The 130,256-nt window shown below is 43.2% G+C and overlaps 4 protein-coding genes across 7 annotated transcripts; 2 read left to right on the top strand and 2 right to left on the bottom strand.

The window, feature by feature from the left end:
• Window positions 1–5,744: 5,744 nt before the first annotated feature.
• Window positions 5,745–41,542, top strand: gtpbp3 (GTP binding protein 3, mitochondrial). 2 transcript variants are annotated; one of them, XM_029651042.2, is made up of 9 exons: window positions 5,745–6,151; window positions 15,586–15,848; window positions 16,004–16,090; window positions 21,453–21,655; window positions 23,382–23,454; window positions 31,195–31,338; window positions 36,112–36,277; window positions 40,097–40,411; window positions 40,892–41,542. In XM_029651042.2, exons 1-9 carry the CDS (start codon window positions 6,093–6,095, stop codon window positions 41,121–41,123), a joined length of 1,542 nt encoding a protein of 513 aa, XP_029506902.1. In that variant the 5' UTR covers window positions 5,745–6,092; the 3' UTR covers window positions 41,124–41,542. The 2 variants fall into 2 exon arrangements, with proteins under 2 accessions (XP_029506902.1, XP_029506903.1); XM_029651043.2 differs by having other exon boundaries at window positions 15,589–15,848.
• Window positions 41,543–54,040: 12,498 nt separating this feature from the next.
• Window positions 54,041–59,123, bottom strand: plvapb (plasmalemma vesicle associated protein b). The gene is made up of 6 exons (XM_029651044.2): window positions 58,519–59,123; window positions 58,025–58,118; window positions 57,439–57,860; window positions 56,770–57,066; window positions 56,143–56,229; window positions 54,041–55,932 (listed from the first exon to the last, which is right to left on the bottom strand). Exons 1-6 carry the CDS (start codon window positions 58,906–58,908, stop codon window positions 55,924–55,926), a joined length of 1,299 nt encoding a protein of 432 aa, XP_029506904.1. The 5' UTR covers window positions 58,909–59,123; the 3' UTR covers window positions 54,041–55,923.
• Window positions 59,124–62,054: 2,931 nt separating this feature from the next.
• babam1 (BRISC and BRCA1 A complex member 1) lies at window positions 62,055–95,913 on the bottom strand. The gene is made up of 9 exons (XM_065009263.1): window positions 95,775–95,913; window positions 94,580–95,011; window positions 94,266–94,324; window positions 93,840–93,960; window positions 93,594–93,672; window positions 93,449–93,473; window positions 92,873–93,002; window positions 73,242–73,328; window positions 62,055–62,952 (listed from the first exon to the last, which is right to left on the bottom strand). Exons 2-9 carry the CDS (start codon window positions 94,997–94,999, stop codon window positions 62,752–62,754), a joined length of 1,122 nt encoding a protein of 373 aa, XP_064865335.1. The 5' UTR covers window positions 95,000–95,011; window positions 95,775–95,913; the 3' UTR covers window positions 62,055–62,751.
• An 834-nt stretch (window positions 95,914–96,747) lies between these two features.
• Window positions 96,748–116,580, top strand: ushbp1 (Usher syndrome 1C binding protein 1). Of its 3 annotated transcripts, none has more exons than XM_029651034.2 (14): window positions 96,748–96,998; window positions 98,021–98,232; window positions 98,342–98,478; window positions 100,253–100,416; window positions 100,702–100,911; window positions 101,150–101,487; window positions 101,650–101,790; window positions 106,667–106,755; window positions 107,015–107,168; window positions 107,338–107,581; window positions 108,588–108,746; window positions 112,453–112,550; window positions 113,534–113,656; window positions 114,035–116,580. In XM_029651034.2, the coding sequence occupies exons 1-14, from the start codon at window positions 96,984–96,986 to the stop codon at window positions 114,198–114,200; spliced, it is 2,250 nt and encodes a 749-aa protein (XP_029506894.1). In that variant the 5' UTR covers window positions 96,748–96,983; the 3' UTR covers window positions 114,201–116,580. The 3 variants fall into 3 exon arrangements, with proteins under 3 accessions (XP_029506894.1, XP_029506895.1, XP_029506896.1); XM_029651035.2 differs by having other exon boundaries at window positions 107,015–107,144; XM_029651036.2 differs by lacking the exons at window positions 113,534–113,656; window positions 114,035–116,580 and adding an exon at window positions 113,436–113,527.
• The last annotated feature ends 13,676 nt before the right edge of the window (window positions 116,581–130,256 follow it).

A 130,256-nucleotide genomic window follows, 5' to 3' on the forward strand; every position in this document is an offset into this window, starting at 1 on the left:
GGCCCGGGGGGTGAGACGGGGAGGCAGTTTAAGCCCCACCCTCTTCAACACATATATCAACGAATTAGTGAAGACACTAGAATAGTCTGCAGCACTCAGTCTCACCCTACTAGAATCTGAAGTCAAATGTCTACTGTTTGCTGACGATCTAGTGCTTCTATCCCTAACCAAAGAGGGCCTACAGCAGCACCTAGATCCTCTGCACAGATTCTGACAGACCTGGGCCCTGACAGTAAATCTCAGTAAGACAAAAATAATGGTGTTCCAGAAAAGGTCCAGTTCCCAGGACCACGAATACAAAATTCCATCTAGACACCATTGCCCTAGAGCACACAAAAACATATACAGCATATACCTCAGCCTAAACATCAGCGCCACAGGTAAGTTCCACAAAGCGTTGAACTATCTGAGAGACATGGCAAGAAGGGCCTTCTATGCCATCAAAAGGTTTATAAAAACAATCGACATACCAATTAGGATCTGGAAAAAATAGTTGAATCAGTTATTGAACCCATTGCCCTTTATGGTTGTGAGGTCTGGGGTCCGCTCACCCAGTTATTGAACCCTTTTGCCCTTTATGGTTGTGAGGTCTGGGGTCCGCTCACCCAGTTATTGAACCCTTTTGCCCTTTATGGTTGTGAGGTCTGGGGTCCGCTCACCCAGTTATTGAACCCTTTTGCCCTTTATGGTTGTGAGGTCTGGGGTCCGCTCACCCAGTTATTGAACCCTTTTGCCCTTTATGGTTGTGAGGTCTGGGGTCCGCTCACCCAGTTATTGAACCCTTTTGTCCTTTATGGTTGTGAGGTCTGGGGTCCGCTCACCCAGTTATTGAACCCTTTTGCCCTTTATGGTTGTGAGGTCTGGGGTCCGCTCACCCAGTTATTGAACCCTTTTGCCCTTTATGGTTGTGAGGTCTGGGGTCCGCTCACCCAGTTATTGAACCCTTTTGCCCTTTATGGTTGTGAGGTCTGGGGTCCGCTCACCCAGTTATTGAACCCTTTTGCCCTTTATGGTTGTGAGGTCTGGGGTCTGCTCACCCAGTTATAGAACCCTTTTGCCCTTTATGGTTGTGAGGTCTGGGGTCTGCTCACCCAGTTATAGAACCCTTTTGCCCTTTATGGTTGTGAGGTCTGGGGTCCGCTCACCCAGTTATAGAACCCTTTTGCCCTTTATGGTTGTGAGGTCTGGGGTCCGCTCACCCAGTTATTGAACCCTTTTGTCCTTTATGGTTGTGAGGTCTGGGGTCCGCTCACCCAGTTATAGAACCCTTTTGCCCTTTATGGTTGTGAGGTCTGGGGTCCGCTCACCCAGTTATTGAACCCTTTTGCCCTTTATGGTTGTGAGGTCTGGGGTCCGCTCACCCAGTTATTGAACCCTTTTGCCCTTTATGGTTGTGAGGTCTGGGGTCCGCTCACCCAGTTATAGAACCCTTTTGCCCTTTATGGTTGTGAGGTCTGGGGTCCGCTCACCCAGTTATTGAACCCTTTTGCCCTTTATGGTTGTGAGGTCTGGGGTCCGCTCACCCAGTTATTGAACCCTTTTGCCCTTTATGGTTGTGAGGTCTGGGGTCCGCTCACCCAGTTATAGAACCCTTTTGCCCTTTATGGTTGTGAGGTCTGAGGGTCCACTCACCCAGTTATAGAACCCTTTTGCCCTTTATGGTTGTGAGGTCTGGGGTCTGCTCACCCAGTTATTGAACCCTTTTGCCCTTTATGGTTGTGAGGTCTGGGGTCCCTCACCCAGTTATTGAACCCTTTTGCCCTTTATGGTTGTGAGGTCTGGGGTCCGCTCACCCAGTTATTGAACCCTTTTGCCCTTTATGGTTGTGAGGTCTGGGGTCCGCTCACCCAGTTATAGAACCCTTTTGCCCTTTATGGTTGTGAGGTCTGGGGTCTGCTCACCCAGTTATAGAACCCTTTTGCCCTTTATGGTTGTGAGGTCTGGGGTCCGCTCACCCAGTTATTGAACCCTTTTGCCCTTTATGGTTGTGAGGTCTGGGGTCTGCTCACCCAGTTATAGAACCCTTTTGCCCTTTATGGTTGTGAGGTCTGGGGTCCGCTCACCCAGTTATAGAACCCTTTTGCCCTTTATGGTTGTGAGGTCTGGGGTCCGCTCACCCAGTTATTGAACCCTTTTGCCCTTTATGGTTGTGAGGTCTGGGGTCTGCTCACCCAGTTATAGAACCCTTTTGCCCTTTATGGTTGTGAGGTCTGGGGTCCGCTCACCCAGTTATAGAACCCTTTTGCCCTTTATGGTTGTGAGGTCTGGGGTCCGCTCACCCAGTTATTGAACCCTTTTGCCCTTTATGGTTGTGAGGTCTGGGGTCCGCTCACCCAGTTATTGAACCCTTTTGCCCTTTATGGTTGTGAGGTCTGGGGTCCCTCCCCAACCAAGAATTCACAAAATGGGAAAAACACAATGTAAAACGCCAAATAATGATTGCAGAGCAGAAATAGGCCGAGACCCACTAATTATCACAATTCAGAAAAGAGACGTTAAATTCTACAACCTCCCAAAAGGAAGCAATTCCTAAACTTTCCATTAGAAAGCCATCACCTACAGACAGATGAACCTGGAAAAGAGTCCCCTAAGCAAGCTGGTCCTGGGGCTCTGTTCACAAACACAAACAGACCCCATAGAGCCCCAGGACAGCAACACATTTAGACTCAACCAAATCATGAGAAAACAAAAAGATAATTACTTGTCACATTGGAAAGAATTTACCAAAAAACAGGGCAAACTAGAATGCTATTTGGCCCTAAACAGAGAGTACACCGTGTCAGAATACCTGACCACTGTGACTGACCCAACATTAAGGAAATATTTGACTATGTACAGACTCAGTGAGCATAGCCTTGTTATTGAGATAGGCCGCCGTAGGCAGACATGGCTCTCAAGAGAAGACAGGCTATGTGCACACTGCCCACATAATGAGGTGGAAACTGAGCTGCACATCCTAACCTCCTGTCAAATCTATGACCATATTAGAGACACATATTTCCCTCAGATTACACAGACCCACCAAGAATTCGAAAAAACAAATCCAGTTTTGATAAACTCCCGTATCTATTGGGTGAAATACCACAGTGTGCCATCACAGCAGCAAGATTTGTGACCTGTTGCCACGAGAAAAGGGCAACCGGTGAAGAACGAACACCATTGTAAATACAACCTATATTTATGTTTATTTAATTTCCCTTTTGTACTTTAACTATTTGCACATCATTACAACACTGTATATATACATCATGTGACATTTGAAATGTCTTTATTCTTTTGGAACTTTTGGAAGTGTAATATTTACAGTTAATTTGTTATTGTTTTTATCTATTTCACTTGCTTTGGCAATGTAAACATATGTTTCCCATGCCAATAAAGCCTTTAAATTGAAATTGAAATTATTGAGACTATTGAGACACACACACACAGAGCTCAGCTCAGCCCTCCAACCCCTCACAGCCCAGCTCAGCACAGCTCAGCCCAGCCCTCCAACCCCTCCCAGCCCAGCCCTCCAACCCCTCCCAGCCCAGCCCTCCAACCCCTCACAGCCCAGCTCTCCAACCCCTCACAGCCCAGCCCTCCAACCCCTCACAGCCCAGCCCTCCAACCCCTAGCCCAGCCCTCCAACCCCTCCCAGCCCAGCCCTCCAACCCCTCACAGCCCAGCCCTCCAACCCCTCCCAGCACTCTCCTCGGTGAAGCTCAGAGGTAGCTAGAATCACCAGCATACATTTTGCTTACTCACCATCCTCTCTCTCATCTGACAGCGACAAACATCTGCAGTGGGGCTCCCCAGTGAACATATACACTGAGTGTACAAAACATTAGGAACACCTTCTGAATATTGTGTATGTGTGCCATTCAGAGGGTGAATGGGTAAAACAAAATACTGAAGTGTCTTTGAACGGAGTCTGGTTGTAGCTGCCAGGCGCACCGGTTTGTGTCAAGAACTGGTCCACCACCCAAAGGACATCCAGCCAAGGTGACACAACTGTGGGAAGCATTGCATTCAACATGGGCCAGTATCCCTGTGGAACGCTTTCGACACATTGTATGGGAACATGCCCAAACAAATTGAGGCTGGACAAAGAAGAGCAAAGGGGGTACAACTCAATATTAGGAAGGTGTTCCTAATGTTTTGTACACTCAGTGTATATGTTCACTGGGGAGCCCCACTGCAGATCTTTGCAGCTGTCAGATGACAGAGAGGATGGCGAGTATTCAAACTAGGCGTCAAAACAAATTTCATTTATGGGGCTTTGTCTATTTATTGACCCCCACGGGGGCTAGGGCAGGAGAGCCGTGAGCTCCGTTGTGAAGCTTTGACAGGTAATCCTCGAATCATCCAAAAGAGACTGGATTATTACTTTTTAACTAAATCAAAAAAGGCTTGTATAATAATAACAATATAATATTGTATCTTCTCAATCAAATAATTGGATCCCTTACAACCCTTTAAGAATGAGAAGTAAAAACGGAATTTCAATCACAATGTAAATGACAGCTTGTATGGGATTTATTTCAGTGATCAAAGTACAAGGACTAGACTGAAACTGAGCTGACAGAAACAGCTTCACTTCAAGGCAAGTGGTCAGATGGTGACGTCACCACAGTGACAGCTTATTGTGTGTTTCACAGAGAGAAAATGACTCTACTGTAGATGGGCCTGTTACATAATGTATTTGCTGCAAGTGCTCAAAGAAAATATGGCAGGTTTCTATCATGATGATTATTCTCTCAAAAATATAAATGTTTAGTAAAAATTAAATTAAAAACACTTTCTAAAACATCCTTAAAATATAATAGAAAACTACATTGAACAATCTCTAGGCATGCACGTTATCAAAGAGTATGATTTTAAAGCTGCAATATGTAAGTTAACTTTTGGGGTGACCCCACCAAATGACCATAGAAATGTAAGTTATAGATCTGTCATTCTAATTTAAAGCAAGTCTAAGAAGCTGTAGATCTGTTCTATGTGTAATATTTATATGCTTCTCGTTCTTAAGTTTCGTTATTGAGTCTACTTATTATTGAGTCTTACTTTCAGTTTTGCACACCAGCTTCAAACAGATGAAAACACAATATTTTTGGTTATGGGAAATATATTTCACAGCGGTTGAGATGATACAATGATTCTATACACTGTACTTGCTTGCTTTGTCCCATAAACTGTAATTAGGCGAACTACTCGAATTTTAGCAACCAGGAAATGGCGGAGTGATTTCTGCATACTGCACCTTTAATGTTCCCCTGTTCATAATGTGCCTAGTACCGAGAACCGTAGGTCAGCTACTACAGTCTCAACAACATAGATTCAACCAGAGAGGAAGAGGCGAAGCGAGAGGTTTCACTCTCGCCAAAGTATGTCCAAAATAAGCCCAATGCGTTTCTAAAGGCTTATTTTGGACCTACAGTAAGCTTGTCGCCTCTGCCTTCCCGTGTTTAGGATAACGACTCCCATTGTAAGGGCGTAGACATGAGCATCTCGTCATTATATTAAGATCTCTGCTACAACGTTGAACAAACCGATATTAAGTAACAAGGTCAGCGAATGATGTCATATTTATGCAAAATCAACAGAATGCAAAATTGCGCACATGATGTCGTTGCAGTAGCAGCACGGACCCATTTTGATAGCACAACAAGGAGGGCATATTCTTGATTGACGGTGGTTGGACCAGTTACATCCATGCATCTCTTACGAGATCGAGGACTCCAGACCAATACAAACCATCCGTAGTATTAACGCGCTTTCGTATTTTTGGAAACGGAAAGAAAGAAGCATGGAGACAGGCGATGGGTGCGCTTGAATGTCACCGATAGATAGTAAATACAACTCTGCGTTATCTAACTTCCAAATTCAAGTATTTCAGTCACCACCAGAACGTTTGACAGAATGCCTCGAGCGAATCTCATGTGAGATTCGCCTTTTGATGGTAACATTGGTAACAAACGATGGTAACATTTCACATGGACAGCTGTAGTTGTTATAGCTTCTACCGAGAATAGGGTCTACACATAACCTAGCTATCTACAATGGGCAGAGCCTATCAGCTATGTAACATTTGTTGTGATTTGTTTTGAATCATAATGTTGCCATGCTCTTGGGGATTGTGGAGAAGCGCTATTCACACCCTCAAGACATTCAGGTTAGTCAAAACTCTCTGAGCTAGTTGCTTTTATTTCAATTAAATGTATCCTGATCATAACCATACTTCTACCGTTTTATAACGAATATATCCCTTAACAAATCGATAACCCACATTTTGTTACCCAGCCATATAACAGTCCCATGATCTGACTTATCTTCCCGGTCTTAAAATGAGCAATAATAATAAATATAGTTGCAAGCAGTTGTCCCGTTTTCGCTTGCTCAAATATTATGCCTTATTTTACAAGTCATAAAATGTGTTTCTGGTACAACACCCCTCACTGTCCAGGTATGTCTGTCAAAGCTGCAGGGGTGAGGGTTAACCTTGGGCTGGTATGTATTACAAGATTAAGGCACTACCCCTCTGAGCCATGCTCACCTCATGGTTGAACACTATGGAAGAGCATACAGTGCCTTCTGAAAGTATTCAGACCCCTTGACTTTTTCTACATTTTGTTACATTACAGCCTATAACCCATAATGACAAAGTACATTTTAAATGTTTTTTTAGCAAATGTTTTTTTATTTCACCTTTATTTAACCAGGTAGGCTAGTTGAGAACAAGTTCTCATTTGCAACTGCGACCTGGCCAAGATAAAGCATAGCAGTGTGAACAGACAACACAGAGTTACACATGGAGTCAACAATAAACAAGTCAATAACACAGTAGAAAAATAAAAAAAAGGGGAGTCTATATACATTGTGTGCAAAAGGCATGAGGAGGTAGGCGAATAATTACAATTTTGCAGATTAACACTGGAGTGATACATGATCAGATGGTCATGTACAGGTAGAGATATTGGTGTGCAAAAGAGCAGAAAAGTAAATAAATAAAAACAGTATGGGGATGAGGTAGGTGAAAATGGGTGGGCTATTTACCAATAGACTATGTACAGCTGCAGTGATCGGTTAGCTGCTCAGATAGCAGATGTTTGAAGTTGGTGAGGGAGATAAAAGTCTTAAACTTCAGCGATTTTTGCAATTCGTTCCAGTCACAGGCAGCAGAGAACTGGAACGAAAGGCGGCCGAATGAGGTGTTGGCTTTAGGGATGATCAATGAGATACACCTGCTGGAGCGCGTGCTACGGATGGGTGTTGCCATCGTGACCAGTGAACTGAGATAAGGCGGAGCTTTACCTAGCATGGACTTGTAGATGACCTGGAGCCAGTGGGTCTGGCGACGAATATGTAGCGAGGGCCAGCCGACTAGAGCATACAAGTCGCAGTGGTGGGTGGTATAAGGTGCTTTAGTGACAAAACGTATTAAAAACAGAAATATCTTGTTTGCATAAGTATTCAGACCCTTTGCTATGAGACTTGAAATTGAGCTCAGGTGCATCCTGTTTCCATTGGTCATCTTTGAGCTATTTCTACAACTTGATTGGAGTCCACCTGTGGTAAATTAAATTGATTGGACATGATTTGGAAAGGGGCACACACCTGTCTATATAAGGTCCCACAGTTGACAGTGCATGTCAGAGCAAAAACCAAGCCGTGATGTTGAAGGAATTGTCCGTAGAGCGCCGAGACAGGATTGTGACAAGGCACAGAATTGGGGAAGGGTACAAAACAATGTCTGCAGCGTTGAAGGTCCCTAAGAACTCAGTGACCTCCATCATTCTTAAATGGAAGAAGTTTGGAACCACCAAGACTCTTCCTAGAGCTGGCCGCCCAGCCAAACTGAGCAATTGGGGGACAAGGGCCTTGGTCAGGGAGGTGACCAAGAACCCGATGGTCTCTTTCACAAAACTCTAGATTTCCTCTGTGGAGATGGGTGAACCATCAGGACCTCAGACTGGGGTGAAGGTTCACCTTCCAACAGGACAGTGACCCTAAGCACACAGCCAAGACATCTCAGGAGTGGCCTCGGGACACGTCTCTGAGTGGCCCAGCCAGAGCCCGGACTTGAACCCGATTGACCATCTCTGGAAAGACCTGAAAATAGCTGTGCAGCAATGCTCCCCATCCAACCTGACAGAGCTTGAGAGAAGAATGGTAGAAACTCCCCAAATACAGGTGTGCCAAGCGCGTAGTGTCATACCCAAGAAGACTCAAGGCTGTAATCCCTGCCAAAGGTGCTTCGACAAAGTATTGAGGAAAGTGTCTGAATACTTATGTGATATTTTTTTTAGGGGGGTGGGGGACAATTTAATCCATTTCAAAATAAGGCTGTAACGTAACAAAATGTGGAAAAAGTCAAGGGGTTTGAATACTTTCAGAATACACTGTATGTGGATGAATTGCTGGTCCCAGTGTTTCACAAATCATATAACATTCCATTCAGCAGGTCGCTTTCATCCAAAGCAACTTAGTCATGCATGCATACAAATTCTTTACACTATTTTGCCAGCGCCATGCTCTACCAACTGAGCTACAGAGAACCACCATGTGGGTAGTGGACAACTGCACACTTCAGGGAAAAAGTGCAGAGTAGTGACATGCATAGCCTGCAAGGGCTCCAAACCCTCCAATAGCACAAATACGCTGAGTGGACAAAACATGAAGAACACCTTCCTAGTATTGAGTTGCACCCCCTTTTCCCCACAGAACAGACTCAATTCGTCAGGTTATGGACTCTACAAGGTGTTGAAAGGGTTCCACAGGGATGCTGGCCCATTTTGACTCCAATGCTTCCCACAGTTGTGTCAAGTTAGCTGGATGTCCTTGGGGTGGTGGACCATTCTTGATACACACGGTAAACCGTTGAGTGTGAAAAACCCAACAGCATTGCAGTTCTTGACACAAACCGGTGCGCTTGGCACCTACTACCATATCCCATTCAAATGCATTTCATTGTTTTGTCTTGCCCATACACCCTCTGAATGGCGCACATACACAATCCATTTCTCAATTGTCTCAAGGCTTAAACATCCTTATTTAACATGTCTCCTCTCCTTCATCTACACTGATTGTAGTGGATTTAACAAGTGACATCAATAAGGGATCATTGCTTTCACCTGGATTCACCTAGTCAGTCTATGTCATGGAAAGAACTGGTGTTCTTAATGTTTTCTGCACTCAATATTTGGCCCAACATTAGACTTCTATACTGAACTGTAATGTACTGAACTGTACTGCAATGTGCTGTACTGAACTGTGCTGTATTTCACTGAACTGTACTGTACTGAACTGTAATGCACTGAACTGTACTGCAATGTGCTGTACTGAACTGTGCTGTAATGTACTGTAATGTGCTGTATTTCACTGTGCTGTAATGTACTGTAATGTGCTGTATTTCACTGTCCTGTAATGTACTGTACTGTAATGTACTGAACTGTACTGCAATGTGCTGTAATGTACTGAACTGTACTGCAATGTGCTGTACTGAACTGTGCTGTAATGTGCTGTACTGAACTGAGCTGTAACGTACTGAACTGTACTGTACTGCAATGTGCTGTACTGAACTGTGCTCTAATGTACTGTACTGCAATGTGCTGTACTGAACTGAGCTGTAATGTACTGTACTGTACTGCAATGTGCTGTAATGTACTGTACTGTACTGCAATGTGCTGTAATGTACTGTACTGTACTGCAATGTGCTGTACTGAACTGAGCTGTAACGTACTGAACTGTACTGTACTGCAATGTGCTGTACTGAACTGAGCTGTACTGTACTGAATTGCACTGTAATGTAATGTACTGAACCGGTCACAACCTGTAGACTTATTCACGTGCTGCTGTGTGGTTTGTCGCCAATCCTTACTTTGCTACCTGCCAACTTTACGGTTTTTACTTTATAATTACCGTTTTTCTTTAGTTTTTTTTTCTCAACTTTTCATTCAACTTTTTCACTCCGGACACTTTATCTGGACGTGGTTCGTCAGGACCTCCACCAGCCGAAGCTAAGTAGTAACATTAACATGATGCCTTCTAATTGCAGTCGCTGCACTCGTAATATACAGGAGAACGATGGCCTTACAGCGAGAATAGCTGTGCTTCAAGCCCAGCTTCAGACGCAATCGTTAGGCAAGGGTAATATCAGTGTAGGAAAGGATGAAGCATCGTCTGTGCCACCAGTAAGTACAGATGGTAGTATAAATCCCCTCGCACGGTCCCCGCAGCCGGACAACTTTCTCACGGCTTCTGGAAGGAAATGCTCAACCGGTGTCGCTCATTCAGCCGACAGAAACTTTCAACCGGTTTTCCATCAAGCAACGAGTCGGAGTGAGAGGCCAAGCCTTCTCTGGTCTCTCTTCCTTCCGTTACGGGGTCTGAGACACCGAAGCCTCCCACCATTAGCTCTGACAAATTGAACACCCTACTCATTGGCAACTCCATTACCCGTAGTATTAGATTTAAAACGAATCATCCAGCGATCATACGCTGTTTACCAGGGGGCAGGACTACCGACGTTAAGGCTAATCTGAAGATGATGTTGGCTAAGGCTTAAACTGGCGAGTGTAGAGAGTATAGAGATATTGTTATCCACGTCGGCACCAACGATGTTAGGATGAAACAGTCAGAGGTCACCAAGCGCAACATAGCTTCAGCGTGTAAATCAGCTAGAAAGATGTGTCGGTATCGAGTAATTGTCTCTGGTCCCCTCCCAGTTAGGGAGAGTGATGAGCTCTACAGCAGTCTCACTTCTCAATCGCTGGTTGAAAACTGTTTTCTGCTCCTGCCAAAATATAGCATTTGTAGATAATTGGCCCTCTTTCTGGGACTCACCCACAAACAGGACCAAGCCTGGCCTGCTGAGGAGTGACGGACTCCATCCTAGCTAGAGGGGTGCTCTCATCTTATCTACGAACATAGACAGGGCTCTAACTCACCTAGATCCACAATGAGAGGGTGCAGGCCAGCTTAGTGGAGTCTGCCACTAGCACAGTCAGTGTAGTCAGCTCAGCTATCCCCATTGAGACTGTGTCTGTGCCTCGATCTAGGTTGGGCAAAACTAAACATGGCGGTGTTTGCCTTAGCAATCTCACTGAAGTAAAGACCTCCTCCATTCCTGTCATTATTGAAAGAGATTGTGATATCTCACATCTGAAAATAGGGCTACTTAGTGTTAGATCCCTCACTTCCAAGGCAGTTATAGTCAATGAACTGATCATATCCTTGATATGATTGGCCTGACTGAAACATTTAATCTTTTGAGCTTTTAGTCATGAAAACTATGCAGTCTACTCAATCACTTTTTATAGCTACTGTTTACAGGCCTCCTGGGCCGTATACAGCATTCCTCACTGATTTCCCTGAATTCCTATCGGATCTTGTATTCATGGCAGATAGTATTCACATTTTTGGTAACTTTAATATTCACATGGAAAAGTCCACAGACCCACTCCAAAAGGCTTGCGGAGCCATCATCGACTCAGTGGATTTTGTCCAACATGTCTCCTGACCTACTCACTGCCACAGTCATACTCTGGACCTTGTTTTGTCCCATGGAATAAATGTTGTGGATCTTAATGTTTTTCCTCATAATCCTGGACTATCGGACCACCATTTTATTACGTTTGCAGTCTCAACAAATAATCTGCTCAGACCCCAACCAAGGATCATCAAACGCCGTGCTACAACCCAAAGATTCTTAGATGCCCTTCCAGACTCCCTCCACCTACCGAAGGACGTCAAGAGTACAAAAATCAGTTAACCACCTAACTGAGGAACTCAATTTAACCTTGCGTAAATCCCTAGATGCAGTCGCACCCCTAAAAACTAAAAACATTTGTCATAAGAAACTAGCTCCCTTGTATACAGAAAATACCCGAGCCCTAAAGCAAGCTTCCAGAAAATTGGAACGGAAATGGTGCTACACCAAACTGGAAGTATTCCGACTAGCTTGGAAAGACAGTACCGTGCAGAATCGAAGAGCTCTCACTGCTGCTCCACCAAACTGGAAGTCTTCCGACTAGCTTGGAAAGACAGTACCGTGCAGTATCGAAGAGCCCTCACTGCTGCTCGATCATCCTATTTTTCACCTTAATTGAGGAAAATAAGAACAATCCTCAATGTATTTTTGATACTGTCGCAAAGTTAACTAAAAAGCAGCATTCCCCAAGAGAGGATGGCTTTCACTTCAGCAGTGATAAATTCATGAACTTCTTTGAGGAAAATATCATGATAATTAGAAAGCAAATTACGGACTCCTCTTTAAATCTGCGTATTTCTCCAACGCTCAGTTGTACTGAGTCTGCAAAACACTAAGATCAAGGGAGACACTCAGGTTTTTTGGTACTATATCTCTTGACACATTGATGAAAATAGTCAAGGCCTCTAAACCTTCATACTCCATACCGGACCTTATTCCAACTAAACTACTGAAAGAGCTGCTTCCTGTGCTTGGCCCTCCTATGTTGAACATAATAAACCTATCCACCGAATGTGTACCAAACACAATAAAAAATGGAAAAGCTGTTGCATAGCAACTCACTGCTTCCTGTAAACATACAATGTATCCGAAACGCTTCGGTCTGGTTTTAGACCCCATCATAGCACTGAGACTGCACTTGTGAAGGTGGTAAATAACCTTTTAATGGCGTCAGACCGAGGCTCTGCATCTGTCCTCGTGCTCCTAGACCTTAGTGCTGCTTTTTATACCATCAATCACTACATTCTTTTGGAGAGATTGGAAACCCAAATTGGTCTACACGGACAAGTTCTGGCCTGGTTTAGATCTTATCTGTCGGAAAGATATCAGTTTGTCTCTGTGAATGGTTTGTCCTCTGACAAATCAACTGTAAATTTCGGTGTTCCTCAAGGCTCCGTTTTAGGACCAATATTGTTTTCACTGTATTTTACCTCTTGGTGATGTCATTCGGAAACATAATGTTAACTTTCACTGCTATGTGGATGACACACAGCTGTACATTTCGATGAAACATGGTGAAGCTCCAAAATTGCCCTTCCTGGAAGCCTGTGTTTCAGACATAAGGAAGTGGATTGCGGCAAATGTTCTACTTTTAAACTCGGACAAAACAGAGATGCTAGTTCTATGTCCCAAGAAACAAAGAGATCTTCTGTTGAATCTGACAATTAATCTGGATGGTTCTACAGTCGTCTCAAATAAAACTGAAGGACCTCAGCGTTACTCTGGACCCTGATCTCTCTTTTGACGAACATATCAAGACTTTTTCAAGGACAGCTTTTTTCCACATACGTAACATTGCAAAAATCTGAAACTTTCTGTCCAAACATGATGTAGAAAAATGTATCCATCCTTTTGCCACTTCTAGGTTAGACTACTGCAATGCTCTACTTTCCGGCTACCCAGATAAAGCACAAAATAAACTTCAGTTAGTGCTAAACACGGCTGATAGAGTCTTGACTAGAACCAAAATCATATTACTCCAGTGCTAGCCTCCCTCTGATTTCAAGGTTTTACTGCTAACCTACAAAGCATTACATGGGCTTGCTCCTACCTATCTCTCTGATTTGGTCCTGCCGTACATACCTACACGTACGCAAATTTCTAAGCAAACAGCTGGAGGCAGGGCTTTCTCCTATAGAGCTCAATTTTTATGGAATGGTCTGCCTACCCATGTGAAAGACGTAGACTCTGTCTCGACCTTTAAGTCTTTACTGAAGACTCATCTCTTCGGTCAATCCTATGATTGAGTGTAGTCTGGCCCAGGAGTGTGAAGGTGAACGGAAAGGCACTGGAGCAACAAACCACCCTTGCTGTCTCTGCCTGGCCGATTCTCCTCTCTCCACTGGTATTTTCTGCCTCAAACCCTATTACGGGGGCTGAGTCACTGGCTTACTGGTGTTCTTCCATGCCGTCCCTAGGAGGGGTGCGTCACTTGAGTGGGTTGATCTTCGTGGGCAAACCCTTCGGGTTCGTGCAGTGGGGTAGATCTTCGTGGGCTATACTCGGCCTTGTCTCAGGATAGTAGGTTGGTGGTTGGGGGCTGTGCTTTGGCAAAGTGGGTAGGGTTATATCCTGCCTGTTTGGCCCTGTCTGTGGGTATTGTCGGACGTGGCCACAATGCCTCCCGACCCCTCCTGACTCAGCCTCCAGTATTTATGCTGCAATAGTTTATGTGTCGGGGGGCTAGGGTCAGTTTGTTATATCTGGAGTACTTCTCCTGTCTCATAGCCACCGTGCATCTACACCTGCATTGCTTGCCGTTTGGGATTTTAGGTTGGGTTTCTGTACAGCACTTTATGACATCAGCTGATGTAAGAAGGGCTTTATAAATACATTTGATTGATTGATTGAACTGTAATGTACTGAACTGTACTGTAATGTGGTGAACTTTAATGTGTTATGTACTGAACATAATTCTAGTGTACTATACTGTACTTTACTGTACTGAATCTACTGTATTGTACTTTACTGTAATGTACTATACTGTGCTACACTAGACTACTGAACTGAACTGTACTACACTAGACTGTACTGGACAGTGCTGTACTATACTATTTTTACCCATTTAAACTAGTCTTGGTCAGGTCATGGTCTCGATCCACTGGTCCTTAGTCTGGCTCTTAAAAACTCTTGACCTGGATTTAAAGGATTCTGGTCCTGACTTCATCTCTGGTACTCTCACCAATCGAATACTTTTGAATCCATGTGGGTAGTGGACCACTGCAGACTTCAGGAAACATTGTAGATAATTGAGATGCATGGCAGCCCTCATGGCCTTCCCTCAGGGCCTTCCCTCATGGCCTTCCCTCAGGGCCTTCCCTGATTGCCTTCCCTCAGGGCCTTCCTTCATGGCCTTCCCTCATGGCCTTCCCCCAGGGCCTTCCCTCAGGGCCTTCCCTCATGGCCTTCCCTCATGGCCTTCCCCCAGGGCCTTCCCTCATGGCCTTCCCTCATGGCCTTCCCTCATGGCCTTCCCTCAGGGCCTTCCCCCAGGGCCTTCCCCCAGGGCCTTCCCTCAGGGCCTTCCCTCATGGCCTTCCCTCATGGCCTTCCCTCAGGGCCTTCCCTCGGGGCCTTCCCTCATGGCCTTCCCTCAGGGCCTTCCCTCATGGCCTTCCCTCAGGGCCTTCCCTCATGGCCTTCCCTCCAAGCCTGAATTGAATTGTCAGGCCCGACCTCACTCAACTTTATTGGCTCACAGCGGCCATGATGTTTACGATATCAACTGCTTTTGAGGATCTTGGTCTTGAGATGCTGTACAGCAAGTTTCTGAGAAATCTGTGTCTGAGTCCACGATCGACAGCCTGATCAACTCTATGCGAAGGAGATGTGTTGCGCTGCATGAGGCAAATGGTGGTCACACCAGATACTGACTAGTTTTCTGATCCACGCCCCTACCTTTTTGGAAGGTATCTGTGACCAACAGATGCACATCTGTATTCCCAGTCATGTGAAATCCATAGATTAGGGCCTAATGACTGATTTCCTTACATGAACTGTAACTTATGAAGATCTTAGAAATTGTTCCATGTAGTGTTTTATATTTTTTGTTCAGTGTATATATATATATCGCACTTTTCAAGCACCCAGTCGCTTGACAATTGTATAAATGTCTCCAGCAGAGCATCTCCATCAGCGAGGGGCCTGTGTATCCCGACCAGAGCGGTATGCGATGCTGAGACCATCTTTGCCCTGTCGTCAGGCCACGGCAGGTGTGGTGTGGCGGTGGTCCGTGTCAGTGGTCCTGCCTCCTCCATGGTTCTGAGAAACATGGCAGGTCTGACCCAGGCTCTACCCCCTCCTCGTACCGCCCTGCTACGGAGGATCACTGACCCCCAGTCCAAAGAGCTGCTGGACCGAGGACTGGTCCTCTGGTTCAAAGGTCAGATCGGTCCTAGAGGACATCACACAGTTATTATTGGATAAACCCACAAAGCATTTTTATTTAAAAAAATAATGTTTATAAGCATCTCATAGTAGCTGTTCTTGTTTGTCTTATCCAATGTTGTTGTGACTGTTGTTGTGCTTTCTTGTCAGGTCCCCACAGCTTCACAGGGGAAGACAGTGCAGAGTTTCATATTCACGGAGGTCCTGCAGTCATCACAGCTGTCTTACAAGCCCTAGGTAAACACCCAGTCATATGATGAGAGATAAGAGATATGGAACTAGGTTAAAGCACAGTCATTTGTAGAGAGATATGAGTGGTCTGATTGATTGTGTTGTCCAGAGAGTACAGAGTATCTGCTGATGCTCCAGATACTCAACTAGTCTAAAGAAGGACAGTGTTATTGCTTCTTTAAACAACAGTTTTCAGCTGTGCTAAGATGACTGCAAAAGGGTTTTCTAATGATCAATTCGCCTTTTTAAAATGATAAACTTGGATTAGCTAACACAACGTGCCATTGGAACACAGGAGTGATGGTTGCTGATAATGGGTTTCTGTACACCTATGTAGATATTCCATAAAAAAATCTGCCATTTCCAGCTAAAATAGTAATTTACAACATTAACAATGTCTACACTGTATTTCTGATCAATTTGATGTTATTTTAATGGACAAAAAATGTGCTTTTCTTTCAAAAACAAGGACATTTCTAAGTGACCCCAAACTTTTGAACGATAGTGTGTATATATAGTGTGTTTATATGTATATATATATATATATATATATATATATAGTGCACACTATATATATATATATACCCACTATATATACACACTATATATATATACACACACTATATATACCCACTATATATATATATACACACACTATATATACCCACTATATATACCCACTATATATACACACTATATATATATACACACACTATATATACCCACTATATATACCCACTATATATACACACTATATATATATATATACCCACTATATATACACACTATATATATATACCCACACACACATATATATATACACACTATATATACACACTATATATATATATATACCCACTATATTTCCACACTATATATATATACACACACACTATATATACCCACTATATATACACACTATATATATATATATATATATACCCACTATATTTCCACACTATATATATATACACACACACTATATATACACACTATATATACACACTATATATATATATATACCCACTATATATACACACTATATATATATATACACACTATATATACACACTATATATATATACACACACACTATATATACCCACTATATATACCCACTATATATACACACTATATATATATATATATACCCACTATATTTCCACACTATATATATATATACACACACACTATATATACACACTATATATACCCACTATATATACACACTATATATATATATACACACCCACTATATATACACACTATATATATATATATATACCCACTATATATACACACTATATATATATATATATACCCACTATATATACACACTACATATATAGTGTGTATATATATATATATATATATATATAGTGTGGAAATATAGTGAGTGTATATATATGTGTATATATAGTGTGTATATATATATATAGTTTGTATATATGTGTGTGTAGTACTAGGCTAGAGTCTAGAGGAGATAAGTGTTCTTGTAGCTGTTCCATCTGAGTGTCTGCGTTGTTTCCTTCCTGCAAACACTTTCCTTGAACTTGAGAGCAGTGCAGAACTGTTGTCAGCGTCCTTGCAATGTTCATGTTTGGCTGCTAGGGGGCAGTGTTATATAAATTAATGGTAGTGTGTGTATTTCTCAGGAAGACAAGAGACAAGCAGCCAGCGAACACATAACATTAAATACGCCTACAAATATACACTGAGTACGGTCACATGCAAACAATCATCTGTTAAATGTGGATAATCAGATGAATATAATAGTTTGATTAAAACTTTTACATACTTTGCAAGAAGAATGATTTCCCTAATAATCCTGATGGCACTCTGATAAATGCAGAAATCAGGCTACCCGATGGTACTCTGATAAATACAGAAATCAGGCTACCCGATGGTACTCTGATAAATGCAGAAATCAGGCTACCCGATGGTACTCTGATAAATGCAGAAATCAGGCTACCCGATGGTACTCTGATAAATGCAGAAATCAGGCTACCCGATGGTACTCTGATAAATGCAGAAATCAGGCTACCTGATGGCACTCTGATAAATGCAGAAATCAGGCTACCCGATGGTACTCTGATAAATGCAGAAATCAGGCTACCCGATGGTACTCTGATAATTGCAGAAATCAGGCTACCTGATGGTACTCTGATAAATGCAGAAATCAGGCTACCCGATGGTACTCTGATAAATGCAGAAATCAGGCTACCCAATGGTACTCTGATAAATGCAGAAATCAGGCTACCCGATGGTACTCTGATAAATGCAGAAATCAGGCTACCCGATGGTACTCTGATAATTGCAGAAATCAGGCTACCTGATGGTACTCTGATAAATGCAGAAATCAGGCTACCCGATGGTACTCTGATAAATGCAGAAATCAGGCTACCCGATGGTACTCTGATAAATGCAGAAATCAGGCTACCCGATGGTACTCTGATAAATGCAGAAAACAGGCTACCTGATGGTACTCTGATAAATACAGAAATCAGGCTACCCGATGGTACTCTGATAAATGCAGAAATCAGGCTACCCGATGGTACTCTGATAAATGCAGAAATCAGGCTACCCGATGGTACTCTGATAAATACAGAAATCAGGCTACCCGATGGTACTCTGATAAATACAGAAATCAGGCTCTGGTACTCTGATAAATGCAGAAATCAGGCTACCCGATGGTACTCTGATAATTGCAGAAATCAGGCTACCTGATGGTACTCTGATAAATGCAGAAATCAGGCTACCCGATGGTACTCTGATAATTGCAGAAATCAGGCTACCTGATGGTACTCTGATAAATGCAGAAATCAGGCTACCCGATGGTACTCTGATAAATGCAGAAATCAGGCTACCCAATGGTACTCTGATAAATGCAGAAAACAGGCTACCTGATGGTACTCTGATAAATACAGAAATCAGGCTACCCGATGGTACTCTGATAAATACAGAAATCAGGCTACCCGATGGTACTCTGATAAATGCAGAAATCAGGCTACCCGATGGTACTCTGATAAATGCAGAAATCAGGCTACCCTGATCGGCAATCAAAATAAACAATCTAACACAGTGACCGTGTTATTTTTGGGAAGCAGATCTGAGTTAAATGAACACTACTTCTAAGACGCATAAATTCAGGTGTTCCAAACTCACTTCACTCGCGCTAAAGAGGGCGGTTCACGCGGCTGGTGCTAAGACATGTGCAGATCAAATACGCCGCTGGAACGCTGATTAAACCATGTACGTTTCATTTGAAAGATTGCTCAGAAAACCAGGTGTTTTAATCGTTTGCTTACTTTGACTTTGACCTTATGCCAATTAACATAAGCAGAGTAAGGTGTTTACATGACTAATGCCAAACTCGACCTACTGCCATAATGAGGTTACATAATGAGGTTAATATTGATTTATTACTGTGTATGTAAAATTACCCACTGAGTGAACAAAACATTAAGAACACCTACTCCTTCTGTGAATCCAGGTGAAAGCTATGATCCCTCATTGATGTCGCTTGTTAAATCCACTTCAATCAGTGTAGATGAAGGGGAGGAGAGGATTTTTGAGCCTTGAGACAGTTGAGACGTGTTGTGTATGTGTGCCATTCAGAGGGTGAATGGACAAGACAAAGTATTTAAGTGTCTTTGAACAGGGTGTGGTAGAAGGTGCCAGGCGCATCAGTTTGTGTCAAGAACTGCAACGCTCCAAGGTTTCAGCATCCCTGTGGAACCCTTTCAACACCTTGTAGAGTCCATGACCTGATGAATTGAGGCTGTTCTGTGGGAAACATTAGGGGGGTGCAACTAAATATTAGGATGGTGTTCTTAATGATTTGTCCACTGTGTATTTAGGCAGTGTATATTTAGCTGTGAATGATTTAAACCGTTTGTTGTTCTATGCCATTGCAAATGACTACATATACACAACCGTATCAATCATACCAACTCATTCAAGGGTTTCTTTATTTTTACTATTTTCTACATTGTAGAATAATAGTTCAAATCAAACTTAATTTGTCACATGCGCCGAATACAAGTGTAGACCTTACAGTGAAATACTTACTTACAGGCCCTTAACCAACAGTGCAGTTCAAGAAGAGTTAAGAAAATATTTACCAAATAAACTGATGTTAAAAAAGTAACACAATAAAATATCAATAACGAGGCTATATACAGGGGGTACCGGTACCGAGTCAGTGTGTGGGGGTTCAGGTTAGTCGAGGTAAACTGTACATGTAGGTAGGGGTGAAGTGACTATAGATAGATAATAAACAGTGAGTAGCAGCAGTGTACAAAACAAATGGGGGGGGTCGTCAATGAAAATAGTCCGGTGGCCATTTGATTAATTGTTCAGCCGTCTTTTGGCTTGGGGGTTAGAAGCTGTTAAGAAGCCTTGGTCTTAGTCTTGGCGCTCCAGTACCTCTTGCTGTGCGGTAGCAGATAAAACAGTCTATGACTTGAGTGACTGAAGTCAAATGCATTAGAGTGTTTAGTTTGAGAAACTAGACACTCTAATGCACTTGTCCTCTTGCTCAGTTGTGCATCGGGGCCTCCCACTCCTCTTTCTATTCTGGTTAGAGCCAGTTTGCGCTGTTCTGTGAAGGGAGTAGTACACAGTGTTGTACGAGATCTTCAGTTTCTTGGCAATTTATCGCACGGAATAGCCTTCATTTCTCAGAACCAGAATAGACTGACGAGTTTCAGAAGAAAGTTCTTTGTTTCTGGCTGTTTTGAGCCTGTAATCGAACCCATAAATGCTGATGCTCCAGATACTCAACTAGTCTAAAGAAGGCCAGTTTTATTGCCTCTTTAATCAGAATAACAGTTTTCAGCTGTGCTAATGTAATTGCAAAAGGGTTTTCTAATGATCAATTAGCCTTTTAAAATGATAAACTTGGATTAGCTAACACAACGTGCCATTGGAACACAGGAGTGATGGTTGCTGATAATGGGCCTCTGTACGCCTATGTAGATATTCCATAAAAAATCTGCTGTTTCCAGCTACAATAGTCACTTACAACATTAACAATGTCTACACTGTATTTCTGTTCAATTTGATGTTATTTTAATGGACAAAAAATGTGCTTTTCTTTCAAAAACAAGGACATTTCTAAGTGACCCCAAACTTTTGAACGGTAGTGTACATTGCCTTAGTGAACCTTAGTAACCTTGGCTTGTGAACGATAGGGAACCTTATTAGTGACCTAAGTGTTGTCTTTGTCTTGCTGTGTGTGTGTAACTAATTAACCCTGACTTTGACCCTGTTTGAGTAATTCTCTGTCTTGCTGTGTGTGTGTTACTAATTAACCCTGACTTTGACCCTGTTTTCTCTGTCTTGCTGTGCGATGTGTGTTATGCAGGAAGCCTGGAGGGTGTGAGGCCTGCGGAGGCAGGGGAGTTCACGCGGAGGGCCTTCCACGCGGGGAAACTGGGCTTGACGGAGGTGGAGGGCCTGGGGGACCTGATCCACGCTGAGACTGAGGCCCAGAGGAGGCAGGCCCTCAGGCAGATGGATGGGGAGCTGGGTCGCCTCTACCAGGACTGGAGTTACAGGCTCAAACGGGTAGGTAGTAGGTTCCCCAGAGAAAGAGAAAATACGTGGATGGTTACCTAGCTTGGATCGGCTTCACCCAGCGTCTTGTTCTCTAAGCTAGCCAGGCAGTTGTTTAGCGGTGTTGCATAAAAAACACACAGATCTCAAAGTTAGGATTCTGGCCTTTGTGGATACTGTAGAAGTCTAGGGTGAGCTGTTTGAGATGGCGTGGTCGCCCCCAGGCAATTGTTATAGTGGTCTGATTAAGTGTGATGTCCAGAGAGTGTCTTGTCTATACAAAGAGTGTCTTGTCTATATATGTAGTTGTCTGACAGCAGGGATGAGAGATCAGGGATCAGGAACCAGCTGATCCTAGATCTGTGCCAATGGGCAGCTTCTACCCGGAGTGTATCGTGTGATCTCTTCCTTGGCACCAGACCTGGGTATCAACGCTTCGCCACCTCTCCTGAGAGGAGTGCTACAGAAAAGAGCCTAATTTTGGCCTTCCTGAGGAAAACCGTCAGCAGCCTAACAAAATCCAATCTCTATTTGTGAAAGTCAAAATAGTATGTTTGGAATCTACCTACTGTAGTTTCACCCTTTCCCTAGTTCGGCATGCAGACAATGCTGCTATTGTTTTGCTATTGTTTCTCTGGTACAATGTGTGGATGGAGGGAACCTGCAGTCGGCTGATGTTTCCTCTCCTAGTGGGCCTATTGAACTGTCAATCATTCCATGTGTCAATCAACATTCAGATCTTTAGGGTGCATTTCAGTAGCGATGATGCCTTCACCTGTTCACTTCTGTCGTGGCACAGGAAGGGAGACAAGGAGAGGATGCTTTGTTTAGTCTACTGAGATGTTTTAGTCCACTGAGATGTTTTAGTCTACTGAGATGTTTTTGTCCACTGAGATGTTTTAGTCCACTGAGATGTTTTAGTCCACTGAGATGTTTTAGTCCACTGAGATGTTTTAGTCCACTGAGATGTTTTAGTCCACTGATATGTTTTAGTCCACTGATATGTTTTAGTCTACTGAGATGTTTTAGTCCACTGAGATGTTTTAGTCCACTGAGATGTTTTAGTCCACTGAGATGTTTTAGTCCACTGATATGTTTTAGTCCACTGAGATGTTTTAGTCCACTGAGATGTTTTAGTCCACTGAGATGTTTTAGTCCACTGAGATGTTTTAGTCCACTGATATGTTTTAGTCCACTGATATGTTTTAGTTTACTGAGATGTTTTAGTCTACTGAGATGTTTTAGTCCACTGATATGTTTTAGTCCACTGAGATGTTTTAGTCCACTGATATGTTTTAGTCCACTGAGATGTTTTAGTCCACTGAGATGTTTTAGTCCACTGAGATGTTTTAGTCCACTGAGATGTTTTAGTTTACTGAGATGTTTTAGTCCACTGAGATGTTTTAGTCCACTGAGATGTTTTAGTCTACTGAGATGTTTTAGTCCACTGATATGTTTTAGTCCACTGAGATGTTTTAGTCCACTGATATGTTTTAGTCCACTGAGATGTTTTAGTTTACTGAGATGTTTTAGTCCACTGAGATGTTTTAGTCCACTGAGATGATGTTTTAGTCCACTGAGATGATGTTTTAGTCTACTGAGATGTTTTAGTCTATTCCTCTGACCTAGAAGACAATCACTACAGAAAAACTTAAATCATTTCCAAAGGAATTAATATAGAGAGGACCGCATATATTGTTGTCTCTCTCGCTCAACATCTGTCTGTTTGTTGTTTCAGTGTTTGGCTCACGTGGAAGCCTTCATAGACTTCAGTGAAGATGAGCTCATCGAGGACGGGGTGTTAAATCAAGGTGGGTACTCCCCCTTCTCTGGAACAAAATAACAATTACGGAAGTGAGTTTTCCAGGGGGAGTTGGCATGGCTTTCCTGTTTGTATCTGCAGAGAGGGAGAGCTAGCGTCATTGAGAGGAGATATGCATCAAAGTGCTGAAAAGACTGTCTCCTTGGAGGAAGTGGGGAGAAGGGGCCTCAGGGACACTGCAGGCATTCATCTTGTCTTCAAAGCCTGGCCTCTCAGGCTGTCCAACACAGGAATACACTGTCAGCAGCTACAAACCTGCTCTCTCTACCAACCCTCTCTGTCTCTCTCTCTCTCTCTACCACCTTTCTGTCTGTCTCTCTACCACCTCTCTCTCTCTCTGTCTCTGTCTCTCTCTCTGTCAAATTCAAATTCATGCTGCTTTATTGGTATGAAAAACATTGTCAATATTGCCAAAGCAACAATGTATACAATATACATGGTTATGATTAAGAATAACAAATAATAACATAAAATGGTAGTAAATAATAATACAAAATTACATTTAAAAAAGAACAATAAAATGGTAACAGTCAATAGTAGAAATGTAAATAAATATAAAAACCTAAACATGGAAACTGAAACTATAACTAACTTATAACTGTCATCTTCACCATTACATCAGTACTACAACTACCATCATCATCATTACTACAACTACCATCATCATCATTACTACAACTACCATCATTACTACTACAACTACCATCATCATCACTACTACAACTACCATCATCATCATCATTACTACAACTACCATCATCATCATTACTACAACTACCATCATCATTACTACTACAACTACCATCATCATCATTACTACTACTACCATCATCATTATTACAACTACCATCATTATTACTACAACTACCATCATCATTACTACTACAACTACCATCATCATCATTACTACAACTACCATCATCATTACTACAACTACCATCATTATTACTACAACTACCATCATCATCATTACTACTACAACTACCATCATCATTACTACTACAACTACCATCATCATCATTACTACTACAACTACCATCATCATTACTACTACTACCATCATCATTACTACTACAACTACCATCATCATCATTACTACTACTACTACCATCATCATTATTACAACTACCATCATTATTACTACAACTACCATCATCATTACTACTACAACTACCATCATCATTACTACAACTACCATCATCATTACTACAACTACCATCATCATCATTACTACAACTACCATCATCATTACTACTACAACTACCATCATCATTACTACAACTACCATCATCATTACTACTACTACCATCATCATTACTACTACTACCATCATCATTACTACAACTACCATCATCATTACTACTACTACCATCATCATTACTACAACTACCATCATTATTACTACAACTACCATCATCATTACTACAACTACCATCATCATTACTACAACTACCATCATCATTACTACTACTACCATCATCATTACTACAACTACCATCATCATTACTACTACTACCATCATCATTCCTACAACTACCATCATCATCATTACTACTACTACCATCATCATTACTACTACAACTACCATCATCATTACTACTACAACTACCATCATCATCATTACTACAACTACCATCATCATTACTACTACTACCATCATCATTACTACAACTACCATCATCATCATTAATACAACTACCATCATCATTACTACAACTACCATCATCATCATTAATACAACTACCATCATCATTACTACAACTACCATCATCATCATTAATACAACTACCATCATCATCATTACTACTACAACTACCATCATCATCATTACTACAACTACCATCATCATTACTACAACTACCATCATCATTACTACAACTACCATCATCATTACTACAACTACCATCATCATTACTACTACAACTACCATCATCATCATTAAACTGCTATCATTACCATCATCATCATTACTACAACTACCATCATCATCATTACTACAACTATCATCATCATCATTACTACAACTACCATCATCATCATTACTACTACAACTACCATCATTATTACTACAACTACCATCATCATTACTACAACTACCATCATCATTACTACAACTACCATCATCATTACTACAACTACCATCATCATTACTACTACTACCATCATCATTACTACTACAACTACCATCATCATTACTACAACTACCATCATCATTACTACTACTACCATCATCATTACTACTACAACTACCATCATCATTACTACAACTACCATCATTATTACTACAACTACCATCATCATTACTACTACTACCATCATCATTACTACTACAACTACCATCATCATTACTACAACTACCATCATTACTACTACAACTACCATCATCATTACTACAACTACCATCATTATTACTACAACTACCATCATCATCATTACTACAACTACCATCATCATTACTACAACTACCATCATTATTACTACAACTACATCATCATCATCATTACTACTACAACTACCATCATCATCATTACTACAACTACCATCATTATTACTACAACTACCATCATCATTACTACAACTACCATCATCATTACTACTACAACTACCATCATCATCATTAAACTGCTATCATTACCATCATCATCATTACTACAACTACCATCATCATCATTACTACAACTACCATCATCATCATTACTACAACTACCATCATTCTATACCATCATACCATCATCTACTATCAACTACCATCATTATTACTACAACTACCATCATCATTACTACAACTACCATCATCATTACTACTACAACTACCATCATCATTACTACAACTACCATCATCATTACTACTACTACCATCATCATTACTACATCATCAACTACCATCATCATTACTACAACTACCATCATCATTACTACTACTACCATCATCATTACTACTACAACTACCATCATCATTACTACAACTACCATCATTATTACTACAACTACCATCATCATTACTACTACTACCATCATCATTACTACTCATCATTACAACTACCATCATCATTACTACAACTACCATCATTTATTACCATCATCATTACAACATCATACTACATCATCATCATTACTACTACAACTACCATCATCATCATTACTACAACTACCATCATCATTACTACAACTACCATCATCATTACTACAACTACCATCATTATTACTACAACTACCATCATCATCATTACTACTACAACTACCATCATCATCATTACTACTACAACTACCATCATCATTACTACAACTACCATCATCATTACTACAACTACCATCATTATTACTACAACTACCATCATCATTACTACTACAACTACCATCATCATCATTATTACTACAACTACCATCATCATTACTACTACAACTACCATCATCATTACTACAACTACCATCATTATTACTACAACTACCATCATCATCATTACTACTACAACTACCATCATCATCATTACTACTACAACTACCATCATCATTACTACAACTACCATCATTATTACTACAACTACCATCATCATTACTACAACTACCATCATCATTACTACTACAACTACCATCATCATCATTAAACTGCTATCATTACCATCACCCTACTACCCATACCACTACTATTTGGAATGATAATCACAACAACAATAATAATAATAAATAAGTTACTGCTTACTATGCAGATGTTATTATTCAGTGTTCCTCAGGCTGTGGCAGGAAAATACATATTTGTCTGCAAGAGGAGCCATTGGTCCTTCACCCATGAGTATTCTTAGATTTTCCTCTGGGTTTAATACGTTAAAATTTGGAATAAATGTAGTCATTTCTGTGAATAATGAATCTCTTGGTGAGGAATATTTCTCACAGTAAAGGAGAACGTCCATCTCTGTTTCTACCTCCCCTGTCATGCACTGACCACATACATGCTCCTCTTTGGGTAGTCATGTCTTTTTATGTCTGCCGGTTTCTATTGCCAGTTGGTGGTCACTCAGCCTGTACTTGGTAAGGATCTGTCTCTGCTTCGTATCTCTGACAGAGTAGAGATAATCAGCCAAATCATATTCTCTTTTTAGGGCCAGAAAGCAATTTAGTCGGCTTTGGGATTTTGTTTTGTTTTTCCAATGCTGTATATATGAGTCCTTTGATTGGTTCATGATTTTGTTTATTGGAATTATTTCTTTTGAAGCAGTGCTGGTGTCAGCTTGGTTGGTGAGGTCCAACACCAGCTGACTGAGAGGGCTTTATGGGCTCAGCTCTTGAGTTTGAAGTGCTTTAAGTTGCAGACTTGAATTTAGATGTGGCCAAAATGTTGATGATCTCACTGGAAAGAGGCCCAATTCTGCCCTTCCTGCATTAGTTGCTGTATTTCTCTGGATTTGTAGAATTTTCCGACAGAATTCTGCATGTAGGGCTTCAATTGGATGTTTGTTCCACATTTTAAAGTCCAGTTTATTGAGTCGCCCCCAAACCTCACTTCCGTAAAGAGCTGGATTTCACTGTCAAATATTTTAGTCCAAATTATAACTGGGATTTTGAATAATTTCATTATTATTGCATACAATGCTCTGTGGGCTTTTTTTGAGTGCATTCACTGCCATATTAAAGTTTCCCGATGCAGATAGGGTGAGACCAAGGTATGAGTCATTTTTTGTGTGTTCAATTATGGTGTTGTTCAGGGTGAATTTATATTTGTGTTTCTGAAATCAGTTCTTTTTTTAAGGGAAAATCATGATTTTCATTTTTGGGAAATTTACTGCCAGGACCCAATTATGGCAATATTGATCTAGAATGTTAAGGTTCTGTTGAAGACCTTCTTTGTTTGGTGATAGAAGTACCAAATCATCAGCATATAGCAGGTATTTCACCTCTGTGTCAAATAGTGTGAGTCCTGGCGCTGGAGAATAGTCCAACATGTCTGCTATTCATTGATATGAATGTTGAACAGATTTGGACTCAAACTGCAGCCTTGTCTCACACCTCGACGTTGTGAAAAGAATACTGTTCTTTGGTTTGGGATTTTTATTGCACACATGTTTTCTGTGTACATACAGATGAAGTCGGAAGTTTACATACACCTTACACCTTAATTCTAAGTGCTACAGAAAACCTTTCCCAAGTTGCTGTTTACGCAAATTCCCTTGTAATTATTGGGGTCCGAATTGTCTCCACTTCTGTGGATCAGGGAAGATGAGCCCCTGGTTCCAGACATCAGGAAAGCAGTCAGAAGTTAATAGCATGTTGAACCGTTTAACGCAGCATTTTGCAACTCAGGTGGGCTGTTTTTCAGCATTTCATTTCTGATGTTGCCTAGACCACAAGCCTTCTTAGATTTTATAGATTTGAGCTTTCCATTTAGTTCTTGTTGGGTTACTAGGTAATGTAATGGATTTTGGTTGTTTTATAATTGATTCAAGGATGTTCCATTTTTCTTGAATTTCTAATTGGTTCTGTTGTAAGTCTTTTTGTGGGATGTTTTTGTATAGATTATCAAAGTAAGTTTTTCAAATTCCTTCATCTTCTATGGTTAATTATTGTGGCTTTGTCGTGCTTAAACTGTTCCACATGTCCCAGAACTGATTTTGGTCAGTTGCGTTTTCAATTTCATCAAGTGTCTTGTTGGTATAATTAAATGTCTTGCGTTTCAGTGTTTGTTTCTACTGTTTCAGAGTTTCTTCATATCGGAGCTCTGGGTTGTTTAGCTGATAATGTTTTTAATTTGACATTTGTCTTAGTTGTTTTACATTATTTATCAAACCACTTTTCAGAAACATAGTTCTTTTGTTTCTGATGTTGCATTTCTTTGGTTTTCTCAAATTTGCTTTTGATGCTTCTTTTTGGAATAGGCAGTCGATGTTTTCAGTAGCTGAATTGACACCTTCTTTATTGTTTTGGTATTGTGAGTTATTGAAGACCTGTATAGAGTTCATCATTTCATTTGAGTTCAAAGTTTCAATGAATTTCTCTGCACTGTTTGGAGCCCATCTGTACGATTGGTTCATGTTGTAGAGTTTAATGGGCTGTTTTTCTGAATGAATATTGCCGGTTAATTTCTTCAGAAACACGTTGATCTGGCAGTGGTGTCTCTGTCTCTCTCTCTCTGTCTGTCTGTCTCTCTGTCTCTCAATCTAACGATCTCTCTCTCTGTCTCTCTCTCTGTCTCTATCTCTCTACCACCTCTTCGTCTCTCTGTCTCTCTCTCTCTACCACCTTGCTGTCTCTCTCTCTCTGTCTGTCTCTCTGTCTCTCAATTTATCTATCTATCTCTGTCTCTCTCTCTCTCTCTGTGTCTCTATCTCTCTACCACCTCTTTCTCTCTCTCTCTCTCTCTCTCTGGTTCTCTCCTTCTCTCCTCTCTCTCTCTACCACCTCTTTGTCTCTCTCTCTCTCTCTCTGGTTCTCTCCTTCTCTCTCTCTCTCTACCACCTCTGTCTCTCTCTCTGGTTCTCTCCTTCTCTCCTCTCTCTCTCTCTACCACCTCTTTGTCTCTCTCTCTCTCTCTCTCTCTGGTTCTCTCCTTCTCTCCTCTCTCTCTCTACCACCTCTTTGTCTCTCTCTATCTCTCGCTCTCTCTGGTTCTCTCCTTCTCTCCTCTCTCTCTCTACCACCTGTCTCTCTCTCTCTCTCTCTCTCTCTCTCTCTGGTTCTCTCCTTCTCTCCTCTCTCTCTGTACCACCTCTGTCTCTCTCTCTCTACCACCTCTCTGTCTCTCTCTCTCTACCACCTCTCTGTCTCTCTCTCTCTCTCTCTCTGGTTCTCTCCTTCTCTCCTCTCTCTCTCTACCACCTCTGTCTCTGTCTTCCATTGTCTCTCTCCTCTCCCCTCCCTCTCCTTCTCTCTGTCTCTCTCCTTCCCTCTCTCTCTCTCTGGTTCTCTCCTTCTCTCATCTCTCTCTCTACCACCTCTGTCTCTCTCTCTCTACCACCTCTCTGTCTCTCTCCTCTCCTCTCCCCCTCCCTCTCATTCTCTCTGTCTCTCTCCTTCCCTCTCTCTCTTCTCTCTCTCTCCCCTCCCTCTCCTTCTCTCTGTCTCTCTCCTTCCCTCTCTCTCTTCTCTCTCCCTCTCCTTCTCTCTGTCTCTCTCTCTCTCTCTCTCTCTCTCTCTCTCTGGTTCTCTCCTTCTCTCCTCTCTACCACCTCTGTCTCTGTCTTCCATTGTCTCTCTCCTCTCCCCTCCCTCTCCTTCTCTCTGTCTCTCTCCTTCTCTCTCTCTCTCCTCTCTCTCTGTCTCTCTGTGTTTCTGTGTTTCCCATGGTGTGGGGGGAGAGTGAGAGGAAGCGGAGGGAAGGGAAATTCCCCTCAGCGTCGCCTGCTGCAGTCTGGTGGGGCAGCTGAGAGAACAGAAGCCTCTGATCTTTTGATTTAGGGACAGATGCTTTGCTGCGTGGCATTTGTTTTGGTGGCACGCCATTGGGCCCTTTCCTTTCAGAGGAGAAGTCAGAGCCACCTCTGGTTCATAGTTAAGTGGACAGGGGTCTACACGATGGGTGACATTCATTCATCTCATGTAATCAGCATTTAAAAAAGGTTGTTTCACATCAGACACATTATAAATATGTCACAATATTGTTGACATTAATTGTTTAGTTTCACATGTCACAGAGCAGAGAGACATTCTCCTGTTTCCATGGCATTGGTTATTTGGAAAGCAAACATGAAATTGAACTTGACTCCCTGTTGTCCTGTCCCTGCCCGTCTCCCCTTCCCAGTGGACAGTTCAGTGCGCCAGCTGGAGACAGAGATAGAGAGACACCTAAAGGACGAGAGGAGAGGAGAGCGGCTGCGCACCGGAGTACAGGTGGTGATAGCAGGAGCTACCAATGCTGGGAAGAGCAGTCTGCTCAACACGCTCTGTAAGAACAACACACACACACGAAGTATGACACATTGCAGAGCGAGTCCTCATTTCTATGGACAGCCATGACCAGTGCACTCAGTCATACACCTAAATATGCTTTTTTTATGACTGCATAAACAAGTGAAACGCACACCCAATACACACCTAATACACACCTAATACACACCCAACACACACCCAATACACACCCAATACACACCCAATGCTCACCCGGCACACAATACACCCCTAGTACACACCCAATACACACCTAATACATGTCAAATACACACCCAATACATGCCCAATACACACCCAATACACACCTAATACACACCCAATACACACCCAATATACACCCAATATACACCCAATACACACCCAATATACACCCAATACACACCCAATACACACCTAATACACACCCAACACACACCCAATACACACCCAATACACACCCAATACACACCCAATATACACCCAATACACACCTAATACACACCCAATGCTCACCCGGCACACAATACACCCTAGTACACACCCAATACACACCTAATACATGTCAAATACACACCCAATACATGCCCAATACACACCCAATACACACCTAATACACGCCCAATGCTCACCCGGCACACAGTACACACCAAATACACACCTAACACACACACACCCAATACACACCCGATGCTCACCCGGCACCTAATACACGCCGAATACACTCCAATACACACCCAATACACACCCAATACACACCCAATATACACCCAATACACACCTAATACACACCCAATGCTCACCCGGCACACAATACACCCCTAGTACACACCCAATACACACCTAATACATGTCAAATACACACCCAATACATGCCCAATACACACCCAATACACACCTAATACACACCCAATATACACCCAATATACACCCAATACACACCCAATACACACCTAATACACACCCAACACACACCCAATACACACCCAATACACACCCAATATACACCCAATACACACCTAATACACACCCAATGCTCACCCGGCACACAATACACCCCTAGTACACACCCAATACACACCTAATACATGTCAAATACACACCCAATACATGCCCAATACACACCCAATACACACCTAATACACACCCAATACACACCCAATATACACCCAATACACACCCAATACACACCTAATACACACCCAACACACACCCAATACACACCCAACACACACCCAATACACACCTAATACACACCCAATACACACCCAATATACACCCAATACACACCTAATACACACCCAATGCTCACCCGGCACACAATACACCCCTAGTACACACCCAATACACACCTAATACATGTCAAATACACACCCAATACATGCCCAATACACACCCAATACACACCTAATACACACCCAATACACACCCAATATACACCCAATATACACCCAATACACACCCAATACACACCCAATACACACCTAATACACACCCAACACACACCCAATACACACCCAATACACACCCAATATACACCCAATACACACCTAATACACACCCAATGCTCACCCGGCACACAATACACCCCTAGTACACACCCAATACACACCTAATACACACCCAATACACACCCAATATACACCCAATACACACCTAATACACACCCAACACACACCCAATACACACCCAACACACACCCAATACACACCTAATACACACCCAATATACACCCAATACACACCCAATACACACCTAATACACACCCAACACACACCCAATACACACCCAACACACGCCCAATGCTCACCCGGCACACAGTACACACCAAATACACACCTAACACACACACACCCAATACACACCCGATGCTCACCCGGCACCTAATACACGCCGAATACACTCCAATACACACCCGATACACACCTGACGCACCCCTGGTAGACTCCAGATACACATCCGATACACACCCAACACACTTAATACATGCCCGATACACACCTAATACACACCCAATACATACCTACTACACACCTAATGCACACCTAACACACACACCCGATACACACCCAATACACACCCACCTGTTTCTAATGAATCTGTTTCTAATTTACCTGTTTTTAATGAACCTGTTTCTAATGAACCTGTTTTTAATGAACCTGTTTCTAATGAACCTGTTTCTAATGAACCTGTTTCTAATGAATCTGTGTGTAATGTTCTGAGAGTAGCTGGTGCAGAGGAGTCAGGCGCAGGACAGCACAGATGAGTAACACAAGTAACTTTACTCAAATATTCCAAATAACATGTCGTAATACTGAGCCCACAATAACGGACCGAACAAATAAAACAATCACGCACAAAAACCACGGGGAAAACAGAGGGTTAAATAAAGACAAAACAAAATGAAAATGAAAAGTGGATCGGCGATGGCTAGAAGGCCGGTGACGTCGACCGAACAAGGAGAGGGACTTCGGCGGAAGTCGTGACAATCTGTTTCTAATGAATCTGTTTCTAATGAACCTGTTTTTTGTTTATCAGTCATGTGCTCGCGAGTTTGAGATATGACATCCTGTGCCATAAAGCAAGGCTCCGTATAAACCATGTGGAACGGCTGTTTGGCTGCTGCGCCACAGGGCTTCCTATCAGAATAATACACGTGTTTATCAGACTCCAGATAAAATCCTGTTATTGTTTCCTATTGAGCTTGGTCTTTCCCAGGGCCCGACTCCCGGCCACAGCTCTTAACACAGAGTAATGGGCTGTCAGTCGTTTGGCTGGGCAGTGGGGAGGGAGGGAGGGATCCTACCGTACAGCACTTTGCTCTATGTACGTAGTTCCACTGAACAGAGGCGTGGTTCTGGATGAAAATATCCCATGGCAGGAGAAGATTGATGAGTTTGTCGAGGATCTTATTTTGATTCCAAATAACCAAGAATAGGACACTTCGATAGTTAGTATTTCCCATGAATATACACTGCTCAAAAAAAATAAAGGGAACACTTAAACAACACAATGTAACTCCAAGTCAATCACACTTCTGTGAAATCAAACTGTCCACTTAGGAAGCAACACTGATTGACAAGACATTTCACATGCTGTTGTGCAAATGGAATAGACAGCAGGTGGAAATTATAGGCAATTAGCAAGACACCCCCAATAAAGGAGTGGTTCTGCAGGTGATAACCACAGACCACTTCTCAGTTCCTATGCTTCCTGGCTGATGTTTTGGTCACTTTTGAATGCTGCCGGTGCTTTCACTCTAGTGGTAGCATGAGACAGAGTCTACAACCCACACAAGTAGCTCAGGTAGTGCAGCTCATCCAGCATGGCACATCAATTCGAGCTGTGGCAAGAAGGTTTGCTGTGTCTGTCAGCGTAGTGTCCAGAGCATGGAGGCGCTACCAGGAGACAGGCCAGTACATCAGGAGACGTGGAGGAGGCCGTAGGAGGGCAACAACCCAGCAGGAGGAGCACTGCCAGAGCCCTGCAAAATGACATCCAGCAGGCCACAAATGTGCATGTGTCTGTTCAAACGGTCAGAAACAGACTCCATGAGGGTGGTATGAGGGCCCGACGTCCACAGGTGGGGGTTGTGCTTACAGCCCAACACCATGCAGGACGTTTGGCATTTGCCAGAGAACACCAAGATTGGCAAATTCGCCACTGGTGCCCTGTGCTCTTCACAGATGAAAGCAGGTTCACACTGAGCACGTGACAGACGTGACAGAGTCTGGAGATGCCGTGGAGAACGTTCTGCTGCCTGCAACATCCTCCAGCATGACCGGTTTGGCGATGTGTCAGTCATGGTGTGGGGTGGCATTTCTTTGGGGGGCCGCACAGCCCTCCATGTGCTCGCCAGAGGTAGCCTGACTGCCATTAGGTACCGAGATGAGATCCTCAGACCCCTTGTGAGACCATATGCTGGTGTGGTTGGCCCTGGGTTCCTCCTAATGCAAGACAATGCTAGACCTCATGTGGCTGGAGTGTGTCAGCAGTTCCTGCAAGAGGAAGGCATTGATGCTATGGACTGGCACGCCCGTTCCCCAGACCTGAATCCAATTGAGCACATCTGGGACATCATGTCTCGCTCCATCCACCAACACCAGTTGCACCACAGACTGTCCAGGAGTTGGCCTCATCAGGAGCATGCCCAGGCGTTGTAGGGAGGTCATACAGGCACGTGGAGGCCACACACACTACTGAGCCTCATTTTGACTTGTTTTAAGGACATTACATCAAAGTTGGATCAGCCTGTAGTGTGGTTTTCCACTTTAATTTTGAGTGACTCCAAATCCAGACCTCCATGGGTTGATAAATTTGATTTCCATTGATAATTTTTGTGTGATTTTGTTGTCAGCACATTCAACTATGTAAAGAAAAAAGTATTTAATAAAAACATTTCATTCATTCAGATCTAGGATGTGTTATTTTAGTGTTCCATTTATTTTTTTGAGCAGTGTATATAGTTGTAGAGGTTTAAATAGAAGAGAAGATATATGGGGAAAAAATAATGTCTGTCTGCCTCTCTCTCTCTCTCTCTCTCTCTCTCTCTCTCTCCCCCCCGTCTCTCTCTCTCTCGCTCTCTCTCTCTCTCTCTCTCTCTCTCGCGCTCTCTCGCGCTCTCTCTCTTTCTCTCATCTCTATCCCAATTCCTCTCTCTCGTTCTCCCTCCCTCCCTCCCTCCCTGTCTGTCTGTCTGTCTGCCTGTCTGTCTGTCTGTCTGTCTCCATCTCTCTATCCCAATTTCTGTCCATCTCTCTATCTCCATCTTTCTCTCCATTCCTCTGTCCAGGCCAGCGTCCAGCAGCCATCGTGTCCCCCATCGCGGGCACCACCAGGGACATTGTGGAAACCTCTCTGGACATTGGGGGCTTCCCTGTCCTCCTGAGTGACACCGCAGGGCTCAGAGACTCCTCGGACAGCGTGGAGAGAGAGGGGGTCCGTAGAGCCCGCCAGAGGTAGGTGCTTATCAATCAATATCAACATGTATACACCACACCACATACTGTATATGGTACAAAGCATTATGGTCCAAATGCATGTTCCATTTCAACTAGTTGAATATCTTTGTTTTGCAGTTCACCTAAAATGAATACACTAATTCTTATCATCAGGACTAGGATATGGAAAGACCTTAAACCCAAAGGAGAATTATTGGGAGTCTCTTCCTGTGAATTGTGACTTCTGTACAGAACAAAGTCTAGTGTTGTCTACGAACAATATGAACAATATGAACAAGATACATGAAAATCCTCGAAAACAAAAAAAAAGGAAGAAATAATTCAAGGCTTTTTCCTTATGTTGTATTTTGGCTTCAGCTCCAGTTCCTCAGTGTAAAGAGAATGTATGGATATAAATACCAGACGTAAACACACTCAGGAGGTGGGAGGATGTGCCACTATACACATTAATATTTACCATACAGAGGGTGACACACACACACACACACACACACACACACACACACACACACACACACACACACACACAGACGCACACACACACACGCACATACACACACACACACATACACACACACACACACACACACACATACACACACACAGACGCACAGTGACAGAGTCAAATACATACATACCGGAGCACTGGCGGCTGCCTCCATTGTTTACACCAGTGTAGAATAGCAGCAGCATAAATGTATATACTCCTCCCTGAATATACACACACACACACACACACACACACATACACACACACACACACACACACACACACACACACACACACACACACACACAACACACACATACACATATACACACACACACACACACCCTCCACAGACTTGGCCAGACTGATGAGAGGGAGAGGGGAGAGAGAGGGGAGGGATCGAGGGGAGAGTTGGCCCGGTAGGAAGTGCAGGCAGTTCTTGTGCTTAAAGGTACTTTCTGTATGTCTGTCAGGGGATCCAGGGCTCATGACCTGGGGGGGGGGGGGGCAGGAAGGAAGTAGTCAGAATAAGCATCCTGCTGCTTCTGCTGCTGCTAGTCCCTGGGGGCAGGGGAGAGTCCCTGGGGAGGGGGTCCCCACAGAGATACAATTAATTATGTGACTGTCTCTAGATTCCCTACCTATGCTTTTTTGTTTCAACAAAAATGGACAATAAAAATGGACAATGCTACGCAATTCTATTCTACTCTGGGGGATTATGAAGTGGGACTGCAGTGGATAGCAACACATTTACAGACTCCAGACCAGTTCTGCCATTTAGTGTTTTTTTTACACTGATCTTAAAAAATGATTTTTTTTTTACACAATGTCTCCGCAATCATTTCCTATGACCTTCTGGAGATCAGAACAGTGATCACTAACCTCCATTTGAATGGCAGTTTGTACTTCAACGGGTCGGCAGCTCTGGACGTTCTGCTAACTCTGGACGTTCTGCTAACTCTGGACGTTCTGCTAACTCTGGACGTTCTGTTTACTCTGGACGTTCTGTTTACTCTGGACGTTCTGTTTACTCTGGACGTTCTGTTTACTCTGGACGTTCTGCTAACTCTGGACGTTCTGTTTACTCTGGACGTTCTGTCTACTCTGGATGTTCTGCTAACTCTGGACGTTCTGTCAACTCTGGACGTTCTGCTAACTCTGGACGTTCTGTCTACTCTGGACGTTCTGCTAACTCTGGACGTTCTGTTAACTCTGGACGTTCTGTCTACTCTGGACGTTCTGCTAACTCTGGACGTTCTGCTACCTCTGGACGTTCTGCTAACTCTGGACGTTCTGCTACTCTGGACGTTCTGCTAACTCTGGACGTTCTGTTAATTCTGGACGTTCTGTTTACTCTGGACGTTCTGCTAACTCTGGACGTTCTGCTACCTCTGGACGTTCTGCTAACTCTGGACGTTCTGTTAACTCTGGACGTTCTGTTTACTCTGGACGTTCTGTTAACTCTGGACGTTCTGTCTACTCTGGACGTTCTGCTAACTCTGGACGTTCTGCTGACTCTGGATGTTCTGCTACCTCTGGACGTTCTGCTACCTCTGGACGTTCTGCTAACTCTGGACGTTCTGTTAACTCTGGACGTTCTGTCTATTCTGGACGTTCTGCTAACTCTGGATGTTCTGTTAACTCTGGACGTTCTGTTAACTCTGGACGTTCTGTTAACTCTGGACGTTCTGCTTAACTCTGGACGTTCTGCTGACTCTGGACGTTCTGTTGACTCTGGACGTTCTGTTGACTCTGGGCGTTCTGTTGACTCTGGACCAGACCCTAATCCCGGGGACTCAAAAGAGGAAGTGATGGCTCAAAAGAGGCAGAGGAGCCGGCATCATGACGAGACTACGTCGGCGTGCAAATAAACCGCCTGTTGCCGAACGTACGGTCACTAGAGAATAAACTGGACAAGCTCTGTTTGATATTATCCTATCAACGGGACCTACAGATCTGTAATATGTTTCATGGAGTCGTGGCTGAACAAGGACATGGATAATATACATCTTGTTGGCTTTTCCATTGTCAAGACCGGTCAGCAGCCTCTGGTAAGCTGAGAAGGGGAGGGGTGTCTCTTAAAACAACAGCTGGTGCGTGATCTCTAATGTTAAGGAAGTCTCATGTTTTTGCTCGCCTGAGTTAGTATGGCCTGCAGCTTATCATAAGGTATTCTATTTACAATTTTTCTTAGTTGTCTATTTACCACCACAATCCGATGCTCTACAAGCTGTATAGGGCCAAAAGCAAACACACTTCTTGTGGCCGGTGATTTTAATGCAGGGAAACTGAAATTCCTTTCACTTCATTTTTACCAGCATGTTACCTGTGCAACTAGAGGCCAAAAAACTCTATATCACCTTTACTCCATACACAGAAATGCATACAAGGCTTTCCCTCACCCTCCAATCTGACCATAACTCTATCCTGATTCCTGCTTACAAGCAAAAACTCAAACAGGAAGTACCAGTGACACGTTCAATTCAGATGTGGTCCGCTGAAGCGGATGCTAAGATACAGGACTGTTTCCCTACCCCAGACTGGAAGCTTCAACATCTAAATGGAAGCAAGTCCCTACATCTAGTGGAAAGCCTTCCCAGAAGAGTGGAGGCTGTTATAATATCTAGTGGAAAGCCTTCCCAGAAGAGTGGAGGCTGTTATAGCAGTAATGTTCTAATATCTAGTGGAAAGCCTTCCCAGAAGAGTGGAGGCTGTTACTGATTTTGGAATGAGATGTTTGATGAGCAGGTGTCCACATACTTTTGTTCATGTAGTGTATATATCTACCTCAATTACCTTGTGTAATTGACTCAGTACTGGTATATAGTCAAATTATTGTTACTCATACCATTATTTATTATTTGTGTTATATTTTTATATATTAGATTTGTACCTTGTCAGCTCGGGGATGTGAACTTGCAACCTTTCGGTTACTAGTCCAACGCTCTAACCACTAGGCTATGCTGCCGCCCCAAATGAAGGAGGATTAATTGTCAGAGTAGAGGACCTTGTGCATTTCAGGTAAAATAACAACCCAATGTTTATATCCCAGGTCAAATTAGCTAGCAACAGTAAGCTAGCCAGCTAAATTGCCATGAATGTTTAATGATTTTTGTTCTGTCCCCAAGTTAATATAGTTGGTTCAGAGTTCGTTTTGATATGTCAACCTGTGTGTCCTGATCGCGTCTGGTGTGTGTGGACAAAATCAACATGTGCACGTGGATGCACGCCTTCGAGCGCCCGGTCTAGTCAGCATGTTAGTCTTGTTGTTGTTTACGAAGCATGTGACAAATAACATTTTATTTGATTGCGTATTTTCCCTTCAGGGTGGAGCAGGCTGATCTGACCCTAGTAGTGGTGGACTCCACCCAGCTACCCCCAGACCCTCAGGTAGTAGCAGCCTTCCTCCAGGAGCACCTCAGCACTGTGCTGCCCAGCCCTGAGGCCGGCATGAAGGCTGCCTCAGACAGGGTCCTGCTGGTGCTCAACAAGAGTGATCTGGTACCTGAGGGGCAGAGGGAAAGAACAGAGGGAGAGCTGAGAGAGAGACCGGGTCTCCCTCCTGCATGTTTTCTGTCCTGCTCTACCAGTACAGGACTGGAGGATTTCCTCACTGTGCTGCAGAGCAGGGTCAAGACTCTGTAAGTATAGAGTACAGTTCTGTGTTCATGTTACTGTATGCTTCTACGTAGGTTTAAAAAAAAATGTTTTTCCTGTATATCAGGTATTCACCATGGGCGGAATCCTAACTCTGATTGATAGATTCATTGTGCAATTAATTCGAAATCAAACTTAGGTAACACTTTGATATCGCAAGTAAGTTAGGATTGGTCCCTAAGCTTTTGATAATATCATGCATGACTTGTCATAACATGAGTCATAACACCCTGTGCTTACCCTACGGTAGGAGTTTCATTGTGTCGTTTACAGCCCGCCGTATCCTGTGGAAATGAGGAATAAACTCTGATTAGATTTGATACATCCTGAGTCTTTGAAGAAAGTAACGCTGATAGCATCTCCCAGACTGAAGATCAAACACCCCATTATTTTGAAACATTTGGCAGCGCCGGCCGGCTCACCTACATACAGTACATCAGTTATAACACATCTGCTTCATCCAGGTGTGGTGACCCTCTGAGCGGAGCTCCCAGTCTGACCCAGGCCCGTCACAGAGCCCACCTCCAGCAGAGTGTCCAGGCCCTGAACCAGTACCACCAGTACAGAGACCAAGACCTGGCCCTGGCCGCAGAGGGGGTCCGCCTCGCCCTCACCCACCTGGGACGCATTACAGGACGGGTCGGAGCCGAGGAGATCCTGGACATCATATTCAGAGACTTCTGTATAGGGAAATAAATGGTTGAACGTGGATACATCTCATGCAGAAAGGACACTAGATCACATGACTCGCACACTAGATCACATGACTCTCACACTAGATCACATGACTCTCACACTAGATCACGTGACTCTCACACTAGATCACATGACTCTCACACTAGATCACGTGACAGGGTGGAACACTAACACAGACTTTAAGTGTAGTTATTCTAGCAATATACCAAAATGTAACTAGTGTATTTCATTGTTTGTCCTGATCATTTGAACTGGTGGATCTCAACTCTAGCCAGACTGAAGAAGTGTAAACATCTTAGCATATCATCTGTGACTGTCTACTGAGTCACTGTTTGAGTCATCATCGTTCTGTGGGAAATAAACGGTTTGGTAGGCGATCATCTCTGTGTTAAGTGGGAAATAAATGGTTTGGTAGGCGATCATCTCTGTGTTCTGTGGGAAAAAGAAGGTTTGGTAGGCGATCATCTCTGTGTTCTGTGGGAAAAAGAAGGTTTGGTAGGCGATCATCTCTGTGTTCTGTGGGAAAAAGAAGGTTTGGCAGGCGATCATTTCTGTTCTGTGGGAAAAAGAAGGTTTGGTAGGCGATCATCTATGTGTTCTGTGGGAAAAAGAAGGTTTGGTAGGCGATCATTTCTGTTCTGTGGAAAAAGAAGGTTTGGTAGGCGATCATCTCTGTTCTGTGGGAAAAAGACGGTTTGGTAGGCGATCATCTCTGTTCTGTGGGAAAGAGACGGTTTGGTAGGCGTTCATCTCTGTTCTGTGGGAAAGAGACAGTTTGGTAGGCGATCATCTCTATTCTGTGGGAAAGAGACAGTTTGGTAGGCGATCATCTCTGTTATGTGGGAAAGAGACAGTTTGGTAGGCGATCATCTCTGTTCTGTGGGAAAGAGACAGTTTGGTAGGCGATCATCTCTGTTCTATGGGAAAGAGACAGTTTGGTAGGCGATCATCTCTGTTCTATGGGAAAGAGACAGTTTGGTAGGCAATCATCTCTGTTCTGTGGGAAAGAGACAGTTTGGTAGGCGATCATCTCTGTTCTATGGGAAAGAGACAGTTTGGTAGGCGATCATCTCTGTTCTATGGGAAAGAGACAGTTTGGTAGGCGATCATCTCTGTTCTGTGGGAAAGAGACAGTTTGGTAGGCGATCATCTCTGTTCTGTGGGAAAAAGAGAGTTTGGTAGGCGATCATCTCTGTTTTGTGGGAAAGAGACAGTTTGGTAGGCGATCATCTCTGTTATGTGGGAAAGAGACAGTTTGGTAGGCGATCATCTCTGTTCTGTGGGAAAGAGACAGTTTGATAGGCGATCATCTCTGTTCTGTGGGAAAGAGACAGTTTGGTAGCCGATCATCTCTGTTCTGTGGGAAAGAGACAGTTTGGTAGGCGAACATCTCTGTTCTATGGGAAAGAGACTGTTTGGTAGGCGATCATCTCTGTTCTATGGGAAAGAGACAGTTTGGTAGGCGATCATCTCTGTTCTGTGGGAAAGAGACAGTTTGGTAGGCGATCATCTCTGTTCTGTGGGAAAGAGACAGTTTGGTAGGCGATCATCTCTGTTCTATGGGAAAGAGACAGTTTGGTAGGCGATCATCTCTGTTCTGTGGGAAAGAGACAGTTTGGTAGGCGATCATCTCTGTTCTGTGGGAAAGAGACAGTTTGGTAGGCGATCATCTCTGTTCTGTGGGAAAGAGACAGTTTGATAGGCAATCATCTCTGTTCTGTGGGAAAGAGACAGTTTGGTAGCCGATCATCTCTGTTCTGTGGGAAAGAGACAGTTTGGTAGGCGATCATCTCTGTTCTATGGGAAAGAGACAGTTTGGGCGATCGTCTCTCTGAGACAGTTTATTCCTTCTCACCCAGGTCTGGTCAAAGGCAGTTTGCCGTACACGCACATCTCTGTTCTCTGTCAAACAGACAGTTCTGTCACACCATCTCTGTTCTCACACAGACAGTCTCTGTCACACTGTTCTGTCAGACAGTTTCTGTCACACAGTCTCTCTGTCAGACAGTTTCTCTCTGTCACCTGTTCTCTGTCACACAGACTCTCTGTCACACAGTCTCTCTGTCACACCGACAGTTTCTCACACCGTCTGTTCTCTGGGAAACACCGTCTCTCTGTCACATCTCTGTTTTGTCACACAGTTTGGTCACACATCTCTCTTCACACAGTCTCTCTGTCAGACAGTTTCTGTCACACAGTCTCTCTGTCACACCGTCAGTTTCTGTCACACAGTCTCTCTGTCAGACAGTTCTGTCACACAGTCATCTCTGTCACACAGTTCTCTCTCAACAGTCTCTCTGTCACACAGTTTCTGTCACACAGTCATCTCTGTTCTCTCTGTCACACAGTTCTCTGTCACACAGTTCTGTCACACCGATCTCTCTCTCACACAGTCTCTCTGTCAGACAGTTTCTGTCACACCGTCATCTCTGTTCACACAGTCAGTCTCTGTCACACAGTCTCTCTGTCAAACAGACAGTTTGTCATCATCTCTGTTCTGTCACACAGTCTCTCTGTCACACAGTTTCTGTCACATCTCTGTTCACACAGTCTCTCTGTCACACAGTTTCTGTCACACCGAACATCTCTCTGTCACACAGTCTCTCTGTCACACAGACAGTTTGTCACATCTCTGTTCTGAAAGACACAGTTCTGTCACACAGATCATCTCTGTTCTGTGGGAAAGAGACAGTTTCTGTCACACCGATCATCTCTCACACAGTTCTGTGGGAAAGAGACACAGTCGATCATCTCTGTTTTGTGGGAAAGAGACAGTCTCTTCACACGATCATCTCTGTCAGACAGTTTCTGTCACACATCTCTGTTTTGTCACAGTTTCTGTCACACCGTCTGTTCTGTCAGACAGTTCTCTGTCACACAGTTCTCTGTCAGAGACAGTTCTGTCACACAGTCATCTCTGTTCTCTGTCACACAGAGACAGTTTCACACGATCATCTCTGTTCTGTGGGAAACAGTCAGTTCTGTCACACAGTCTCTGTTCTGTCAGACAGTTTCTCACACATCATCTCTCTGTGGGAAAGAGACAGTTTGATGTCACACTCTGTTCTGTCACAAGAGACTTTGTAGGCACATCTCTGTTCTCTGTCAACAGAGGCTCTGTCACACAGTCTCTCTCACACAGTCTCTCTCTGTCACATCAGTCTGTCACACAGTCTGTCACACCGTCTCTCTGTCACACAGTCTCTCTGTCACACAGTCTCTCTGTCACACCGTCTCTCTGTCACACAGTCTCTCTGTCACACAGTCTCTCTGTCACACAGTCTCTCTGTCACACAGTCTCTGTCACACAGTCTCTCTGTCACACAGTCTCTCTGTCACACCGTCTCTCTGTCACACAGTCTCTCTGTCACACAGTCTCTCTGTCACACCGTCTCTCTCTCACACAGTCTCTCTGTCACACAGTCTCTCTGTCACACAGTCTCTCTGTCACACAGTCTCTCTGTCACACAGTCTCTCTGTCACACCGTCTCTCTGTCACACAGTCTCTCTGTCACACAGTCTCTCTGTCACACCGTCTCTCTCTCACACCGTCTCTCTGTCACACCGTCTCTCTCTCACACAGTCTCTCTCTCACACAGTCTCTCTGTCACACAGTCTCTCTCACACCGTCTCTCTGTCACACAGTCTCTCTGTCACACAGTCTCTCTGTCACACAGTCTCTCTGTCACACAGTCTCTCTGTCACACAGTCTCTCTGTCACACAGTCTCTCTGTCACACAGTCTCTCTGTCACACAGTCTCTCTCTCACACAGTCTCTCTGTCACACCGTCTCTCTCTCACACAGTCTCTCTGTCACACAGTCTCTCTGTCACACAGTCTCTCTGTCACACCGTCTCTCTCTCACACAGTCTCTCTCTCACACAGTCTCTCTGTCACACAGTCTCTCTCACACCGTCTCTCTGTCACACCGTCTCTCTGTCACACAGTCTCTCTGTCACACAGTCTCTCTGTCACACCGTCTCTCTGTCACACAGTCTCTCTGTCACACAGTCTCTCTGTCACACAGTCTCTCTGTCACACAGTCTCTCTGTCACACAGTCTCTCTGTCACACAGTCTCTCTCTCACACAGTCTCTCTGTCACACAGTCTCTCTCTCACACAGTCTCTCTGTCACACAGTCTCTCTGTCACACAGTCTCTCTGTCACACAGTCTCTCTGTCACACAGTCTCTCTGTCACACCGTCTCTCTCTCACACAGTCTCTCTGTCACACAGTCTCTCTGTCACACCGTCTCTCTGTCACACAGTCTCTCTGTCACACAGTCTCTCTGTCACACAGTCTCTCTGTCACACAGTCTCTCTGTCACACAGTCTCTCTGTCACACCGTCTCTCTGTCACATTGTTTACTGTGGGTGTTGAAGTAGAGGGCTGCGGGTCCCGACAGAGATCATTGTGGCGCAGTCTGTATTGTCCATGCTGCGGTTAGGAGCGGACGGTCAAACCAGACAACGTTGGGATGCAACTCAATATTAGGAAGGTGTCCTTAATGTTTTGTACACAGTGTATGTGTGGTCCCAATGCAATAGAGTAGACTGCCATTGCTGGGGTAGGAGAAGAATGTGGCAGATATCTTTCCAAGGAAATGTACTTCCTAAATATGATTAGGCTATAGTTTACTACATTGCCTAAAAACAATTATCGATCACCCATATTTGTCTCTGTCTGAAAATCGTCCCACTCCTGGAAGGTAGGCTATAAAACGTTGCTCAAGAGAAAGTGCAAGCGTCTCCAACTCAGTAAACTACATCTACTCTCTTGGCTGATTTGTGAGAATTTCTGGTAATTTAAACTATTTCTTAGGTTATTTTGGTGGATTTTTGATATTGCCTATAGGGCTCAAAATTGCTGGACCATGGCTGACAAGTGCGTTGCGTCCTCACAGACGCCTAAATGAACGTTGCGGGACTACGGGTTGAGGTCAGGTCCAGTTATTCCTGGTGCGATATGAAAAGCTGCGGGAGTGTGATGAATAAATCGGTGGCGCGCAGACCTCTGTATTGAAATGCCTTTCTGTTTGGCATCTACTCAGGTCTTGATGTCTTCTCCAGCAGTTAGGGGATGTGTTTGACCCAGCTGTATAACACTGCTGAATCAATAGAGCACAATGGAGAACACAGTAAGTAACAAAACAAAATACAAGTTATTGGAATTAAGGAAGTCTACATCTATGGGTGGCAATGAGCCGACATCTTGATAATGGGCCTGTTGATATGTTATTATCATTAACCTTGGAAATCCTGGAAAACGTTTCCTTTGTTTTTCCTTGGAAACTGGACTGTTGGTACCTGGAATTCTCTGAACCTCTGAGAAACAATGTTCCCGATAAGTGTTTGATACGAAAGAAATGACCATTTAGTATTGTAATCTATTTTTAATAAGTCGGTTAGAACTGGAAGAACACACCCAAGGTAAAATGAGTTTTACATTGGATACTCGGTGGATATTCTCATCAGTAGCATTGAACCAAGCATGCCATGACTATGAAGATGGTATCTTCTAAATCGGGTGGAAAAAGAAAAATCCCTCCCCCAAAATGTAATAGTACGTTTTCATATTTAAATCTTCAATAGGTCTTACACAATTCCTTCTATGACTATGAAGATGGTATATTCTGAATCTCTCCCCAAAATATACGTTTTCTGATTCCTTCTATGACTATGAAGATGGTATATTCTGAATCCGGGGAGGATGGACAACAATCCACACCTTTTTTGTTTACATTTTAATGTTATTCTGGGGACAGGGGCTTTTGTGTAACAACTATTGAAGATTGAAAGCTAAAACAAAATGTATAGCTAAAAAATAAACACATGGATTTTTGTCCATCCACCCCTGATTCAGAATATACCATCTTCATTGCCATGGCATGCTTGGTTCAATAGCTATTGATGAGAGAACCGAATATCCAACATAAAAATGATTTTACCTAGGTGAAGAACGCCTGGAATTGGGCTTAGTGTTTACCAGGATAAACGTGTGCTTTGACAACAAAGTGATCAAAAGAAAATAAGAACAGAATTTCATATTCTTCTTTCTCTATTATGTGGCCGTTTTCAACATAACCTTTATCACAAGACCAGACACCAATGGACGTGTCATGGTTGAGTGATGAGTGTAGTTTAACCTGTGTGGTAATTGTGTTTCCTCTGACGGAGGTGTTTGTGCGTCTGTGTGCATGTTCGTGTGTTGTGAGGAACAGGGTGACTATGGAGTGTAATTGGGGGCATTCGGGTTCACAGATGTGCTCTGTGTGCGCACTCCCCCTGTTTGACCCAGGGTAAGACAGACTGTCTGTGTGTGTTTGACGGACCGCACGGGGGAAAAAAACAGTCCTTAAACAAAGGATTTCCTGAGAACAGTAGAGGCTCCTTCACCTGTAGTTCTGTCATGCATGATGAACAGATGCAGTCTCAGCAAGATGTATCTTATAAACAATCACTTTTTAATTGAACTATTATTCTTCTCCAAGAGTGGCTGTAGGGTATAGAGTGGCTGTATGTTATTAGGGTATAGAGTGGCTGTATGTTATTAGGGAATAGAGTGGCTGTATGTTATTAGGGAATAGAGTGGCTGTAGGGTATAGAGTGGCTGTATGTTATTAGGGTATAGAGTGGCTGTATGTTATTAGGGTATAGAGTGGCTGTATGTTATTAGGGAATAGAGTGGCTGTATGTTATTAGGGAATAGAGTGGCTGTATGTTATTAGGGAATAGAGTGGCTGTATGTTATTAGGGAATAGAGTGGCTGTAGGGTATAGAGTGGCTGTATGTTATTAGGGAATAGAGTGGCTGTATGTTATTAGGGTATAGAGTGGCTGTAGGGTATAGAGTGGCTGTATGTTATTAGGGTATAGAGTGGCTGTATGTTATTAGGGAATAGAGTGGCTGTAGGGTATAGAGTGGCTGTATGTTATTAGGGAATAGAGTGGCTGTATGTTATTAGGGAATAGAGTGGCTGTAGGGTATAGAGTGGCTGTATGTTATTAGGGTATAGAGTGGCTGTATGTTATTAGGGAATAGAGTGGCTGTAGGGTATAGAGTGGCTGTATGTTATTAGGGAATAGAGTGGCTGTATGTTATTAGGGAATAGAGTGGCTGTAGGGTATAGAGTGGCTGTATGTTATTAGGGTATAGAGTGGCTGTAGGGTATAGAGTGGCTGTATGTTATTAGGGAATAGAGTGGCTGTATGTTATTAGGGAATAGAGTGGCTGTATGTTATTAGGGAATAGAGTGGCTGTATGTTATTAGGGAATAGAGTGGCTGTATGTTATTAGGGTATAGAGTGGCTGTATGTATATTAGGGAATATGTTATTAGGGAATAGAGTGGCTGTATGTTATTAGGGAATAGAGTGGCTGAATAGAGTGGCTGTATGTTATTAGGGAATAGAGTGGCTGTATGTTATTAGGGAATAGAGTGGCTGTATGTTATTAGGGTATAGAGTGGCTGTAGGGTATAGAGTGGCTGTAGGGTATAGAGTGGCTGTATGTTATTAGGGAATAGAGTGGCTGTATGTTATTAGGGAATAGAGTGGCTGTAGGGTATAGAGTGGCTGTATGTTATTAGGGAATAGAGTGGCTGTATGTTATTAGGGTATAGAGTGGCTGTAGGGAATAGAGTGGCTGTATGTTATTAGGGAATAGAGTGGCTGTATGTTATTAGGGAATGTATGTTATTAGGGAATAGAGTGGCTGTATGTTATTAGGGAATAGAGTGGCTGTAGGGTATAGAGTGGCTGTATGTTATTAGGGAATAGAGTGGCTGTATGTTATTAGGGAATAGAGTGGCTGTAGGGTATAGAGTGGCTGTATGTTATTAGGGAATAGAGTGGCTGTATGTTATTAGGGAATAGAGTGGCTGTATGTTATTAGGGTATAGAGTGGCTGTATGTTATTAGGGAATAGAGTGGCTGTATGTTATTAGGGAATAGAGTGGCTGTATGTTATTAGGGAATAGAGTGGCTAGGGTATAGAGTGGCTTATGTTATTAGGGAATAGAGTGGCTGTAGGGTATAGAGTGGCTGTATGTTATTAGGGGAATAGAGTGGCTGTATGTTATTATTAGTGGCTGTATGAGGGAATAGAGTGGCTGTAGGGTATAGAGTGGCTGTATGTTATTAGGGAATAGAGTGGCTGTATGTTATTAGGGAATAGAGTGGCTGTAGGGTATAGAGTGGCTGTATGTTATTAGGGAATAGAGTGGCTGTATGTTATTAGGGAATAGAGTGGCTGTATGTTATTAGGGAATATTAGGGAATAGAGTGGCTGTATGTTATTAGGGAATAGAGTGGCTGTATGTTATTAGGGAATAGAGTGGCTGTATGTTATTAGGGAATAGAGTGGCTGTATGTTATTAGGGAATAGAGTGGCTGTAGGGTATAGAGTGGCTGTATGTTATTAGGGAATAGTTATTAGGGTGGCTGTATGTTATTAGGGAATAGAGTGGCTGTAGGGTATAGAGTGGCTGTATGTTATTAGGGAATAGAGTGGCTGTATGTTAGTGGCTGTATTAGGGTATAGAGTGGCTGTATGTTAGGGAATAGAGTGGCTGAGGGTATAGAGTGGCTGTATGTTATTAGGGAGTGGCTGTATGTTATTAGGGAATAGAGTGGCTAGGGTATGTTATGTTAGGGAATAGAGTGGCTGTATGTTATTAGGGAATAGAGTGGCTGTAGGGTATAGAGTGGCTGTATGTTATTAGGGAATAGAGTGGCTGTATGTTATTAGGGAATAGAGTGGCTGTAGGGTATAGAGTGGCTGTATGTTATTAGGGAATAGAGTGGCTGTATGTTATTAGGGAATAGAGTGGCTGTAGGGTATAGAGTGGCTGTATGTTATTAGGGAATAGAGTGGCTGTATGTTATTAGGGAATAGAGTGGCTGTAGGGTATAGAGTGGCTGTATGTTATTAGGGTATAGAGTGGCTGTAGGTTATAGAGTGGCTGTATGTTATTAGGGAATAGAGTGGCTGTATGTTATTAGGGAATAGAGTGGCTGTATGTTATTAGGGAATAGAGTGGCTGTAGGGTATAGAGTGGCTGTATGTTATTAGGGAATAGAGTGGCTGTATGTTATTAGGGAATAGAGTGGCTGTATGTTATTAGGGAATAGAGTGGCTGTATGTTATTAGGGTATAGAGTGGCATACTATGTACTGGTGTATATGCACATACTATGTACTGGTGTATATGTACATAATATGTACTGGTGTATATGTACATACTATGTACTGGTGTATATGTACATACTATGTACTGGTGTATATGTACATACTATGTACTGGTGTATATGTACATACTATGTACTGGTGCATGAAAATACATACAAAAGTTGCCAATATCGTATTTTAATTTTGTATTTTTTGTTATTGTCCCGCCATACCAACCCTAGCTAACTAAAGTAGGACAGCACAGTGTAGCTAAAGTAGGACAGCACAGTGTAGCTAAAGTAGGACAGCACAGTGTAGCTGAAGTAGGACAGCACAGTGTAGCTGAAGTAGGACAGCACAGTGTAGCTGAAGTAGGACAGCACAGTGTAGCTAAAGTAGGACAGCACAGTGTAGCTGAAGTAGGACAGCACAGTGTAGCTAAAGTAGGACAGCACAATGTAGCTAAAGTAGGACAGCACAGTGTAGCTAAAGTAGGACAGCACAGTGTAGCTAAAGTAGGACAGCACAGTGTAGCTAACGTAGGACAGCACAGTGTAGCTAAAGTAGGACAGCACAGTGTATCTGAAGTAGGACAGCTCAGTGTAGCTAAAGTAGGACAACATGGATTAGCTAAAGTAGGACAGCACAGTGTAGCTAAAGTAGAACAACATGGAGTAGCTAAAGTAGAACAACATGGAGTAGCTAAAGTAGAACAACATGGAGTAGCTAAAGTAGAACATCACAGTGTAGCTAAAGTAGAACAACATGGAGTAGCTAAAGTAGAACAACATGGAGTAGCTAAAGTAGAACAACATGGAGTAGCTAAAGTAGAACATCACAGTGTAGCTAAAGTAGAACAACATGGAGTAGCTAAAGTAGAACAACATGGAGTAGCTAAAGTAGAACAACATGGAGTAGCTAAAGTAGAACAACATGGAGTAGCTAAAGTAGAACAACATGGAGTAGCTAAAGTAGAACAGCACAGTGTAGCTGAAGTAGGACAGTACAGTGTAGCTAAAGTAGAACAGCACAGTGTAGCTGAAGTAGGACAGTACAGTGTAGCTAAAGTAGGGCAGCATAGTGTAGCTGAAGTAGGACAGCACAGTGTAGCTAAAGTAGGACAACATGGATTAGCTAAAGTAGGACAACATGGAGTAGCTAAAGTAGAACATCACAGTGTAGCTAAAGTAGAACAACATGGAGTAGCTAAAGTAGAACAACATGGAGTAGCTAAAGTAGAACAACATGGAGTAGCTAAAGTAGGACAGCATGGAGTAGCTAAAGTAGGACAGCACAGTGTAGCTAAAGTAGGGCAGCATAGTGTAGCTGAAGTAGGACAGCACAGTGTAGCTAAAGTAGGACAACATGGAGTAGCTAAAGTAGAACAACATGGAGTAGCTAAAGTAGAACAACATGGAGTAGCTAAAGTAGAACAACATGGAGTAGCTAAAGTAGGACAGCACAGTGTAGCTAAAGTAGGGCAGCATAGTGTAGCTGAAGTAGGACAGCACAGTGTAGCTAAAGTAGGACAACATGGAGTAGCTAAAGTAGAACAACATGGAGTAGCTAAAGTAGACCAACATGGAGTAGCTAAAGTAGAACAGCACAGTGTAGCTGAAGTAGGACAGCACAGTGTAGCTAAAGTAGAACAGCACAGTGTAGCTAAAGTAGAACAACATGGAGTAGCTAAAGTAGGACAGCACAGTGTAGCTAAAGTAGAACAACATGGAGTAGCTAAAGTAGAACAACATGGAGTAGCTAAAGTAGGGCAGCACAGTGTAGCTGAAGTAGGACAGCACAGTGTAGCTAAAGTAGGGCAGCATAGTGTAGCTGAAGTAGGACAGCACAGTGTAGCTAAAGTAGGGCAGCATAGTGTAGCTGAAGTAGGACAGCACATTGTAGCTAAAGTAGGGCAGCATAGTGTAGCTGAAGTAGGACAGCACAGAGTAGCTAAAGTAGAACAACATGGAGTAGCTAAAGTAGGGCAGCATAGTGTAGCTGAAGTAGGACAGCACAGTGTAGCTAAAGTAGGGCAGCATAGTGTAGCTGAAGTAGGACAGCACAGAGTAGCTAAAGTAGAACAACATGGAGTAGCTAAAGTAGGGCAGCATAGTGTAGCTAAAGTAGGACAGTACAGTGTAGCTAAAGTAGAACAACATGGAGTAGCTAAAGTAGGACAGCACAGTGTAGCTGAAGTAGGACAGCACAGTGTAGCTAAAGTAGGGCAGCACAGTGTAGCTAAAGTAGGGCAGCACAGTGTAGCTAAAGTAGAACAGCACAGTGTAGCTGAAGTAGGACAGCACAGTGTAGCTAAAGTAGGGCAGCACAGTGTAGCTAAAGTAGGACAGCACAGTGTAGCTAAAGTAGGGCAGCACAGTGTAGCTAAAGTAGGGCAGCATAGTGTAGCTAAAGTAGGACAGCCTTATTGGCTTTTCCATTGGAGGAAAGAGATCCAGTTTACATTAGGAACCCCCTGTACTTAGGTTAGGCAGGGACCGGGATCTTGTAGTACTATATACAATTTTGTTGTACTGTTATTAATACTATTATTAATACTGTTGAGTGCATTCAGAATAAGTGGGGCACTTTTTTAATTTCCATCTTCTGCAACCTCTTCAGACATCTATCCAACATATTAGCCCGATACATTTCTGAAATCCTCAGATGTTTCCTAATCAATCACAAATTGAATCTAATTGTCATTGGGGTACAGACCCATTTGCGTACGCTGAGTCAAAACCATATTTTACGCTGAGTCAAAACCATATTTTACGCTGAGTCAAAACCATATTTTACGCTGAGTCAAAACCATATTTTACGCTGAGTCAAAACCATATTTTACGCTGAGTCAAAACCATATTTTCTGTTTTGCATTTGGTAGATTGGGACAACAGGTTAGATACACTGTGACGACAGGTACATTATGTATGGATATATAGACACCCCAGACCAGGATGCAGATACATTATGTATGGATATATAGACACCCCAGACCAGGATGTAGATACATTATGTATGGATATATAGACACCCCAGACCAGGATGCAGATACATTATGTATGGATATATAGACACCCCAGACCAGGATGCAGATACATTATGTATGGATATATAGACACCCCAGACCAGGATGTAGATACATTATGTATGGATATATAGACACCCCAGACCAGGATGCAGATACATTATGTATGGATATATAGACACCCCAGACCAGGATGTAGATACATTATGTATGGATATATAGACACCCCAGACCAGGATGCAGATACATTATGTATGGATATATAGACACCCCAGACCAGGATGTAGATACATTATGTATGGATATATAGACACCCCAGACCAGGATGCAGATACATTATGTATGGATATATAGACACCCCAGACCAGGATGTAGATACATTATGTATGGATATATAGACACCCCAGACCAGGATGTAGATACATTATGTATGGATTTATGGATGTGTGTATAGACATAGCCATCTTGGGATTTCACCTCTGTTATTTATACTAGCTGTGTGAACAGTTTTCCCATGTGGAGCTATTTACAGACTTCATATTGCATAAGGAAGCTATAGACATTATTTTCTCTCCAATTCTTCCACTATTCTTTGAAATTTGCAACCACAAAATAAATAATAATATGTCTTTCACAAAGGACCCAACGTTAGTGGAAACTGCTGCAGTTCCTAAACTGCTGGTGAGGTTTATGCTTGTATAACAAAGATCACTCACATTCAAAGAGGAAGAATTCAAGCTTTTATTTCCTCAAATCCAACAGACTTTAGTAGATGTATTTTCTATCATAAATTAGAAAAAAAGATTAGCAAAGGAAGATGTTAATATCTAAAAACCAACACACTATCAGAAACATTTAAGAAACATTGAATTGCGTCTTAGGAAGAATTATTTACAGATAATCACATGAACTTTATTTGTACACATTTTTCTTTAACCTGAGTATAAAGTTAAAGGAGGACACACACGCTTTTCCCAGTACACAGTGAATTCCAGTACACAGTGAATCCCAGTACACAGTGAATTCCAGTACACAGTGAATCCCAGTACACAGTGAATTCCAGTACACAGTGAATCCCAGTACACAGTGAATTCCAGTACACAGTGAATTCCAGTACACAGTGAATTCCAGTAGACAGTGAATTCCAGTACACAGTGAGTTCCAGTAGACAGTAAATTCCAGTAGACAGTGAATTCCAGTAGACAGTGAATTCCAGTAGACAGTGAATTCCAGTACACAGTGAATTCCAGTACACAGTGAATTCCAGTAGACAGTGAATTCCAGTACACAGTGAATTCCAGTACACAGTGAATTCCAGTAGACAGTGAATTCCCAGCCTAAACTCAGCAATCAAATACAAGTGGAATTACAAGGATAAAAACAACCCTATTAAATTAATTATTAAATGAATTACATTTAAAAGCGATATGTACTGTATACACTGAGTGTACAAAACATTAAGGAGACCGTCCTGATATTGAGTTGAAGGTAACATGTCTCCTCCCCTTCATCTACAGTGATTGAAGTGGATTTAACAAGTGACATCAATAAGGAATCATAGCTTTCTATGTCATGGAAAGAGCAGGTGTTCATAATGTTTTGTCCACTCAGTGTACATTTGTAGATACAGTTTTTAGACTGAACAAAAATATAACCGCAACATGCAACAATCTCTACGATATTACTGAGTTACACTTCATAGAAGGAATATTCATTAGGCCCTAATCTATGGATTTCACGACTGGGCAAGGGCACAGCCATAGGTGGACCTGGGAGGGCATAGGCCCACCCATTTGGGAGACAGGTCCACTCACTGGGGAGCCAGGCCTAGCCAATCAGAATGAGTTTTTCCCCACAAAAGGGATTTTTACAGACAGAAATACTCCTCAGCACCCCCCCTCAGACGGTCGGATGTGAATGTCCTGGGCTGGCGTGGTTACACGTGGTCTGCGGTTGTGAGGCCGGTTGGATGTACTGCCAAATTCAATCAAATGACGTTGGAGGTGGCTTATGGTAGACAAATTACCATTCAATTATCTGGCAACAGCTCCAGTCGACATTCCTGCAGTCAGCATGCAAATTGCACGCTCCTTCAAAACTTGGGATTGTGCTGTGTGACAAAACTGCACATTTTAGAGTGGCCTTTTATTGTCCACAGCACAAGGTGCACCTGTGTAATACTCGTGTTGTTTAATCAGCTTCTTGATATGCCACACCTGTCAGGTGGATGGATTATCTTGGCAAATGGGAAATGCTCACTAACAGGGATGTAAACAAATTTGTGCTCAATTTGAGAGAAATACGTTTTTTTGTGCGTATGGAACATTTCTGAGATCTTTTATTTCAGCTCGTGAAACATGGCAACAACACCTTCACATGTTGCAATTCTATTTTTGTTCAGTTTACATGATGTAGGACAGTAGATACAACCTATAGTGTCTGTAGTATTTACGCATGGACATTTTAAGGTCTAAGAGCACACATTGATCACTGAAAGGCATCACACCCAATTCTCCAGGGACCATAACAGTAAGTGCCTTCATTTTCTCACTCGGTCATGGCCTAGGTAGAGCTGTGTGAGTGGGGCATCTTCCTCACACCCGTCTCTCCTCACCTCGCCTGAAGGAACAAACAGTAACATGATTACGATGTGGTGTCTGATTGATTCCATTTGAATATCTAAACTGGGTTTATCATTACTAACGTCTAGCATTAGGAGATCAGCTCAAACTGATCTATTTGATAATGAGTTATTTATTGAACCTTTATTTCTGCAGTCAACAGTGAGTGTAACACTAGTGACTATGAGAGTCAGGGGTGTGTATGTACCATGTGGGGTTTACTGATCACTGGTGCTGCAATGGATGGCCCCCCCTTCAAGGCTGACATCAGTCCGAGAGGCTTTTGGCCGGTGAGCTGCATTACAGACAAAACATTACAAACGGATAGAGTTTTACAGCAGATCCTCCTGATCCCCAGAGCTTTATGGACTCCTCATAATACTTGTGACGTAGCCAAAAATATATAGAAAATGCACACAGACACACACACACTTGAAACAGTGAATTTCTAAATCGGCATGAGACCTCCGTAGCCCGTAGCTACCGACAAACCATCGGTCAAACTGTGCTTCCTCCTCCTGACGTGTGGTTATCGTCTGTCCATCCCTTCATTTATCTAGGCTGTCTGTCTCTTCCTGTGTCCCCCCGACACCATTATTATGCTGACTGAGTCTTTCTCCTCAGCTATGCACTGGGACAACCATTATTGAAGGCAGTGTTTCCTTGGGTTACATTGCTCAACTGCTAACGTAGGGTTGTAGTGGGCTGGTAATGTAGTTCACTCAATACCATAGGGTCCCCACTGATAACAAGCTTCTTTGGTTGGATCTGCTTGCTATCTAATGTAAATGTAAATTTACAGTTCTGATAGTGTGCGCAATTATTATTCTCTTACCTTAGGGTTACAGTTGGTTAGAGCGGTGGTGAGTGACTCGACATTCCCGTTGAGTGTTTTGACCTCAGCCTCCCTCAGAATCAGTCTCTCTCCCTGCAGGCTCTTCTCCTCCCTCAGCCGGTTCTGTTCCTTCAGCAGAGTCTCTACCTGCCTGTCGTGGTTCTCCCGGATCTCTAACAGCAGCCTGCTGCTCTCCGCCGCCGTCACGCTGCGGTTTTGGACACACTGCTGGAGGTCAAGGGTCAGATGGCTGTTCTGGACCTCCAGGCGACTGGACTGGGTCTGGATGTTTGCCACCTGGATGAAGAGGATAACATATTGTAGTAAATTCTTGGGGTATCCCCAACCGGGACTTGAACCAGGGGCCCAGAGACTGTCAAGCCAACACCTTAACTGTTATACTAAGAGGTCCGAACCTCTTGAAAAGGTCGCTAGGTGTTGGATTAATTAAGATGCTCTACAGAGCCAGGTTGCTGGATGTTTGTTTGTAGAAAGTGATGTGCAAATATACTTTTATTGATTAATTGATTGATACTGTAGGCAGTTGGGTAAAGCAGAAACAGACTGAGGACACTGGCTAACCTGTAAACTCCATGCTAAATTGAACATACCAATACTTTCAAAGTATGTTACATAAATATTTGACCCAGGTCTGGTTCTTCTACATACCTTGTTTCCCACGTTGTCCAGGTATCTCTGGAATTTGTCCTCAACCTCCTTAGACAGGTTGGAACATCTGGCCCTGATGTTCTCCATCTGCTCTGTCTGCTTCTCACAGGTCAGGTGAAAGGTCATGGAGTGGGGGAACAGGTTGTCGATGCGCACCAGGAAGTTACTGGTCACCATTTGGATCCCCTCCAGAGACTTGGCAAAGTCCTCTTTACACTTCTGGGTGTAGAGTTTCAGGTGTTCCTTCAGGTTGTTGTTCTCCCTCCGCAAAGAGATGGTCTCAAGGTTGTGGGCGTCACGGTCCTTGATGGCATTGTCCCTCTCGATGCGGATGTACTGGTTGGTCTGGGTGAAGTTGGCTTCGATCAGTTTGATCATTGCTGCCTGCTGGGAGTTCAGAGACTGGAGGGTTTTTACCTCAGCTGAGGAGAAAAGATATCGCAGCAGAAATTGTTGTGACTTGTTGTTATTAGATTGAAATGTTTGGGTCAATGTGTCACTGTGTCACTGTGTCAGGTCTCTATCCCAGTATTAGAATAGAACGCTCTGCCTAAGCCTGAGGGACAAAGGGGAAGTAATAACGTACTGTTAGGAGTGGCAAAGATTAAAGGGGTGGTGGGTCCCCGGACTTGGGTAGCACGGCTCATCTCTATTTTCTTCTTGTCTGTTTCACACTGGCTCTGTGGAGGACAGAAAGTGTCAGGTTTATTCTTCATAAATGAAAGCTATGCTCTAATTGAAATAAACTGTCACTTTTTGGGAGAAAAGTTAGTGTGCAGATATTCTTGCATTATAGTCATGTAAGTGCAAAAACATTTGTTTTTATCTAACCTCTGAGATAAAACATAAATCAATTTCACAAGAGAGAACTGATATAATTTGCAGCAGAAAGTTTAAAAAATTGTTCATAAATGTATAATTGTCTCTGTATAGTAATTATTTCTCAGATCTAATGCCCAAATAATTCCTGCACACTAAATGCTTCTAGTGCTGTACATCAGCTCACAAAATCTAAATGAACAAAACATGAGCTAGTATCTATTTATATTACATCATAATGTTACAGTCCCATCTCCTCACCGCTTTCAGTATGAGGGCTCTGATCTGCTCCCCGGAGGCATTCGCTGCTTTCTTTATCATGGCCACCTCTCCCTCCAGGGCTGTCTTCTCAGCCTTCCTGGCCCCCAGCGCAGCTCCCAGGTCAGCTTTATCCTTCCTCAGGTTAATGTTGTTCTCGCTGATCCTGTTCAAACTCTGCTCCAGCTCCTCTACCCTCCTCTCTTCAGCAGACTTCTCTGGCTGGCCGTAGACCAGGAACAGCACCAGGCTCACGATGATGAGGGACTGGATCAGAGAGGAGAAGAAGAAGACCACCCTCATGTAATAGCCGCAGCTCTTTCCCTTTGCCTTGTGGATGTCCTTGGCCTCCAGACCAAACTTGGCCTGTGAGTAGCTGTTGCCACTGTACATCTCTGCTGGATGTCGGTGTGGTCAAGAAGAGGGTATTGAAAAGTTAATGGAGGTCTCTTTGGTTTCTCAGGGGAATTTCCCTCCTTCAAAAAGCTCTCTTGGTGCTCTCTCAAAAATTGCTGAAGCCTCAAAATGAGTAAACTCTTAGGTTACTAATGTTTAAAACGAACCAGAGTCAAATTCTCTTTGTCAGTAGTCCTGTATCTATGTAAAGGGTGACCCTGAAGACCCTGTTTATAAACGTGGAGGCACACTTCCTACACTGTGACTCCTTCCTGGCCCTCCCCTGGCCCCTGGGTAGCCCGGCCCAGCCAGCGCACCTCTCCAGAGGTTATCATAACTTCACCCGTCTGGGCTGACATCACTTTCACATTGCTAGCACTGCACAGCCCTCCTACAACCGTCAGAGACTATCATCACAGAATAACATATCAAATACATTGAAATAAAAAACGACAATGTACAAATCCATACAGTAATGTCATGAGTTATTTGCAGATGGTGCATGGCTGAAGGACTGATCCATCTATCTTGGTATGTTAGTGTGAACATCTATCTTATTGTTTTATGTCAACCCAATAGGAGCTGAGATACCAGTCGTTTCATTTGAAAATAAAAAGCATTACAACAAAAAAATATTAGAAATGAGGTTGAGATATCATGTTGGGAGATACCCTCCCGACACCAGCCCAGGCTTCTCCTCAGACACCAGAGCAGGCTCTGTCAGACCTCTCTCACCCCTCCCAGACACCAGCCCAGGCTTCTCACAGTTCTCAGTCAGACCTCCTCACCCTCCCAGACACCAGCCCAGGCTCTCACAGTCAGACCCTCCCAGACACCAGCCCAGGCTTCTCACAGTCAGACCTCTCTCACCCCTCCCAGACACCAGCCCAGGCTTCTCACAGTCAGACCTCTCTCACCCCTCCCAGACACCAGCCCAGGCTTCTCACAGTCAGACCTCTCTCACCCTTCCCAGACACCAAATGTGGACGTGGCCCGTGCAGCACTGTGGGGAATAGTTGTTATTTTGTGATCCCTGAGAGGAGGACAGTTCCTTATTGTTGTTCTGGTAACTCCTCTATCATAGCTGCCCCTGTGTCTGTGTGCTGCCTGGGGAACAGGAAATAGCATCTGCATGTGTGGATCACATTGTTCATTCATTTGTGGATGGAATGTGATCAGGAATTTGGCATTTGGGTTGTTTAGCATGATAGCACGGCGTTTTACTCCGAAATGTGATTTTCTTTTAATTAATCAGAAGTTACTTGAATTTCTGTTTTGTTATATATTTTTGTACGATTGTTAAAATATTTTACAATATAAAACATACACATACAAACTACAACATACAGATGCACACCTACATGCACATAACCCTGCCCAGACCCACCTGCTCACAACCCCCATCTCCTCTCTGCCAAATGGTCTCAAACTGCACAATTGTGTTTCTCTCTGTTGCCCATGCACTTTAAACATTTAGATAATAAAGCATTTGACTTTTGGTTGATTTCCAGTGTTTAAGTATGTGTTATTTCAAGATGATTGAAGAGAATTTCTGTGTCTGGGGGGCTGCTGTGAACACTGTGAGTGAAGTGCTGAAAGATGAGTTTTTTAGAAGCATTGCGTACAGTCATTAAACTTGGTCTAATATACTCGAAAGTCTACTAAAGTGAGACTTTGTTCTTGTGTTTCTTGGTTATTTACATAGATTTGTTCTCAAGCTAGGTTGCTTTTCAATGTTTGAGTTTGCTTCCACTGCTAGCAGAAAGAGACCTCTACTAGTGAGACTCACTGGACGACCCAAGTGGCCCTGTTACCAAGGTAACATTTTTTATTTAACCAGGTAAAGTTGACTGAGAACACATTCTCATTTACAGCAACAACCTGGGCAATAGTTACAGGGGAGAGGAGATGAATGAGCCAATTGTATGTAACCTGGGGATGATTAGGTGACTGTATGAAGGCCAGATTTGGGAATTTAGCCAGGACACTGGGGTTAACACCCCTACTCTTACAATAAGTGCAACGCGATCTTTAGTGACCACAGAGTCAGGACACCTGTTTAACGTCTAATCCGAAAGACAGCACCCTACACAGGGCAATGCCCCAAATCACTGCACTGGGGCATTTGGGATATTTTTTTTAGACCAGAGGAAAGAAATAGTGCCTCCTGTTGGCCATCCAACACCACTTCCAGCAGCATCTGGTCTCCCATCCAGGGAACAACCCTGCTTACCTTCAGAGGCCAGCCAGCAGTGGGATGCAGGGTGGTATGCTGCTGGAATAATACTGAACACGTTTATATTGTAGTCATTTAGCAGTGATGCCGCTGGCTCAATGCAGCAGCCGAAACATTTTATCTGGGACATTTTGGTTAGAAGACTCAGATCACAGAATATTAAATTAAATTGAGCAATATAGCACATTACTTCTTACTAGTAATACATTTCATGTTTTAGAAATATTGCTAAGCGTGCTCATTTATTTTTTGGATTAATTATGGTGGAAACATATTTTGACTGGTAGATTAGTGTCTGGTAGATTATAGTGGCTGGTAGATTATAGTGACTGGTAGATCTACCTGCCAGTACCTGGTATACAAAAAAAGTTTGTTTTAGGCCCTGATTCCACTTCACAATACATCGACAAATTACAACAATTGAACCAGGGTGTGCCGAGCGGGTGGCTACTGACATATTTGATTTCTGTTCTTAAATCAGTTTTAGAGAGGCTGTGGCTTGTGATGTTTTTGCCACAACCTCTCAAGATAGATGCTTATAAAAACATGATATATTTTTTGAAGTGTTATGAGATACAGGTCAGAGGGACTGACATCTCTGAAACAAAAACAGTCTAAACTGCCTTTGTCTCCATAACTCTAAAATAAAGACTGTGGTCCTCGAGGGATGTTTATCCTCGCTTTTTAAATCAAATATTTAATTATACCTGGGTCTCTAAACTCAATAGATGCCCCTACAAAGCAGTATATTACCAGTGAAACATTAAAAAGAGGCCGTAGCCCCACGAGTACGGGGGCTGTCAACCATTGCTTGACTAAGCTTTCTAAAGGACACATATATATATATATACTACCACCTAGTGGTGAAAAGACATACTAGATCTGGGACACAAAAACAACATGTAGATTAAACGTAACATTTATCTTTTAATCATCAGATACAGATCAACGAAAGTACAATTGACAAAACAAGCAACATAAGTGGGAATATAAACAGCCGATCTGACAAGGCAAACGTACCCATCAGAGGGTGTACGGATGGAAAAACAAGAGAATTAATCAGATTACAACCTTTCCCAAACAGCCCATGACAACAACTTTGCTCCTGACAGTGTATATAGCTATATTTAGTTATTTCAATGTACGTTTTCCACAAGCCAGCAATGGAAATGGGTGACATCTATTGTGTAGGCCTAGAAGTGCCACCATGGATTTCACTCTTTAAGACTTGTAGGGAAAACACTGTCCCCAGATCAGGTTTAAAACCAAATGGAATACATACACACATGCTTCTTAATTTCCCCATTGTTATCTCCTAGCAACCCATCTCCTAGCAACCCATCTCCTTGTCCAGTTAGAGCAGTGTTCTCCAAGCCTGGTTCTGGAGAGCTACAGCGTGTGCAAACGTTTAGTCCAGCGCCGGGCACTAACACACTTGACTCAGCAGGCTTTTGCTCCAACCCTGCACTAACACACCTCTTGATTCAGTGTCAAATTAGCAAAAGCCTGCAGACCCTGTAACTCTCCAGGACCAGGGTACTCTGAAGACCCCCAAGTTAAACACGCCTCCCCTGGGGGTCCGTCGCTCTACCAGGCACCTCCAGTTAGACGGTGGCCTCTACGTCCTGGGGGTCATCTCCCTCTAGCAGGCTGTAGGAGGCATGGCTCTGGAAGGGTCTCTGGAGGGGGTGGGACAGCAGCTTGGCCATGCAGTTGTGGAGCTCGATGGCCGGCCCACACAGAGATACCTCGAAGTGGTAACAGGTGCCTTTAGAGTCCAGGTTACAGAACGATGTGTAGATGTCCTACAGAGAGATAAGAAATTACAGTTTAAGTGAAACGATATCTCCTCTAAGTCGAACAGTTTTTCAGGTTTCAGTGATAGAACAGGAAGTGAATTCGGAAAGTATTCAGACCCCTTGACATTTTCCATTTTGTTACGTTACAGCCTTATTCTAAAATGGATGGAAAAAAAAAAATGTTTGCGAAGTTATATATATATATATATATAAGTATACAGACCCTTTGCTATGAGACTCGAAATTGAGCTCAGGTGATTGTGTTGAGGCACAATTTGGGGGAAGGGTACCAACACATTTCTGCAGCATTGAAGGCCCCCCAAAACCCAGTGTCCCCCGTCATTCTTAAATGGATGAAGTTTGGAACCACCAAGACTCTTTGAGCTGGCCACCCGGCCAAATTGAGCAATCGGGGGAGAAGGCCCTTGGTCAGGGAGGTGACTAAGAACCCAATGGTCACTCTGACAGAGCTCCAGAGTTCCTCTGTGGAGATGGGAGAACCTTCCAGAACGACAACCATTTCTGCAGCACTCCACCAATCAGGCCTTTATGGTAGAGTGGCCAGACGGAAGCCACTCCTCAGTAAAAGGCACATGACAGCCCACTTGGAGTTTGCCAAAAGGCACCTAAAGGACTCTCAGACCATGAGAAACAAGATTCTCTGGTCTGATGAAACCAAGATTGAAATTTTTGGTCTGAATGCCAAGTGTCACATCTGGAGGAAACCTGGCACCATCCCTGCGGTGAAGCATGGTGGTGGCAGCATCATGCTCTGGGGAGGTTTTCCAGAGGCAGGGACTGGGAGACTAGTCGGGATCGAGGGAAAAGTAAAAGGATGAAAGTACAGAGAGATCCTTGATGAAAACCTGCTCCAGAGCGCTCATGACCCTAAGCAGCACACAGCCAAGACAAAGCAAGAATGGCTTCAGGACAATTCTCTGAATTTCCATGAGTGGCCCAGCCAGTGCCCGGACTAGAACTGGATCGAACATGTCTGAAGAGACCTGGAAATAGCTGTGCAGCAATGTTATTTATTTATACATTTGCAAAAATGTTTTTAAAAAACAGTTTTTGCTTTGTCATTATGGGGTATTGTGTGTAGACTGATGAGGAAAAACTGCTGTAACGTAAAAGTCAAGGGGTCTGAATACTTTCCGAATGCACTGTATATACAGAAGTATGTGGACACCCCATCAAATTTGTGGATTTGGCTATTTCAGCCACACCCATTGTTGACAGGTGTATAAAATCGAGCACACAGCCATGCAATCTCCATAGACAAACATTGGCAGTAGAATGGCCTTACTGAGAAGCTCAGTGACTTCCAACATGGCACCGTCATAGGATGCCACCTTTCCAACTAGTCAGTTCGTCAAATTTCTGCCCTGCTTGGACTGCCCCGGTCAACTCTTAAGTGCTGTTATTGTGAAGTGGAAACGGCTAGGAGTAACAAAGTCTCAGCCGCAAAGTGGTAGGCCACACAAGCTCAGAGAACGGAACCGCCGAGTGCTGAAAAATTATCTGTCCTCGGTTGCAACACTCACTGCCAAGTTCCAAACTGCCTCTGGAAGCAATGTCAGCACAAGAACTGTTCGTCGGGAGCTTCGTGAAATGGGTTTCCATGGCTGAGCAGCCGCACACAACCCTAAGATCACCATGCGCAATGCCACGCGTCGACTAGTGTGAAGCTTGCCGCCATTGGACTCTGGAACAGTGGGAACATGTTCTCTGGAATGATGAATCCCTCAATGTGATCAAGACAAAGGAGATGATTGTGGACTACAGGAAAAAGAGGACAGAGCACGCCCCCATTCTCATCAACGCGGGCTGTAGTGGAGCAGGTTGACAGCTTCAAGTTCCTTGGTGTCCACATCGCCAACAAACTAACATGGTCCAAGCACATCAAGACAGTCGTGAAGAGGGCACGACAAAACCTATAGACGGTTCACTCTGCTACCGCACAGCAAGCAGTACTGGAGCACCAAGTCTAGGTACAAGAGGCTTCTAAACCCTCAAGTCATAAGACTCCTGAACACCTAATCAAATGGCTACCCAGATTATTTGCATTGACCCCCCCCCCTTTTACACCGCTGCTACTCTCTGTTGTTATCATCTATGCATAGTCACTTTAATAACTTTACCTACATGTACATATTACCTCAATTACCTTTTTATTTATTTGAAACTGCATTGTTGGTTAGGAGCACGTAAGTAAGCATTTTACTGTAAGGTCTACTACACCTGTTGTATTCAGCATTTCACTGTAAGGTCTACTACACCTGTTGTATTCAGCATTTCACTGTAAGGTCTACTACACCTGTTGTATTCAGCATTTCACTGTAAGGTCTACTACACCTGTTGTATTCAGCATTTCACTGTAAGGTCTACTACACCTGTTGTATTCAGCATTTCACTGTGAGGTCTACTACACCTGTTGTATTCAGCATTTCACTGTAAGGTCTACTACACCTGTTGTATTCAGCATTTCACTGTAAGGTCTACTACACCTGTTGTATTCAGCATTTTACTGTAAGGTCTACTACACCTGTTGTATTCAGCATTTCACTGTATTCAGCATTTTACTGGTCTACTACACCTGTTGTATTCAGCATTTCACTGTAAGGTCTACTACACCTGTTGTATTCAGCATTTTACTGTAAGGTCTACTACACCTGTTGTATTCAGCATTTTACTGTAAGGTCTACTACACCTGTTGTATTCAGCATTTCACTGTAAGGTCTACTACACCTGTTGTTTTCAGCATTTCACTGTAAGGTCTACTACACCTGTTGTATTCAGCATTTTACTGTAAGGTCTACTACACCTGTTGTATTCAGCATTTCACTGTAAGGTCTACTACACCTGTTGTATTCAGCATTTCACTGTAAGGTCTACTACACCTGTTGTATTCAGCATTTCACTGTAAGGTCTACTACACCTGTTGTATTCAGCATTTCACTGTAAGGTCTACTACACCTGTTGTATTCAGCATTTCTACACCTGTTGTATTCAGCATTTCACTGTTATGTCTACACCTGTTGTATTCAGCATTTTACTGTAAGGTCTACTACACCTGTTGTATTCAGCATTTCACTGTAAGGTCTACTACACCTGTTGTATTCAGCATTTCACTGTAAGGTCTACTACACCTGTTGTATTCAGCATTTCACTGAAGGTCTACTACACCTGTTGTATTCGGCATTTCACTGTAAGGTCTACTACACCTGTTGTATTCAGCATTTCACTGTTATGTCTACACCTGTTGTATTCAGCATTTTACTGTAAGGTCTACTACACCTGTTGTATTCAGCATTTTACTGTAAGGTCTACTACACCTGTTGTATTCAGCATTTCACTGTAAGGTCTACCTACACCTGTTGTATTCAGCATTTCACTGTAAGGTCTACTACACCTGTTTTATTCAGCATTTTACTGTAAGGTCTACTACACCTGTTGTATTCAGCATTTTACTGTGAGGTCTACTACACCTGTTGTGTTCAGCATTTCACTGTAAGGTCTACCTACACCTGTTGTGTTCAGCATTTCACTGTAAGGTCTACCTACACCTGTTGTGTTCAGCATTTCACTGTAAGGTCTACCTACACCTGTTGTGTTCAGCATTTCACTGTAAGGTCTACTACACCTGTTGTATTCAGCATTTCACTGTAAGGTCTACTACACCTGTTGTATTCAGCATTTCACTGTAAGGTCTACTACACCTGTTGTATTCAGCATTTCACTGTAAGGTCTACTACACCTGTTGTATTCAGCATTTCACTGTAAGGTCTACTACACCTGTTGTATTCAGCATTTCACTGTAAGGTCTACCTACACCTGTTGTATTCAGCATTTCACTGTAAGGTCTACTACACCTGTTGTATTCAGCATTTCACTGTAAGGTCTACCTACACCTGCTGTATTCAGCATTTCACTGTAAGGTCTACCTACACCTGTTGTATTCAGCATTTCACTGTAAGGTCTACTACACCTGTTGTATTCAGCATTTCACTGTAAGGTCTACCTACACCTGTTGTATTCAGCATTTCACTGTAAGGTCTACTACACCTGTTGTATTCAGCATTTCACTGTAAGGTCTACTACACCTGTTGTATTCAGCATTTCACTGTAAGGTCTACCTACACCTGTTGTATTCAGCATTTCACTGTAAGGTCTACTACACCTGTTGTATTCAGCATTTCACTGTAAGGTCTACTACACCTGTTGTATTCAGCATTTCACTGTAAGGTCTACCTACACCTGTTTTATTCAGCATTTCACTGTAAGGTCTACTACACCTGTTGTATTCAGCATTTCACTGTAAGGTCTACCTACACCTGTTGTATTCAGCATTTCACTGTAAGGTCTACCTACACCTGTTGTGTTCAGCATTTCACTGTAAGGTCTACTACACCTGTTGTGTTCAGCATTTCACTGTAAGGTCTACTACACCTGTTGTATTCAGCATTTCCCTGTAAGGTCTACCTACACCTGTTGTATTCAGCATTTCACTGTAAGGTCTACTACACCTGTTGTATTCAGCATTTCACTGTAAGGTCTACTACACCTGTTGTATTCAGCATTTCACTGTAAGGTCTACTACACCTGTTGTATTCAGCATTTCACTGTAAGGTCTACTACACCTGTTGTATTCAGCATTTCACTGTAAGGTCTACTACACCTGTTGTATTCAGCATTTCACTGTAAGGTCTACTACACCTGTTGTATTCAGCATTTCCCTGTAAGGTCTACTACACCTGTTGTATTCAGCATTTCACTGTAAGGTCTACTACACCTGTTGTATTCAGCATTTCACTGTAAGGTCTACTACACCTGTTGTATTCAGCATTTCACTGTAAGGTCTACTACACCTGTTGTATTCAGCATTTCACTGTAAGGTCTACTACACCTGTTGTATTCAGCATTTCACTGTAAGGTCTACTACACCTGTTGTATTCAGCATTTCACTGTAAGGTCTACTACACCTGTTGTATTCAGCATTTCACTGTAAGGTCTACTACACCTGTTGTATTCAGCATTTCACTGTAAGGTCTACCTACACCTGTTGTATTCAGCATTTCACTGTAAGGTCTACTACACCTGTTGTATTCAGCATTTCACTGTAAGGTCTACTACACCTGTTGTATTCAGCATTTCACCCTGTAAGGTCTACCTACACCTGTTGTATTCAGCATTTCACTGTAAGGTCTACTACACCTGTTGTATTCAGCATTTCACTGTAAGGTCTACCTACACCTGTTGTATTCAGCATTTCACTGTAAGGTCTACTACACCTGTTGTATTCAGCATTTCACTGTAAGGTCTACCTACACCTGTTGTATTCAGCATTTCACTGTAAGGTCTACCTACACCTGTTGTATTCAGCATTTCACTGTAAGGTCTACTACACCTGTTGTATTCAGCATTTCACTGTAAGGTCTACTACACCTGTTGTATTCAGCATTTCACTGTAAGGTCTACTACACCTGTTGTATTCAGCATTTCACTGTAAGGTCTACCTACACCTGTTGTGTTCAGCATTTCACTGTAAGGTCTACTACACCTGTTGTATTCAGCATTTCACTGTAAGGTCTACCTACACCTGTTGTATTCAGCATTTCACTGTAAGGTCTACTACACCTGTTGTATTCAGCATTTCACTGTAAGGTCTACCTACACCTGTTGTATTCAGCATTTCACTGTAAGGTCTACTACACCTGTTGTATTCAGCATTTCACTGTAAGGTCTACTACACCTGTTGTATTCAGCATTTCACTGTAAGGTCTACTACACCTGTTGTATTCAGCATTTCACTGTAAGGTCTACTACACCTGTTGTATTCAGCATTTCCCTGTAAGGTCTACCTACACCTGTTGTATTCAGCATTTCCCTGTAAGGTCTACCTACACCTGTTGTATTCAGCATTTCACTGTAAGGTCTACTACACCTGTTGTGTTCAGCATTTCACTGTAAGGTCTACCTACACCTGTTGTATTCAGCATTTCACTGTAAGGTCTACTACACCTGTTGTGTTCAGCATTTCACTGTAAGGTCTACTACACCTGTTGTGTTCAGCATTTCACTGTAAGGTCTACTACACCTGTTGTATTAGGCATTTCACTGTAAGGTCTACTACACCTGTTGTATTCAGCATTTCACTGTAAGGTCTACTACACCTGTTGTATTCAGCATTTCACTGTAAGTCTACTACACCTGTTGTATTCAGCATTTCACTGTAAGGTCTACTACACCTGTTGTATTCAGCATTTCACTGTAAGGTCTACTACACCTGTTGTATTCAGCATTTCACTGTAAGGTCTACTACACCTGTTGTATTCAGCATTTCACTGTAAGGTCTACTACACCTGTTGTATTCAGCATTTCACTGTAAGGTCTACTACACCTGTTGTATTCAGCATTTCACTGTAAGGTCTACTACACCTGTTGTATTCAGCATTTCACTGTAAGGTCTACCTACACCTGTTGTATTCAGCATTTCACTGTAAGATCTACCTACACCTGTTGTATTCAGCATTTCACTGTAAGGTCTACTACACCTGTTGTATTCAGCATTTCACTGTAAGGTCTACCTACACCTGTTGTATTCAGCATTTCACTGTAAGGTCTACCTACACCTGCTGTATTCAGCATTTCACTGTAAGGTCTACCTACACCTGTTGTATTCAGCATTTCACTGTAAGGTCTACTACACCTGTTGTATTCAGCATTTCACTGTAAGGTCTACTACACCTGTTGTATTCAGCATTTCACTGTAAGGTCTACTACACCTGTTGTATTCAGCATTTCACTGTAAGGTCTACCTACACCTGTTGTATTCAGCATTTCACTGTAAGGTCTACTACACCTGTTGTATTCAGCATTTCACTGTAAGGTCTACTACACCTGTTGTATTCAGCATTTCCCTGTAAGGTCTACTACACCTGTTGTATTCAGCATTTCACTGTAAGGTCTACTACACCTGTTGTATTCAGCATTTCACTGTAAGGTCTACTACACCTGTTGTATTCAGCATTTCACTGTAAGGTCTACTACACCTGTTGTATTCAGCATTTCACTGTAAGGTCTACTACACCTGTTGTGTTCAGCATTTCACTGTAAGGTCTACTACACCTGTTGTGTTCAGCATTTCACTGTAAGGTCTACTACACCTGTTGTATTAGGCATTTCACTGTAAGGTCTACTACACCTGTTGTATTCAGCATTTCACTGTAAGGTCTACTACACCTGTTGTATTCAGCATTTCCCTGTAAGGTCTACCTACACCTGTTGTGTTCGGCATTTCACTGTAAGGTCTACTACACCTGTTGTATTCAGCATTTCACTGTAAGGTCTACCTACACCTGTTGTATTCAGCATTTCACTGTAAGGTCTACTACACCTGTTGTATTCAGCATTTCCCTGTAAGGTCTACCTACACCTGTTGTGTTCGGCATTTCACTGTAAGGTCTACTACACCTGTTGTATTCAGCATTTCCCTGTAAGGTCTACCTACACCTGTTGTATTCAGCATTTCACTGTAAGGTCTACTACACCTGTTGTATTCAGCATTTCACTGTAAGGTCTACTACACCTGTTGTATTCAGCATTTCACTGTAAGGTCTACTACACCTGTTGTATTCAGCATTTCACTGTAAGGTCTACTACACCTGTTGTATTCAGCATTTCACTGTAAGGTCTACTACACCTGTTTTATTCAGCATTTCACTGTAAGGTCTACTACACCTGTTGTATTCAGCATTTCCTGTAAGGTCTACCTACACCTGTTGTATTCAGCATTTCCTGTAAGGTCTACTACACCTGTTGTATTCAGCATTTCACTGAAGGTCTACTACACCTGTTGTATTCAGCATTTACTGTAAGGTCTACTACACCTGTTGTATTCAGCATTTCACTGAAGGTCTACTACACCTGTTGTATTCAGCATTTCACTGTAAGGTCTACTACACCTGTTGTATTCAGCATTTCACTGTAAGGTCTACTACACCTGTTGTATTCAGCATTTCACTGTAAGGTCTACTACACCTGTTGTATTCAGCATTTCACTGTAAGGTCTACTACACCTGTTGTATTCAGCATTTCACTGTAAGGTCTACTACACCTGTTGTATTCAGCATTTCACTGTAAGGTCTACTACACCTGTTGTATTCAGCATTTCCCTGTAAGGTCTACCTACACCTGTTGTATTCAGCATTTCACTGTAAGGTCTACTACACCTGTTGTATTCAGCATTTCCCTGTAAGGTCTACCTACACCTGTTGTGTTCGGCATTTCACTGTAAGGTCTACTACACCTGTTGTATTCAGCATTTCCCTGTAAGGTCTACCTACACCTGTTGTATTCAGCATTTCACTGTAAGGTCTACTACACCTGTTGTATTCAGCATTTCACTGTAAGGTCTACTACACCTGTTGTATTCAGCATTTCCCTGTAAGGTCTACTACACCTGTTGTATTCAGCATTTCACTGTAAGGTCTACTACACCTGTTGTATTCAGCATTTCACTGTAAGGTCTACTACACCTGTTTTATTCAGCATTTCACTGTAAGGTCTACTACACCTGTTGTATTCAGCATTTCCCTGTAAGGTCTACCTACACCTGTTGTATTCAGCATTTCCCTGTAAGGTCTACTACACCTGTTGTATTCAGCATTTCACTGAAGGTCTACTACACCTGTTGTATTCAGCATTTTACTGTAAGGTCTACTACACCTGTTGTATTCAGCATTTCACTGAAGGTCTACTACACCTGTTGTATTCAGCATTTCACTGTAAGGTCTACTACACCTGTTGTATTCAGCATTTCACTGTAAGGTCTACTACACCTGTTGTATTCAGCATTTCACTGTAAGGTCTACTACACCTGTTGTATTCAGCATTTCACTGTAAGGTCTACTACACCTGTTGTGTTCAGCATTTCACTGTAAGGTCTACTACACCTGTTGTATTCAGCATTTCACTGTAAGGTCTACTACACCTGTTGTATTCAGCATTTCACTGTAAGGTCTACCTACACCTGTTGTATTCAGCATTTCACTGTAAGGTCTACCTACACCTGTTGTATTCAGCATTTCACTGTAAGGTCTACTACACCTGTTGTATTCAGCATTTCACTGAAGGTCTACTACACCTGTTGTATTCAGCATTTTACTGTAAGGTCTACTACACCTGTTGTATTCAGCATTTCACTGAAGGTCTACTACACCTGTTGTATTCAGCATTTCACTGTAAGGTCTACTACACCTGTTGTATTCAGCATTTCACTGTAAGGTCTACTACACCTGTTGTATTCAGCATTTCACTGTAAGGTCTACTACACCTGTTGTATTCAGCATTTCACTGTAAGGTCTACTACACCTGTTGTGTTCAGCATTTCACTGTAAGGTCTACTACACCTGTTGTATTCAGCATTTCACTGTAAGGTCTACTACACCTGTTGTATTCAGCATTTCACTGTAAGGTCTACCTACACCTGTTGTGTTCGGTGCAACAAATAAAATTTGATTTAATGAATCACGCTTCAACATCTGGCAGTCAGACAGACGAATCTGGGTTTGGTGGATGCCAGGAGAAACCTACCTGCCCCAATGCATAGCACTGCCAACTGTAAAGTTTGGTGGAGGATGAATAATGTCTGGGGCTGTTTTACATGGTTCAGATTAGGCACTTTTGGTCCAGTGAAGGGAAATCTTAACGCTACATCATACCATGACATTCTAGATGATTCTGTGCTTACAACATTGTGGCAACAGTTTGGGGAAGGCCCTTTCCTGTTTCAGCATGACAATGTCCCTGTGCACAAAGCGAGATCCATACATAAAAGGTTTGTTTAGATCTATGTGGAAGAACTTGACTGGCTTGCACAGAGCCCTGACCATCGAACACCTTTGGGATGAATTGGAACGCCAACTGCGAGCCAGACCTAATCGCTCAACATCAGTGCCCAACCTCACTAATGCTCTCGTGGCTAAATGGAAGCAAGTCCCCGCAGCAATGTTCCAACATCTAGTGGAAAGCCTTCCCAGAAGAGTGGAGGCTGTTACAGCAGCAAATGGGGACCAACTCCATAATAATGCCCATGATTTTGGAATAAGATGTTCAACGAGCAGGTGTTCATTTACTTTTGGTCATGTAGTGTACATGAGCTGTAAGGTGCCACTAAAAGATGGAATTGTGTTTTTTCAGCAGGCTTCACAATCTCACATAGTAACATTTCAGAGCTTGGATGAATGTCTGTGCCGTTGTTCTCCTTGAATCCCTCCCTCTCCTCGACCACTCACCCTCCAGCTGGCCTCATCCCCCTGCTCCTCAGCCCCATTGTGAAGGTAAACCACATCAAAGAAGAAGTAGGGAGACAGCAGCATGCTCTACAGGATGAGACAAGGACAGTTAGTGTATCTGTTCAAATAATACCACAAAACACTGAAAGAGCTAGGTCTCACCACAGATATAAGACACGTGATACACAGCTGTACAAAATAGTATTCAGTGAAGTCAGAGCAGTAGACGTCTGATTAGGTGATGGACACAGTGTTGGTATAGTAGTAGAGTTAACAGTAGACAGTAGTAGGTTGATAGTGTTGGTATAGTAGTAGAGTTAACAGTAGACAGTAGTAGGTTGATAGTGTAGGTTGATAGTGTTGGTATAGTAGTAGAGTTAACAGTAGACAGTAGTAGGTTGATAGTGGTGGTATAGTAGTAGAGTTAACAGTAGACAGTAGTAGGTTGATAGTGTTGGTATAGTAGTAGAGTTAACAGTAGACAGTAGTAGGTTGATAGTGTTGGTATAGTAGTAGAGTTAACAGTAGACAGTAGTAGGTTGATAGTGTTGGTATAGTAGTAGAGTTAACAGTAGACAGTAGTAGGTTGATAGTGGTGGTATAGTAGTAGAGTTAACAGTAGACAGTAGTAGGTTGATAGTGTAGGTTGATAGTGTTGGTATAGTAGTAGAGTTAACAGTAGACAGTAGTAGGTTGATAGTGTTGGTATAGTAGTAGAGTTAACAGTAGACAGTAGTAGGTTGATAGTGTTGGTATAGTAGTAGAGTTAACAGTAGACAGTAGTAGGTTGATAGTGGTGGTATAGTAGTAGAGTTAACAGTATACAGTAGTAGGTTGATAGTGTTGGTATAGTAGTAGGTTGATAGTGTTGGTATAGTAGTAGAGTTAACAGTAGACAGTAGTAGGTTGATAGTGGTGGTATAGTAGTAGAGTTAACAGTAGACAGTAGTAGGTTGATAGTGGTGGTATAGTAGTAGGTTGATAGTGGTGGTATAGTAGTAGAGTTAACAGTAGACAGTAGTAGGTTGATAGTGGTGGTATAGTAGTAGAGTTAACAGTAGACAGTAGTAGGTTGATAGTGTTGGTATAGTAGTAGAGTTAACAGTAGTAGGTTGATAGTGGTGGTATAGTAGTAGAGTTAACAGTAGACAGTAGTAGGTTTATAGTGTTGGTATAGTAGTAGAGTTAACAGTAGACAGTAGTAGGTTGATAGTGTTGGTATAGTAGTAGAGTTAACAGTAGACAGTAGTAGGTTGATAGTGTTGGTATAGTAGTAGAGTTAACAGTAGACAGTAGTAGGTTGATAGTGTTGGTATAGTAGTAGAGTTAACAGTAGTAGGTTCATAGTGTTGGTATAGTAATAGAGTTAACAGTAGACAGTAGTAGGTTGATAGTGGTGGTATAGTAGTAACAGTTAACAGTAGTAGGTTGATAGTGTTGGTATAGTAGTAGAGTTAACAGTAGACAGTAGTAGGTTGATAGTGTTGGTATAGTAGTAGAGTTAACAGTAGACAGTAGTAGGTTGATAGTGGTGGTATAGTAGTAGAGTTAACAGTAGACAGTAGTAGGTTGATAGTGTTGGTATAGTAGTAGAGTTAACAGTAGTAGGTTGATAGTGGTGGTATAGTAGTAGAGTTAACAGTAGACAGTAGTAGGTTGATAGTGTTGGTATAGTAGTAGAGTTAACAGTAGACAGTAGTAGGTTGATAGTGGTGGTATAGTAGTAGAGTTAACAGTAGACAGTAGTAGGTTGATAGTGTTGGTATAGTAGTAGAGTTAACAGTAGACAGTAGTAGGTTGATAGTGTTGGTATAGTAGTAGAGTTAACAGTAGTAGGTTGATAGTGGTGGTATAGTAGTAGAGTTAACAGTAGACAGTAGTAGGTTGATAGTGGTGGTATAGTAGTAGAGTTAACAGTAGACAGTAGTAGGTTGATAGTGTTGGTATAGTAGTAGAGTTAACAGTAGTAGGTTGATAGTGGTGGTATAGTAGTAGAGTTAACAGTAGACAGTAGTAGGTTTATAGTGTTGGTATAGTAGTAGAGTTAACAGTAGACAGTAGTAGGTTGATAGTGGTGGTATAGTAGTAGAGTTAACAGTAGACAGTAGTAGGTTGATAGTGTTGGTATAGTAGTAGAGTTAACAGTAGTAGGTTCATAGTGTTGGTATAGTAATAGAGTTAACAGTAGACAGTAGTAGGTTGATAGTGGTGGTATAGTAGTAGAGTTAACAGTAGTAGGTTGATAGTGTTGGTATAGTAGTAGAGTTAACAGTAGACAGTAGTAGGTTGATAGTGTTGGTATAGTAGTAGAGTTAACAGTAGACAGTAGTAGGTTGATAGTGGTGGTATAGTAGTAGAGTTAACAGTAGACAGTAGTAGGTTGATAGTGTTGGTATAGTAGTAGAGTTAACAGTAGTAGGTTGATAGTGGTGGTATAGTAGTAGAGTTAACAGTAGACAGTAGTAGGTTGATAGTGTTGGTATAGTAGTAGAGTTAACAGTAGACAGTAGTAGGTTGATAGTGGTGGTATAGTAGTAGAGTTAACAGTAGACAGTAGTAGGTTGATAGTGTTGGTATAGTAGTAGAGTTAACAGTAGACAGTAGTAGGTTGATAGTGTTGGTATAGTAGTAGAGTTAACAGTAGTAGGTTGATAGTGGTGGTATAGTAGTAGAGTTAACAGTAGACAGTAGTAGGTTGATAGTGGTGGTATAGTAGTAGAGTTAACAGTAGACAGTAGTAGGTTGATAGTGTTGGTATAGTAGTAGAGTTAACAGTAGTAGGTTGATAGTGGTGGTATAGTAGTAGAGTTAACAGTAGACAGTAGTAGGTTTATAGTGTTGGTATAGTAGTAGAGTTAACAGTAGACAGTAGTAGGTTGATAGTGGTGGTATAGTAGTAGAGTTAACAGTAGACAGTAGTAGGTTGATAGTGTTGGTATAGTAGTAGAGTTAACAGTAGACAGTAGTAGGTTGATAGTGTTGGTATAGTAGTAGAGTTAACAGTAGTAGGTTGATAGTGGTGGTATAGTAGTAGAGTTAACAGTAGACAGTAGTAGGTTGATAGTGTTGGTATAGTAGTAGAGTTAACAGTAGACAGTAGTAGGTTGATAGTGTTGGTATAGTAGTAGAGTTAACAGTAGACAGTAGTAGGTTGATAGTGGTGGTATAGTAGTAGAGTTAACAGTAGACAGTAGTAGGTTGATAGTGTTGGTATAGTAGTAGAGTTAACAGTAGACAGTAGTAGGTTGATAGTGTTGGTATAGTAGTAGAGTTAACAGTAGACAGTAGTAGGTTGATAGTGTTGGTATAGTAGTAGAGTTAACAGTAGACAGTAGTAGGTTGATAGTGTTGGTATAGTAGTAGAGTTAACAGTAGTAGGTTGATAGTGTTGGTATAGTAGTAGAGTTAACAGTAGTAGGTTGATAGTGTTGGTATAGTAGTAGAGTTAACAGTAGACAGTAGTAGGTTGATAGTGTTGGTATAGTAGTAGAGTTAACAGTAGACAGTAGTAGGTTGATAGTGTTGGTATAGTAGTAGAGTTAACAGTAGACAGTAGTAGGTTGATAGTGTTGGTATAGTAGTAGAGTTAACAGTAGACTTAGTAGTAGGTTGATAGTGGTGGTATAGTAGTAGAGTTAACAGTAGACAGTAGTAGGTTGATAGTGTTGGTATAGTAGTAGAGTTAACAGTAGACAGTAGTAGGTTGATAGTGTTGGTATAGTAGTAGAGTTAACAGTAGACAGTAGTAGGTTGATAGTGGTGGTATAGTAGTAGAGTTAACAGTAGACAGTAGTAGGTTGATAGTGTAGGTTGATAGTGTTGGTATAGTAGTAGAGTTAACAGTAGACAGTAGTAGGTTGATAGTGTTGGTATAGTAGTAGAGTTAACAGTAGACAGTAGTAGGTTGATAGTGTTGGTATAGTAGTAGAGTTAACAGTAGACAGTAGTAGGTTGATAGTGGTGGTATAGTAGTAGAGTTAACAGTATACAGTAGTAGGTTGATAGTGTTGGTATAGTAGTAGGTTGATAGTGTTGGTATAGTAGTAGAGTTAACAGTAGACAGTAGTAGGTTGATAGTGGTGGTATAGTAGTAGAGTTAACAGTAGACAGTAGTAGGTTGATAGTGGTGGTATAGTAGTAGGTTGATAGTGGTGGTATAGTAGTAGAGTTAACAGTAGACAGTAGTAGGTTGATAGTGGTGGTATAGTAGTAGAGTTAACAGTAGACAGTAGTAGGTTGATAGTGTTGGTATAGTAGTAGAGTTAACAGTAGACAGTAGTAGGTTGATAGTGTTGGTATACTAGTAGAGTTAACAGTAGTAGGTTGATAGTGTTGGTATAGTAGTAGAGTTAACAGTAGACAGTAGTAGGTTGATAGTGTTGGTATAGTAGTAGAGTTAACAGTAGACAGTAGTAGGTTGATAGTGTTGGTATAGTAGTAGAGTTAACAGTAGACAGTAGTAGGTTGATAGTGTTGGTATACTAGTAGAGTTAACAGTAGTAGGTTGATAGTGGTGGTATAGTAGTAGAGTTAACAGTAGACAGTAGTAGGTTGATAGTGTTGGTATACTAGTAGAGTTAACAGTAGTAGGTTGATAGTGGTGGTATAGTAGTAGAGTTAACAGTAGACAGTAGTAGGTTGATAGTGTTGGTATAGTAGTAGAGTTAACAGTAGACAGTAGTAGGTTGATAGTGTTGGAATAGTAGTAGAGTTAACAGTAGACAGTAGTAGGTTGATAGTGTTGGTATACTAGTAGAGTTAACAGTAGTAGGTTGATAGTGGTGGTATAGTAGTAGAGTTAACAGTAGACAGTAGTAGGTTGATAGTGTTGGTATAGTAGTAGAGTTAACAGTAGACAGTAGTAGGTTGATAGTGTTGGTATAGTAGTAGAGTTAACAGTAGACAGTAGTAGGTTGATAGTGTTGGTATAGTAGTAGAGTTAACAGTAGACAGTAGTAGGTTGATAGTGTTGGTATAGTAGTAGAGTTAACAGTAGTAGGTTCATAGTGTTGGTATAGTAATAGAGTTAACAGTAGACAGTAGTAGGTTGATAGTGGTGGTATAGTAGTAGAGTTAACAGTAGTAGGTTGATAGTGTTGGTATAGTAGTAGAGTTAACAGTAGACAGTAGTAGGTTGATAGTGTTGGTATAGTAGTAGAGTTAACAGTAGACAGTAGTAGGTTGATAGTGGTGGTATAGTAGTAGAGTTAACAGTAGACAGTAGTAGGTTGATAGTGTTGGTATAGTAGTAGAGTTAACAGTAGACAGTAGTAGGTTGATAGTGGTGGTATAGTAGTAGAGTTAACAGTAGACAGTAGTAGGTTGATAGTGTTGGTATAGTAGTAGAGTTAACAGTAGACAGTAGTAGGTTGATAGTGGTGGTATAGTAGTAGAGTTAACAGTAGACAGTAGTAGGTTGATAGTGTTGGTATAGTAGTAGAGTTAACAGTAGACAGTAGTAGGTTGATAGTGTTGGTATAGTAGTAGAGTTAACAGTAGTAGGTTGATAGTGGTGGTATAGTAGTAGAGTTAACAGTAGACAGTAGTAGGTTGATAGTGTTGGTATAGTAGTAGAGTTAACAGTAGACAGTAGTAGGTTGATAGTGTTGGTATAGTAGTAGAGTTAACAGTAGTAGGTTGATAGTGGTGGTATAGTAGTAGAGTTAACAGTAGACAGTAGTAGGTTTATAGTGTTGGTATAGTAGTAGAGTTAACAGTAGACAGTAGTAGGTTGATAGTGGTGGTATAGTAGTAGAGTTAACAGTAGACAGTAGTAGGTTGATAGTGTTGGTATAGTAGTAGAGTTAACAGTAGACAGTAGTAGGTTGATAGTGTTGGTATAGTAGTAGAGTTAACAGTAGTAGGTTGATAGTGGTGGTATAGTAGTAGAGTTAACAGTAGACAGTAGTAGGTTGATAGTGTTGGTATAGTAGTAGAGTTAACAGTAGACAGTAGTAGGTTGATAGTGTTGGTATAGTAGTAGAGTTAACAGTAGACAGTAGTAGGTTGATAGTGGTGGTATAGTAGTAGAGTTAACAGTAGACAGTAGTAGGTTGATAGTGTTGGTATAGTAGTAGAGTTAACAGTAGACAGTAGTAGGTTGATAGTGGTGGTATAGTAGTAGAGTTAACAGTAGTAGGTTGATAGTGTTGGTATACTAGTAGAGTTAACAGTAGTAGGTTGATAGTGTTGGTATAGTAGTAGAGTTAACAGTAGACAGTAGTAGGTTGATAGTGTTGGTATAGTAGTAGAGTTAACAGTAGACAGTAGTAGGTTGATAGTGTTGGTATAGTAGTAGAGTTAACAGTAGACAGTAGTAGGTTGATAGTGTTGGTATAGTAGTAGAGTTAACAGTAGACAGTAGTAGGTTGATAGTGGTGGTATAGTAGTAGAGTTAACAGTAGACAGTAGTAGGTTGATAGTGTTGGTATAGTAGTAGAGTTAACAGTAGTAGGTTGATAGTGGTGGTATAGTAGTAGAGTTAACAGTAGACAGTAGTAGGTTGATAGTGTTTGTATAGTAGTAGAGTTAACAGTAGACAGTAGTAGGTTGATAGTGTTGGTATAGTAGTAGAGTTAACAGTAGTAGGTTGATAGTGGTGGTATAGTAGTAGAGTTAACAGTAGTAGGTTGATAGTGTTGGTATACTAGTAGAGTTAACAGTAGTAGGTTGATAGTGTTGGTATAGTAGTAGAGTTAACAGTAGACAGTAGTAGGTTGATAGTGGTGGTATAGTAGTAGAGTTAACAGTAGACAGTAGTAGGTTGATAGTGTTGGTATAGTAGTAGAGTTAACAGTAGACAGTAGTAGGTTGATAGTGTTGGTATAGTAGTAGAGTTAACAGTAGACAGTAGTAGGTTGATAGTGTTGGTATAGTAGTAGAGTTAACAGTAGACAGTAGTAGGTTGATAGTGGTGGTATAGTAGTAGAGTTAACAGTAGTAGGTTGATAGTGTTGGTATAGTAGTAGAGTTAACAGTAGACAGTAGTAGGTTGATAGTGTTGGTATAGTAGTAGAGTTAACAGTAGACAGTAGTAGGTTGATAGTGTTGGTATAGTAGTAGAGTTAACAGTAGACAGTAGTAGGTTGATAGTGGTGGTATAGTAGTAGAGTTAACAGTAGACAGTAGTAGGTTGATAGTGTTGGTATAGTAGTAGAGTTAACAGTAGACAGTAGTAGGTTGATAGTGTTGGTATAGTAGTAGAGTTAAGAGTAGACAGTAGTAGGTTGATAGTGGTGGTATAGTAGTAGAGTTAACAGTAGACAGTAGTAGGTTGATAGTGTTGGTATAGTAGTAGAGTTAACAGTAGACAGTAGTAGGTTGATAGTGGTGGTATAGTAGTAGAGTTAAGTAGTAGTTAACAGTAGTAGGTTGATAGTGTTGGTATAGTAGTAGAGTTAACAGTAGACAGTAGTAGGTTGATAGTGGTGGTATAGTAGTAGAGTTAACAGTAGACAGTAGTAGGTTGATAGTGTTGGTATAGTAGTAGAGTTAACAGTAGTAGGTTGATAGTGTTGGTATAGTAGTAGAGTTAACAGTAGACAGTAGTAGGTTGATAGTGGTGGTATAGTAGTAGAGTTAACAGTAGACAGTAGTAGGTTGATAGTGTTGGTATAGTAGTAGAGTTAACAGTAGTAGGTTGATAGTGGTGGTATAGTAGTAGAGTTAACAGTAGACAGTAGTAGGTTGATAGTGGTGGTATAGTAGTAGAGTTAACAGTAGACAGTAGTAGGTTGATAGTGTTGGTATAGTAGTAGAGTTAACAGTAGTAGGTTGATAGTGTTGGTATAGTAGTAGAGTTAACAGTAGACAGTAGTAGGTTGATAGTGGTGGTATAGTAGTAGAGTTAACAGTAGACAGTAGTAGGTTGATAGTGTTGGTATAGTAGTAGAGTTAACAGTAGTAGGTTGATAGTGGTGGTATAGTAGTAGAGTTAACAGTAGACAGTAGTAGGTTGATAGTGGTGGTATAGTAGTAGAGTTAACAGTAGACAGTAGTAGGTTGATAGTGGTGGTATAGTAGTAGAGTTAACAGTAGACAGTAGTAGGTTGATAGTGGTGGTATAGTAGTAGAGTTAACAGTAGACAGTAGTAGGTTGATAGTGTTGGTATAGTAGTAGAGTTAACAGTAGACAGTAGTAGGTTGATAGTGGTGGTATAGTAGTAGAGTTAACAGTAGACAGTAGTAGGTTGATAGTGGTGGTATAGTAGTAGAGTTAACAGTAGTAGGTTGATAGTGTTGGTATAGTAGTAGAGTTAACAGTAGACAGTAGTAGGTTGATAGTGTTGGTATAGTAGTAGAGTTAACAGTAGACAGTAGTAGGTTGATAGTGTTGGTATAGTAGTAGAGTTAACAGTAGACAGTAGTAGGTTGATAGTGTTGGTATAGTAGTAGAGTTAACAGTAGTAGGTTGATAGTGTTGGTATAGTAGTAGAGTTAACAGTAGACAGTAGTAGGTTGATAGTGTTGGTATAGTAGTAGAGTTAACAGTAGACAGTAGTAGGTTGATAGTGTTGGTATAGTAGTAGAGTTAACAGTAGACAGTAGTAGGTTGATAGTGTTGGTATAGTAGTAGAGTTAACAGTAGACAGTAGTAGTAGGTTGGTATAGTGTTGGTATAGTAGTAGAGTTAAGTAGTAGACAGTAGTAGGTTGATAGTGTTGGTATAGTAGTAGAGTTAACAGTAGACAGTAGTAGGTTGATAGTGGTGGTATAGTAGTAGAGTTAACAGTAGACAGTAGTAGGTTGATAGTGTTGGTATAGTAGTAGAGTTAACAGTAGACAGTAGTAGGTTGATAGTGTTGGTATAGTAGTAGAGTTAACAGTAGACAGTAGTAGGTTGATAGTGTTGGTATACTAGTAGAGTTAACAGTAGTAGGTTGATAGTGTTGGTATAGTAGTAGAGTTAACAGTAGACAGTAGAGTTAACAGTAGGTTGATAGTGTTGGTATAGTAGTAGAGTTAACAGTAGACAGTAGTAGGTTGATAGTGTTGGTATAGTAGTAGAGTTAACAGTAGACAGTAGTAGGTTGATAGTGTTGGTATAGTAGTAGAGTTAACAGTAGACAGTAGTAGGTTGATAGTGTTGGTATAGTAGTAGAGTTAACAGTAGACAGTAGTAGGTTGATAGTGGTGGTATAGTAGTAGAGTTAACAGTAGACAGTAGTAGGTTGATAGTGGTGGTATAGTAGTAGAGTTAACAGTAGTAGGTTGATAGTGTTGGTATAGTAGTAGAGTTAACAGTAGACAGTAGTAGGTTGATAGTGTTGGTATAGTAGTAGAGTTAACAGTAGACAGTAGTAGGTTGATAGTGTTGGTATAGTAGTAGAGTTAACAGTAGACAGTAGTAGGTTGATAGTAGGTGTTGGTATAGTAGTAGAGTTAACAGTAGACAGTAGTAGGTTGATAGTGTTGGTATAGTAGTAGAGTTAACAGTAGACAGTAGTAGGTTGATAGTGTTGGTATAGTAGTAGAGTTAACAGTAGTAGGTTGATAGTGTTGGTATAGTAGTAGAGTTAACAGTAGACAGTAGTAGGTTGATAGTGTTGGTATAGTAGTAGAGTTAACAGTAGACAGTAGTAGGTTGATAGTGGTGGTATAGTAGTAGAGTTAACAGTAGACAGTAGTAGGTTGATAGTGTTGGTATAGTAGTAGAGTTAACAGTAGACAGTAGTAGGTTGATAGTGTTGGTATAGTAGTAGAGTTAACAGTAGACAGTAGTAGGTTGATAGTGGTGGTATAGTAGTAGAGTTAACAGTAGACAGTAGTAGGTTGATAGTGTTGGTATAGTAGTAGAGTTAACAGTAGACAGTAGTAGGTTGATAGTGTTGGTATAGTAGTAGAGTTAACAGTAGACAGTAGTAGGTTGATAGTGGTGGTATAGTAGTAGAGTTAACAGTAGACAGTAGTAGGTTGATAGTGGTGGTATAGTAGTAGAGTTAACAGTAGACAGTAGTAGGTTGATAGTGTTGGTATAGTAGTAGAGTTAACAGTAGACAGTAGTAGGTTGATAGTGTTGGTATAGTAGTAGAGTTAACAGTAGTAGGTTAGTAGGTTGATAGTGGTGGTATAGTAGTAGAGAGGTGTTTAAGTAGTAGACAGTAGTAGGTTGATAGTGTTGGTATAGTAGTAGAGTTAACAGTAGACAGTAGTAGGTTGATAGTGGTGGTATAGTAGTAGAGTTAACAGTAGAGAGTTAACAGTAGTAGGTTGATAGTGTTGGTATAGTAGTAGAGTTAACAGTAGTAGGTTGATAGTGGTGGTATAGTAGTAGAGTTAACAGTAGACAGTAGTAGGTTGATAGTGTTGGTATAGTAGTAGAGTTAACAGTAGACAGTAGTAGGTTGATAGTGTTGGTATAGTAGTAGAGTTAACAGTAGACAGTAGTAGGTTGATAGTAGACAGTAGTAGGTTGATAGTGGTGGTATAGTAGTAGAGTTAACAGTAGTAGGTTGATAGTGTTGGTATAGTAGTAGAGTTAACAGTAGACAGTAGTAGGTTGATAGTGTTGGTATAGTAGTAGAGTTAACAGTAGACAGTAGTAGGTTGATAGTGTTGGTATAGTAGTAGAGTTAACAGTAGACAGTAGTAGGTTGATAGTGTTGGTATAGTAGTAGAGTTAACAGTAGACAGTAGTAGGTTGATAGTGGTGGTATAGTAGTAGAGTTAACAGTAGACAGTAGTAGGTTGATAGTGGTGGTATAGTAGTAGAGTTAACAGTAGACAGTAGTAGGTTGATAGTGTTGGTATAGTAGTAGAGTTAACAGTAGTAGGTTGATAGTGTTGGTATAGTAGTAGAGTTAACAGTAGACAGTAGTAGGTTGATAGTGGTGGTATAGTAGTAGAGTTAACAGTAGACAGTAGTAGGTTGATAGTGTTGGTATAGTAGTAGAGTTAACAGTAGTAGGTTGATAGTGGTGGTATAGTAGTAGAGTTAACAGTAGACAGTAGTAGGTTGATAGTGGTGGTATAGTAGTAGAGTTAACAGTAGACAGTAGTAGGTTGATAGTGGTGGTATAGTAGTAGAGTTAACAGTAGACAGTAGTAGGTTGATAGTGGTGGTATAGTAGTAGAGTTAACAGTAGACAGTAGTAGGTTGATAGTGTTGGTATAGTAGTAGAGTTAACAGTAGACAGTAGTAGGTTGATAGTGGTGGTATAGTAGTGGTGGTAGAGTTAACAGTAGACAGTAGTAGGTTGATAGTGGTGGTATAGTAGTAGAGTTAACAGTAGTAGGTTGATAGTGTTGGTATAGTAGTAGAGTTAACAGTAGACAGTAGTAGGTTGATAGTGTTGGTATAGTAGTAGAGTTAACAGTAGACAGTAGTAGGTTGATAGTGTTGGTATAGTAGTAGAGTTAACAGTAGACAGTAGTAGGTTGATAGTGTTGGTATAGTAGTAGAGTTAACAGTAGTAGGTTGATAGTGTTGGTATAGTAGTAGAGTTAACAGTAGACAGTAGTAGGTTGATAGTGTTGGTATACTAGTAGAGTTAACAGTAGTAGGTTGATAGTGTTGGTATAGTAGTAGAGTTAACAGTAGACAGTAGTAGGTTGATAGTGTTGGTATAGTAGTAGAGTTAACAGTAGACAGTAGTAGGTTGATAGTGTTGGTATAGTAGTAGAGTTAACAGTAGACAGTAGTAGGTTGATAGTGTTGGTATAGTAGTAGAGTTAACAGTAGAAGGTTGATAGTGGTGGTATAGTAGTAGAGTTAACAGTAGACAGTAGTAGGTTGATAGTGTTGGTATAGTAGTAGAGTTAACAGTAGTAGGTTGATAGTGTTGGTATAGTAGTAGAGTTAACAGTAGACAGTAGTAGGTTGATAGTGTTGGTATACTAGTAGAGTTAACAGTAGTAGGTTGATAGTGTTGGTATAGTAGTAGAGTTAACAGTAGACAGTAGTAGGTTGATAGTGTTGGTATAGTAGTAGAGTTAACAGTAGTAGGTTGATAGTGGTGGTATAGTAGTAGAGTTAACAGTAGACAGTAGTAGGTTGATAGTGTTGGTATAGTAGTAGAGTTAACAGTAGACAGTAGTAGGTTGATAGTGTTGGTATAGTAGTAGAGTTAACAGTAGACAGTAGTAGGTTGATAGTGTTGGTATAGTAGTAGAGTTAACAGTAGACAGTAGTAGGTTGATAGTGTTGGTATAGTAGTAGAGTTAACAGTAGACAGTAGTAGGTTGATAGTGGTGGTATAGTAGTAGAGTTAACAGTAGACAGTAGTAGGTTGATAGTGGTGGTATAGTAGTAGAGTTAACAGTAGACAGTAGTAGGTTGATAGTGTTGGTATAGTAGTAGAGTTAACAGTAGACAGTAGTAGGTTGATAGTGGTGGTATAGTAGTAGAGTTAACAGTAGACAGTAGTAGGTTGATAGTGTTGGTATAGTAGTAGAGTTAACAGTAGACAGTAGTAGGTTGATAGTGTTGGTATAGTAGTAGAGTTAACAGTAGACAGTAGTAGGTTGATAGTGTTGGTATAGTAGTAGAGTTAACAGTAGACAGTAGTAGGTTGATAGTGTTGGTATAGTAGTAGAGTTAACAGTAGACAGTAGTAGGTTGATAGTGGTGGTATAGTAGTAGAGTTAACAGTAGTAGGTTGATAGTGTTGGTATACTAGTAGAGTTAACAGTAGTAGGTTGATAGTGTTGGTATAGTAGTAGAGTTAACAGTAGACAGTAGTAGGTTGATAGTGTTGGTATAGTAGTAGAGTTAACAGTAGTAGGTTGATAGTGTTGGTATAGTAGTAGAGTTAACAGTAGACAGTAGTAGGTTGATAGTGTTGGTATAGTAGTAGAGTTAACAGTAGACAGTAGTAGGTTGATAGTGTTGGTATAGTAGTAGAGTTAACAGTAGACAGTAGTAGGTTGATAGTGTTGGTATAGTAGTAGAGTTAACAGTAGACAGTAGTAGGTTGATAGTGTTGGTATAGTAGTAGAGTTAACAGTAGTAGGTTGATAGTGGTGGTATAGTAGTAGAGTTAACAGTAGACAGTAGTAGGTTGATAGTGTTGGTATAGTAGTAGAGTTAACAGTAGACAGTAGTAGGTTGATAGTGTTGAAAGTTATAGTAGTAGAGTTAAGTAGTAGAGTTAGTAGTAGGTTGATAGTGTTGGTATAGTAGTAGAGTTAACAGTAGTAGGTTGATAGTGTTGGTATAGTAGTAGAGTTAACAGTAGTAGGTTGATAGTGTTGGTATAGTAGTAGAGTTAACAGTAGACAGTAGTAGGTTGATAGTGGTGGTATAGTAGTAGAGTTAACAGTAGTAGGTTGATAGTGTTGGTATAGTAGTAGAGTTAACAGTAGACAGTAGTAGGTTGATAGTGGTGGTATAGTAGTAGAGTTAACAGTAGACAGTAGTAGGTTGATAGTGGTGGTATAGTAGTAGAGTTAACAGTAGACAGTAGTAGGTTGATAGTGGTGGTATAGTAGTAGAGTTAACAGTAGACAGTAGTAGGTTGATAGTGGTGGTATAGTAGTAGAGTTAACAGTAGACAGTAGTAGGTTGATAGTGTTGGTATAGTAGTAGAGTTAACAGTAGTAGGTTGATAGTGTTGGTATAGTAGTAGAGTTAACAGTAGACAGTAGTAGGTTGATAGTGGTGGTATAGTAGTAGAGTTAACAGTAGACAGTAGTAGGTTGATAGTGTTGGTATAGTAGTAGAGTTAACAGTAGTAGGTTGATAGTGGTGGTATAGTAGTAGAGTTAACAGTAGACAGTAGTAGGTTGATAGTGGTGGTATAGTAGTAGAGTTAACAGTAGACAGTAGTAGGTTGATAGTGTTGGTATAGTAGTAGAGTTAACAGTAGTAGGTTGATAGTGTTGGTATAGTAGTAGAGTTAACAGTAGACAGTAGTAGGTTGATAGTGTTGGTATAGTAGTAGAGTTAACAGTAGTAGGTTGATAGTGGTGGTATAGTAGTAGAGTTAACAGTAGACAGTAGTAGGTTGATAGTGGTGGTATAGTAGTAGAGTTAACAGTAGACAGTAGTAGGTTGATAGTGGTGGTATAGTAGTAGAGTTAACAGTAGTAGGTTGATAGTGTTGGTATAGTAGTAGAGTTAACAGTAGACAGTAGTAGGTTGATAGTGTTGGTATAGTAGTAGAGTTAACAGTAGACAGTAGTAGGTTGATAGTGTTGGTATAGTAGTAGAGTTAACAGTAGTAGGTTGATAGTGTTGGTATAGTAGTAGAGTTAACAGTAGACAGTAGTAGGTTGATAGTGTTGGTATACTAGTAGAGTTAACAGTAGTAGGTTGATAGTGTTGGTATAGTAGTAGAGTTAACAGTAGACAGTAGTAGGTTGATAGTGTTGGTATAGTAGTAGAGTTAACAGTAGACAGTAGTAGGTTGATAGTGTTGGTATAGTAGTAGAGTTAACAGTAGACAGTAGTAGGTTGATAGTGTTGGTATAGTAGTAGAGTTAACAGTAGACAGTAGTAGGTTGATAGTGTTGGTATAGTAGTAGAGTTAACAGTAGACAGTAGTAGGTTGATAGTGGTGGTATAGTAGTAGAGTTAACAGTAGACAGTAGTAGGTTGATAGTGGTGGTATAGTAGTAGAGTTAACAGTAGTAGGTTGATAGTGTTGGTATAGTAGTAGAGTTAACAGTAGACAGTAGTAGGTTGATAGTGTTGGTATACTAGTAGAGTTAACAGTAGACAGTAGTAGGTTGATAGTGTTGGTATAGTAGTAGAGTTAACAGTAGACAGTAGTAGGTTGATAGTGTTGGTATAGTAGTAGAGTTAACAGTAGACAGTAGTAGGTTGATAGTGGTGGTATAGTAGTAGAGTTAACAGTAGACAGTAGTAGGTTGATAGTGTTGGTATAGTAGTAGAGTTAACAGTAGTAGGTTGATAGTGTTGGTATAGTAGTAGAGTTAACAGTAGACAGTAGTAGGTTGATAGTGTTGGTATAGTAGTAGAGTTAACAGTAGACAGTAGTAGGTTGATAGTGGTGGTATAGTAGTAGAGTTAACAGTAGACAGTAGTAGGTTGATAGTGTTGGTATAGTAGTAGAGTTAACAGTAGACAGTAGTAGGTTGATAGTGTTGGTATAGTAGTAGAGTTAACAGTAGACAGTAGTAGGTTGATAGTGGTGGTATAGTAGTAGAGTTAACAGTAGACAGTAGTAGGTTGATAGTGTTGGTATAGTAGTAGAGTTAACAGTAGTAGGTTGATAGTGTTGGTATAGTAGTAGAGTTAACAGTAGACAGTAGTAGGTTGATAGTGTTGGTATAGTAGTAGAGTTAACAGTAGACAGTAGTAGGTTGATAGTGTTGGTATAGTAGTAGAGTTAACAGTAGACAGTAGTAGGTTGATAGTGGTGGTATAGTAGTAGAGTTAACAGTAGACAGTAGTAGGTTGATAGTGTTGGTATAGTAGTAGAGTTTAACAGTAGTAGGTTGATAGTGTTGGTATAGTAGTAGAGTTAACAGTAGACAGTAGTAGGTTGATAGTGTTGGTATAGTAGTAGAGTTAACAGTAGACAGTAGTAGGTTGATAGTGTTGGTATAGTAGTAGAGTTAACAGTAGAAGGTTGATAGTGGTGGTATAGTAGTAGAGTTAACAGTAGACAGTAGTAGGTTGATAGTGTTGGTATAGTAGTAGAGTTAACAGTAGTAGGTTGATAGTGTTGGTATAGTAGTAGAGTTAACAGTAGACAGTAGTAGGTTGATAGTGTTGGTATACTAGTAGAGTTAACAGTAGTAGGTTGATAGTGTTGGTATAGTAGTAGAGTTAACAGTAGACAGTAGTAGGTTGATAGTGTTGGTATAGTAGTAGAGTTAACAGTAGTAGGTTGATAGTGGTGGTATAGTAGTAGAGTTAACAGTAGACAGTAGTAGGTTGATAGTGTTGGTATAGTAGTAGAGTTAACAGTAGACAGTAGTAGGTTGATAGTGTTGGTATAGTAGTAGAGTTAACAGTAGACAGTAGTAGGTTGATAGTGGTGGTATAGTAGTAGAGTTAACAGTAGACAGTAGTAGGTTGATAGTGTTGGTATAGTAGTAGAGTTAACAGTAGACAGTAGTAGGTTGATAGTGTTGGTATAGTAGTAGAGTTAACAGTAGACAGTAGTAGGTTGATAGTGTTGGTATAGTAGTAGAGTTAACAGTAGTAGGTTGATAGTGGTGGTATAGTAGTAGAGTTAACAGTAGACAGTAGTAGGTTGATAGTGTTGGTATAGTAGTAGAGTTAACAGTAGACAGTAGTAGGTTGATAGTGTTGGTATAGTAGTAGAGTTAACAGTAGACAGTAGTAGGTTGATAGTGTTGGTATAGTAGTAGAGTTAACAGTAGTAGGTTGATAGTGTTGGTATAGTAGTAGAGTTAACAGTAGACAGTAGTAGGTTGATAGTGGTGGTATAGTAGTAGAGTTAACAGTAGACAGTAGTAGGTTGATAGTGGTGGTATAGTAGTAGAGTTAACAGTAGACAGTAGTAGGTTGATAGTGGTGGTATAGTAGTAGAGTTAACAGTAGACAGTAGTAGGTTGATAGTGGTGGTATAGTAGTAGAGTTAACAGTAGACAGTAGTAGGTTGATAGTGTTGGTATAGTAGTAGAGTTAACAGTAGTAGGTTGATAGTGTTGGTATAGTAGTAGAGTTAACAGTAGACAGTAGTAGGTTGATAGTGGTGGTATAGTAGTAGAGTTAACAGTAGACAGTAGTAGGTTGATAGTGTTGGTATAGTAGTAGAGTTAACAGTAGTAGGTTGATAGTGGTGGTATAGTAGTAGAGTTAACAGTAGACAGTAGTAGGTTGATAGTGGTGGTATAGTAGTAGAGTTAACAGTAGACAGTAGTAGGTTGATAGTGTTGGTATAGTAGTAGAGTTAACAGTAGTAGGTTGATAGTGTTGGTATAGTAGTAGAGTTAACAGTAGACAGTAGTAGGTTGATAGTGTTGGTATAGTAGTAGAGTTAACAGTAGTAGGTTGATAGTGGTGGTATAGTAGTAGAGTTAACAGTAGACAGTAGTAGGTTGATAGTGGTGGTATAGTAGTAGAGTTAACAGTAGACAGTAGTAGGTTGATAGTGGTGGTATAGTAGTAGAGTTAACAGTAGTAGGTTGATAGTGTTGGTATAGTAGTAGAGTTAACAGTAGACAGTAGTAGGTTGATAGTGTTGGTATAGTAGTAGAGTTAACAGTAGACAGTAGTAGGTTGATAGTGTTGGTATAGTAGTAGAGTTAACAGTAGTAGGTTGATAGTGTTGGTATAGTAGTAGAGTTAACAGTAGACAGTAGTAGGTTGATAGTGTTGGTATACTAGTAGAGTTAACAGTAGTAGGTTGATAGTGTTGGTATAGTAGTAGAGTTAACAGTAGACAGTAGTAGGTTGATAGTGTTGGTATAGTAGTAGAGTTAACAGTAGACAGTAGTAGGTTGATAGTGTTGGTATAGTAGTAGAGTTAACAGTAGACAGTAGTAGGTTGATAGTGTTGGTATAGTAGTAGAGTTAACAGTAGACAGTAGTAGGTTGATAGTGTTGGTATAGTAGTAGAGTTAACAGTAGACAGTAGTAGGTTGATAGTGGTGGTATAGTAGTAGAGTTAACAGTAGACAGTAGTAGGTTGATAGTGTTGGTATAGTAGTAGAGTTAACAGTAGTAGGTTGATAGTGTTGGTATAGTAGTAGAGTTAACAGTAGACAGTAGTAGGTTGATAGTGTTGGTATACTAGTAGAGTTAACAGTAGACAGTAGTAGGTTGATAGTGTTGGTATAGTAGTAGAGTTAACAGTAGACAGTAGTAGGTTGATAGTGTTGGTATAGTAGTAGAGTTAACAGTAGACAGTAGTAGGTTGATAGTGGTGGTATAGTAGTAGAGTTAACAGTAGACAGTAGTAGGTTGATAGTGTTGGTATAGTAGTAGAGTTAACAGTAGTAGGTTGATAGTGTTGGTATAGTAGTAGAGTTAACAGTAGACAGTAGTAGGTTGATAGTGTTGGTATAGTAGTAGAGTTAACAGTAGACAGTAGTAGGTTGATAGTGTTGGTATAGTAGTAGAGTTAACAGTAGACAGTAGTAGGTTGATAGTGGTGGTATAGTAGTAGAGTTAACAGTAGACAGTAGTAGGTTGATAGTGTTGGTATAGTAGTAGAGTTAACAGTAGTAGGTTGATAGTGTTCGTATAGTAGTAGAGTTAACAGTAGACAGTAGTAGGTTGATAGTGGTGGTATAGTAGTAGAGTTAACAGTAGACAGTAGTAGGTTGATAGTGGTGGTATAGTAGTAGAGTTAACAGTAGACAGTAGTAGGTTGATAGTGTTGGTATAGTAGTAGAGTTAACAGTAGACAGTAGTAGGTTGATAGTGTTGGTATAGTAGTAGAGTTAACAGTAGACAGTAGTAGGTTGATAGTGGTGGTATAGTAGTAGAGTTAACAGTAGACAGTAGTAGGTTGATAGTGTTGGTATAGTAGTAGAGTTAACAGTAGTAGGTTGATAGTGTTGGTATAGTAGTAGAGTTAACAGTAGACAGTAGTAGGTTGATAGTGTTGGTATAGTAGTAGAGTTAACAGTAGACAGTAGTAGGTTGATAGTGGTGGTATAGTAGTAGAGTTAACAGTAGACAGTAGTAGGTTGATAGTGTTGGTATAGTAGTAGAGTTAACAGTAGTAGGTTGATAGGTTGATAGTGTTGGTATAGTAGTAGAGTTAACAGTAGACAGTAGTAGGTTGATAGTGGTGGTATAGTAGTAGAGTTAACAGTAGACAGTAGTAGGTTGATAGTGGTGGTATAGTAGTAGAGTTAACAGTAGACAGTAGTAGGTTGATAGTGTTGGTATAGTAGTAGAGTTAACAGTAGACAGTAGTAGGTTGATAGTGTTGGTATAGTAGTAGAGTTAACAGTAGACAGTAGTAGGTTGATAGTGGTGGTATAGTAGTAGAGTTAACAGTAGACAGTAGTAGGTTGATAGTGTTGGTATAGTAGTAGAGTTAACAGTAGACAGTAGTAGGTTGATAGTGGTGGTATAGTAGTAGAGTTAACAGTAGACAGTAGTAGGTTGATAGTGTTGGTATAGTAGTAGAGTTAACAGTAGTAGGTTGATAGTGGTGGTATAGTAGTAGAGTTAACAGTAGACAGTAGTAGGTTGATAGTGTTGGTATAGTAGTAGAGTTAACAGTAGACAGTAGTAGGTTGATAGTGGTGGTATAGTAGTAGAGTTAACAGTAGACAGTAGTAGGTTGATAGTGGTGGTATAGTAGTAGAGTTAACAGTAGACAGTAGTAGGTTGATAGTGGTGGTATAGTAGTAGAGTTAACAGTAGACAGTAGTAGGTTGATAGTGGTGGTATAGTAGTAGAGTTAACAGTAGACAGTAGTAGGTTGATAGTGGTGGTATAGTAGTAGAGTTAACAGTAGACAGTAGTAGGTTGATAGTGTTGGTATAGTAGTAGAGTTAACAGTAGACAGTAGTAGGTTGATAGTGTTGGTATAGTAGTAGAGTTAACAGTAGACAGTAGTAGGTTGATAGTGGTGGTATAGTAGTAGAGTTAACAGTAGACAGTAGTAGGTTGATAGTGTTGGTATAGTAGTAGAGTTAACAGTAGACAGTAGTAGGTTGATAGTGGTGGTATAGTAGTAGAGTTAACAGTAGACAGTAGTAGGTTGTTACAGTGGTGGTCCAGTATTGTCCCTTACATTGACAGCGTCTGAGGGGCTGAACTGCAGCTGACCAGCGTGTCTACTGTAGATGAGGAGAGTCCTGACTACAAACGGAGGGGGGATGGTCTGGATGTTGTCCATGAGAGGAAGATCTATCTTCTGACGGCTACAAGGACAGCAGAGGATACAGGACAACCATTACGACCACAGCAGAGGGTACAGGACAACCATTACGACCACAGCAGAGGGTACAGGACAACCATTACGACCACAGCAGAGGGTACAGGACAACCATTACGACCACAGCAGAGGGTACAGGACAACCATTACGACCACAGCAGAGGGTACAGGACAACCATTACGACCACAGCAGAGGGTACAGGACAACCATTACGACCACAGCAGAGGGTACAGGACAACAGTTACAGCCACAGCAGAGGGTACAGGACAACCATTACGACCACAGCAGAGGGTACAGGACAACCATTACGACCACAGCAGAGGGTACAGGACAACCATTACGACCACAGCAGAGGGTACAGGACAACCATTACGACCACAGCAGAAGGGAAAAGTAGAGAAGTGATTAAAGGAGGAAGTGATGTAACTTACATAACACTAAGAAGATCCTCTAGATCTGGTGAAGGATATTAAGGAGACAACTTCCAGGATGTTTAGCCCCAACAGTAATACAATACCACACTAGACTACACTACAGGCTGAATGGCTTGTTGTTGTTGTGACAAAGGAAGGATACTGAAGGTTTCACACACGTTGGTGTCCAGGTCATAGAGACAGCTGCACAGCTCCCTGGGGTCAGAGGTGAAACCTGACAGCTAAGAGAGAGAGAGCAACACACACATGCATACGGAAATGATGGAATGGAATTAGACTCAAATTGCAAATACAGTACCATGTGATAACTGAGCATAATAATAATGGTTTGGTCGTGGCCTTCAGGAAAAATACATTTACTTAAAGTGACTGGGCCAACAACACTCACCCACAAGGCATCATCATTAACAACCACCAGGGCAAACTCATGGCGCTTGTCAATCTTGTGTTTTGTTCTCACAAACATCTCAATCATCTTCTGGGAAATATTGAGAGCGTTGGTCTTGGATCTGAAGGGAGAGGGGAAAGGATTCAGAACTTTGGACATAGTCAGAGAGTGGCCACTTCACGTGTCGTCAAGCAGATAAAAGATATGGGACGGCGGGTAGCCTAGTGGTTAAAGTGTTGGACTAGTAACCTGGCAAGTTGCTTGATCGAATCCCCGAGCTGACAAGGTACAAATCTGTCGTTCTGCCCCTGAACAAGGTAGTTAACCCACTGTTCCTAGGCCGTCATTGTAAATAAGAATTTGTTCTTAACTGACTTGCCTAGTTAAATAAAAAAATATGCCAACAAGACCAGAAGTAGAACTCACCCATTGAAGGACTCCAGTTTTTGTGATGACATCTCTTCAGAGAGATCCAAACAGATGATCTGTCATAATAAAATAATATAGGATTACAATCTTAGAACAACACGGTCTGAGCCAATCCCTGCACGTCCTTACATCTAGCCTAAATCCCAGGAGTGAACTTCATCAGCCCAATATCTCTCACTATGACATCCCTTCGCACGTCCTTACATCTAGCCTAAATCCCAGGAGTGAACTTCATCAGCCCAATATCTCTCGCAATGACATCCCCTTGATATCATTCCGTTTCTAGTCATCACCAATACAGGATCACGCACCACTTTCTCTGGACAGTTGACGCGGGGTGCTCGTAGCTGGTACTCTGCTGTGGGAGGGATGGGGGGCGTCAGAGGGGGAGGAGCCTGGGTGGGTTTGGGCCTGTCCTTGGCCACTGGCGTGGGGGTGGGCAGGCCTACTATGACATTGACCGTAGCTGCCACAATAGGTGCTACGGTCTGGGCTGTGGTGGCAGAGACTGTGGTGGTGGTGGAGCTAGGAGGGCTGTCGCTGGTCGAGGCCTCCCCCTCTCCCTCCACTCGGCTTCCCACTGCGGGCTGCGGGGTGCTGGGGTTGCTGTTGCCTAGGCTACCAGTGCTGCTGCGCCTGTCCTCTGCACCCTCCGGGTTTGAGCGTGTTCTGGGCCGCAGCTCCACAGATCGCTCCTCTCCGTCTGCTGGGCCGGGCTGTGGGGTCTCCATGGATACTGGTTGCTGCGGGGATATATATTTCAGTTATTAATTTATTTTAAAGGTTATTTGATGGAAACAGATGAGCTTAAGATATGGACACAATGAATGACACGTGTGAAGCAGCCGTGTGGATTAGTGCTCTCCGGGATCCTTGAGATGTCCCTAAAGCCCAACCCCTACTCTAATCGTTTTAAACTTCAATGGGGTGACGTCCCAAGGAACCTGTTAAGACATCAATCCGTGTGATGCATTGGCTAGCCTGCTACTGGATTTGGTGCTGGGGGGAGAGGTGATATATTTGGCCTGTATCCCTAGTGCGAGTTTCGGGAACCAGGGCGCATCCTCTCGTCTAGACGTCCACAACCCTGTCTCAGAAATCCTCTCGGCTGTCAGGGGGCCAAATTAATCCCTCCAGAAAATAAAATAAAAAGATACCAGGAGCAGGCAGTCAGTGAGGCAGCAGCCAGCCTCTCGACAGCAACAGTTAATCACATAGTTCACTTTTCACAAATAGTTCACGATTCACTTCTCCGGACAGGGCAAAATGTGAGCCTAATCTCAAAAACAGCGCGAGAGGCTGCATATTGAACACATACAGGGGATGAATCAATATGAATCCATAGCTAGCAAACCAGCTAGCTAAATCCTGGAACTAGCAATGTAAATGAACACAAACAAGACACCGGCTCAGGCAGCTGGCTGGCTAGCTAACGTTAGCAATCTCAGCATCGAAACTAAAGCATAGATATGCGTAAACATAGTTAGTTTTAAAACGCCAACTTACATTTTTTTTTCTCCAGAAAATACCTCGGTTATACGTCTATAAAACGAAGAAAACGAATGAAAAAAAAAACGAATTTCGCTAACTATTTGTTGTGTACGGCCATCTTCCTGACCGGAAGATTGTCAATCAGGAATTCCGGCAGCGGGGAATTGAGGTTATTGTAGTCCAAATATGAAATGTCCTGTAAAATCATATAATTCTGTATGTAATCAGATACATTGTTGCTAATATTATGTCAATGGGTCCACTTATTTTCAGCAAACAAGTAACTTCCCCTTTATATGATGACACAATTCAAGTAAATAATGAAGCAACTTGAAGTTTATTAGTTCATATTTTTTATTTAACCAGGTAGGCTAGTTGAGAACAAGTTCTCATTTACAACTGTGACCTGGCCAAGATAAAGCAAAGCAGTGCGACACAAACAACAACACAGAGTTACACAATGTATAAACAAACGTACAGTCAATAACACAATAGAAAAATCTATATACAGTGTGTGCAAATGTAGTAAGATTAGGGAGGTACGGTAATAAATAGACCATAGTGACGAAATAATTACAATTGAGCAATGTGAGTGTTCATAAACATGAAGTGGACTTGGACGCGCATTAAGAAGGATTACCAACCATATCGTCACTCAAATGCTTATGCTTAGCTTCTGAAAGTGGGCATCTCAACTGAGATAAAAACACAGTACACAATCAGTGACAGACAGGAAGAGTTCCAATGCGAGGGAGAACAAGGGTTGGGTTGGGATCACTATCTGACTCCCCCCATTTGCTACTAGATGCCAAAACGCCTCTAGATGCCAATCTACCATATTGTGATATCCTGGAGCTGAGATGGAGCTGGAGTGATGTCACTGAACTCCTAAAACTAAAATACCAATACACCAGAGGCTTCACACAGATAGAGAGGTACAGAAATAGATAAATAGAAAGAGAGAGAGAAATGGTGAGTGTCTGAAAGAGAGAGAGAGGGGGGGCTCCCAGTCGAGCAGGGTAGGCAGCACACAGGCAGGCAGAAGTTTTACAACAGAGAGAAACGGAGGAACCATTGGAAGGTATAATTATACAAAACTACAGGCAACAGGATAGCAGTGTCTGGCTGCAGCAGCACCACAGAGGTTAGCTCAGTTCTCCAGTGTTTAATGGCAGCTAGTGGACAACAGATAGAAGCAGGAGAATCACAGTGAGCTTCTGACTCATGGAAGCCATGGAGGTAAGTCTATCATGTCCTCTTTGTTAACTGAGGGGGGGGGGGGGGGGGGGGGGGGGTTGTCAATTTGATCTTGTACCAAACCAAGCATAACACACGTTCAAAGGTGCTGACTGCTGGCATGAAAACATGTGAGGGGTAGCCTTCCTAACAGTCATATTAGAGTGTTTTGTCCTTTACCATCAAGGCCACGTGTACCTGTACAGTAACCCACATGTTGCAATGAACTCACACCATTGATGTCTTTCATTGGACACTTTGGTGTGTCAGATAATGCAGGCACCAGCTTATTTTATTACTTTGAAGTCTGTCTGTGTATCTATCTGGTTGTGTGATTGTCTTTGAGAGCTTGAGATTACTTGTTGGTTATCACTGCATTGTCGGAACTAGAAGCACAAGCATTTCGCTACACTCGCATTAACATCTGCTAACCATGTGTATGTGACAAATAAAATTTGATTTGATTTGATTTGAGTATCATCTGTGGTTCAAACTCTAACTTTCCACATCCTTCTGTCCACTGCTTACTGTGTGTTGTACAGGTACCACAGTCACTAATGTCCCTTATACGTTGCTTAAAAGACCACTGTGTTTTAACAGTTCAAGTAGGTTGATTTGTACATTTTATACACTATCAGAATGAAGGCAAGAAGTTGAAAAAGAGTGAGGTTGTTTTCAGTTTGGCATGACTTATACTTGTTTTTTGGGCTACATATTTCTGAGCGGGAAGTGGTTTTGCAGGATGCTTCTGTTTCCTACACTTCCGCTTCTCAAAACAATGGTTGTCCAAAGAGAACAACAATAACCTCCATGTCATGAGCACAGCAGCTGTCAGTCATTTAATGGAGAGTTCTATGGAAAGGTCATATCAAATCCTTAGTGTTTGTTTACAGTAAAAAACAAAGGTCATATCAAATCCTTAGTGTTTGTTTACAGTTAAAAAAAAGATAATTGAATTGACTCAGGTCCAATATATTTTATGAAACAAAATGTTGTCAGAAAAAATGTCCATTATTTCCAAACAGGAGTTCAAACGAGGGAGATCTGATACCCTGGACATACAGTCAGAGGGTGAGGAGATGACCCCGGTTACCCTGGTAACCACAATGACCCCTGACACCGAGGTGAACTCTGAGCCTTCCCAGGCAGAGCTGGCTCAGTGTGAGGCGGAGGTCGGAACTCTACTCAGCATCATTGCTGAACTCAACAGGAAAATGGGCGCATTACAAGCACCAAGGTGTGTGTTAGAGAAAGAGAGAGAGAACATTCTTCATGGAGCTGTAAAATATCACTAGACTTGCCCTGAGCTGCTGGTTCATAGAAAGATGTACTTCTTTCCTCTTCAGTGATCCAGATGACCTTAAACCACAGGAGCCAGTCATCCTCCCTCCGGCTCCAGCCTCCCTGTCCAGCCCCCTTCCATCCCTCTGCAACCCAGAGAAACACACTGGCACCGCATCTAAAGCCCCAGTAACCAACAGAGGTTGGCATAGGCTCCATGGCATGACTTCACAATTCACAATACCCACACATCCATCCATCTCTCTGTGTGTGTGTGTGCTGTGCTTTGTGGCAATGAACAGAAAGGTTCTGGTTCTGGCTACTGTGCCAGACCAAACATAATCTATTTGTGTGTCCAAAGAAAAGAACAGCCTCTATCATTTGGGAGGTTTTCATTTTCTTGGTAATATGCCTGTTTTTGTTTCTTGGTCATGATCTTCTGAATGCTCGTTTAGATACAGTAGAAAGCGTTCATTCTTGTTTCAGTTTACCCATATTCTAACTTCATCCCCAGGCTCAGTTTACCCATATCCTAACCTCATCCCCAGGCTCAGTTTACCCATATCATAACCTCATCCCCAGGCTGTTTACCCATATCCTAACCTCATCCCCAGACTCAGTTTACCCATATCCTAACCTCATCCCCAGGCTCAGTTTACCCATATCCTAACCTCATCCCCAGGCTCAGTTTACCCATATCCTAACCTCATCACCAGGCTCAGTTTACCCATATCATAACCTCATCCCCAGGCTCTGTTTACCCATATTCTAACTTCATCCCCAGGCTCAGTTTACCCATATCCTAACCTCATCCCCAGGCTCAGTTTACCCATATCATAACCTCATCCCCAGGCTCAGTTTACCCATATCATAACCTCATCCCCAGGCTCAGTTTACCCATATCATAACCTCATCCCCAGGCTCAGTTTACCCATATCATAACCTCATCCCCAGGCTCAGTTTACCCATATCATAACCTCATCCCCAGGCTCAGTTTACCCATATCATAACCTCATCCCCAGGCTCAGTTTACCCATATCATAACCTCATCCCCAGGCTCAGTTTACCCATATCCTAACCTCATCCCCAGGCTCAGTTTACCCATATCCTAACCTCATCCCCAGGCTCAGTTTACCCATATCCTAACCTCATCCCCAGGCTCAGTTTACCCATATCCTAACCTCATCCCCAGGCTCAGTTTACCCATATCCTAACCTCATCCCCAGGCTCAGTTTACCCATATCATAACCTCATCCCCAGGCTCAGTTTACTCATATCCTAACCTCATCCCCAGGCTCAGTTTACCCATATCCTAACCTCATCCCCAGGCTCAGTTTACCCATATCCTAACCTCATCCCCAGGCTCAGTTTACCCATATCCTAACCTCATCCCCAGGCTCAGTTTACTCATATCCTAACCTCATCCCCAGGCTCAGTTTCCCATATCCTAACCTCATCCCCAGGCTCTGTTTACCCATATCCTAACCTCATCCCCAGGCTCAGTTTACCCATATCCTAACCTCATCCCCAGGCTCAGTTTACCCATATCCTAACCTCATCCCCAGGCTCAGTTTACCCATATCCTAACCTCATCCCCAGGCTCAGTTTACCCATATCCTAACCTCATCCCCAGGCTCAGTTTACCCATATCCTAACCTCATCCCCAGGCTCAGTTTACCCATATCCTAACCTCATCCCCAGGCTCAGTTTACCCATATCCTAACCTCATCCCCAGGCTCAGTTTACCCATATCCTAAACTCATCCCCAGGCTTAATTGTTTGCTACTGCAGAGCTGCCTGGGGACGGGATTACCAATATCCAAATGTTAGCAGTTGACTACAAAGAATAGACAATCAGTACGTTAACCACATCCTTTCACAACATTTCTAATGAATAGAATATATAGACTTTCTTAACGGTGTACAGATCTTTAGTGATGACCGTAATAGCGTGTCTGCTCTGTGTTGTCCTGCAGAGGGTAGTGGTGAAGTATGGTCAGAACTCCAGGGAGTCATATCTGTTCTGGAGGGTTCCATTAACACCAGGAGGACCTGGGCTGCCTCTCACACTGCCTGTGGCCAGGACGGACAGATGGAACACCTCACAGCCGCCAGGGACAGCTGGGTACAAGTCACACAGGTGAGACACGGTCACAATGTCAGGTGACAAGGAATGATGTGACATCATTTTTTATTACCATGTAACAAGCTAGTTGGAATAACTCTTTATCAATGTGAACTATATTTAAACTTGTAACTTTATTTTTTACACACTAACAGGATATTTTCGAAACACAGGCTACAGTGCAGTAACTACCAGTTGAGTGACCTATGTAGGCTAATTACCACGTGGGCCTCAAAACCTAATTACCCTGGAATCATGCCTAACTAATTAAGTTATGTGTGACCTCAAACCTCTCCTCAGGTCTTAGAGGAGATGGAGAGAGAGTTTGGGATCTCGTACCCGTCTGGTCTGCCCCCCGAGGAGCGTCAGCAATACCAGAAGGACATCCTGGCACTTCACCAGCGGAACTGTGACCTGCGCAGCAGCCTACAAAGCAGACAGGAAGAACTAGAGGGGGCAAAGGTCACGGTGGGAGACATAGAGGTTGAGAGGAACAGTCTACATGAGAGGGTAGGTGGAAGTGCAACAGGCTACATCTCAATAATCCTAGATCTAAAATGATTTGTGTAATCAGTTTGGTGAAAACTCCACAAACTAGCCAATCAGAGCTAGGGAGAGCTATGACCATACAGTTTACTGTGTCTTTCTGATCTAGCATCATAATGCTTTGGCTGAAACCACAATGGTCAAACTATGTCTGTCTGTTGGCGAATGGCTAAACTCTCTTTGTCTATGGCTCTGGTGCCAGTTACTGGGCCTCCATAAGGCGTGGCGATCAGGCAGCCTCTCTCCTCCCTACAGCTCCTCAGGGAGCTCCAGTGGTGTGGTTCTGAGTCCTGGCTGGGCCTCCCCTGGTTCCCCTGGTTCCCCTTCATTCCTTGGCTCTCCTCCCTTCCCCGGGTCACCCCTGTTCCTCAGAAGACCCATCGCCATGGGGATCTTCCCGGCCCTCTCTACTGGTGGGGACATATCCTCCTCGGCCTCTCCATCACCCTCCCCCTGGCCTGGGAGTGTCCCACAAGGCAGCCCCTGTCGTAGCCCCAGCCCCAGCGTCAGCCTGGAGGGTGAGACAGACAGACTACAGAGGTACGTACAACTGAGAGGGTTAAATTACAGATTTACAACATGGAATAGATCCCAGATCTGCTGGTGTGGGTCAGTGTTTCCCAAGTGGTGTGTTGTGTCGTGTGTTGTTGTGTGGTGTGTGTTGTGTGTCGTGGCCCTGACCTCCCTCGTTAACCCCCACAGGTGTATAGAAAGGCTGAAGGCCCGGAATGAGCGTCTGACTGCAGCTCTGGACAAGAGAAAGGGAGAGTCTGAGCTGATCAGTATGACGCTCAGCAGACACGAAGCTGACAGCACAGCCCTGCAGATGGCTCTCCAATACTGGTACAGACACACACATGGCTATATACAGGGAGTAGACAATAACATGGCTATATACAGGAAGTAGAAAATAACATGGCTATATACAGGAAGTAGAAAATAACATGGCTATATACAGGGAGTAGACAATAACATGGCTATATACAGGAAGTAGAAAATAACATGGCTATATACAGGGAGTAGACAATAACATGGCTATATACAGGAAGTAGACAATAACATGGCTATATACAGGAAGTAGAAAATAACATGGCTATATACAGAAAGTAGAAAATAACATGGCTATATACAGGAAGTAGAACATAACATGGCTATATACAGGAAGTAGAAAATAACATGGCTATATACAGGAAGTAGAAAATAACATGGCTATATACAGAAAGTAGAAAATGACATGGCTATATACAGGAAGTAGAAAATAACATGGCTATATACAGGAAGTAGAACATAACATTGCTACATACAGGAAGTAGAAAATAACATGGCTATATACAGGAAGTAGAAAAATCGAGTCCATGTGAAGGGGGAGGGGAGGTAATTGAGGTAGCTATGTACATGACTAGGCAACAAGATAGATAATAAACAGTAGCAGCAGTGTATGTGGTGAGGGCGAAAGTGTGTGTGAGTCAGTATACATGCGTGTACGTGTTAAGTTTGTGCATGCGTTTGTAGTCAGTATGTGTGTGTTGAGGTGCCAGTGTAAGTATGTGTCAGTGTGTGGGTAGAGTCCAGTGTGTATCAGTGTGTGGGTAGAGTCCAGTATGTGGGTAGAGTCCAGTGTGTGGGTAGAGTCCAGTGTGTGTCAGTGTGTGGGTAGAGTCCAGTATGTGTCAGTGTGTGGGTAGAGTCCAGTGTGTGGGTAGAGTCCAGTGTGTATCAGTGTGTGGGTAGAGTCCAGTGTGTGGGTAGAGTCCAGTGTGTGGGTAGAGTCCAGTGTGTGGGTAGAGTCCAGTGTGTATCAGTGTGTGGGTAGAGTCCAGTATGTGTCAGTGTGTGGGTAGAGTCCAGTGTGTGGGTAGAGTCCAGAATGTGTCAGTGTGTGGGTAGAGTCCAGTGTGTGGGTAGAGTCCAGTATGTGTAAGTGTGTGGGTAGAGTCCAGTGTGTATCAGTGTGTGGGTAGAGTCCAGTGTGTGTCAGTGTGTGGGTAGAGTCCAGTGTGTGTCAGTGTGTGGGTAGAGTCAGTATGTGTCAGTGTGTGGGTAGAGTCCAGTGTGTGGGTAGAGTCCAGTATGTGTCAGTGTGTGGGTAGAGTCCAGTGTGTGGGTAGAGTCCAGTATGTGTCAGTGTGTGGGTAGAGTCCAGTATGTGTCAGTGTGTGGGTAGAGTCCAGTATGTGTCAGTGTGTGGGTAGAGTCCAGTGTGTGGGTAGAGTCCAGTATGTGTCAGTGTGTGGGTAGAGTCCAGTGTGTGGGTAGAGTCCAGTATGTGTCAGTGTGTGGGTAGAGTCCAGTATGTGTCAGTGTGTGGGTAGAGTCCAGTGTGTGTCAGTGTGTGGGTAGAGTCCAGTGTGTGTCAGTGTGTGGGTAGAGTCCAGTATGTGTCAGTGTGTGGGTAGAGTCCAGTGTGTGGGTCGAGTCCAGTATGTGTCAGTGTGTGGGTAGAGTCCAGTGTGTGGGTAGAGTCCCGTATGTGTCAGTGTGTGGGTAGAGTCCAGTGTGTGGGTCGAGTCCAGTATGTGTCAGTGTGTGGGTAGAGTCCAGTATGTATCAGTGTGTGGGTAGAGTCCAGTGTGTGGGTAGAGTCCAGTATGTGTCAGTGTGTGGGTAGAGTCCAGTATGTATCAGTGTGTGGGTAGAGTCCAGTGTGTGGGTAGAGTCCAGTATGTGTCAGTGTGTGGGTAGAGTCCAGTATGTATCAGTGTGTGGGTAGAGTCCAGTGTGTGTCAGTGTGTGGGTAGAGTCCAGTATGTGTCAGTGTGTGGGTAGAGTCCAGTGTGTGGGTAGAGTCCAGTGTGTATCAGTGTGTGGGTAGAGTCCAGTATGTGTCAGTGTGTGGGTAGAGTCCAGTGTGTGTCAGTGTGTGGGTAGAGTCCAGTGTGTGGGTAGAGTCCAGTGTGTGGGTAGAGTCCAGTGTGTATCAGTGTGTGGGTAGAGTCCAGTATGTGTCAGTGTGTGGGTAGAGTCCAGTGTGTGGGTAGAGTCCAGAATGTGTCAGTGTGTGGGTAGAGTCCAGTGTGTGGGTAGAGTCCAGTATGTGTAAGTGTGTGGGTAGAGTCCAGTGTGTATCAGTGTGTGGGTAGAGTCCAGTGTGTATCAGTGTGTGGGTAGAGTCCAGTGTGTGTCAGTGTGTGGGTAGAGTCCAGTGTGTGTCAGTGTGTGGGTAGAGTCCAGTATGTGTCAGTGTGTGGGTAGAGTCCAGTGTGTGGGTAGAGTCCAGTATGTGTCAGTGTGTGGGTAGAGTCCAGTGTGTGGGTAGAGTCCAGTATGTGTCAGTGTGTGGGTAGAGTCCAGTATGTGTCAGTGTGTGGGTAGAGTCCAGTGTGTATCAGTGTGTGGGTAGAGTCCAGTGTGTGTCAGTGTGTGGGTAGAGTCCAGTGTGTGTCAGTGTGTGGGTAGAGTCCAGTATGTGTCAGTGTGTGGGTAGAGTCAGTGTGTGGGTAGAGTCCAGTATGTGTCAGTGTGTGGGTAGAGTCCAGTGTGTGGGTAGAGTCCAGTATGTGTCAGTGTGTGGGTAGAGTCCAGTATGTGTCAGTGTGTGGGTAGAGTCCAGTGTGTGTCAGTGTGTGGGTAGAGTCCAGTGTGTGTCAGTGTGTGGGTAGAGTCCAGTATGTGTCAGTGTGTGGGTAGAGTCCAGTGTGTGGGTAGAGTCCAGTATGTGTCAGTGTGTGGGTAGAGTCCAGTGTGTGGGTCGAGTCCAGTATGTGTCAGTGTGTGGGTAGAGTCCAGTGTGTGGGTAGAGTCCCGTATGTGTCAGTGTGTGGGTAGAGTCCAGTGTGTGGGTCGAGTCCAGTATGTGTCAGTGTGTGGGTAGAGTCCAGTATGTATCAGTGTGTGGGTAGAGTCCAGTGTGTGGGTAGAGTCCAGTATGTGTCAGTGTGTGGGTAGAGTCCAGTATGTATCAGTGTGTGGGTAGAGTCCAGTGTGTGGGTAGAGTCCAGTATGTGTCAGTGTGTGGGTAGAGTCCAGTATGTATCAGTGTGTGGGTAGAGTCCAGTGTGTGTCAGTGTGTGGGTAGAGTCCAGTATGTATCAGTGTGTGGGTAGAGTCCAGTGTGTGGGTAGAGTCCAGTGTGTGTCAGTGTGTGGGTAGAGTCCAGTATGTATCAGTGTGTGGGTAGAGTCCAGTGTGTGTCAGTGTGTGGGTAGAGTCCAGTATGTGTCAGTGTGTGGGTAGAGTCCAGTATGTGTCAGTGTGTGGGTAGAGTCCAGTGTGTGGGTAGAGTCCAGTATGTGTCAGTGTGTGGGTAGAGTCCAGTATGTGTCAGTGTGTGGGTAGAGTCCAGTATGTATCAGTGTGTGGGTAGAGTCCAGTGTGTGGGTAGAGTCCAGTATGTGTCAGTGTGTGGGTAGAGTCCAGTATGTATCAGTGTGTGGGTAGAGTCCAGTGTGTGTCAGTGTGTGGGTAGAGTCCAGTATGTGTCAGTGTGTGGGTAGAGTCCAGTGTGTGGGTAGAGTCCAGTATGTGTCAGTGTGTGGGTAGAGTCCAGTATGTGTCAGTGTGTGGGTAGAGTCCAGTATGTGTCAGTGTGTGGGTAGAGTCCAGTATGTATCAGTGTGTGGGTAGAGTCCAGTGTGTCAGTGTGTGGGTAGAGTCCAGTATGTGTCAGTGTGTGGGTAGAGTCCAGTATGTGTCAGTGTGTGGGTAGAGTCCAGTATGTGTCAGTGTGTGGGTAGAGTCCAGTATGTATCAGTGTGTGGGTAGAGTCCAGTGTGTGGGTACTGTCCAGTATGTGTCAGTGTGTGGGTAGAGTCCAGTATGTATCAGTGTGTGGGTAGAGTCCAGTATGTGTCAGTGTGTGGGTAGAGTCCAGTATGTGTCAGTGTGTGGGTAGAGTCCAGTATGTGTCAGTGTGTGGGTAGAGTCCAGTGTGTGTCAGTGTGTGGGTAGAGTCCAGTGTGTGGGTAAAGTCCAGTCTGTGTCAGTGTGTGGGTAGAGTCCAGTCTGTGTCAGTGTGTGGGTCGAGTCCAGTGTGTGTCAGTGTGTGACACCGCCTGGTAAATAGATCCTGGATGGCAGGGAGCTAGGCCCCAGTGATGGGCGGGGCCGTAACCTCTGTAGCGCCTTGCAGTTGTCCTACCAAGTGGGTATGCAGCTAGTCAAGATGTTCTCATTGGTGCAGCTGTCTATGTGTTTGAGGATCTGACGGCCCATGTCAAATCTTTTCAGCCTCCCGAGGGGAACGAGGCGTTGTCGTGCCCTCTTCACAACTGTGTGGGCATTGTTAATTTCTCAGTGATGTGGACACCGAGGAATCTGTAAGACCCGCTCCACCACAGCACCATCGATGTGAACGAGGAGCGTGCTCGCCCCTACGTTTCCTGTAGTCCACGATCAGCTCATTTGTCTTGCTGACGTTGAGGGAGAGGTTGTTGTACTGACACCACACTGCCAGGTCTCTGACCTCCTCCCTGTAGGCTGCCTCTTCGTCATCGGTGATCAGTCCTACCGCCGGTCGTGTCGTCAGCGAACTTGATGATGGTGTTTGGAGTCGTACGCTACGTCGTAGCACTTAATCTCGTCCGACCGGCGGGCTCTTTCTCTATCGAACATGAATATGTGGTAGCAATTGAGCCTGGGGATGAAGTCATGTAGCCCTGTAACCTACACGTGTGTTAAATGTACAAACATTCCGTGGTGACACCTGTTTCTCTATGACCATGTGCTCTGAGAGTGTTGTCCTGCTGCTGTATATGAAACATTTTCCCTGTTTGATCGACAGCGAGGAGTGTGAGGAGGCCTACAGTGAGTTACTGTCTGTGTACGAGGGCAGGAGACAGCAGGTCATACCACACTGGAGACACATAGCAGGTGGCTAAATCACACACACACACACACACACACACACACACACACACACACACACACACACACGCCTCAACTACTCTTTATGGAAAAGACACAAACACACTCGCAGTTTGCACACACACACACACACGCCTCAACTACTCTTTATGGAAAAGACACAAACACACTCGCAGTTTGCACACACACACACACACACACACACACACACACACACACACACACACACACACACACACTCATAACAGTTCATTCCTCTTCCCAGGCCCGGTCATGGAGAGTCAGCAGCCCAACAGTCCCAGGCCGTCCCTTAGGAGTCTAAGAACTGAGGAGTTGTCAACCTCCTTCTCAACACCAGGGGGTGCTGTTGAGACAGAAACACACATCCAGACCAGGTTCCATCTCTATTATACAGCCAGGTCTGTCTGTGGCAGATCAAATAGCATCTTCTGACTATAATAGAAAAACTGTTTTGTCCACAACATGTGGACATCTCCCTTTGGCTTCATGCAATAACATTGACAAACATTTAAAGCTGAAACAACATCAAAACATTGTCTGATAAAACACAACCTACTTTCACCACAGGGGGACCGAGGTAGAGGGGTGCGAGGCGGACATTCGGGAGCGTATCGAGCGGTTGAAGCAGGACAGGGCAGCAGTGTGTGTCCCTAAGCCAGGGCCTGGGGGAGAGGGGAATCTCAGCCCAGATACAGGCACCCTGGCTGGGCTTAGAGGGAGCCGTGGAGGACAAGGGGGCCAGGACACCTCCAACCCCCAGAGCACCAAGAGAGAGAAGGCTGTTCTGCTCTATGACCTGGTCACTGTCAGGGTGGGTGATATATATTGTACTATATACTCTACTGTACTGTTTCGGCTTTACATTCAATTCATGAAATATTAATCTGAATACTAGAATTATGGACATACTATTTCTGTAGTATATTTCAACAGTATAACAATAACTTTGATATGTAAATATCTGTGTATAGTTTTGACCAAAGAGAGAAACAATGACTGTCTTTTTTGTTTTACAATAAGCAAATACACAGAGATGAAGATATCAACAGAATAATCATAGTGTAATGAGCATAGCCCAGAACCATAGTGTGGAATCAGAATAATCATAGTGTAATGAGCATAGCCCAGAACCATAGTGTGGAATCAGAATAATCATAGTGTAATGAGCATAGCCCAGAACCATAGTGTGGAATCAGAATAATCATAGTGTAATGAGCATAGCCCAGAACCATAGTGTGGAATCAGAATAATCATAGTGTAATGAGCATAGCCCAGAACCATAGTGTGGAATCAGAATAATCATTTCAAAAGAATAATTGAGTTGTTTAAATTCTGAAGGCTGCTAAATTCATCCTCATTTGCATATAGCCAGGAGAGGCCAAACTATTTATAGAGGCAGATATTTCCAGACAGATATTTCCAAACAGATATTTCTAGACAGATATTTCTGGATGGACCGATTGAGTCTACATTAGTGCTTGTCTTAACACAATGTTTTAATGCTGTGAGCCCTTTGGAAGCTTCCTCTGATGCACAAAAAAACAAAAAACAATATTTATAGTCTTGACCCTAAAGGAATCATTTACTAACGACTAGTGTGTTCTTCAGGACATGTCTGAGATTGACTATGTGGTCATGTCTTGTCTTTGTGAACCTCTTTATCTCAGTTGGTAGAGTGTGACGCTTGCATTGTCACAATAGTGGGTTCTATTCCGGGACCCCCCATAGGTAAAACATGTAAGACAAGATGCTTTGCATAAAAGCGTCTGCTGAAGGGAATACATTATTATATGATCTATATATGATATATTATACAGGAGGAGATGTCGGAGCTGCGAGGTTTAATCCGTCTGACGGAGAAGGAGCGGAGGTGTCTGGACTGGAGTCTAATGGCCCAGAAGGCCCAGGATGCAGCTGGAGCCCTGATCTCTGAGAGCCTCGCTGAGGAGATAGAGGACAGGAGGACAGAACAGCAGGTAACAACCCTAACCTATCACTAACCTTAACTGGAATCTAACCTAACCACCTGAGATTCTCGCTGAGGAGAAAAAGGACGGGGACCGAACAGCAGATAGCAACCCCAACCCTAACTTAACCTAACCACCTGAGATTCTCGCTGAGGAGAAAAAGGACGGGGACCGAACAGCAGATAGCAACCCCAACCCTAACCCTAACTTAACCTAACCACCTGAGAGCCTCACTGAAGAGATAGAGGACAGGACAGGACAGAACACCAGGTAGCAGGACATCACAATCTGATCTGATTATTCTGATCAATGACCAGTCATCTTTTACTTGCATATGTATCCTCCTACTTTGAAGGGGTAAGCGGAGAAGGTGCTTGAGTTTCTCGACGATCCTATCCACCAATCAGGGCTGTGTATGTAAATATATTTCATGTTTTTTTTTCAATAACTTTGGTGATGTTTTCGCAAGTGTGTGGGGCATTTTCAAATCTCTTAGTACAAAACTCCAAACTGGTAATACCAATCTGGTCTCAGAGCATTTTGTATTAATCTGTATGTACAATGCCATCGGAAAGTATTCAGACCCTTGTCTTTTTCCACATTTTGTTACATTTCAGCCTAATTCTGAAATTGATTCAATAAAAATACATCCTCACCAATCTACACACAATACCCCATAATGACATCACAATACCCCATAATGACATCACAATACCCCATAATGACATCACAATACCCCATAATGACATCACAATACCCCATAATGACAAAGCGAAAACAGGTTTTTTAGAAATGTTTGTAAATGTATTAAAACCAAAGAACAGAACTACCTTATTTACGTAAGTATTCAGATCCTTTGATATGAGACTCTAAATTGAGCTCAGGTGCATCCTGTTTCCATTGATCATCCTTGAGATGTTTCTACAACTTGATTGGAGTCCACCTGTGGTAAATACAATGCACACACCTGTCTATATGTCCTACAGTTGACAGTGCATGTCAGAGCAAAAACCAAGCCATGAGGTCGAAGGAATTGTCCGTAGAGCTCTGAGACAGGATTGTGTCGAGGCACAGATCTGGGGGAAGGGTACCAAAACATTTCTGCAGCATGGCAGTTTCCCAAGAACACAGTGACCTCCATCATTCTTAAATGGAAGAAGTTTGGAACCACCAAGACTCTTCCTAGAGCTGGCTGCCTGGTCAAACTGAGCAATCGGAGGAGAAGGGCCTTGGACAAGAACCCGATGGTCACTCTGACAGAGCTCTAGAGTTTCTCTGTGGAGATGGGAGAACCTTCCAGAAGGACAACCATCTCTGCAGCAATCCACCAATTAGGCATTTATGGTGAGTGGCTAGCCTGAAGCCCCTCCTCAGTAAAAAGCACATGACAGCCCGCTTGGAGTTTGCCAAAAGGCACCTAAAGGACTCTCAGACCATGAGAAACAAGGGTACCATTTTTCAGCGTCAGGGACTGGGAGACTAGTCAGGATCGAGGCAAAGATGAACGGAGCAAAGTACAGAGAGAGAGATCCTTGATGAATACAATTTGTATATGTTACGAATTTGCTAAATGTACAATATGTTACGAATTTGTGAAACAAACTCTAGCTAGGTGCTAACGTTAGCTAGGCTAGGGGTCAGGGTTAAGGTTAAGTTTTGGAGTTAGCTTAAAGGGTTAGGGTTAGGGGAAGGGTTAGTTAACAGGGTTAAGGTTAGGGAAAGGGTTAGCTAACAGGGTTAAGGTTAGGGGAAGGGTTAGCTAACAGGGTTAAGGTTAGGGGAAGGGTTAGCTAACAGGGTTAAGGTTAGGGGAAGGGTTAGCTAACAGGGCTACAGTTAGTGGAAGGGTTAGCTAACAGGGTTACAGTTAGTGGAAGGGTTAGCTAACAGGGTTACAGTTAGTGGAAGGGTTAGCTTGATATTGGTCTGAATTGATGTCATCATCGCGTGCCTCATCAATGGCCAGAAGGAGGGTGGCTCATTGGGGATAGAAAACATGATCCTTTCACATCTATAGTAATCCTATATTTATATTTTACCATATTGCATTGTACTTGTATATTGTCGTGGACCTGTCTGGCTCAATTAGTAAGAGCATAGCAGTAGAAACGCCAAAGTTGTGGTTTCGATTCCCACTGGGGTCAAATAGGACAATGTATTGTCATCAACTTTGGATAAAGTGTGACATCTGCTATGTAAATGACATATATTATGGTGTTACAGTACAGTATTGGCCAATGCAATTTTAGTAAAGCAGTGTGAAACCCTCTATCAAGAAGACAACAGCAACTTCATGTTGGATACATGTTTACTGTACAGGCCATTTGTAACGTACAGTGTATCTCATCTCGTCAATATCATAACAACACATTACAGCATATAACATACTTAATATCTTTATACTTTATAAACATACATTTTCATTATGTAGTTCTCAATCTGTGGTAGGCAAACTAGTTTAAAATCTATAGGCATAAATTATTATAAAGTCATAGTAAAATGCATTTTAACAAATGACAAGACAATTATATAAAAAGTAATGTGAGCTTTGCGAAAGGAAATGACTTAAAATAATTACTTCATATGTCTTGTAATGTGAACTGTGTATTTCTAGATGAAACGTTTGATAGAAATGCACCTTTATAATTGTGTGTGTTGTACTTAGTCCATTGAAAATCAGCTTATAGTCTTGAAATAACTGCCCTTTTAATGATCTGCTATGAGTTTTGTACTAAGAGTTGTGAAAATGTACCAACACCCACAGAATCAGACTGAGCATTTCAAAAGGAGGCTCAGGGAAATACAGTATAAAACATACATATTTCGAGTTGTTTTCATGAAATAAACACAGCGATTTATTAGACATACGGAGATGATTTAAAATCTGAATTTCTCGTCAATCATCTTGGGAAAACACGTATACTTAAGTGGAAATCCTCCAATCCTCCATTGTTAACACAACGGAAAGGTCACATGCTTTATTATCTAAATGTTGAAAGTTTGTGGGCGACAGAGACACAAAATGGTGCAGTTTGAGGTCATGTGGCGGAGATTGATGCAGGCGCTGGAGATGGGGGTGTGAGCAGGTGGGTCTGGAGATGGGGGTGTGAGCAGGTGGGTCTGGGCAGGTGTGATGTTGTTGATGTTCGTGTGCGTCTCTATGCTGTTTACATGTGTATGTTTTCTATTGTTTAAACAACAAACAACGTACCAAAAAATTATAAATAATAGATGGGTAGCCCCTCTCTCTCTCTCTCTCTCTCTCTCTCTCTCTCTCTCTCTCTCTCTCTCTCTCTCTCTCTCTCTCTCTCTCTCTCTCTCTCTCTCTCTCTCTCTCTCTCTCTCTCTCTCTCTCTCTCTCTCTCTCTCTCTCTCTCTCTCTCTCCCTCCCTCCCTCCCTATGTAACTGTCTGTCTGTCTGTCTACTGTAGAATCACAACATCTTACCAATGCTTTGCGTCTGTTGTGTAGCAGGTTCAAACCCTGCTCTGGGAATTCCCCCTTAATCGCATCCTTTAACTTGAACCGAAGTCATGAGTTCAATGACACAGGCCCAATGACACAGGCCCAATGACACAGGCCCAATGTGTTTCTGTCGCCGTTATTGTAGACGACCTAGGACACCACATTGCATCAGAGGGATATACAGCTTAGCACGCTAGGAGCTAATGAGGATCTAATTACCTGTCATCTATTTGTCTGTTGTGTGTTCCAGAGGACTTCTGAGAACGAGGATAAGCTAAGCAACGATGGAGACATCCCTGGGCCTCAAAACCGTGCCATCCTTCGAGAGCTACAGGCTGTCCTGCAACGGTCAGAAACACCGGGAATATATAAGGGAATATTTTCATACGGTTTCCAGGTTATGGGATAACATTTTAAGATGACACAACTTTGAAGTCAAGTGTGAAGTTACAGAAATGTTCCAAACAATGTCAAATAAAAATTGCTCCATGAATCAAGGTTAAAGTAACTTCACCCAAATGTTACTGCTCTGGAATGTTCTCTAAGGGACATTCTCAGAACACTGAGGACAAATAGAACACTGAGGACAAATAGAACTCTGAGGAACACAATTCCCAGAGACGGGTTCAGGGATCCAAACTAGCTGTGTCTCTCCGCCATCTCACAACCTTCCCTGAAGGCCTATCTGTTTGTAGACCATATAGTTTTGGTACTTTACATTGAATATAGAACGTATAAACGAGAAAATAAGTCCTTAACTGACTATACCCTAAAGGCATGTTTATCATCATGGGGTACTAGCATTACTTGCATTGAGCATGTATCTTAAACAAAAGGCATTCTGTAGTGTGTGTGTGTGTGTGTGTGAGAGAAGGTGTATGAGAAGGTCTGTGTGTGTGTGTGTGTATGAGAAGGTGTGTGTGTGTATGTGTGTATGTGTGTGTACTTACAAAGAGGTATTCAGCTGATCACAATCACCTCAGCCCATACAGGCCATCTCTCAGGGCATCTGTTGCCGGGTGTTAGACTGTTGCTTAGGAACGCTATCAGCAGAAATGCAGACTGAGGATGTAAATGGTTAATGGCTGTCTGCTGGGGCTTACATGGGGTTATACCTTCCCGATTGGCACTGAGGGTCCTTGAAGTTGGGTGTGTGTGGAATGAGAGAGAGTGTTTTGTTGTGCCTCAGGCTTTGTTCAAATACTTAAAAAATGCACCCTGCCTTACTTGCAGTAATGGGGCTGGGTGGTCATGTTGAGGGGAATGAAGTACCACATCCACTACGAAGCTTTGTGGAACAGTGAAGTCACCCCTGTGCTGTGGTCTCCCAGGGAGCAGGTGCTGAAGAGGAGAGTGTCGGCGGTGAGGGAGTCTCTGGACTTGGTTCTCTCCGACAGCGCCTCTCGCAGGAGAGGCAACGATGAGCAGATGGCTCGGCTCGCACAAGCTCACAGGTAACCAGGAAACACACTTCCTACTTATATGACCTCTTCCTGTCCACTACTTACCTCTATGACTACTTCCAGTTCGCTCTCTGTAGTATCTCTTTGACATACAGAGAGTGAGTGGGTGTGCAGGTTTCTTGCTGTATCCCTACACTAAAACACCTGATTCAGTTATTCAAGGTCTTGATGTGCAGCTGATAAATTGAGTCAGATGTTAGCTAGATTGGGGCTGGAGTTAAATCCGGTTCGCTTGACTCTGTACATCTTTCTCTGTTTTATAATGTTGTCTCCAGCTAGAGCATCCTGTAACTATTAATTAGCTAATCAATTCAATCAATCAATAAACTTAGTGAGTGGCTCTGACAGCCATCTGTCTCTGTTTTGCAGCAAGGCCACAGGGTCGTACCGGAACGCTCGCAGGAAGTACAGGGAGAAGCTGTGGAGGCTGGAGAGTCAGGTGTCAGCAATGTCAGATCGTCACATGACCCAGATCGGGGCCCTGAAGGCCACGCTGGAGGCCATGGAGTGCAGGAGGGAGGAGACTGTACTCTGACTGAGCTGAGGTCAGCTTCTGGGGACATTGGTTCTAACTTCTGGTACAGGGTCAGATATTATAATCCAAAATGGTTCGGATGAATTTGGGATTTGAGAGTTAGGATTAGCCTCGTACTACCATCCTGATCTCGCAAGTTTACATAAAATATGTTTTACTACCGCTACTTTACTACATCTACTTTACTACCACTACTTTACTATAGCTACTTTACTACCACTACTTTACTACCACTACTTTACTATAGCTACTTTACTACACCTACTTTACTACATCTACTTTACTACATCTACTTTACTATACCTACTTTACTACAGCTACTTTACTACCGCAACCTTATTACTACAGCTACTTTACTACAGCTACTTTACTGAGCTACTTTACATTACTAATCTACTTTACTACATCTACTTTACTACAGCTACTTTACTACACCTACTTTACTAAGCTACTTTACTACATCTACTTTACTATCCCTACTTTACTAAGCTACTTTACTAATCTACTTGACTAAACTTGCAGAATCAGGATGGTAGTACGAAGCCAAGTAAGGATTGGACTGATGATCAAATAATCTGATCCTTGATCTGTGGTTAGAGGCAACTACTCTTGCCAGCCCTGCCTCCATTCTGGCCATATAGAGACGATGATGTGTTATCTTCATTCAAGAAAATGGCAGCATTATCCACATGCTCAGATCCAGAGAGCTGTAAGCATCTGAGCCTGGTTAGGATTTGACCCTGAGGTCAAGGGTTATTTTCCCACACAGCCTGACTCTATGAAGCCTGGCCCTGCTCCTCTGATCTGACAGTGGAGAGGTGATGAGGTCTGATGTGTCCACGCTCACCGCTTGTCTTGTTTCTGGTGCTTATTCACAACCTTTATCTCTCTCCTCCCTCTTCCTCTCATGCTCTCTCCCTCTCCTTTTCCCTCTCTTCATCATTCTCCATCTTCTTGCCCCCCCCCATCTCCTTCTCTCCTCTCCCGTCCTCTCTTCATTCATCTCCCTCTCTCCCCCTCTGCCCTGTCTGAGGCGTCTGGCCAGCTGCAGCTGTGACCAGCGGTCAGGAGGTTAAGGCAAAGGTTGAGTGTCACACCCACCGGGTCACAGCGGTGCCTGGCTGTTGTGTCAACCTCTGAATGGAGGGTTCAGGGGGCCAGACTAGGAGGTGAGCCCCTGCTACCCTGACTCTTGCCTGAGCTTGCCCTCTGTGGCAGCAGGGGTCATCAGGGTGGATCTGCTGCCCTGTTCCCCTCTCCCTGGGTCTCCCTGTGTCTCCCTGTGTCTCCCTGGGTCTCCCTGTGTCTCCCTGTGTCTCCCTGTGTCTCCCTGTGTCTCCCTGAGTCTCCCTGTGTCTCCCTGTGTCTCCCTGGGTCTCCCTGTGTCTCCCTGTGTCTCCCTGGGTCTCCCTGTGTCTTCCTGTGTCTCCCTGTGTCTCCCTGTGTCTCCCTGGTTCTCCCTGTGTCTCCCTGTGTCTCCCTGTGTCTTAATGACCATTGTTATAATAGCTGCTATTAGAACATAGTATACAATTATCATTCCATTTTGCTATCTCTCTCTCTCTCCCTCTCTCCCTCTCTCCCTCTCTCTCTCTCCCTCTCTCCCCTCTCTCTCTCTCTCTCTCTCTCTCTCTCTCTCTCTCCCTCTCTCTCTCTCTCTCTCTCTCTCTCCACCCTCTCACTCTGTCTCCCCCGTCTCTATCTCTGTCTCTCTCTCTCTCGTTCTCACTGCTGTGCGTTTGCCTCCAGCTCATCAAAGGGTCTCAATCCAGGTTCTAACCTCTGGTTGACTCTGCTTTCCTGGCAAAAGATGTCACGAGAAGGGAAAAATAGAAGGAGACATTGATGCACTCACCCATGTCTATAGCATTGATACAGTAAACATCATGTGCTTATGTCATTATAGTAATGTGTGATTTCTCTACAGTCTCAGGACTCAGCGTCTGTATGATAGGGTCCAGCTGATGATCATGTATTTACATCAACTGGAATGTTTTTCACAATGACTGTTTTGAATTATTGAATGAACTTATCTCCTTGGTTTGGAATGAAATCATGCTACTGAAAGACATATTGAATCTATTTTTAAAAAAGGACAAGTTTAATATAATCCTGGTGTAACGATTTAATGCAGGAAATGTGGATACGAAGTGTGTTTGCTTTGCATAAGGGGTATATCAAAAATGATCTGTGAACAGATTGAGGAAACAGGGGATCTGTAGATGCCTGGGAACAAGTCCCCCTGCCATTATTACACAATAACAGAGGCTGTCAATCACACACACAGAGGGCAATGACCCTAGGGTTGAAGGTCACCTCATTTACTCTCTGCATCCGTATCTCATTTAAATAAATTGTCCTGCTAAGCCGTATAAAGAGATCACCGGCTGTTCCCTGCTCCTTTATTTCTCAGGCTATCCCTCTCTCTCTCCCTGTACCCTCTCTGTTCTCTCCCTGTACCCTCTCTGTTCTCTCCCTGTAAGGTTACAATACCCTGACTAGTGAGATGATGACACAGCCTGCCAGGGCAGAGCACTATAGAGGGGTCAGAGATTTCCCCTCCGCCGTCGATTTAAAATGACCCATCACGTCCGCTTTGTGCTCTCGCCCACGCGTGTAATGACACCCACACCGCCAACAGCCAAACGATCCCGTCATCACTGAGCCCAGACAGATAGGGTGACCCAGGCAACTCCACAACACAACACAATCACACACGCATGTCTGTTCAGAAACACAATGGCCGACCGTTGTAATAATCACAAATAGGTCTCGCCACATCCTTATCAGACACACTGGACTGGACAGAAACACAATGGCCGACCGTTGTAATAGTCACAAATGGGTCTCGCCACATCCTTATCAGACACACTGGACTGGACAGAAACACAATGGCCGACCGTTGTAATAATCACAAATAGGTCTCGCCACATCCTTATCAGACACACTGAACTGGACAGAAACACAATGGCCGACCGTTGTAATAGTCACAAATGGGTCTCGCCACATCCTTATCAGACACACTGGACTGGACAGAAACACAATGGCCGACCGTTGTAATAGTCACAAATAGGTCTCGCCACATCCTTATCAGACACACTGGACTGGACAGAAACACAATGGCCGACCGTTGTAATAGTCACAAATGGGTCTCGCCACATCCTTATCAGACACACTGAACTGGACAGAAACACAATGGCCGACCGTTGTAATAATCACAAATAGGTCTCGCCACATCCTTATCAGACACACTGGACTGGACAGAAACACAATGGCCGACCGTTGTAATAGTCACAAATGGGTCTCGCCACATCCTTATCAGACACACTGAACTGGACAGAAACACAATGGCCGACCGTTGTAATAATCACAAATAGGTCTCGCCACATCCTTATCAGACACACTGGACTGGACAGAAACACAATGGCCGACCGTTGTAATAGTCACAAATGGGTCTCGCCACATCCTTATCAGACACACTGGACTGGACAGAAACACAATGGCCGACCGTTGTAATAATCACAAATAGGTCTCGCCACATCCTTATCAGACACATTGGACTGGACAGAAACACAATGGCCGACCGTTGTAATAATCACAAATAGGTCTCGCCACATCCTTATCAGACACACTGGACTGGACACAGTGCAGCCGACGACAACAAGTTGCTTTCGTAGGGTGTAGTAGGATTTAGCCTACATTCAATGACCTAAAGGGCTTTATAACCAAATGCTTTGTCCCTACTGGCATCCTATTCCCCATATAGTGCACTACTTTTGACAAGATCCCTATGGCACTAAGTGGTGCACTATATGGGGAATAGGGTGCCATTTGGGATGGAGCCTAAGCCCTGATCATGTCGGGTCCCAGATAAGGCCATCACGGAGAGCAACCAACCTAATTAAGGTCATTTAGCGCTTCAGCCTCTCTGTAAAGAGGGGGATTATGGGACTAAGGTCTGGAGAGGTGAAGGCCGTGGAGGGGAGTGGTTCCTGTCTGCTGGCCTCGTTGATAATCCAGTTAGTTTAACTCTTGAGATGTCTTAGACCCGTTAGCCAGGGCCTCTGTCTGCCTGGCCTCAGCTAACCCGCTCTCCAACGTCTTGCCTTCAGCTTCATCCGTCCACAGTAACTAACTGAACAACAGGAAATGGAGATGGACGCCGATATCCGAACTGTTGTGACTGCCTCAGTGTGGTAATACTTAGTCTTAAAACGTAAAGCTTGTTAGAAGATGGTACAATGTTATTTTAAATAACGTGTTGGGACGTGGGTTTTCTTATCTGTAGAGAGCAGTCTTCTGTTATGACGCTATTTAATGTGTTAAAATGTTTTTAACAAATATAGAACTGTATAGATGGAGGTAGATCAGTTTAGTTTGTTATTTGTTGAGCAACATATTTAGTTGATTGGAAACACACTAGTAATGTTTCTTCTTTTAGTTCTACATTATTTGATTTGATTTTGATTTTACACCCTTTTTTCTCCTCCAATTTCGTGGTTTCCAATTGGTAGTTACAGTCTTGTCTCATCGCTGCAACTCCCGTACAGACTCTGGAGAGGCGAAGGTCGAGAGCCATGTGTCCTCTCACAACCCAGCCAAGCAGCACTGCTTCTTGACACAACGCCCACTTAACCTGGAGGCCAGCCGCACCAATGTGTCGGAGGAAACACCGTACACCTGGCAACCGTGTCAGCGCGCACTGAGCCCGGCCCGCCACAGGAGTCGCTAGTGCGCGATGGGACAAGAACATCCCTGCCGGCCAAATCCTCCCCTAACCCGGGCGACGCTGGGACAATTGTGTGCCGCCACATGGGTCTCCCGGTCGCGGCCGAGGGGTGGATGATGTTCTGAGGCAGGTTCCACTGCCCTGTTTAGAGGGAGAGGGAGGATGTTCTACAGAGGTCAAAGGCTCTGTGGAGAGGAGAGCAGGAAAGGAGAGAAGGAGAGGAGATCAGGAAAGAGAAAAAATAGAAATAGATAATGATGGAGTACAGAATTAGAGAAGAAAGAGAGAAGAGAGAGAGAGAGAAGGAGAGAGACAGAGAGAAGGAGAGAAGGAGAGAGACAGAAGGAGAGGGAGAGAAGGAGAGAAGGAGAGAAGAGAGAGAGAGAGAGAGAGAGAGAGAGAGAGAGAGAGAGGAGAGAGAGGGAGAGAGAGAGAAGGAGAGGGAGAGAAGGAGAGAGACAGAAGGTGAGGGAGAGAAGGAGAGAAAAGAGAGAAGGAGAGGGAGAGAAGGAGAGAGACAGAAGGAGAGGGAGAGAAGGAGAGGGAGAGAAGGAGAGAAGAAGAGAGAGAGAGAGAGAGAAGGAGAGAGAGAGAAGGAGAGGGAGAGAAGGAGAGAGACAGAAGGAGAGGGAGAGAAGGAGAGGGACAGAAGGAGAGGGAGAGAAGGAGAGGGAGAGAAGGAGAGGGAGAGAAGAAGAGCGACAGAAGGAGAGGGACAGAAGGAGAGGGAGAGAAGGAGAGAGAAGGAGAGAAGAAGAGCGACAGAAGGAGAGGGAGAGAAGGAGAGAAAAGAGAGAAGGAGAGGGAGAGAAGAAGAGCGACAGAAGGAGAGGGAGAGAAGGAGAGAGACAGAAGGAGAGGGAGAGAAGGAGAGAAAAGAGAGAAGGAGAGGGAGAGAAGAAGAGCGACAGAAGGAGAGGGAGAGAAGGAGAGGGACAGAAGGAGAGGGAGAGAAGGAGAGGGAGTGAAGGAGAGAATGAGAGGGACAGAAGGAGAGAGAGAGAAGGAGAGAGACAGAAGGAGAGGGAGAGAAGGAGAGAGACAGAAGGAGGGAGAGAAGGAGAGAAAAGAGAGAAGGAGAGGGAGAGAAGAAGAGCGACAGAAGGAGATGGAGAGAAGGAGAGAAAAGAGAGAGAGAGAGAGACAGAAGGAGAGGGAGAGAAGGAGAGAGAAGGAGAGGGAGAGAAGGAGAGAGACAGAAGGAGAGGGAGAGAAGGAGAGGGAGAGAAGGAGAGAGAAGGAGAGGGAGAGAAGGAGAGAGAAGGAGAGAGACAGAAGGAGAGGGAGAGAAGGAGAGGGAGAGAAGGAGAGACAGAAGGAGAGAAGAGAGAGAGAGGGAGACAGAAGGAGAGGGAGAGAAGGAGAGAGAAGGAGAGGGAGAGAAGGAGAGAGACAGGAGGAGAGGGAGAGAGAGAGAGAGACAGAAGGAGAGGGAGAGAAGGAGAGAGAAGGAGAGGGAGAGAAGGAGAGAGACAGAAGGAGAGGGAGAGAGAAGGAGAGGGAGAGAAGGAGAGAGACAGAAGGAGAGGGAGAGAAGGAGAGAGACAGAAGGAGAGAAGAGAGAGAGAGAGACAGAAGGAGAGGGAGAGAAGGAGAGAGAAGGAGAGGGAGAGAAGGAGAGAGACAGAAGGAGAGGGAGAGAGAAGGAGAGGGAGAGAAGAAGAGCGACAGAAGGAGAGGGAGAGAAGGAGAGGGAGAGAAGGAGAGAGACAGAAGGAGAGGGAGAGAAGGAGAGAGACAGAAGGAGAGGGAGAGAAGGAGAGAGACAGAAGGAGAGACAGAAGAGAAGGAGAGAGAAGGAGAGGGAGAGAAGGAGAGAGACAGAAGGAGAGGGAGAGAAGGAGAGAGACAGAAGGAGAGGGAGAGAAGGAGAGAGACAGAAGGAGAGGGAGAGAAGGAGAGAGACAGAAGGAGAGGGAGAGAAGGAGAGAGAAGGAGAGGGAGAGAATGAGAGAGACAGAAGGAGAGGGAGAGAGAAGGAGAGGGAGAGAAGGAGAGAGACAGAAGGAGAGCGAGAGAAAAATTATTACTTGTAGGCCAAATTCCTTCACAACCGCAGCACATTCAGTAGCATGGTCAAGATACCAGACCTGAGACAAACACTGAGGTATGCTTCATTTAGTTTGGACTCGTTCTGTCTATTTAATAAGGTGCAGCTTGCTTTAAGTTTTAATTGAAGTTTTAGACATGATTGAAGAAGGAAACAAAAGTAAGTAGGTTTTTGTGGTAATATTGACAGTTCATTAGATGAAGACATCAATTCACTCTCTGTTTCTAGTGATGTCAAAGCTGCCAGGCCCTGGGTGGGTGAGAGAGGGGTGGAACAGAGACAGACCCTGGGTGGGTGAGAGAGGGGTAGAACAGAGACAGGCCCTGGGTGGGTGAGAGAGGGGTAGAACAGAGACAGGCCCTGGGTGGGTGAGAGAGGGGTAGAACAGAGACAGGCCCTGAGTGGGTGAGAGAGGGGTAGAACAGAGACAGGCCCTGGGTGGGTGAGAGAGAGGTAGAACAGAGACAGGCCCTGGGTGGGTGAGAGAGGGGTAGAACAGAGACAGGCCCTGGGTGGGTGAGAGAGGGGTAGAGAGGGGTACAACAGAGACAGGCCCTGGGTGGGTGAGAGAGGGGTACAACAGAGACAGGCCCTGGGTGGGTGAGAGAGGGGTACAACAGAGACAGGCCCTGGGTGGGTGAGAGAGGGGTAGAGAGGGTACAACAGAGACAGGCCCTGGGTGGGTGAGAGAGGGGTAGAGAGGGGTACAACAGAGACAGGCCCTGGGTGGGTGAGAGAGGGGTACAACAGAGACAGGCCCTGGGTGGGTGAGAGAGGGGTACAACAGAGACAGGCCCTGGGTGGGTGAGAGAGGGGTAGAGAGGGGTACAACAGAGACAGGCCCTGGGTGGGTGAGAGAGGGGTAGAGAGGGGTACAACAGAGACAGACCCTGGGTGGGTGAGAGAGGGGTACAACAGAGACAGGCCCTGGGTGGGTGAGAGAGGGGTACAACAGAGACAGGCCCTGGGTGGGTGAGAGAGGGGAACAACAGAGACAGGCCCTTGGTGGGTGAGAGAGGGGTACAACAGAGACAGGCCCTGGGTGGGTGAGAGAGGGGTACAACAGAGACAGGCCCTGGGTGGGTGAGAGAGGGGTACAACAGAGACAGGCCCTGGGTGGGTGAGAGAGGGGTAGAACAGAGACAGGCCCTGGGTGGGTGAGAGAGGGGTAGAACAGAGACAGGCCCTGGGTGGGTGAGAGAGGGGTACAACAGAGACAGGCCCTGGGTATGTGAGAGAGGGGTACAACAGAGACAGGCCCTGGGTGGGTGAGAGAGGGGTAGAACAGAGACAGGCCCTGGGTGGGTGAGAGAGGGGTACAACAGAGACAGGCCCTGGGTCGGTGAGAGAGGGGTAGAACAGAGACAGGCCCTGGGTGGGTGAGAGAGGGGTAGAACAGAGACAGGCCCTGGGTAGGTGAGAGAGGGGTAGAACAGAGACAGGCCCTGGGTGGGTGAGAGAGGGGTACAACAGAGACAGGCCCTGGGTGGGTGAGAGAGGGGTAGAGAGGGGTACAACAGAGACAGGCCCTGGGTGGGTGAGAGAGGGGTAGAGAGGGGTACAACAGAGACAGGCCCTGGGTGGGTGAGAGAGGGGTACAACAGAGACAGGCCCTGGGTGGGTGAGAGGGGTACAACAGAGACAGGCCCTGGGTGGGTGAGAGAGGGGTAGAGAGGGGTACAACAGAGACAGGCCCTGGGTGGGTGAGAGAGGGGTAGAGAGGGGTACAACAGAGACAGGCCCTGGGTGGGTGAGAGAGGGGTACAACAGAGACAGGCCCTGGGTGGGTGAGAGAGGGGTACAACAGAGACAGGCCCTGGGTGGGTGAGAGAGGGGTACAACAGAGACAGGCCCTTGGTGGGTGAGAGAGGGGTACAACAGAGACAGGCCCTGGGTGGGTGAGAGAGGGGTACAACAGAGACAGGCCCTGGGTGGGTGAGAGAGGGGTACAACAGAGACAGGCCCTGGGTGGGTGAGAGAGGGGTAGAACAGAGACAGGCCCTGGGTGGGTGAGAGAGGGGTAGAACAGAGACAGGCCCTGGGTGGTTGAGAGAGGGGTACAACAGAGACAGGCCCTGGGTCGGTGAGAGAGGGGTAGAACAGAGACAGGCCCTGGGTGGGTGAGAGAGGGGTAGAACAGAGACAGGCCCTGGGTGGGTGAGAGAGGGGTAGAACAGAGACAGGCCCTGGGTAGGTGAGAGAGGGGTAGAACAGAGACAGGCCCTGGGTGGGTGAGAGAGGGGTACAACAGAGACAGACCCTATTATAATTATCTTGTTAGCTATAGAAGTATAGAGGTATAGAGGTATAGAGCTATAGAGGTATAGAGGTATAGAGGTAGAGAGCTAGAGGTATAGAGGTATAGAAGTAGAGACGTGTGTGTGTGTGTCTGCTCCTCTCTGTTCTACTCTGTTCTACTCTGCTCCTCTCTGCTCTACTCTGCTCTACTCTGCTCCTCTCTGCTCTACTCTGCTCCTCTCTGCTCCTCTCTGCTCTACTCTGCTCCTCTCTGTTCTACTCTGCTCTACTCTGCTCCTCTCTGCTCCTCTCTGTTCTACTCTGCTACTCTCTGTTCTACTCTGCTATGGGCTTCTGGACGTGTTGAGAATGTACAGACCCTAACTCAGCAGACTCCATGCAGAGAACAGATGCATTCCTGACCTGCAGTTCAAAGAGCAAGGGACACACACAGAGAATCGCACACATGAACACACACACTTGCACACATGAACACACAAGCAAATGCACACATTCTCTTGCAAAAAGTGGTCAATACACAACTTCATACTCCACCCTCAGACAGTCACCCAAAACCTATTTTTTGTTTCGTGTGGCTCTCTACTCCTCTCTGCTCTACTCTACTCCTCTCTACTCTACTCTGCTCTACTCCTCTCTACTCTGCTCTACTCTGCTCTACTCCCCTCTGATCTACTCTGCTCTACTCCTCTCTGCTCTACTCATCTCTGCTATACTTCTCTCTACTCTGCTCTACTCATCTCTACTCTACTCCTCTCTGCTCTACTCTACTCATCTCTGCTCTACTTTACTCATCTCATCTGTGCTCTACTCATCTCATGTCTGCTCTACTCATCTATACTCTACTCATCTCATCTCTGCTCTACTCATCTCTACTCTGCTCTACTCTGCTCTACTCATCTTACCTCTGCTCTACTCATCTCTACTCATCTCTGCTCTACTCCTCTCTGCTCTACTCATCTCTGCTCTACTCATCTCTACCTAACTAATCTCTACTCTACTCTTCTCTGTTCTACTCATCTCTGCTCTACTCAACTCTGCTGTACTCATCTCGACTCTACTCTACTCATCTCTTCTACGCTCTACTCATCTCTGCTCTACTCATCTCTACTCTGCTCTACTCATCTGTACTCATCTCTACTCTGCTCTACTCATCTCTGCTCTACTCATCTCTGTTCTGCTCTACTCATCTCTATTCTGCTCTACTCATCTCTGCTCTACTCAACTCTACTCTGCTCTACTCATCTCGGCTCTACTCATCTCTACTCTGCTCTACTCATCTCTACTCTGCTCTACTCATCTCTACTATGCTCTACTCATCTCTGCTCTACTCATCTTTACTCTACTTATCTCTACTCCTCTCTGCTCTACTCATCTCTACTCATCTCTATCTCTGCTCTACTCATCTCTGCTCTACTCATGTCTATTCTGCTCTACTCAGCTCTACTCTACTCTACTCATCTCTGCTCTACTAATCTCTGCTCTACTCATCTCGGCTCTACTCATCTCGGCTCTACTCATCTCGGCTCTACTCATCTCTGCTCTACTCATCTCTACTCTACTCATCTCTGCTCTACTCTGCTCTACTCATGTCTACTCTGCTCTACTCATGTCTACTCATCTCTACTCATCTCTGCTCTACTCTACTCATCTCTACTCTACTCTACTCTACTCATCTCTACTCTGCTCATCTCTGCTCTACTCATCTCTACTCATCTCTGCTCTACTCATATCTACTCTACTCATCTCTACTCTACTCATCTCTACTTATGTCTACTCATCTCTGCTCTACTCATTTCTACTCTACTCATCTCTGCTCTACTCAGCTCTACTCATCTCTGCTCTACTCATATCTACTCATCTCTACTTATCTCTACTCTACTCATCTCTACTCTACTCATCTTTACTCTGTTCTACTCATCTCTACTCATCTCTACTCTGCTCATCTCTGCTCTGCTCATCTCTACTCTGCTCTCTGTTCTACTCTGCTCCTCTCTGTTCTACTCTGCTCCTCTCTGTTCTACTCTGCTCCTCTCTGTTCTACTCTACTCCTCTCTGCTCCTCTCTGTTCTACTCTGCTCCTCTCGGCTCCTCTCTGCTCCTCTCTGTTCTACTCTGCTCCACTCTGTTCTACTCTGCTCCTCTCTGCTCCTCTCTGTTCTACTCTGCTCCTCTCTGCTCCTCTCTGTTCTACTCTGCTCCTCTCTGTTCTACTCTGCTCCTCTCTGCTCCTCTCTGCTCTACTCTGCTCCACTCTGTTCTACTCTGCTCCACTCTGTTCTACTCTGCTCTTCTCTGCTCCTCTCTGTTCTACTCTGCTCCTCTCTGCTCCTCTCTGTTCTACTCTGCTCCTCTCTGCTCCTCTCTGTTCTACTCCGCTCCTCTCTGTTCTACTCTGCTCCTCTCTGTTCTACTCTGCTCCTCTCTGTTCTACTCTGCTCCTCTCTGTTCTACTCTGCTCCTCTCTGTTCTACTCTGCTCCTCTCTGCTCTACTCTGCTCCTCTCTGTTCTACTCTGCTCCTCTCTGCACCTCTCTGTTCTACTCTGCTCCTCTCTGCTCCTCTCTGTTCTACTCTACTCCTCTCTGTTCTACTCTACTCCTCTCTGTTCTACTCTGCTCCTCTCTGTTCTACTCTGTTCTACTCTGCTTCTCTCTGCTCCTCTCTGTTCTACTCTGCTCCTCTCTGCTCCTCTCTGTTCTACTCTACTCCTCTCTGTTCTACTCTACTCCTCTCTGTTCTACTCTACTCCTCTCTGTTCTACTCTGCTCCTCTCTGTTCTACTCTACTCATCTCTGTTCTACTCTGCTCCTCTCTGCTCCTCTGCCTCTGTGACATGCAGGTTGTTAGGCTGTTATCTGACTCCTTGGCTGCAGGGTCCCTCTGTTTATTGTCTCCTCTCTTTTCCAGGAGACCTTCAAAGGACAATGCTGTTGGCATGCCATGCACACACACTCACTCGCCCACGTGCACACACACACACACACACACACACTCACTCGCACACGTGCACACACACACACACACACACACACACACACACACACATTTCTTAACCATAGTTGCTAGATTAGGAAGGAAAGTTAACTACCGGTAAGACAACGTGAACACTATTGAGCCTTACCATATTATATAATATAATGTACTGAGTGTACAAAGGATTAGGAACACCCTCCTAATATTGAGTTGCAAACCCCCCTTTCCCCACAGAACAGCCTCAATTCGTCAGGTCATGGACTCTACAAGGTGTTGAAAGCGTTCCACAGGGACGTTGGCCCATGTTGACTCCAATGTTTCCCACAGTTGTGTCAAGTTGGCTGGATGTCCTTTGGGTGGTGGACCATTCTTGATACACACGGGAAACTGTTGAGCGTGAACAACCCAGCAGTGTTGCAGTTCTTGACTCAAACCGGTGCGCCTGGCACCTACTACCATACCCTGTTCAAAGACACTTCATTGTTTTGTCTTTCTTGTCTTTCATACACAATCCATGTCTCAATTGTCTCAAGACTTAAACATCCTTATTTAACATGTCTCCTCCCCTTTCAGAAACACTGATTGTAGTGTATTTAACAAGTGAATTAAATAAGGGATCATAGCTTTCACCTGATCAGTCTATATCACGGAAAGAGCAGGTGTTCCTAATGTTTTGTCCACTCAGTGTATAAATATGTACTAAATCATATGTTACAATGAACACTTTCTTTGCATTCCTTTTAATTGAAATATCCTGCCTACAAGACACCAACCCAGACAGTGTCAAAGTAAGTCTGTCAAAGATTGCAGAATAGCCTGTGTGACCTTTATCCAAGTTCCTCCATGACAACAAACCTCTTCCTCGTTATTATGGGGTCAACAAAGTCAGAGGAAGTCAGCCGGGCGGATTGGAGAGAAGAACATGAAACTGGAGTAAAAAAAAGCCCTGCCATGCGCCTGGTGCCTGGTGTGCTGGCCAGCGGCCCCCTTTCGTCTGCTGGCACTGTCGGGGTTAACTCCCCTAGTGCTGGGAGGCATCCTGGGGTCAGGGCTTAGTTAGAGAAGGGGGCGAGCAGGGAGCCGCATTCTTTCTGTGTGAGTGTGTGAGTGTGAGTGTGAGTGTGTGTGTGAGTGTGAGTGTGAGTGTGAGTGTGAGTGTGTGTGTCTGCGTGTGTGCGTGTGTGCGTGTGTGTGTGCGTGTGTTTGCGTGCGTGCGTGCGTGTGTGTGTAGAGTGAGAGAGAGAGCGAGAGAGAGAGAGCGAGCAAGAGCGAGAGAGAGAGAGCGAGAGAGAGAGAGAGCGAGAGAGAGAGCGAGAGAGAGAGAAAGAGAGCGAGAGAGAGAGAGAGCGAGAGAGAGAGCCCTCCAGTGTAGCTCCCTCTACAGCCCACTCTCTGCTCTTTGACTCCAATGGCCTTATAAGGCAATGAGTGCCATGGCAACCAGAGGGCTTGAGCACACAGACACATGCTCCAATACTCACTCACTGGGCGAAAGGAGGGAGAGAGAGAGAGGGGGAGAGAGAGACAGAGAGAGAGAGGGAGAGAGAGAGAGAGAGACAGAGAGAGAGAGAGAGACAGAGAGAGAGAGAGACAGAGAGAGAGGGAGAGAGAGAGAGAGAGAGAGACAGAGAGAGAGAGAGGGCGAGAGAGAGAGAGAGACAGAGAGAGAGAGAGAGAGAGAGAGAGAGAGAGAGAGAGAGAGAGAGAGAAAAGACCAGCAGAAGAGGCTGTTAAGACTGCGCTACACCTCAGCAGCTAGCTTTGGCTATCGTCTGTGACCGTGTTTTTCCTCCGCTGGTTTGCCTAATTTATTCAAGCCGGGGCCGGAGGAGAGGAGGAAGAAGGAGATTGTGACTGTGCTTAAGGGAATGCAGAGAGACTTGGGCCTCAAGTCGTTACTGCTGGATGGACAAGCACTGACAAAACAAGGGAGAGAAAGAGACAGAACAAGAGAGAGTAGAGGGGAGACTTGCTAGGAGGAACTTGCATTCTTTTTAAGGGATAGTAGAGAGTATTTCCCTCCTTTTCTCAACTGTGTTTTCACTGCGTTTGTTCTGGTGGTTTGAACTATTGAAGCCACAGATATATGGGAGCAAGAGAGGAACAAGAAACAGATGCTGCTTCACAACAGACAGAGCAAGTGGACATCACTGCACTTTGAACTTTCCCAGACTAGCAGGACCAGAAGGAGCTGTTTATCATTTCTGTGTTTTAAATAGCAAGCCTATAGATTCAGTCTGCCTATAGGATCAGTCTGCGTTAGATTCAGTCTGCCTATAGAATCAGTCTGCGTTAAATTCAGTCTGCCTATAGATTCAGTCTGCCTATAGATTCAGTCTGCCTATAGATTCAGTCTGCGTTAGATTCAGTCTGCCTATAGATTCAGTCTGCGTTAGATTCAGTCTGCCTATAGATTCAGTCTGCCTTAGATTCAGTCTGCCTATAGATTCAGTCTGCCTATAGATTTGTCTGCATTCAACTCTGTCTGCATTAGATTCAGTCTGCGTTAGATTCAGTCTGTCTATAGATTCAGTATGCCTATAGATTCAGTCTGCATTAGATTCAGTCTGCATTAGATTCAGTCTGCATTAGATTCAGTCTGCCTATAGATTCAGTCTGCCTATAGATTCAGTCTGCATTCGACTCTGTCTGTCTATAGATTCAGTCTGCCTATAGATTCAGTCTGCATTAGATTCAGTCTGCGTTAGATTCAGTCTGCGTTAGATTCAGTCTGTCTATAGATTCAGTCTGCATTAGATTCAGTCTGCCTATAGATTCAGTCTGCCTATAGATTCAGTCTGCGTTAGATTCAGTCTGCCTATAGATTCAGTCTGCGTTAGATTCAGTCTGTCTATAGATTCAGTCTGCGTTAGATTCAGTCTGCATTAGATTCAGTCTGCCTATAGAGTCAGTCTGCGTTAGATTCAGTCTGTCTATAGATTAATTCGCCTCAGTCTGCATTAGATTCAGTCTGCCTATAGATTCAGTCTGCCTATAGAGTCAGTCTGCGTTAGATTCAGTCTGTCTATAGATTCATTCGACTCAGTCTGCATTAGATTCAGTCTGCGTTAGATTCAGTCTGTCTATAGATTCAGTCTGCCTATAGATTCAGCCTGCATTAGATTCAGTCTGCCTATAGATTCAGTCTGCATTAGATTCAGTCTGCCTATAGATTCAGCCTGCATTAGATTCAGTCTGCCTATAGATTCAGTCTGCCTATAGATTCAGCCTGCATTAGATTCAGTCTGCCTATAGATTCAGCCTGCATTAGAGTCAGTCTGCCTATAGAATCAGTCTGCATTAGTTTCAGTCTGCATTCGATTCAGTCTGCATTAGATTCAGTCTGTCTATAGATTCAGTCTGCCTATAGATTCAGTCTGCCTATAGATTCAGTCTGCATTAGATTCAGTCTGCCTATAGATTCAGTCTGCATTAGATTCAGTCTGCCTATAGATTCAGTCTGCCTATAGATTCAGTCTGCCTATAGATTCAGTCTGCATTAGATTCAGTCTGCCTATAGATTCAGTCTGTGTTAGATTCAGTCTGCATTAGATTCAGTCTGCCTATAGATTCAGTCTGCCTGTAGATTCAGTCTGCCTGTAGATTCTGTCTGGGGAGGATAGTTCTGCCAAGCTAGTGAAACCAAAAGTGCTGTTTATACAAGTTTGTGAGGGTGTGAGCATGTGTAAACTGTGAACCAAACATAGACTACTAGCAACAGACCAAAGACAAAGTAACTCAACCTTCTAATGGGGGTTGAATGACAGCAATCCATTTCTAGCATTCTCTGAATCTCTGCTTGTATCTGAAATTCTTGACAGAAATGAGATCTGTGTTTTCTAACTGCTGAGCTAAAATTGTGCTTCTGCCTGTTAGATAGATAGATGGCACTTTCTACACAGCCCAGAACTGGTCTGACTAGTTCGTAAGTAGTAAAGTAATCCTACGGAAGTGGTGTTTTTTTCCCTCTGGGAGGGACAGAGAGAGAGAGAGGGATAGAGAGAGAGAGGGATAGAGAGAGAGAGAGAGAGAGAGAAAGAAAGAG

This window comes from Oncorhynchus nerka, linkage group LG24, assembly GCF_034236695.1.
Source record: "Oncorhynchus nerka isolate Pitt River linkage group LG24, Oner_Uvic_2.0, whole genome shotgun sequence".
NCBI lineage: Eukaryota > Metazoa > Chordata > Actinopteri > Salmoniformes > Salmonidae > Oncorhynchus > Oncorhynchus nerka.

Bases quoted from the DNA above. Each gene is read 5' to 3' on its own strand.
- gtpbp3 (XM_029651042.2), top strand. From the start codon at position 6,093: ATGTTGCCATGCTCTTGGGGATTGTGGAGAAGCGCTATTCACACCCTC. The intron at 15,849-16,003 runs GTCAGATCGGTC...CTTTCTTGTCAG, and splicing joins ACTGGTCCTCTGGTTCAAAG to GTCCCCACAGCTTCACAGGG. The intron at 31,339-36,111 runs GTAAGAACAACA...TCCTCTGTCCAG, and splicing joins CAGTCTGCTCAACACGCTCT to GCCAGCGTCCAGCAGCCATC.
- plvapb (XM_029651044.2), bottom strand. From the start codon at position 58,908: ATGTACAGTGGCAACAGCTACTCACAGGCCAAGTTTGGTCTGGAGGCC. The intron at 57,067-57,438 runs GTATGTAGAAGA...CTCTTCATCCAG, and splicing joins TGGACAACGTGGGAAACAAG to GTGGCAAACATCCAGACCCA. The intron at 56,230-56,769 runs GTAAGAGAATAA...TCTGTAATGCAG, and splicing joins TAACCAACTGTAACCCTAAG to CTCACCGGCCAAAAGCCTCT.
- babam1 (XM_065009263.1), bottom strand. From the start codon at position 94,999: ATGGAGACCCCACAGCCCGGCCCAGCAGACGGAGAGGAGCGATCTGTG. The intron at 93,474-93,593 runs GTATCCTTCCTT...ATCCTTCACCAG, and splicing joins CAACGTGTGTGAAACCTTCA to ATCTAGAGGATCTTCTTAGT. The intron at 62,953-73,241 runs GTGAGTGGTCGA...ATCTCTCTGTAG, and splicing joins GGGATGAGGCCAGCTGGAGG to GACATCTACACATCGTTCTG.
- ushbp1 (XM_029651034.2), top strand. The intron at 98,479-100,252 runs GTTGGCATAGGC...GTTGTCCTGCAG, and splicing joins AGCCCCAGTAACCAACAGAG to AGGGTAGTGGTGAAGTATGG. The intron at 100,912-101,149 runs GTAGGTGGAAGT...CTCTGGTGCCAG, and splicing joins GGAACAGTCTACATGAGAGG to TTACTGGGCCTCCATAAGGC.